The sequence below is a fragment of the Lepisosteus oculatus genome, chromosome 2 (assembly GCF_040954835.1).
Source record: "Lepisosteus oculatus isolate fLepOcu1 chromosome 2, fLepOcu1.hap2, whole genome shotgun sequence".
In the NCBI taxonomy this organism is placed as follows: domain Eukaryota; kingdom Metazoa; phylum Chordata; class Actinopteri; order Semionotiformes; family Lepisosteidae; genus Lepisosteus; species Lepisosteus oculatus.
Genome location: NC_090697.1, coordinates 50,630,148 through 50,756,148, shown reverse-complemented (window position 1 = coordinate 50,756,148; position 126,001 = coordinate 50,630,148). Strand labels below are relative to the sequence as shown.

General features: G+C 36.6%; 1 protein-coding gene across 3 annotated transcripts; it reads right to left on the bottom strand.

Annotated features, from left to right (window-relative positions):
• Positions 1–9,154: 9,154 nt before the first annotated feature.
• On the bottom strand, positions 9,155–121,842 carry LOC102689302 (pleckstrin homology domain-containing family G member 1). Of its 3 annotated transcripts, none has more exons than XM_015348813.2 (18): positions 121,289–121,842; positions 53,535–54,058; positions 37,409–37,509; positions 32,144–32,213; positions 24,705–24,751; positions 22,902–23,052; positions 21,779–21,910; positions 21,358–21,540; positions 21,041–21,136; positions 20,059–20,145; positions 19,228–19,261; positions 18,621–18,716; positions 18,253–18,291; positions 18,130–18,146; positions 17,563–17,769; positions 16,578–16,694; positions 14,647–16,288; positions 9,155–13,470 (listed from the first exon to the last, which is right to left on the bottom strand). In XM_015348813.2, the coding sequence occupies exons 2-18, from the start codon at positions 53,919–53,921 to the stop codon at positions 12,380–12,382; spliced, it is 4,497 nt and encodes a 1,498-aa protein (XP_015204299.2). In that variant the 5' UTR covers positions 53,922–54,058; positions 121,289–121,842; the 3' UTR covers positions 9,155–12,379. The 3 variants fall into 3 exon arrangements, with proteins under 3 accessions (XP_015204299.2, XP_015204309.2, XP_006625945.2); XM_015348823.2 differs by lacking the exon at positions 121,289–121,842 and adding an exon at positions 69,843–70,281; XM_006625882.3 differs by lacking the exon at positions 121,289–121,842 and adding an exon at positions 63,240–63,583.
• Between the last annotated feature and the right edge of the window lie 4,159 nt (positions 121,843–126,001).

Here is a 126,001-nt window from a genome sequence, read left to right as displayed (position 1 = left end):
CAATTTTTCCCAATGGCCCAATGGGAAAACGTACTGATGCACAACGAAAATGCATACTTTACAGCAACAGCTCAGTATATATATATACATATTGTTACTTACTTTTTTATTAATGTATCAATGTGTGGTCATATATAGCACCCAAAGCCACAGTGGTGTAAGGCAGCAATGCTAACCACTGAGCCGCAATGCCACCCAAGAAATATATATCAACTATTCAAAATGACAATTTTAATTAATGCAAGTACAGAAAAAGATGAGTACATGCCACTCATGGAGGCCACAACAATGGCACTGGACCATCACATCTGTCATGACAACTGCAACAGGAAATGCCAGGAAGAAATACCACGCACAGCAGTAGAATGTAGACCGTAACTCCTGCTGTGCATGAAAATGAATTACATGGTCAGAGGCCATTCAGGGGGAACACAGACAGCTGAGAAATGAAATCTCTGTCTCCTTTGTGCTAGGGGTAATCTGACAGATAGAGTGATAGAGTGTTTCATTTACAGGTGATAGATAAATAGAGCAAATTAAATGTTGTTTTGCCCTTGATGGAAGACAAGTGTGTGTTCAGATGGAAAAAACTGTTGTGGTAATCATTGTGCTGTTTAATTGTTCAAGCCAACAGTCAAAAGCAATTGGTGCATATTGAGGGCAGCCTTACAGCTCTGCAATACAGTGTCACTGACAGTCCTTGAGCCAGCAGATTTTCAGTTCAGCAGACCCAGAAGTGTTTACGTTCCAGCAAGGCAATGCAAGACCACACACTTCGAAAATTATATTGGCATGATTTTACGAAAACAATGTAAAGATCTTGTGGTGGCCAGCTTTTTCTCCAATAGAGTCCAATAAACCATCTGCAGAACCAAATAACAGACATCATACAGGAGGTTAATCAAGTTCATGCATAAACATGGCTAAAAATGTGCTAATGCTGAGGGAGATCATAATCAATACTAACTTTTTTCATTTTAATCTACTGAAAACTCACCATGACTCTTTGACCTGTACTGTAGTTTTAATTATACTCTCTGTAGTTTTGTTTGGCATCTTTTTTGCACCAGTTTAATATATTTCTTTGTATTCTTGCCAAGCTGGGAGTAGGAAGACGCGACTGAATCGGTCCTAGAACAAGGTTTTGGATAGATCAGCTTTCAGGTATTCTGGATTCTGAACTTTGGGGTTTTCAGACTTTCAGGCAGAAACAGAAATGGAATGGAACGCTTCCTGAAAAAAAATCTCACGCAATGTCAGAGCACTGAAAAGGGGGTGTCAATAGTATTAAATAGAGAATTTAATAGAATAATTAAGAGGACTGAATGGATGATTGGTGGAATGTGGGCAGAATTGATAAAGGACCTAGGCATGTTTGAATGCAATTACCCGTGGGAATGTTTCTTGATGGGGCATCAGCTTTCCTGTCTTGACTCCCAGCCAATATGAGAGGGTGAAGTCAAATCGGGGAAAAAAACTAGACCTAGCGCACCTGTCGAGGGCTCTAGGGGATGTCAGCATTCTTCCAGGACCATCTTGACTGGTAGAAACTCCCAACTACCTACGTCGTAATTGTGCTCTGCTGGGGACAGCTTTCAGGAAAATAAGGAGCAGGAGTAAATCTTGGGTGGTGTCCCAAACCACTTGGAAAGAATGTGACCAAATCTCATATCTGACACTTCGACATCGACTTCAAAGGATAGGGATGATCAATGATTAGAGCTGAAGTTAAGCGGCGCTTGTTCCTTAAAGATTTTCTGCACTTATTGTCCATTTCCCCTGACCGGGCCTTTTTCGGATGAAGCTGGTGATAGCTGCCATGAAACGGTGGTAGAAAATAGCAGACCCCAATAAGTGCTGAATTTGTTTAAGGGAAATGGGTGTGGACCAGACCTTAACTGCTGCAACTTTTCTGGGGTCCATTGGGAGGCCTGATGAAAAGAGGATGTGTCCCAGGAAGGCCAACCCTGGCCAATGGAGCTCACACTTTCCCAGTTTGGCATAGAGGTGGTGCTCCCTGAGATGGAGTAGGGGTTCACAGACCAATGTGCAATCACATGTCCAATGTGTTCCTGGAGGTCACGGGAGAAGATTAAAATGTTATTTAGGTACACCACCATACATTCTTCTAAGAAGTTTCGGAAGATGTAATTCATGAAATTTTGGAAAATGGCACTACAGAGACCAAAGGGGATCACCAGGTATTCGTAATGCCCCATACTGGTATTGAATGCTGTTTTCCACACCTTATTTGGATCAGGTTGTAGGTCCCCCTCAGGTCTATCTTGGACATCTTACTGGCCTTCTCCAGAAGTTCAAGTTCAAGTTCACGTTTGTTTGTCACTCCAGCCATATACAAGTATACAGTGGAATGAAATATCGTTCCTCCTGGAGGCCCCGTGTAAGCAGAATTTGTGATAGGTGACAGAAATGTAAGGGAAGGAGGCTCCAAAGGTCAAAGGTCAAAGGCCTTCCTGTGCAGCGCACCCTTGTTAGTGTGATGTATGGTCCTCTTCTGGATGTGTCCTGATCCTAGGGGCCTTCCGTCCAGGGCCTGCAATGTCAGGACCAGATTGTAGGGAACCAAAGGGATGGTGTCAGATCTGGGCATGGTAGAGATGAATATGCTAATTCTAGGTTTTCTCTGCTATACTGTAATCCTATTAGATGTAGGTTTACTGGGTTTACCAATTGACACTCTAAATTGGTTTAAATCCTATTTAAATAAAAGTAAACATCAGTTTGCTTCAGAAACCTTCTGTTTAAAAGGTGTTCTTTAGGTATCAGTCCTGGATTCCAGCTATGTATGTGTTCATAAAAGGTGATTGTTTAATGACCACATTTTTTGCACCTTGTGAAATAATCTTTTGTTGGGCAAAAAAGGGCAGCGTCAACACTTTTTAAAAACAAAATGTACTATCATAGCTAATTAGATTATACAGACATTTACAGTGCATGTTCCATCTGGCGTTATAGGTGTAGTGTGCTCTCTGAAGGCACCAGTTCTGTAGGGTTTGGGCATTTACTGGGACATTATTAATTGTAGCAATAAATCACAAAATTGATTCCTTTGATGGCTTTAGAATCCAACCACGCAACATAACTCAAACAACGCACACACACAGGTACTAATACACGAGGATACATTTATTAATACATAGAATATGCATATAAACCTAACAGATCTTATCGAGAGGGTTATCAGAATACAAAAGATATATATTCAATCAGTTACAAAGTGTTACACATATCAAGAGGACATACGTTCAGTATATCATTCATTAAGACCGTTTCATAAATGAACTTGGTTATAACTTCTACATTAGATACTCAAAACAAGTACATAACTCTTAGGAATTAAATTGATATCAACTGGTTGGGATAACAATTGAATTCTCGAGCAGTAATGCAGTGAAGTTGAATACTCATCCAATCTTTGGGGATTCAGATCTCAAGCGGGCACAAAGAAGTGCAGGCTTGTTGCTGTCCAATCCGTGCTCTCTGGCTAGGTGCCAGGCTGTGCTGTGCGGCTTGCGACGGTGCGCTGCAGATGATCACTGACGGGCTAGTTAGTGTTGGCTTTAAATTAGCAAAGTTTGTGCACAGGAGAAAAGATGACTTCTGTGGGTCCCAGCAAGTCAGGAAGAGGACCGGTTCGTTCCTGATGAAGCGCTAGTTCTGAATAGTGATTCAGCTGTCCACAGTTCCGACCTGTTCATGAGGCCTGCTAACCTCGGGTGGATCCTCTGGTTACTCTCTGGCAACCTCTGCTCTAGACTCTTAGAACAAAGGAAAGTTCTCGCACTCTGACACACTGGCCGTTCCGTGGTTGTCCGGGCTGAGTCTCAGGATGGTCAGGAGGCGCGCTGCGAGAATGTCCTGCCCTTGGGAGCCTTCTGCTCCTGGGCCGTCCTGCCCTGGAATTCTCCTTTGAATTCCCTTTAGAATTGTCCACAGAATTCTCCCACAGAATCTCACTGAATCTTTCAGGCTCTCTGTGTTGCCTGTTTTTACCTGGAGGAACTTCAGCTCGTTCATTGGCTGAAAGTTTCGTGGGCATCAGAGTCCCACGTGGGTTACTCGGCCCTACCAGTCCCTGATTGGTTGATCAAGGTGAGATATGAGTCATTTACTCCTGACACTTAGGAATGCAGTCCAGATGTCCATCTGGCACTCCCTAGACAGATAGGCGCCAATGGATGACCATTGATCATGATAGCCAGGCTTAGCTAAGTGCATCCCCCTTTGGGAGCTGTCCTAAATCAGCCTGCATGAATAGTTTCTCTGTGGCTGCACCACAGAGATGAACAGGGAAATGGGGCCTCATTTGGGAAAACTCAGAACACTTAATTCTTTCTTATTAATAAGCCTCGCCACTACATAGGGATTAAGACTTACAAACTTGGACGACTGAGGTATATAACAGGATATTTTAGGAACTCTTCATCTGTCATTTAATTGACTTATTTTGCACATCTTATACCTCAAACATTCACCACTTTGCCATTCCAAGTACAGTTCTCTTTGGGGGGAATAAGCCAGTGCAACATACCACACATTTGTTGCAAACTCCATGTGGTATTCGTGATACTGTGGGTTTGCCACTCTACCATACAGGCCAATTTTTTGGAGTATCCGGGATATTGCTGACCCCTGTGTATTTTTTCCCATCTGAGCTACGGAACTACTGAACTCTTAAGGGTTTCAAAGTCACCGTTGGGCTTACAGTGACCTCCGTAACCAGTTCCCTCCTTTCCTGGCTGCTCAGTTTGGAGGGACAGCCTGATCTAGGCTGTGTCAGGGTGTGTAATGCAGCAACTGCCTCTCTTGAGTGCGGGTATGCGGCCTACAGACAACTGAGAGGAAATAAGTGCATTTGCATTAGGTTGCGAGAGCAAGATCTGTTGTACCTGATTTCAATTAGACTTCTGTTTAACTAGGTGAAGAGCACAGGAGAGCACATACTAGTCATGATGAGAGCAGCCTAAAGGGCGATCAACATTAGTCGCATTGTTTAAAAAGTCTGATGTCTGTCGCCACTCCCATTAATTGATCATTGTAGTCAATGATGTAGTCAGTGCCTTAGCTGTAAAGAAGAGAGCAAGGCCTTAAGTCCTGCTCTGGTTTTTTACACTTTAATTCTACTTTTATGCATTAAGTGGAGCGTCACATAATGTTGATATTTCCTTTTTTTCATTGTACTATCCCAAAATCATATCTCCAGTGCTTCTTACAAACGTGCTGAAGAGCCAGGTAAACAATGACAAGGTGTGAAATCCTGTTTGCTTTCATTGAAAAGCTTCCAAAATTATTTCATAGATGGATGACTTAGAACCTGTTAAAGTGCAGAAGGACAAAGCACTCTACAATTAAATTGCAAAACTGATTTGGGATGAAACGTAATTTCATCTGCAAGCAATACATTGTGAGTACTGTATTCAATAAACTGTGACAGTAATATAATACAATTATATTATATTAGGTCATTAAACAGTATACTATGTTTTATAGTTATTGAATTTAAGTTGGATAGTGTCTAAACTATATTATTGATAAAAAAGGTAAGAAATGGTTTAAAAGTTGAGCCCCTGGTGTCATTTGTGCAATCCGAATACAAATTGCAGTGGATCAGAGTACACAACTCATGTCTGTGCGTGTAACTATGAGTGACTCTCAATATTAACACCTCGTCCCGACATTTAACATTTAAAAAATTACAAAATACTTTTGAAATCTGACATGTTGCGCACACTGCCAATGTAGATTGCAGTATTGACTACAATTGGCACATAAGAGAAGTGACAGATGGCCAAAAGCCAGCCATATAGATTTTTTTACCAGAAATCTACCAAAATATTTACTGACAAATCTGAACCAACGTCAAAACTAGAAATAAAGTAACCCTGAGCAGCAGGCAGGTGAGAGAGGTGTTTTGTCTCAAAGCATGTCTGTGTAAAATAAGGAGCAGGATGTGTCAGATGATTCATCAAGTGAAGAGAATATGAGTTTGGTTAACAAAACTCAGCTTCCGATCATTTAAACTATCATTTAATCATTTAAACAATCAGGATTTCAGCAAGCAAAAAACCCTTGGCTAAAGTGTTGAGAAAAGATTTATGATCCCTCTAGTTTGGTACATATTCTTGTATAGTTCAATCCTAGTTCAGGTGGGTAGCTGCATCAGCATGCATAGGCTGCAAAAGAAAAAGTAAATAGGTTTATTCCATGCTGAAATGAGAAGAAAGAAAACACAATGTTTCGGGGGTGGAGCCTTCTTCAGGTGTGAGGTTTAGTTTGATCCTAGTTAGATGTTTATGAAAGTCTTCATAATATATTAATATAACCTTGCCCAACCAAGATATTAAAAAAAGGAACCAACAGTATTGTAAGACATATTTGGGTTGATACATCAGTATTTTGTATGTGGTAATTTGTTAAGTGTGAGTGAAGTTTTAATTAATCTCTGACCCAGGGAAAAGTGTGGTGTGGATGGTTGAGGAGAGAACGCAGGCACGCGCTGTGTTCTTTATTCTATTTTCTTCTTCTGTTTGGTCTGTTAGTTTTTTTATATCAATAAAGTTTGATAATCGGCCAGTGAAAACTCTGTTTTCCTTCACATGAATGCCTAAAACCCTAAACCGAACCCAGGATTTTACAGTATTATCACATGAATAAGCGTGTGAACCATGAGATTAAGTAAACAGCCGCACCTTCAGCCAGACATTTTCTTTGCTTATTAATCTTTTGCATCTGCTCTTATAAGATTTGGCCTATTTGTCCTTAAAGAACTGCTTCGAGTTGGTGACATTTGAGGGTCCTCTTGTATTAACAACTTACTTCAGGTCCTGTCATAACATTTCAATCGGATTTAGGTCTAGATTTTATGTTGGCTAATGCAAAATGTAAAATTTCTTCTTCAGCCATTCTGTTGTAAATCTGCTTGTAAGGTTTGGATCAATCTCTAGCAGCATGACCCACATTTGGCACAGCTTCAGCTGAGAAATGGATGACCTGACCCATCATTGCTGATACAGTGTTGAACTCAAGGTTCTGTCAATGATGGCAATCATGGTCCTGAGGCAGCAAATCAGACACAAACCATGATACCCCCACAACCATGTCTGATGGTCGGGATGAGCTCCCTCTGTTGGAAGGCAGTGATTGGTTTTGCCACAACATTCAATTTTTACTTATCTGCCCAAAGAACATTCTTTCAGTAATCTTGTGGATTTTCTAGGTGTTCTGTAGTAAAATTGAGATGGCTGGCAATGTTCCTTTTAAAGAAATGCAGTGATTTCTTCCCAGCTATCCTCCCACGGAAACTATTCCTGTTCAGTCTTGATTGCTGATTGATGCATAAACACTGACATTAGCCACAGCAAGAGGGGTCTGCAGATCTGCAGATATTACTCTAGGGTTCTTTGTGACTTCCTTGATGATTTCTTTTGATTGTGGCATGACCTGTTTCCAGTGATCTGTATGGTAAAGACCTACTGTAACTCATCTTTTCTCCCTCTAATGTTGGATGGGGATGCCCGAACTCCCAAACTCAGTCCTTATTTATTGGTACCCCATTATTAAATCACCTGCTTCTAAATACCCACTGCCAAGTAAGCAAAGAGGTTAACTTATTTCACACTGAGTACAGTGATTCTTAATCATTCATTTTTCTATACCATGGCATCTGAGAAAAAACCCACAGGATTGGTAAATATAAACATTTTTGTTTTTTTAAGTAAAGGCTGATTTTTTTTAGTAACCAAGGGTGTCATGGTAAGTTGTAATTCATAGGTTTATATTGGAAAACACAAAGTTTTCTCAGTACTGTAATCAGAGATAATGAAGCTCAGACACATTAGATTGAATGGTAGGCTCCTTGGATCCAGCAACGATGGTGAGGCTTAAAAACAGGTAACATGCACTGTGACCGCCTCAAGATGTAAAAAGCAGTGAAGATCGCCTTTGATACCTTTAGCCACATCTTGTATTTTGGATAAACAGTTCAGTACAGACCATCGTCAATAATCAATCTGAATAAATATCTACCAAAGTCAAAGTCTTGCAGAGGAATCCTACTCCGTTGGGCTCCTGAGCAAGGCCCTTAACCCCAACTGCTCCGGGGGTGCTGTACAATGGCTGACCCTGCGCTCTGACCCCAAGCTTCTCTCTCCCCGTCTGTGTGCCTGTGTGTCTCATGGACAGCAAGCTGGGATATGAGAAAAGACAAATTCCTAATGCAAGAAATTGTATGTGGCTAATAAAGTGATTATCTTATGTTTTCCCCAAACAGTTTAAAAAGAGGCTAAGCAACATAAATCTGCTTATGGTTTTGAACACAAAATTGTCAGGAAAAGGATTGGTATTAGATGGATTTGCATTTTAATGTTGCATTGCTAAAACAATCAACAACACATTTCCTTAGAATAGAGGAAAAAAGAGAAAAGATAGTACAGCCTTCTCCTAATATCTAATGCTAGACAAGGATGCAATTTTGAACAAAAAACAGCCTTGATTATTTGATCATTGAACACCTGTTTCATGTTTTTTTAAATCAAAATGTGATTTTATGAAAAAAGTGAAAAGAGGAATTTTAGCCTTAAAATAACATGGTATATTTTGTCAATATGGTTACCCATAAGATATGTTACGTAACTATAGCTCTTCTGTCACTACCAGGATTCGATTACTGTTGGTCACAGGTTCAGAAAAGATGAGTTCCAAGACAATAGCAAACTCCGCTGCACACAAAATGGTCTAATACAGTAGAATTCTGCACTGCCATGTGTAACCTCTTCACAACATTGAGTCTCAATATGTACTGTATAGTATAGTCTAATAGGAGATAATAAGGTCAAATTCTGATAACTCTACTGTCCAGAAAATTAGTCCAGAGTGGAAACATTTTAAAAATAGAGTAGACCTTAAGTTACCTTGTAGTGGGTATTGACCATGGTGCACTGAAAATGTACAAAGTGCGTTATATTGATGATATGAACGTGTCAGTACATCAGATGTATCCCACAAGGCAGGACATAGAAGCTAAAACGTTTTTCTTTCCATTACAACAATACATTGTTATGAAGTTTTTAGAATTCCAGATTTTCTTTTTGTGGAAAAGAAAATGTATTTGCCTTAAAGTAAAACCAAACTAGTATTCAGAACACATCACCTTTTATTATGCTTTTGTGTTTTTTGCCTCCAATAATTACATTTTCTAAGCACTGAACACTAGACCATTAGAAAACATTCTCTTTAGTTGAGATACAGTATTTGCATCTTAATTTTATATTATAGCAAAAGCAAAACTATAGAGCCTTACATTAGAACTTTCCTAAAATTTACATACATACAAAATTAAGTGTTTACAATACAGATGTAAAAAAAAAGTGCAACAAAGTCCATATCTCAGTGGATATAACTCTTACAATCCCTGCCTGTGAAATAAAGGGGAACAAAGTAAAAGTAAAATTGTGAGAAAAAAAACTAATCAATACTTCATTGTTCTTTTGTTCAACATTTTATGCGCATATCTGGCCTATATTGAGTTATGTAATTGATTTTTTGTTAGGTATTTTGAAGCCAATATAAAATTTGAGACACTAAAATAGCTTGACAGCATGGGCAATTGTACAGTGCTTGAAAGCAGTTTCTAAAATATTTTTGAACATTCACAGTAGATGCAAAAAACAATACACAAATCTTTATCAAGCTTGTAAAAACAGATGACCTTGAAAATAAATATGTTTACATTCAAATCACAGGTTGCCTGCTGAATTTATTTTTCATAGGTGGTTAATGCAAAAGAGAGCTAGTTTTCAATTTTACAAATAAATAGAAAGGTCATGTCCTAAAAAGAAAAAATTGCCAAGCTATTTCAGTAAAAAAAAAATCTACACAAAAGTAAAATATACACAGTACATACTAAATAAATTTACATTCTTGGTGTGTATACAGGAAAAGATGACATTTGTTTTAGTAATGAAAGCATTTAATTTGCCGTTGTTCTTCTTATGAATCTCATACCATATATAAGTTGATAGTAGGCCAGTGCAGGACACAAAACTCTAAGGTACGCATACAAGCTAGTGCAGCTCTGACACCACGTGCTAGTAAATGTATCCACAATCACATCTACCACATACCCTAGTGTGTTTATACACGTGATGGGAGTGATTGTGAATACATAGGTAAATATACTGGACAATACATTCCTAGTGTATGTATGTGATTCTTAGTCAAGGTTCTTCATTACTAATATATATTTTGATAATGCACTGCTGATTAAATTAAACAAAAATAGTGCAATGCGATTTTATTAATCCAATATTTTTAACAAGAAATTTTCGAGTACTGCATCCAATTAATCATAACTCTGGTTGTACTCCTTAATCAGCACTACTTACCTTCCTTTAAAATGCTATTTAATTATCAGTCACATACTGTAATTGAAGGCATCTATATTGCTTTATTTTGTATTATATCCAAAATTACATAACAGTTTTGTAATTAATTGCACAACAATATATCAATATTTGAATTTCAGGAATAAAGGTAATACAAAATCTATGACCTTGATTATTCAAGAGAGTGTACCTCCAAATTGGTCCTTGAAAATTGACTTCAATGTCAGAAATGGATAGTACTTTTTATTTGTGGTCACTAGTATTTGAGGAGTGTTGTCTTGGGAAAATAAATAATTTAAAACTTAAATACGTCAGCCAGTTAAAAAATTACATATTGCTATCTGAAAATCCGTAACAGACGAAAGTACTCATTAAACATCTTATTACATAGATCCTACTCAAGTCTCGAGTGTGTGGTCCCTCCTAAAAATTAATAAAACAGATATTTTAGCTTTCCAAAAAAAATGGCCTGTTACAAATTGCTCAGTTTGTTGATGACAGACTGGTTTCAATATATATAAATGCATTTCACACACAGTTTTGAAATAAATAGATATTGTTGCGAGTCTCTTTGTAATAAAAATGTACACCATCCCTTTAAAACTGCCTATTTTTAAAATGTGATCATCTAGAAATTAAATTAACATTTTCTATGAAGCAAAAACTACTTGAATACATTAGAAATCCAGAGATAGTTATAATTTCTAATAGCAAGAAACTATGTTTGCACTTGAAGGTTTTAGATTTTAAATATATGCGTGCATTATTCTTTTGACATTTTTAATAGGCTAATATTCCTTGCTGTAGGTAATTAGGCTAACTACATAGTATCTTACAGGCTATAGCTATACTACACGTTTTCAAGATACTTAAAATAACTGATCTATGCTTCTTAAAATGGATTTTCTAAAATCAGTAGCTCCGCACTGTTTATATACAGCTGTACTCTGTAATGCAGGCAACAACTGTGTTATTGGAAATTAAAGCAAAAACATTTATATTGATTCCCAGACCAATCCTTCAAAATGGTTTTGGTTTAGTGAAGACCAGTTCTAGCAAGTATAGTTCAAATATACAGTAAGTAATCCAATGAAATCTAATTTATTAGACACTGCATTGGATATTTTTCAGGAGTTTATAGAAATACAGTACTTGGGACATTTTTAAGTAATGTGTGTTTTTGTTTTTAATGTAGATTAATAATTTTGTAAACTTTGACCCTTCATATATAAAATCAGAAGGTTTGCCAATTTTCAGTTACAATCTAATGCTCTAGGAAGTATTTTTGAATTTCTCTGTTCTTTTGGTGGAACTACTGCTTATTTTATCTTCATTTAATACACCAATTTATAGATTTCCTGTTCAAAGCAAGTACATGAATGCTCTTTTCTCTTACTGCACATAATTGAGAAAAGCTTTCTGGAATTTTCCTTACTCTTTTGATGTGAGAAAATAATTTGTTTTTTTACAAAAATAGGGTATTGTCAATATATAACAGAGGTACAGTATGCTGCCTCAAAGGAGAACTGTGCATGTTTACACAGTGAATTAATTCAGTTTCCCTGTTCTATATTTTGCAAAGACACATGAGAACATCTAAACATAGTCATACAGAAAATTACTATTGACTTAAGCAGTTTCTGTAAAGCAGCAGTCAGAATTAAAATCCCTTTTCATTCTTAGCCCATGGTTACAGTCAGGACTGGACTTGTCTGAACAATTCAAATACGGTAACTTTATTGGTTCGTAAGCCACAAACAAGCAGTATCTTTGATCTTTATTAAGCTTTCTTAAATATACATAGACAAGCATTTATTTTTTATACATGTACATACGTTTTTTAAGTTATTGTCAGACCTTAAATTATATGCTGTCTAACAAGGATTACAGTACTACCTGCGGTGTCAGATCACCACACAAATGTGCATTATACCTGTTTGCACAAGCAACTGTAGATACCAGCATTAAAAAGAGGCTCAAGCAAAACTGCTGGAGCTGAGACACTGAAATTTTTCTCTCAGGGACTGTACAATATTCTGCTGGTTTGCAGGAGGCACACTCCAAAGGTAATCATTCAGTTTGTCGTGATCTGCGAGGGCAGCCAACGAGACAACAGGGCTCATGGTGCCATGACAAGACTTCACAGGGGTGCAGGGCAAGCTGAGTGACTGTGTCAGGCCCCTGTTGAAGTGCTCTTGGGCCGATGGTGTTGAGGCGGCTTGTTTTGTGCTTTGTTCCGTAACTGAGGCCTGATCTTCATCATCAGATTTGATTTCAACGTAGTCTTCATCATCTTCATCCCCGGTGTCCTTAAAATTGGCAAAGTAGTTCTGTGTGGCAATGTGAGCATTCAGGGGGGAGTTCCTGTTCACTACCAAAACCTGCTGGGAGTCCTGAAGTATCATGTCCGACCGGCTTTCTGGCTTCTGATCAGAAGAACTGTGCTGATGTCCCGACTGGGCAGAATGCTCGGTTCTGTGAGGTGAAGGTAGTCCACAGTTGTTTTCCCCTAATGAATTTCGGTTGGAGGCAACCCGATTCCTTTCTTTTGGATACCGACTGCCAGCGATTTCTATAGTTTTGTTGTTCATTTTGACTGAGGATGAGGACTGGCATCTGTTGTAAGAAAGTGGCTTGGCAGATTCTGGCCGCCGCCCCAAAGAGTTGTAAATGTGCTCCTGGCTAAAGTTTTCCTTGTTGGGCTGGTTCACAAAGGCACTCCATCTCTGGGCTGGGGGACACGGGGGTGTAGCAGATTTCAGAGCTGGGACAGAGCAGGCAGGAGACAGCTTCCATTGTGGAGCCGACATCTGATTCTCCCCTTTGAAGTCTGTTTCATTTGGCCAAGAAACAAAGTCCGCCAGCTCCCCGTTACTGTAGGTGGAGTTCAGCCAGTCCTCGCTGAGTCGGGAGTTGTCAGAATCCAGCTGAGAGCAGTGTTGCAGGGGGGACTGCTGTTCTACAAAGGACTCACCTACGTGGCTACGTGTGGCCTTCTGCGTGCAGGATGGGGTCTCTCTGAACATGATCTGCTCATACAGCTGAGAGTATTCTGCAATCCTGGCACCTGAGTGTGAAGAAAGTCATTATCCAGATCAGAAGGATTTAAATGGCTGCATAAGTGCTGAACAAAAATGACCAGTATTTTCCATTTCTAAGTTCTAAAATATTAAATATTATACATATTAACATAACATAAAATCATAATAAACTATTATATAGTTTTGTTGAATAAAAAATGCATGCACATTTAAAAAAAAAGTATTTTAAACTTGAAAGCTCAAGTGGAAGCACCAGTGGTGGCAGAACACATCTGAACCATTAAGACTTTTCAAAGGCAACTGTTCTAAGGCTGTATTTCTGTATTACTTAACTAATCACTGGGTTAGTATGTAAAGTGTTTTATACAGAAGTCCATAGCCTGTGAGAATCGATAGGGTATTGGATGAAAGAAGAGCAGGATGCTTGGAAAGCAAGCTGAAGGTTGTTCACCACAGCTTTCAAATTAGCGACACCAAAGGTTAGGATCACAAAACGAATCCACTGTAGCTCATGAGTGAGCCTCTCCCTGCCTCTCTCCCAAAGTAACCACTACCGAGCATCTGCATCTCAGCCTGGGCCTGTCTGTTTTTATATCATCAGGAGTGCGCACTGTTCAGTGTTGGCAGTGTAAGGAATGACGGTCTGGAGGTAGCTTTACAGGCTCACTGACAGTTTTGTTTCCCATTTCATTACAGTGGGGTGTGTTTATCACAGAGGCAGAGAGAGAAAGTGCAGACATCTGCTTGATGCAGAGGTGGGAATCATGCTGTTGTTTCAACTGATTCTATAAGATTCTGATCACAACTGTTGTTCTTTTAGTTGATCACTGTTATTTAAATTAACATAAAGGCAATGCATAAGTACTTTGATTATTATATAAGGGAGGGCTATTTTAATATATGCATACTATATACTGTAGTACATTATAGGGGTGGACTTGGTTATATGTGAATCTGGCTATTCATGACAGTGCTCTGCACCAAATCCTTGCAAATGTCGAGACACATCTGTATATAATTTGTACACCATCAAAGGTTATATGTATTGTTTGTCTGCTAGATAAAAAATAGTTGATATACACTCAAACCTACACACTAAATGCGGCAACCACATAGGTACGCAAGTTTGTGTTCACATTAGTAATTGGATATGAAGATGGCACAACACCTTACAATTGTATCTACACACAGGAGGGACTTACCTATGGCAGCTCCTCCCTGTTTCTTTTCTTCCAGTATTGCTGCAAGGTCTTTCGGTTTTGCTTTCTGTCTTCCAGGTCCATGCTCGTGCTCTGGGCTTCTCATTTTGAGAAGCTGGTTGGCTTTCTTTATCTTCTGGCTGTATTGCCTTGCCATCAGAAACACCCTATTCTTTGTTTTATCTACAATATCACCTGACAAATCTATGCTTTCTGAACTGGAATGAGCGAGGATGCTGTTGCTGGAAAGCAGGGGGTTCTCCAGATTTCCCGTGTCATTTGAGAAGCTCTTGCCGAGACCAAAGACAGACCTTTCTCTGTGGCTGTCCCCTTCCTCAGATCTAAAGCTGCCACTGCTGAGCCTTGCTAACTTGCTTTTAACAGCCTTGACGGTGCCAACAGTCTCTGTGAAGGAAAACGACGTTTGATGCTCAGTGTTTTCCGTGGTCTCCCGTCTGTGAAAAGCAGGCACTTTACCAGAATGCGTCTCCTGAGCATCTTGCCTGTTAACAGGGAAGGCAGCGGGGAGACATTCTGGTTTCTTCTCGTTCTTTTTAATGTAGTTCTCCAGATCATTCCATATCTCGTCAACTTGTTCTGACATCTTGTCTGCAGCCGACCTGTGGGAGAAGGAGTCCGAATTGGAAGAGCTGTCCACCCAACCGGAATAATCAGGCTCTGCAGGCACGCGGTGGTCCGATGCATCCTCTTCACTGAACTGAAGACTTTCTTCAGAAATGAACCTGCCTAGACTGTCACAGCCAGCAAAATCCGTTTCAAACGCCAACAAGCTGTCCCTTTTACCTGCTTTGGCATAATTCTTGTTGTGTTGTTGTGGAACCTGATCAGAGAAACCTATAGTGTCATAAATGTTCTCTTCAACTATTTTTAGCTCACATTTCCCAAAAGAAACAAGATCCTCAGAACAGGATTTGTTGGTGCCCAGCAGAGGAGATTGGTCTTTCCTTTCTGCAACAGCTGGACTTGCCTGTCGTTCTTTAGGGCGCACGTTTGAACTTGTTCTCTCTTCAGCTGTTCCTTGTGAAGTACGGACACAGTCTTGGTCCCTTCGGATAAGACCCATCGATTTCAAGTCTTCATAGCTGATGTTGTCATACACATTTTCTATGTCGTCAATGGTCAGCTGCTCTGCAGAATCCGAACCAGAAATATTGCTGGACGTCTCTTCTATTTGCAAGCTATTGGGTTGGTGGGTTTGTCTGTTACGGTCCCTTGAAACAGGAGCCTTAAAACTCGAAGTTTTCTCTCCGACACTGCTGGCTCTTCTGATGACTTTTCCGCTGGCCTTGGGTGACTGTTGTTGCAGCTGCTCAACATGCCAGCTGCACGGCCTTCCAGAACCTCGACTCCCTTCCTTGATTCGGGACACCCGTGGATAAGGAGCAGCAACGGACGGCATGAACATCTGGTAGATGTCCTCCTCTTCTTCGGCCTGCAGAGTGGGCTGCCGACTTGGAAACAGCGCCTGTCTGATCTGGTGATCTGCCCAGATGTTCCTGATGGTGTGATCGCCACCTAGAATAGTGTCTAGGTGGGAGCTCCGGGCTGTGTTAGGTTGTCTGATTTTTGGGTGAGACAAGTTGCCAACACAGCTTGCGCCATTTGGTAAAGACCCTTCAGCGGCCTGCAGAAAGCAAATCAACAAAATGAATACAGTTTCACAGTTTTGCTGCATGCACTTAAATACATCATCTAAACATTTTTTTAATAACTATCATGTTAAATAAGCTGTTCTTTTAACTGATTAACTGTAATTTGAACTTGCCACAAGATGCATGTATTTTACATCACATAGTTAATGCTCATCAAGAGTTCAATGCAATTCCAACATTTAAACATCAATTACAATTTTCAATGACTAAATTTCAACATCTGTCAGGGTGGAGGAACCCAGTTGCTTGGTACTCAATTACCTGAGAGTCTTGTGCACCTGCAGTAATACTTCTTCGTTTTTCAACATTCTCTGAAGCTTGGCTGTTAAGCCTTTTCCGAGCACCTTTCATTTGGATTTTGAAATTCAGCCCCATACTCTTCAGACAAGAAAAAACATGGAAAGAAATTATTGCTTCACATCTAAGATAACCAAATACATTTCAAAAAAGAAATTTAAAAACTGCTGTCCCGTTTCTGGGAATCAAACTGAGGACAAATTAGAGCTGTGATATAAATTAATTTAAACTGATTATAAAAATTCTCAACTTAAAATTTGACAGATTGTCACATAATAAATGCAAAATACAAGCCTCTTCCCATGTTTATTATACACTACAACAAAATGCACCTTAGATACTGTATGGTTCAAATTACCATCAAAGTTTAATGTTTAAATGAATTTTCATGACAGATCGGTAGCATGTAATCATGATAACTTAACCATTCAAGTCTTTTGACTTGAGTGGTAAGAGAACATCGCTATTCTTAAAGTATTTGAAATAAGGAATCCAAAAGCCCCAACCTTTATTTATTACACAATGCTGTGTTCTCTTTTATCAAACAAGACCCTCCTAAGGCACTAATGAGAATCAAGGCTGTTTGACTAATAGTGAATCTTCTTTCAGCATCTTATGGAAGTTCAATGATAAATATAAACTGAAAGAAAAAAACTAAATACAAATCGTGTAATCTTCTTCAATGTTATTTTCGTAAAGCCAGTGGGAATTCCAGAATCCGATATGCTGAGCTGTTCAACATTAGTCTAGAACACGATGCTTTATCACATTATTTAGAACAAACAGAGGAGACTCACTCTAACTTTTAGATTTCGGTCCTTATTTTTGTTTAATTACCTTCATTTTCCTTTGAGCCATGCAATGGAAACAACATGCTATACAATCTTTTAAAAAAAAGGGAGTAAATGTGTTTTAACATTTCCATATCTCCTTGAGTGACTGCACTCACCAGATCAGTCTCATCTTCGTCCTCTGCATCAGCCAGCTCTCCTGCTTGCATGTGCAAACTCTCCTCAGTGTCACTGGTTGGGTCCAGGGAATCCTGGGATTTACTGGCCAGATCCCTGTGAGCTTTTGTCCTGCTGGAGCTCAGCTGCCCCTCGCTCAAGTCCAGCTTGCCAGCCTGGGACAGGAGAGATCCTTCCATGCTGATTCTCTGAGAAAATAATACAGACATTCTCTGATTAAATAAAATATTTATAGTGAGAGATCATGCTTCATATTTAGTCAAAATAGTGAATACATAAATCTATATGGATATAAAAATTAATACAAAAAAGAAACAACATGCAGTATATAAGTACATATTGCATTGTAAGTACTTCAAACACTGTCAAGAGCCATTTTGAAAAATGCTTAGTGCATCTCAGTAAGTTCTTATTTTATTTTGATTAAACAAAACTAGATTTGTCAGCAATTCTAACCAGAAAATGAGGTGGTCAAACAATGTCGGAAAGATCAAAATTGCCATTTGGCCTTTTATCTTTTCTATTGAGTAATTCCAGGTCTTACTTACCTTTTGCACATCTGGATCTGCATGGGGGAAGAAAGGAGAAACACAAGGTTTAAGATTACAATGTTCTTAAAATTTAAAAAAACATGTCTACGTTTTACAGGTGAGGACTTGTCTGAGACCTACCATTTTGCTTTGAAGTTCTTAGCAGTCTTGCAGAGGGTTCTGATAAAAAAAAAAGATAATGGATTTAGAGAGCAGAAATATAACATTTTGGTAATTAAGGACATGTGATGGTATACAAACTTTGTAGACTCTTATAACAATTTGATCTCTTACATCTTATTTTTTCAGAAAGACAATGTCACAGGTACAGATTCAATTTTTCCAATCACGGTATAAAATGTCACACATAATGAATAAAAGGCGAAAAGCCAAGGTAGCATCACAAGAAAACAGGCTTTTCAGATTGTTCAGCTTCTTGGAAAAAGAAGATGATTGAAAAAGAATCATGTTTCACCTTTACTTCATCAGTATAATTAATCACTGCTCACCTGACTTCCTTCTCACCCTGCGAGGAGTAGTGCCGTCTTTTGAGTGCGAAGCAGCTTTCCTTTCACCCTCAGGGCTATAATGGAATCCAGGGTGATCTGTACAGGACAAAAGACAAAATCCTTTAACCAGTTTTAACAATAAAATAATTTTTAATTCTACAGACACAATATGTTTTAGCAGCATGTTGCTGTAAGGCTTGAGTGTATTGTTAAATAGAAATGGCTGGATATTTGGAAGATTCAACCATGGAAAGTGTGACAGTTTGTATTGCAGTTCATGAATGATACCTTGTGGTGTCTTACAACAGGTTAATGTGCTTAAGGTGCTTGCATATTTAGTTCTATGATAAGTTCTATTATCAAATAAAACTTTGATAAATATTCCCTTTTATCACAAGATTGATTTACAATCTTTTAGGTTGCAGTTGTGGTCTAACAAACCGGGTGAGTATTGAATCATTCTACTACATTAAATAGTGAAGTTAATTCTTAAAAATCTTCTTTATCACAGAGAGTGAAACTTTGCAATGAACATTTCAGAGGTCCAGTTATTTTTCTTTTGTAAACAAGTAATTTTCAGATTAATAGGACAATAAATGATACTTACACACAGCATCCATCTCTAAAATGGCTTGCTTAGCCTGTAGAAATGAAAAACTCAGATGAAAGATAGCTCAGTTTATAAAGTCTGGATACTTAACAGTTCAGGATTTCCTTAATCCTCAACATTCACAATACTTTAACAATGTATATCGTATGATGTAGAAGTTAATATTCTTATGTCTTAAGACTTAAACATTTAACGATACAGATCTATTAAATTAATACTTTTTGTTCTAAGTAAGTCATTCATTTTCACAACAACATTATGCTTTTAAGTGGAACTGGTAGACAATCAGGACTGTGTATGAGTGATGTACAACTGCCACATGTATATGTCTATGGCTGTATATGGCTGTGGTTTTTTTTGGGGGGGAGGTAGTATTCAGATGAGAAGGGTTTAACAGCAAAACACATTTTTGTTGCATTTTCTTTTGAGAATTTACTTCTTAATCTAAATTAAAAGATTATGACAATTCTTCCTTTCTTAGCAGTACTCCACTTAAATGTCCTACAATTCTGGCAAACTTGGCATCTTGAATTTAAAATATTTTCTTCACTAGATGGCGCCTGAGTACCACATTTTGCAATCTGGAAATAGGGCCATGATGAAGCATACGATAAAAAAAATCCAATAGAAGCTTATGTTTTAAAAACACGACTATACAATTTGTAGATGCCCCACATCAAAGAATAAGATGTTTTTAATCCAGTTTTTTACAGGTGTAGATCTATTCATTACACTTTGTAATAGAGAACATTTATATGAGCAATGTGCTGAGCGCAACAAACAATACAATACATAAATGTAACTTAAGTCTGATGAATGTGATCTGACCTTGGCTGGAATTTTAGCTGGGTGGTTTTCAAGTATTAGTCTTTTTAAGTGAAGAATCCACAGTCTTTTGTCCTGCTGGGATTTTGCCTTTAGGGGGAAAAAAGAGGTTTAAACATGTTGTGGATATTATAAATTCATTAGTTCTGACCATTTTAATTAAAACAAAATATTCTGTTTGTAGATATATCTGTCGGAACCTAAACATTTTAACCCTGCAGAAATAAATCAACAAGCAAAGCTCTGTTGTAGCAAAAATTAAAACAAAAAACCCAATATAATTAGCAGTATACATTAATTCCATTAAAAAATTAATTTTAACATTAATAAAACACTGGCTTAAGTTTTTCTTATTTCAGAGTGTTACGTGTTTTTGACAAAGTTAAACAAACATTCATGTCAATATCGGTGTTGGATGTTTATTTTTCATGCTGTAATCTGTCTTAACAATGACGATGTTTTCTCAATTTACCCCTATCTTTTCATTCATTTCTTCAGATGGATAACAAGAGCCACCAGTTAAAATGAGCCCAGATTTGACTGGGTCACAGTTCAGCTGTCCATCAACAGCAACTGCAAGTTCAGCTATGTTTGCTTATTGTATGGGTGGCTGGGCATCCTAAATTACACTTCTTCACCCTCCAGGAGAGCAGCAACCACTCTCAATCAGGAGAGAAGACCACTGCACATAACTCAGACTCAATCAGCTCCAGTTTACAGTATTGAAAAAATTATTGAAAATGGTGCCACAAAATCACATGGTGTTTGCGGATATATAATTCAGTTTTTTACATTTTTTGTCCGTTTAGTGGTGTTCAGGTGAATAAGGGGTTACAATTTGCCATTCTGCTGCATTCGGCTCATAAACTTTAAGAACCTAATGAAGCAAACATTATTTCTACTCACTGCATCCACTCCAATTATCAGTGACTCAATGTAAATGACACTTAAAAAAACCCAAACAAATCATAACTGGTGAGAGTACCTGCACAGTGTGTTGAAGTTTTGGATTCTTGTAATGGAAGACACTAAAGCTCAGAGGTTCCTTTGGTATGACTTCGACCAGCATCAGATTACAACACTGTCAAAAAAAAAAACGGAGACATCTGAGAAACGGCAAAAAAGTTACTCCTGTAAAACTACTTCTTAATCCCTTTGTATAAATAATGTACCCTCAGGTCTATTTCCCTCAGATTGCAGCATTTCCATCCATTTTCATTTATTCCACAAACCATTAAGTCTCAATCCAAAGTATGGAAAGCAATCTGCTAGATTAAACTACATTGTTCACACACTGCTTACCAAGATGTGGGCCTTGTACGTGTAGGATTCTTCCCTTTTCTTTGTAATAAGCAGTAGTTTATCAAAAAGAAACAAAGTGCGCTCATTCTTGGCACGCTGGATGCGGAACGTTCCCTCTAGAACCAGCTCCCCATAGCTGATCAAGTCTGGGCCTTTCCAATTGGTGAGTAAACTTTGAATCTCCTGTAAAAGAAACACGTTGATGAATACCTCCATGCACTGCCACCCTTCCAAAGCACATTCCAGCACAGGCTCGGCAGATAAAAGAATCAGTCCATGCTGTTATTGTTGGTGCAGTGAGGACTGAATTATTGCTAAATGATGATAATTGAACCATTTGAAATCAGTAACTGGCTTTTTCAATACATTTGGCCACCTTGGTTTGGTTATCTATGACAGTATAAAATACAGGGGAACTTGCCTGTAACCTCACAGCATGCTCGTGTTTTCTCTTCATATCATTGATGTGCCATGCAACTCTCTGCATAGTGTCAATGGCATCCAGTACCACATCATAGGCCTCTGTGTCCTTATCCAAGTGGTTTGCGATCTCCTGCAGGGACAAGAGAGCGTTGTAAAATTACTATAATGGGAGAGGCCGGCTCTGGTCCTGGAAAGACCCAATCCAACAGGTTTTATGAGTCACCTTAAACCACCAAATTGTAGACACTGTGATGTCTGATCAAATGTAGCAGCTGACTTTTCTCAGTAAACTAGAAATGACCATCTGTGGCCCTTAAAAGTTTAATTTTAATTTACCTCTGAACTACTTAATTGAACAAAACACCAGCTTAATAGGTTATAATGATATGATTCCAAACATTGTTCGGTTTCAGTTCTCCTGAACCAGATCTGTACCTTATACATTCCTTTTGCTACAGAAATATGGGTAGAGTTTCCCTCCGTCTCTCTGATATGCTGAGGTTTTTTGTTACATCTTTGCTTACTGCTTGGACTACTGCATTGCTGTATGTACTAGACTCCCCACACTTCAGCTGGCACAAATTGCAGGAGCCAGAATTCCAGTGGGTATCAGTTTGCATGAACATGAACATTTTGTCCTACTCTGGGGTGGCATGGTGATTACCATTGCTGCCTCACAGCTCTAGGGTACTGGGTTCAATTTCCAGGCTACGGTAGCTTCTGTTTTAGCATGTTCTCCCCACGGTGTCCACTCCAGGGTCTAGCTCTTCTTTATACATATGCCTGTAGGATAGGCTCCGGGTTGCCTAAACCATTACCAGGAAAAAGCAGTTTTCTGATAATGAACCAATGTTTTATTCTGGATTGATATCAGCAGAACCATATCAGGAATACATTATTCTAATAACCTGAGGCTTTTACAACCACCAGGATCTTGTATGTAACTCACGAGTGCAATACCTGGGACATGTTCCTTTAGTTAGGGACCCCTACTGTACGTTCTCCTAGTTCACTGTACAATTACCGACACTTTACAATTACGAATTGTTTTTTAATTACACAAAAATTCTGTTAGGGTTATTCTTTAAAGAAACTCCCTGTGTAAAGGTCAGAGTACTGACATGAAGGAGGAGATGGTACTTCAGGATCCTCTGGACTGGCTTGAGCAGGTAGGATCCCAGCGGGAGGGAGTGCTTCAGCGATTCCTGTCGCTCCCGGAAGAACTTGGCCAGAGCTTTGTTCCTCATGCATTCTGTCAGCACAGCCACTGATCTGAAAACACCAAAGACAATCTGCACATTTAGCTCTATCTTCAAAAATATTGGAGATGAAATAAGACCTTGATATCCACTACCAGTGATAGGAAAAAGTTAAACCAGCATGAGGTCTGACCTATTTTCTGTCAGAGCAGATTTATACTGCAATATGATATAATACTTTAAAAGATAAGGAAATGGAAATTGACCATGCTGTAAAACAAGCTGAAAAATATGGCCTTTTGAGTTGCTCTAAGGGTTATTCACACCGAAAAGTGAGAAAGGGAAAAAAAAATCTTCACGCACTTTTCTATAACTAAGTAGCACACCATTTTGGAGATGTAGCTCTTGGAATATGAACCCTGGTGTTTTTTGAAGGCTCTGCAGCAAAATCCACCAAATTCCACTGTTTATATGCTTGATCAGCTCTGGACAGGGCAGCCATTGTTAAGAGGCAACATAACCTAGGCAAGTGAAACTCTTTTGTAAGAGCATTATTATGTGCTATTCAGTGGGTTTCATTATATCATCCCACTGGAAAAGACAGGGTGTGTGGATGGGGGAGAGGTGCCTGCAATGATTTGACTGACACTCTCAGAACTGTCAACTGATTCTCCAGCAGGGATCATATAACCCTGCCTGGGGTCATTGCTGTGCAAAGAGCAATTTGTCAAGGGAAAGGAAACAGAAGTTCTTTTTTCTGCAGAAAACCCAGAAATTACTCAAGGTTTCAAAACGTTCATTGAAAACAAAAGGTTTTGTACTGACATTAACAGACCTGGTTTCCTATATAGAAAAAAAGACCCCAACTCAAGATTAATATCATAGAAAGCAAATAATTACTCTTGCAGTCTCATTTCTAAAGATAAAAATAGGGTCAGATTGCTGAACACTCTCTCACGTCTCTCTCATTTCACTTTAAAGGGCCAAAATGTGGGAACAATGTTTTACACTACTCATCTAATCCAAAAGGAAAAATTACCTGTATTATGATTAAACTATAGTGAGTTTTTAATGCCAAGTAGATCATAACTCTATCCATAAAATGATATGAAAATGAACAGTTTTAAGAAAGACAAAGATTCATGGATACAGCACAATTTCTTTAAGACCAGTGCTTACATATTGCAAAGACAAGTTAAACTTTGTAAAATATTTTAGAGCTCCAAGCCAGAAGCACACAAAAATGATCAAGAAGTCCCTTGCATTGAGCCCAAAGCTTTAACTCATTTTCATCATCGACAAAAGTTAGAATCTTCAATGCAAACTTTGGAAAAACAACATTTACACAGATTTTCATATTTAGTGCCTGCATGAAAATGTGATTAGCATAAGTTTCTAAGCACAAATAGGATGCTACAGGCACTCCTTTGGAGTGCACTCATTTTATTCCTTTAGCTCAGGAATGCAAACAAAAAAACTCCATCAGAATATTATCGGCAGTCTAATGTTTAGAGGCCCTTAATTCAGTGTTCTTGTATTGCTGTTACACAACATTAAGTAGATTGATGCACCAAGATATGTTTAAAATATTTAAAGTCTTTGCTCTGTCTCCAACATATTCTGAAGTAAAAACATCATCTTGAATTGCAAGTGGTATCTAGAGGTCAGGCACAGGAGCTTTACAAGACAACATTTTTAAAAAAAACAAGCAATAGTTTATCTTACCTTGGGTAGTTGGTACAGTATTGAGTGTATATGTGGAACTCTTCACTCTATATAAAAAAAACAACAAATAGTAGTTAAAGGATAATGCTGTATTTACAATTTGCTCCTTTGCTAGATATAACCCTCCACTTCTCAACAGATATAGTGTGGCGCCCAGCATGGGGTGAATCCCTGCAACAATGACTTCTGTAGCTCCTATGGCCGGCATGCTCTTTAAATTTCTTAGGTACAGGTATGAAAATACATTGCCGTAATCAACCATGGAGTGTTAACAAGCCCCTTAGTAATACCTAGTAAATGTTGAGACTAACTGGGGCCCCTTAGTAATACCTAGTAAATGTTGAGACTAACTGGCTACAGGGAATAAACACATATTTCAAGAAAGTGGAGAAGTGTTGGCTAGGCTGAACTGTGCATACATTAGTGTAAAAACGTTAATTAATTCAGAGAAGAAATATGGTTGCTTATTATTTGAAAAAGATCTGTATAGTTTGGGAAACATTTGCAAACCATACATTAAGCTTTAACTAGACAAGTGAAACACATTTCTTGAGCAGAAGTGTCCAAAGATGTTTGTAATTGTATACTGTATGTCTTAAATAGCTGATGTGTGGTGAGTGTTCTGGCACGCTATGGCTGCCGTCGCATCATCCAGGTGGATGCTGCACATTGGTGGTGGTGGAGGGGAGACCCCATTACCTGTAAAGCGCTATATTAGTGTAAGCAATTATTATTAAATCACAGAGCAAAGTCAGAAATACAGATTTTAAATGTCACAGCAGTGTTGTCACCATTAAGTAAACAGACATCGGGGGATGATTGGAAATACATGACATGTGAAGTCAAGGTGTCTGTTTCTTAAAACCCGGGCGATAAACTTTGTCTATATAGAGGAGGAAGAAAAACCAAGACCTCCCACAGTAATTGACTCTCCATGCTAAGATAAGATCACTTTATTGGCCATATACAATTTCTTGTATTAGAAATTTGTTTTTTCGCATACCCCAGTTTGCTCTCCATTAAACACACAGACATGGAGAGAAGCTTGGGGTCAGATCACAGGGTCAGCCATTTATACGGCGCCCCTGGAGCAGCTGGGGCTAAGGGCCTTGCTCAGGGGCCCAACAGAGTAGGATTCCTCTGCCAGCCACGGGATACGAACTGGCAACCTTCCAGCCACAGAGCCACCGCTCCTCCCCATGATAGTGAGCCATAGTTATTTGTTCTTAAACATCTGGAAGAGCTTGCAAACTCTAAGGATGAGCTTTCATGCAGCACATGTCTGGTTTCCACTGTAACAGTGAAGGTGATGAAAGAGTGTGTGGACATGGGATAATGGACAATCTTTTGAGCTGTATGTCGTTCCAGATAGAAACTATAGGTCATGTCAAGGGCCAATAAGCAATTAGAAGGTCAAGCCATGCATGCAATCAGCTGAATTCATTGAAGCACAATAACAGCAAATTAGCCACAGTCCCACTCCCTTAAAATACAGACTATTTTATTATTTAATACCCTGCACCATTTGAGTTGAAAGGAAAAAAATCTAGCTTTGAAAAATTCAATAAATCAAAAATAATTCCCACTTGCAACGATTTCATGTAAGTCATTTTTTTATAATCACAGGACAAACAAAGAACATCATTCTACTTGCCAGTTATTGTGCTGACAGATTTTTATTTTTTTAGGTGCACACCCAGTATTATCAGTTAATGTTGGGTACCTGTTATATCAAAGCATACTGTACTCCTTAGAGAGACATGGTGAGCATGACTGTGCCAGCACCCATGACTAAAAACAGCTGAAGATAAGTCAAGGGATAGCTGAAGACATTACAGTGAGTAATTACCTGCTTAAGCAGATAATGTTATGTTCTTATGTATAATTGAGGATGCAGATACAGAACATGGAAAAACAAAATCTAATTTTTAGTGCTTGTGAAGTTTCTGTTTTTTCTTATACCAGGGAGAGTCAGTAAATAATGAAAACTATAAACGCCATCTTGGATTTATATTTTTCTTTTTACACAATGACTTGCTGTACATCTTAAACAAGTCTTAAACCCCAATTGGAAATACAGGCTCTAGTGTGATAGCACTCCTGTATATTATCAGTTAAGGATTACAAGCACCAAAGACTTCTTCAACTATGTTTTAGATTGTTGCCTAAAAAGCCTAAAAAGCCTCTGAAAGTTGCCTGCTGTACAATTTTTAAAACAAATGAAATAAAAGACATTAGGCAGGTCATGCACGCTTGAATACAAAGCAAAACATCAGTAAGATGACAAGGCTTGAATCTGAGATTTCAGCCTCTTCTCTAAGAACGTGAAAGAAAGGCAGTTAGAAGCCCAACTGAGTTCCCACCAGCACCGCCTCAAATATGCCACAAAGTACAAGAAGAGGACAGAAAATGACACATGGAATCCCTGTGGCTTATTAAATTAGTTTCTGAGTCCTCTTCCCTCCTCTCATTAAGAGCTTAGGAGAGGCGCCTAGGGATTCTCGCACATTGCTGCTTACGCTAAAAATACTTTGGAAACACCTGTTAAATAATTTCTGAATTCAGTGAAAGGTGAGCATCTTCTCATCCATGTTTGTCATGAAATATAAACACTTTGGTGTTAATACCTACGTGTTGAGAGAATTGCTTTAATTACATGTGAATTATAGTGGAACAGTATGCTGGAGTGATGCAAAGCTCTGCCTCACCTTGGCCCTAGTGAATGAAGTAGTACTAAAAATGGAGGGAAAACTGCAGAGTGATGAATCTATTAATCAGATGAAGAAATTATATCTAATCAACCGGAGAAAATACAAGAAAAACCTTGAACATCACAAACTTCAGCACGGAACAGATTATCATATTGTAAACACAAAGCCAGGTAAATAAAAACTCTTTGCCCATATTTATACCATAATAGGCATTGTAATATTTTTCATGAAAACCGGGGCAAGTTTATCCTGCCACAAGTTACCTGTTGTGTCTCAGGTCCAATCAAAACTTTGACCCATCTAATAATCCCAAGATAAAACAAATAGCACTTAACTGTGCCGTTTTTGTCGAGGCTTTTTATTTCTCACTAACTGAAACCCCCAATGGAAATAATGGGCCTGTTAATTGTAAGTAGAAAGTGGTTTGATTCATTGTGGATCCTTTCCTGGAGATTTTACTGGAGTGTGAAAAACGTTTTGAGGATATCAAAGGTTAAGCAGTGAAAAACCATCACATTATATCTGCTTTACTGAGCTTCTCACAGAGCAGGGCATTTTTTCTTTTGAGGTCACTAAAACCAAGTTTCATGTTTTTGGGCTTAAGCAGTTTGGAAATCTCTCTTTATATTGGCTGGGTTTTAAAAAAACACTTAACAAGATGGTGACATTAGGACATGCTCCTCATTCTAAAATACTTTACATGGTCTATGGAATACAAGTGGTGAACTGGCTATTTCTAACTGCAAGCAACACCTCACAGAAAAAAAGTAACTATAAAAGGTCTGTTGTTTAGTCAAAAGTTTTCCATAGAATATATATAATTTTGTGGAAACATTTCTTTCTTATACATTAATACAAATTAAACTATTAAAAAGACCTCAAGACAAAAATCAAATTTCTGCTTCAGTGGCTAGGATAAGCTTTACAAGATTTATAGCTTTGAAACATTTGCCAAAAAGTCTAACTTCTACTCACCATCATTCACATCACTTCTACAGATGCTCTAACAGCAGGTACTTCACAACCGAGAACAAATTATGATCTGCATGAGGACCAAACCCCCATAAGACAGCTAGCTGGCAGCCAGTATTATAATTTGTGTCTGATTACAGCTGTGCTACAATGTTCCAGTCTTGTTCCTGAAGATTAATTCAATTGGACATGTTGGGCTGACAAACTGATAAAGTGCATTCCACATTACTCAGACTTTATCGAGCTTCACCTGCCCTGATACAAGACATCGGTGATTCAGAACCAATATAATTCATTAAGCAACAACCAATTCAAAGGTTAAGCTTATTTAAACGATAACATTAAGTGCTTCTTTAATAAGTGCGAGAAGAATCAGAAACAAAATGCATGAGTCAGAAGGAACACATAAGCTGGTAATTATTAATGTGACTGGAATCACAGACACATGGCTAATGAAGTCCAATACTGATGAATATCTGTGGGTATACAGTGTTCTGGAGACAGGCTACAATGGAAGAATGGCGGTTGCTGTGCTACACATCAGAAAGAGTACTCAAGCTCAGGAACGTAGCCTAAAGGAACCAAACAACATAAATATCTTTAGCAGAGCATTAGGGGTATGCTACAATGTTTACTTTCTTGTCCAGTTTGTCAGAGCACCTACAAGAAGGAATAAGTCTATTGATTTACACTTTTCAAACAATCAAGGCAGAATGAGGAAGTAAACAGTGTTGAAAAAACTATTAGGGAACTGATCATCATATGTTATGATCTGAAGTATACTGAAGTATAGGTCCAAGTGAAATGTTTACAATTTCAATTTGCATGCAGACTGTGAAGGAATAAGATCGCTCTTTAAGAGAAGTAAAGTGGGAGAAGATACCATATAGAATCAGCTAAGAATGGATAGCAACAGTTTAAAGACATTTTGTTTGTAGAGAACAGATGTATCCAAAGACTGAGTAAATCAAAGTCAGGAACACAAATGCAGCACAAAAGATTTAATAAAATAAAAGAATATAAGGGGACAGAAGCACTTGGTGAAATGATTTGAAAAGAAAAGTACCACAGAGTACCACAGAGATCTGTATGAGGAGCACTGCTCTTCCAAATATCTAGATAGAGGTATAGTTGACAAACGAATTGAGTGTGTAGATAATGCCAAATTAGGCAACTTACCAAAACTGTAGAAGCAACAAATTAAATTTGGAAAAATTAGATAAACTTTCACACTGGGCAAACACAATGTTTAATGTAGATGAATGCAGGATTTTGAAAAACATAACTATAGATTAAGAAAGGGAAATGAGTTTGAAGAAAGTAATACTGTGTTTATAACATTTATATCTTCTAGACATGTGGGAAAGCCATAAAAAGCAGTTTTACATAGCTAAAAGCATAAAATTTAAACCAAGTGAATGATAAATTATACAATTCTGCAGTCATAACACATTAGGAATACTGTGTAATTTTGGTCACCACATTATAAAAGCATTATTGCTGATCTGGAATCAGTCCAAAAAAAGAGCAATCGTATACATTACAGACCTTAAGGAAATGTCCTACACTGACAGTCTGAAAGAACTGAACCTTTTTTTTTTCTTGAACAGACAAGTATCCAAATTCCTGGGGATTTAAAATGTCAACCCAATGGACATCTACAGAATAAACAGTGAAATGTAAACCAGAGGACACGAGTGGAAACTAAAGGAAAATACACTTAAAAATGAGAAAAAGTAGCACTGTTTTACACAGTTTATCCACCCACATCTAAATGTATGGAAGCCCGTTTCCACCAGGGAGTAAAAAAAATGTGCTATGGTATCTCACAATTGCGACTTTGCACCTCAGAATTGCGACTTCATATCTCAGAACTTTTGCGACTTCGAAATGGCCCACATTTCATTGTCTGTCCTTTTGTTATGGATTCGGGTTCTAGGGCTTGTGTCCTCGCTGCTCATACCCTAGTTCAAGCCTCACTGCATTGGCTCGAACCCAGGTCTTGCTAATTCTATTAGAAATTTAAAGAATCAAAAGGCAAGACATACAATGGAAATATGTAAAAAGTATAAGTTTCAGCTTCTATAACTGTGAATTCCTCTGGGTTTTATGTGTCTATTTCTGTATCTGTATCTGTGTCTATTTCTGTATCTGTATCTGTATCGACAAGAGTAGAGGTGTAACCCCAGCGTCCTGGCCAAATTTCCCATTGGTCCTTACCAATCATGGCTTCCTAATAATCCCCCTCTATGAATTGGCTACATTACTCTGCTCTCCTCCCCACTGATAGCTGAAGTGTGGTGAGTGTTCTGGCGCACTATGGCTGCCGTTGCATCATCCAGGTGGATGCTGCACATTGCTGGTGGTGGAGGGGAGTCCCCATTACCTGTAAAGCGCTTTGAGTGGAGTGTCCAGAGAAGCGCTATATAAGTGTAAGCAATTATTATTATTATATTATCTTTTTTCATATTCTGTCTCCTTTTTTGTATTTCTGGTGTTTAAAAACTTTCTAAAAAAGCCCACCGTCAACTATTCCATCGGGTACTATGAAAGCCTCCCTGGGGGAAATGGGATTCCATAAAAGCTTGTGTAATTAATTTGATTTTTAACACGGCACTGTACAAGACAAGTCTTCAGGCCTATAGATCCTATGATCTTGTACAATTTAGGAATATACAGTAGTGTAACGGAACTGCCAACATACAGGTTTTTACGATCCCTTGCGCATAACAGGGATGTTGGCTGGCAGGGTTAAAGGAGGTCTTCTTTAGATCAGCTGGCAAAACCTGGGTTTGAGCCAATGTAGTGAGGGACGAACTACAGTGGGAGCGGCGAGGGCACAAGCCCTAGAACCCAAATTTGTTACAATAACAAGAGGACAGACAATGAAATGTGATATAAAGTTGTCATTCTGAGATATGAAGTTGCAATTCTGAGATACCATAGCGTGTTTTTTTTTACTCCCTGGTGGAAACGGGCTTCCATTTTAATGGGCTAAAAGGCCTGTTTTCATGTGTAAGTTTTCTTATTTTCAAATGTTAAAAATGGAAGTTTTTAACCCAAGCGACAGGCAATTTGCCCTTAAGGTATTGTAAAGTTTGATTCTGAATGAGGAATTGAGAAGAACAAGACAATCAGTGGGAACCTTCTGACCTTTCAACTATAGTTGTTTGGCATTCACTTATTAAATGATCTTTGCTGGTTTTAAAAAATGTTCTCAAGACACTGGTAACATCAAGGAAAGTTCTGCTGTTCAATGCACCAGTTTGGGCCAAACAACGTACTGGGGTCATGAGATGTCTTTTAAATTACTTCACTTTCTGTTATTTGAAATACTGATTTCCAAACACAATCCTACCAAAAAGTAATCTACATTATTAATCTAGGGATTCTCAGACACACCTGCCATAAACTGTATTTTAAGAATTCCACGAATGCTGACCTGTAACTTTTTAAAAACAGCTGTTTAATGCACAGAAGCCTATGGTCTAAGCATACAATAAAACAATCATTAAATATGATGCAGTGTTCTTCAAGGCCTGTATAATTGCATCCAAAAATACCCTTGCTCAAATAGTAATTAGTTTGTGGACCTTTGCAGCGGGAGCTAAGATATGTATTTATTATTCTGTAAGGATTCTTTGTTTAGAAACCAGCTGTTAAATTCAGGGAAGGCAAGTCAAACAAGCTCTGACAGGCAAGAGACAGGTTAATGAGAAACTTGCAGAGGAGAACCACGTGGTCCATAACCCTTACCTTTGCAACAAAGCACTCTGCTATCGCCACAGGGTCGGCATTGCAGTTCTCCAAGTCCTGAAGCAGGTCACTGCAATTCAGATTGAAGCAGAGTAGGTTCACAACAAGAACACGATTTTGGGGGGTGAACACATTCTTCAATAAAGGCAACATGGTAGTCACAGAAACTCTAACTGCACTACAGTATATTTCTTTTCAATTATCCCATAAAACACATTATCTACATAATGTATTTCCTGGCTGCTATCAGGTGTCTGTTTCAATCCCACCTGAACTGTACGTGTAAAGTGAGCAAGACAAATGTTTTTGGAACAACATATCATGTAATGTACATGTCTCCTGATCCCCAAGTTAATGTGGTAAAGAATGTCAGCAACTAGTCTGCTTTACAGTGGGAATTATTTAAGCAAAGAATTTTGCTTAAAATCTGAGCAATGTGACAATGGTGGTTGTGACACCACTTGTCATTCCCATTTAAATCATTCAGTGACTGTAATTTGAATTTTGAAATTTGAAAAAAAAACCAATAAATCAGGATTAAAAAAACATTTGTTCAGACACAAATATACAGACTGAAAAAATGAGAATTTTACTTTTGTAATAACAGCTGTGGTACACTGTATCTAACATAGACTAAGAAATAAATGGAAGAAATAAAGAAATAAAATAAGAAATTAAAATAAATAAACAATACCAGTATTAATCAGGGTACTATCTGTTTCTTTTTGCTTAGAAAACATGCAGTAAAAAAGGAAAAAGGTTTCCATAAAACTATATCTTCACATTGTAGGAAATTCAGACCTTTCCAAAAAGAATCAAACAATTCATGCAAAATCTCTGTCCTTTAATAATGGTAAAGAATTGTCACTGAAGATCTTTATGGGTCCAAACTTAAATTGTGCAGCAGTATCAGAAAGGCAGCATATTTAGAAACATTCAGACTGGTAGACAGCTAGTCCAAGAAAGAGAAGAGTGTAGCTGTGAAGCTGTAGTTTGATTCCGAACACTACTTTTCTGAAAAGTGGGTGAAATTAAGATGCCGCCTAAAACGAGTTTTTACCCATTTAGATTTTTAACAATGTGTATCAAAGTTTTTTTTTAATTATCCAATCTTACCCTACATCATTATTTTCTTTTTATAAAGAAACAGCTGAAAATATGGTATGTTTAATAAGGATACTTATCTGGATGTTTTTCTTTGTATACGTTTTGTGACAACATTCATTGATATCCATTTCTATTTTTGTGTATTGCACTGTAAACTAAAGTAATCACAAAGCAAAGCAGTAAAATTCTGCCATTTGTATTTTAATTTTAGTGTCCTTGCTTTACCCTTGCTGCTGGTGAATTCTTGTCCAGGATTATTTAAGATCCTGAAAGCACATGGTTTCTCTATTACTCCAGATCAACCTTCTAGGGTGGGCAAAAAAATCACATCCTTTAGGAAAGTTCCCAGCATTTGAATAAAGTCATGTCGACACCCTTACAACACAAAAAGACCTCCAGGATGTAAGAAAGGTTACAACTTCCACAAAAATGTGTATGGCTCCTTTCCAACACATACAGAGATATTGCAGAGAAGATAAGGATCACATTTAGTGGATCTTCAAAAATATGTTCTGTCTTGATTATAATGACAGGAAGTCCAAAGGTCAAGAAGATAACATGATGAACATGTCTTGCCCCATGCTGCAGAACACAAAATATATTAGGGAGGGCACGTCACAATATGGACACAGGAATGTCTTGGATGAGGTCCGACACCACTTTTATTGCTGCTAGGTACAGAGATTAAGTACTACCTGTCCAATACAGAGAACTTATTCTAATGCTGCTGGCCTTAATTTATTTTAATTGATTACAAGCTACAAAACATAAGCAGGAAAATACTGTGCACGAAACAGTAAAGTGTGTACAATAGTGTGTGCCTGATTAGAGAGATTAGCAACCCTGCTTCATAGGGTCACATAGCAAGTGATTAAACAAAAGGTGCACATGACACTTGAATGGATTTGCTCAAGTGGAGAACTTCCCTGTTTCATTAATTTGTGTAATATCTTAATTATCCAGTTTATAAACTGCAAATTAACTTACACAGCCACCCTATAAGGCAAAACACATGACATTTTTCTGTTGTAAATCTCATCCCTTGCAAGAGTTAATTGTATTTATGAAAGTTGCTCCTCCATGGCAACCAAACCTGAATCAGATCTAACAAGAGCTGGTAACATCGTCTTCTGCTCACGAGAAACTTCAAACAACTAGATAAGTAATTAAGTAAATAAGTAAGTGTTCTAAGTAATTAGCATTTAGTAAGTCTTAAACCACACCAAAGTATTTTAATACGTGTGGCAAAGAAATTACTGCAAAAATGAGCTAGCTGAGGCCAGATTATTTGCACCATTGAGATGTCAGTCTATCATATTAAGATCCATTTGTTTTTTCTGTCAATTTCAAATTATGTAGACTGCAAATATAGGTGAACATATTTTATGAAATATTTAAAGAAACTCCAAAAAAAGGCCAACAAATAACTGAATGGGATTAAAGTCAATGTGAGCATCTTACTGAACAGTAATAATAATTGATCTGGTCATCCAAATAATAATAATTACTGATCACATCCTAAAAACCTAAATCTGAAAACTTCTTCTTTACCATATGATTAGTTTGCATACAATAATTATTCATTTAATGTATACTGCATATAGGGAATCTTTCAAATAGATGGTCTAAAGACAGTAAGAAAAACTGGGTCTCAGGTTTTAAACATTTACAAAAACGCACACATCTAATACGAATCTTACAGCAGAACCACCTGTTTTACTACACTGTATTTCTATATTACCAGAAATACTGGGTGAATAATGCACAGCTAGAATGGACAATCCATGGACAGGTTTTGGTAGTCCAGGAGCCACATAACCATTTAGCACTCAAATCCTTTCACATAGAGTTATGTCTAAACTGTCTAAAACACTATGACTAATTTTCAGAAAATGGAAAATACGCCATGCCTTCAGTTTCATTTCCCCAAATACCTCATTAAAGTTTTCAACTGTACTGCTTACAAATTTAAGTTATAATTTTTAAAACTTTGATTTTTTATAGGGAAATTGTGGAAATTCTTCCAGCAGACACAGTTTTCTGAAGGCCTTTTTAGTTATTTTAATAATAAACATGCTAAACATGCTATACTACAGCATGTTTTTAAATCATCAATCCCCTCCTTTAACAATCAGCTTTCAACTGAGAATTGGTAGACACTAGGTACATACAACTAAGTGACTCAATCTAAATAAATTCATCCCTTCAAACTAAAAAGTGAAAAATAAGTGAAGACATTTAGGTACTGCAAGGGATAATTTAATATTTTACTCAAGTACTACATTTAAAACTGAGAACAAACACAAAGGATTGCTGGAACCTGGAACAAGCTTCCCATTCATGTTGTCAAAGCCAACAGTATCAGTTTTTTCAGCAAACAGCTGGATAAGATCCTTTTAACAATTAGCTACTTAGGGTTCAAATGAGCAATATAGACTGCGTTGCCTTCTCTTATTTGTTTTTTGCTGATCTTCTGTGTCAGCTTGTAGACTACAGTGTATTTGAAATTATTTATGTGGCACATGTGGTCTTACAGTTGGCAATTACGAGCACACCTGCATCACATTAGACCAAAGACAAGCTCTGGGTCTGGAGAACTGGTCTTTCACTGGATAACAGCACTTCCATTTTTGTTTGCTGTCCTACCATATAATTCAGTGGAGTCAGGATTGTCAGAGGAATTTTTGAGGATCTGCCTCCAGATGGCAACCTGATAGTTTGACACGCAGTGACACCCAAATTTATGTTTGCATGAAACCTGATGTCAATCAGCACTATCCGCCCTAAAACACAGCTTAGGGGATATTAAAAATTGTTGCGAGCAAACTTTGTACACCTGAACTGACAAGACCAGACTAATTATCTTGACTGGTTCTCCTTACAAACTCTGTAAATGTATCAGCCTTACTGCGGCTATTAATGGCCCAGGAATCCTGTGGTCATATCTGACCTAAGCCTTGAATCTGAAGCTCATGTTCAGAGTGACGTGAAAGTATCATTTTTTAATCTTCATAACATTTTGTACATCTATACACATCTCTTCCAGCTTGATGCAGAAAAGATAATACACGCTTTTGCCTTTGCAGGCTTGATTATTGTAATGCAGTGGTGTATCCAAACATGTTATTAACAAGCAGCAGCATGTTCAGCAGTCGGCTGCTCAGATCATAACCAAAACTAAAACACGTGAGTGTAGAGTACCTATTTTAGTGTCCTTGCATTGGCTCCCTGTGGATTTCAAAATAACATTAAAAAAACCTTCAAGGGTTTAAACATTTTGGTTCCTGATTATGTCAGCAAACTTAATTCCATACACAATAAAACATTATCTATGCTCTTCAGATTCCAGCTTTTCTTTCTTTCAGTTCCCAATACAAAGCACCGAACTCACTGGCGAGACATTTTTCTGCTGCTCCAATGATTCTCCAATACTAGCCCATGTCATGTCTTATAAGTCAGTTAGCACTTTCAAATCAGGGCTTAAAACTCAGAGTTATACTCTAGCTGATGCTGTTTAAATTACTATTTTAATTTGTATATCCCCGTCTCCTCTGTTTTCCTGTACAGTGCCTTAAATATTATGAGGAGTACCTATTCCTATGTGTCTATCATTTTATTGCATATGCTTTAAACACCTGCTTCACTAAAAACCATTGCAGCTTTAAATACCTATATTTGGAAGACATTTCTCAGATTTTGAGCTCCGACACAAATTTCAGGTGTTTTTGACAACACAGACAGGTTGAGAAGGTATTTCAAAACAGTCAAATACAAGTTAATGCAGTGATTTAAAGTCTTTGAAGGAATAGCAACAATATTCCAGTGCCACCTCATGTAGATTAGGGTTTTCTAAACTGTTCCCATAGAAAGAACAGATATTATGCTGAGTGAATTATATTTAAAATACCATTACAGAATACAGAATACCATTTAAAAACTAAATCTTGAAAAAATATGGATGGGGAAATTTGGGAATGGAACAGTAGACTGATATATAAAGTTTTACAGTCAACCGTTACAGTCGTTACAGTCTGATTATAAAATTATAAACAGATTTACAACTGAAAATAGGAGGCATTTACAATATTCTCTTAATAAGTATGGGAATATATAACAAATGGTTAAGCTGTTTTATGGACCCATGAGTTACCTCCTTACCTGTTGAAGTGGAAAATGTCTCGGATATTGCCAAAGAGAGATGCTCTTTCCTCTTTGCCCAGCAACAGTCGGGACTGACTGGAAATGCACTCAAGGTAATCCTGAGGACAAAAAGAATAGTTAGAATTTAATATTGAAACAAGTTACTCAAACATGTTGCTGAACTCCCACCATTGTTTCCTTCAAGAAATGGCTGGCTGAGAGTCTAGGATCCATTAACTCAACCCTGAACATATTCAATACAAATAAAAAACATAAATACCAATATTTAAACATCAGAACCAGAGAACAATAAAACACTACAGGTTCCCGAGCCGAAAACACATATGGAAAAATATACAGATATAGCTTCTAGAATGTGGAAATGAAAAATATTTCATTGCCAGTCTTTAAACCTTAAGTCTTCTTTGACTTTTCGTTAGATACAAGATAAAGCAATGCTTTAGAATGCAACTGGTGTCAACATGTTCAGTTTATAGTTCTCATTTCCCACATAATGCAGCAAACATCCCCAATAAACATTAACACTTCAGTTTCATACCAAATAAACTTAACGAAGTACAGATAGAAAGAACTATTGAAATGGAGGCTAAAATTATCTGCGTAACCAACTTATTAGAGTTCTTTGAGCAAGCAGCAACAGTATTGTATACGCAGAGCATATGATGTGGTGTATTTAGACCATTTTTTAGACCAGAAAACAAAGCTCAGATTAAGAGTGAATGCTCAAACTGTGATGTACAGATCCCTATGATATTACATCTGTTCATGTTTATATGGAATACCAAGACAGTAGGATTAGCAACTGCTATAGAAGAAGCTATAGACAAAATTCAAGACTGGACACCTGGAAGATGACCTTTATTGTAGACAAGTGCAGGCTTCTGCATGCAGGAAGTAAAGCAAACTGTAAACACAAACTGGGGAAAGCATGAGCTAGAAGAGGCTACTTATGAAAAAGACCTGGGTGATTATGTCAAAACATTTACTGTACATCTTCTAGATAATGTGAAGAAGCAATAAATAAGGAGAATACATTTTAATAGGTGGTAATACAAATATTTTTTAAAATTTAAGGTAATTGAATTGAAATGGTTTTTGAAATACCTTTATTTTATTGTATAGTTCACCATGAATGTGCAAGACATTACAGCTTGGCATACTCCTTCCTCACCTCACAGGACCTAAATGTCAGAAACCCAACACTTAACTTTGTCCTATTCAAATGGACAGTGCTTTCACTACTCTTTCTGAATACTTTGCGATATATGAGTTTAGGTTTCTTTTAATATGTAAGTCTATGCTTGGATGGGTTAGATAAAACACTGTAATAATAATATTTTAAAAGAAGTTAGAACAGACAGAACCTTTTTACCCTTGATGTTAGGTGAATGAATTATTACAAGAAGACCACATTTGTGTTTTTCTTACAATCGTGTAACACCATGTGCTACAGTGACTCTGGGTTTCAAAGTCAAAAAATGAAAGATAAGCCAGCAGCGAGGAGAAAAATGTACTGTAAGAATAGCTTTTCCTAAAAGATGGCATCTGGAGCTGAAATGTAAACAAACAAACCATTAAAGCCTGAAAGTTGTGTGTGGGCTTGGCAAATTTCAGAAGGAGGAACATTTCTGGGCCCCAGCAAAAATAACTTTTTTGCTGCAAAAAAAAAATTGTTCAAGTTGAATTCACAGGGCTGCTTTAATAAAATAACAGTAGTAATGCATGGATTGATGTGAAAAATATTTTACCACTGCTTGCCTACATTTCTCCATTCTAAAGACTATACATGTGGGCGGTATGAATATTTTTTTAAATACTTTGGGGAAGGTTAAATATGATTTTTTTTTTCTACACCTGTCCCTTGAATTCTCTTTTTGCTGTTATTCTACCCGGCAATGTCATCTTTTAGCTCTGATTCAGGAAATGTAAGTGGTATGAGAACCTATTCTCATTGGGAATGAAGTAGGCAGTAGAAAATAAAAATAAAAATAAAAAGTCCAATGTCTGGTGATTCTCTTTTTAGAGGTTAGATTGGCTTGGGAAAAAACATAGCTATGACGTAATTTAGTGAGATTATTTTTTTCAAACATTAAATTTGTAAATGAATGTGCATTTTTTTCCCCTTTTTCGAACTCTTTACAGTCTGTCTCAAATTTAGATCCTCCTTTCCCAAGACTGCATCAAAAACTTTATGAAACAGACCCAAAGAAATCCTTTCATACTTTACTCAAAAGGGTAACGATGTGATTTTATAAAAGTAACAGTAGTGAATGTCAATTAAGCAAGCCAGGAGGACGGATCATGGAAACAATTATTTTTCTTATTCTTATAATCTGCCAAATATTACAAGTCAAGTAAAACAAACACTTTAAAATAACACAGAGATCTGTGGCTCAAGATCTTCTCTAACCAAGTCAATCACAATAAAGCAGTTTACAGAACTTTCATAGTCTACATGTGATTCAGAAGACAGACACTACTGATGGTTAGTAAGAAGACCATACATAGGTAACATCCAAAGGCATTTCTATGTTATCTACACCCACAATTAATGCAAACATGAAACTATGCTACAGTACTGCCTTTAAAGCTAAAATACCTGCTTTCAGGGTCATTCATATAAAAATGGTGGAGACAGCTAATCAGTTATGTTCTAATAGATGAATATGTTTGGAAGAATAAAGAGGGGCAATCATTCATAGAGTAACATGTGCTTTAGAAAAATATTTTGCTTTTGGCTGCATGGCAATTATTACCCAACCAAAACACAAACAGTTTCACAAAAGTGCAGGGAGGGCTGCCTCTTAAAACAAGAATGATGTACATTCGAGAGAAGAACCCAGTGGCTAAATGCACATAGTAGATGTAGCTCTTGAATGAGCAGTTGCTGTTTTGAATTCTGAAAACAGTTAAACTTTCCACATGATTAAAAATATCTCAAGATGAATAAAACAATTTTTCAACAGCTCATATTGTAGACGTTTCAACAACTCACAGCTATTCAGCAAATACAATTTTCAAAAATCAACATAATGAACATCTTTGTGTCTAAACAGAGAAACTTTCTTTATTGGCACATGTTGGGAGGAAGTGACCAGTCTGCAAAGTTGTTGACAGGACAAATTAATGGTTTCAGGCAGATAACATCAGTATCTTGGGCGCTCATGGTAGGAAAGTAACTTTTTAAAGTGAAAAGCATACACGATACTTCTTCCAAGCAGCAAGTCTGTCTTACAACAAGGCATATACTTGTGACCAAAGAAAAAAACAAAAACTACAATATTAAAAACCGAGAGACTACTGCCCTTTTTCTTTACTGTGGATTTGTTGAGATGAGCATTATTTTTGCAGTTGACCAATATGAGTGAATAATATTTCAGTGGAGGACTGGAGAGCTCAGTGAAGTAAACCTCTATACACATGGTTTCCATTATAGGAACTTTAAATGTGCAATTTGTAATTTCATCCATCCATCCATTTTCTAACCACTTCATCCAATTCAGGGTCGCGGGGGAGCTGGAGCCTATCCCAGCAAGCAACAGGAGCAAGGCAGGGTACACCATGACTGGAGGCCAGTCTTTTGCAGGGCATACACAGACATGAACACAAACACTCATACCAGGGTGAATTTTTGAAGAAGACAACTAACCTAACAGTATGTCTTTAGACTGTGAGAGGACACCGGAACACCTGGAGAACACTTACACAAAGACAGAACATACAAAATCCACGCAGATAAGCACCCTGGGCCCACAACTGAACCTCAGCACTGCAAGGCAGCAATGCTAACCACTGCACCACCATGCTGCACTGCAATTTGTAATTTCCTAAAGCATAATTTACATTCATGAATTAAAATAGCACATTTCATTTTTTAAAGGGTAAATGAAGGGCTTTAAAAATGACACTAGAAAATCTATAAAAAATCTAAATTAAAATGTAACACTTTGTGGGTTGAGCTTAGGCCCATAAAATTTTAAATTGTGGCTAAGAGCATTTTGAAGAGTGAAGGGTATTTCGGTCCTTACTAATCTAATGGTTAAGATTTTTGTGTGTTTCTTAAAATAAGGGAGAACATAAACACAGACTTCAAATAATACCAAAATCACTTGTTGACTTTCTACTGAAGTTGGAACTTCATCAAAGCATGACAGAAGATTCAATCACTATATGAAGCTGAAATTTTTGCTATTTTAATTAATAAACCAAATCAGGTCAACATTCTAAAGACATGTTTCAGAATGTTACTGAAGTTACAATGTTTGAGCTGTCAAGTCTAAAAAATATCTTTACTCGAAAGAAACGAGCAAAGTCTAAATGACCATTTTGAAATACAAATAATTCAAGTGGAATCCGAACTCTGGAATGCATACAAGCAGATGCACTGAGAGTTTTGTCAGTTACTGCATGATAAAATCAAACAACACCCTTCACTGAGCATTTCTGGGCTCTTCTACTATCACAACCTGCCAATAATGACAAATTGGGTGGTGTATTTATGATCAGAGCTACAGTCCCTTTGGTGACGGAGGTCAGACACAAATCTCATTTAGAACTCAACCATTCAAAGATGAAAGAGTGCACACAACCCACTGAGTCATCCACCTTTCATTTGTTCTCAAGTTCAGAGCATGAGACAGTAAAGACATTCAAAACAATTTAGCGTGATAAAGGAAATTAAGATAATCCATAGCTATAACAATTCACTTTGTGGCTTCAAATAAAACTCTTGACTAAACATATTACGTGCTGTTTCATTATGTGCTATTGATGTCTTTGTTTATTTTATTTTTATACAAAGGGACGTGGTGTCTTACAAAAGCTGTGCCAGTTGGTATTCAATTTCAGAAACAACATCACAGAGCCATTGTTGGTTTGGGTCAAATGAACTCCTTTTGATATATGCATTGCTTTGAGATGCTTAAAAAATAAGGGTAGCTGGCCCATAATCATAAAATCTTCACTAGCATGGTAAGAACATTTTTGAAAAATAATAAAATAAAATATCCATATGAAACTTCATTGAGAGGTGTCACTGTGGATCAGTGGTTAGCATTACTGCTTTGCAGCACTGTGGCCCCGGGTTCAATTCTGGACCTGGGGTGCTGTTGGCATGGAGTTTGAATGTTCTCCCCTTGTTCACATGGGTTTCCTCTGGGTGCTCCTGTTTGCTCTTACAGTTGAAAGTCATACAGCTAGGTTAATTGGCTTCTAAGAAAATTGACCCTGGTGTGAGTGTTTGCATGTCAGTCATTGCGTCTACTGTATATGTAGTCTATGCCCTTTTCTTTGGAAAGGGGTTCTTAGTTTTGTTTTCCTTTTCAAAATACATGTGACAGGCTTGAATGCTTTATGGCTTCTTTCCTTCCTCTGTCTATACACCTATGCTTCACAACTTACCTTTATTTAATATTGTTGTACTGTACCATGGTTGCTTTATTAAAAAGGTCAAATAGTTGTCCCTACACTTATTAAAGCTAAAAATAATAGTGCTAATTGTATATATATATAGTTACAGACCTAGGTATTGTGTTTCCTGTATCTAATAATTATTTCTTAAAGTATTACATTTACATTAACAGTGTTTATTATAAAATAATATCTACAGTATTTGAAATCTCCTCATCATTCATTATTTATAGTAAGATTAGGAAGAGTTAAACCACTCTATGACAGTGTAGGAATACTCATTTCTGCTACAGTGCAGAAGTGTGGATGTTGCATAAATACGTACTCACTTACCTATAACCAGTAATTTACGAACACAAAACAAAACTTCCACAGCTTAAGGCTTGTTGTGGTACAGAATTTGCATGGCAAAACTCCACTGATTCCTGTTCAATCCAAAATGCATTTGTAAATGCTAATAAAAGTTTAACTGAATAATTTAATGATATTCAAATATCTAAACATATTTAAAACACTGCAGTCATCTCTATTTATAAGACAAAATGTCAAATTGTCACTAGTGATAACATGGTTTTCCCCACTTTAATTACCTATAAATGCTACACTTAAATATTCAACAAACATTGGTAAAGCTATCAAAAGGATCACTATTACATCAAATACTAAATGTGCAGAAAAGACTTTAAATTTAAATCATTCACACATATTAATGTTCTGCTTGTGTACAGGCTATTTGATTAAAATATAAGGTGAGTCATGTAAAACTAACAAGAAAACCAGTATGTTTCCTGTCAAACAAAACAGACATGCTTTGGCATTTTAGACACTTTAAAAGTTCTTTCTGCCCACATTCTTGATACTATAAAGTATTAATACAGTATTGGAAGTTATTCGTCCGAAAAGGACATATACCGTTGAGAAAAGAAAAATGAAAATGAAACAGAGAATAGAAATAGATAATTCTACTTACAGGAAAATTTTTGGCTTACAAAGACTTGCATGCATGTACAAGTTTCATACAAATTACTTAATTTTGTGGTTAACTTAGCCAATAGCAATTCAGTTTTTCCAATATAGGATACTTGATTACAAACTCCTTAGGAAAGATTACAATCTCCTGTGAATATCATTGATTAAATCTGCTGCATTAAATAAAAATGTTATCATATTTTATTGACAATGATTAGATCGTTAAATAACTATTTTAATTTCCGATTAGTTGTACATCAGTAGTGATTTCTTCTGAAGTGTTTATTTACTGTATATGAAAATATACTACCCATCTGAGAAAATATCACAAAGATCATTTCAGCATTGTTTCTCTCATGAAGTATAGATGGGCATGTTAGTATTCATATAACAAAATGCTGAGTGCATAGGAATCTAACGTCCTATTTTTTAGTCATTTACTTAACTAGACAGGTCAACACAAAATCAGACAATTACCTGGAGTGTGCTCATTTAAGCTGGGTATTATATTTGAAGCAATCAGAGTGAAACACATTGCTCAGGGGTACAAAAGCAGTGTGCCAAGAGTACTTGAACAGCCCTCCAGTTTAGAGTCTAAATTAAAAGCGGCAGGCATTCAAAGTAATGCATGTAATTGGATTAAGATTTATTTAATGGACAGAAGGTACAGATAAGGGGTAAATACTAAAACTGTGGTGTTTCAAACTGTGGAGTACATAAGGGATGTGTATTAGGACTGCAGCTCCCCCCCCTTTAAATCAGTGCTCTAGATCCTGATGTCATCACCAAAGTACTCAGGGAATTTGCATTTTGCAAAAGAAATTCAAAAAGACCATGACCAAAAATTAAGACTGGGTAAACACCCAGAAGATACTGTATACCTATAATGACAGGAAAAGTACAGGGTGTTACGTGTAAGTAACAAAAACAAACATACTGTAAATTGGAAAACCTGCAGCAATTAGGTGTTTACGTACACATCATTATAATCTTCTAGACACTGTGGGGAAGAAAAAAGAAAAGCAAACAGAATGAAGAGATCAATAGCTAAAAGCATAGAATTTAAATCAAGGTACTGTATGTGTGCTAAAATTGTGCAATACTTCATTTAGAATATATAATAATTCTGGTCAATACAATGAAAAATATTGCTCCTCTGGACGCAAAAAAATGGAACAATATACGCCAGAGGGTTTAAGGGAATGTCCCACACCGAGTGGCAAGATGAATAAAGTGAAGCTTTTTAGTCCTTAACAGAGAAGACTATAAGAAGACCTGATGCAAGTATTCAAAGTCCTCAGAGACATTAACAAAACCAACCCCATGGACCTCTTCAGAACCACAGTGACATCTGAACCAAAGAAAACAACTGGAAAAGAGAAAGATTTAAAAATGAGAGCAGCAGGCCTGTAGGAAGTCCAAAGCTTGTTGGAAAATGGAACAAGTTAGCTAACAAATTGTGTTGAAGCCAATACACTTCCTTCAAGAAACAGCAAGATGCAATAGATGAACTATTAAATATGACCTGCCCTCAAAGGAGGACATGCTCTCCTCTTGTTTGAAAAGGTTCTTATGTTACCAGGTCCAGAGTCACAAGCCATCCTGGTGGCTGTGTAACTTAAATGCATTTTATCACTTTTGTTTTTGTGAGCTGTGTCATTATTTACATGTGTACATTATTATGTACAACTGTACAATTCTTCCAAAACATTAAACTAAATGGAACAGATTTCTGTAGTTAAGTGGTGAACTGTAAGCAAATAATAATAATAATAATAATAATAATAATAATAATGTTATAGTTGTACATCTATTTACAACTGAACGACACAAATTATCATCTTTAGGCCATTAAAATATATCAAAGTACTTGAGAAAAAGAGCACTGCTCCTGTCAAAAAGACAATTGTGTGAAACAATCACTGATAAAGGTTAAAAAAGCTTTCTGAGGAAATGAAAACCCAGCCTACGAAGCCAACAGGCAAAATAAACATGGAAGAATGAAATAAAATTACGGTTCATTTGCTCTTATCAGAAGGAGTAGTGCATTTTTAAAATTCAACTAAACATCTGAGACAGCAAGTATCCACACCCACAAGTATGAAATGCCACTGTGCCTCCTGTCCAAACCAAACTCTTTTACTAGTCAGAGCAAACTACCGGATCACATTTCTTCCAAAGCTGGGGAAGAATTTCTCAAAACTGTCCGATTGTTTGTCTGACAAATCCCTTATATTCAGTTTTAAACAGGGTTTCAGTGAGGTTAAGCTTCATGTCATCCCACATTTACTTAGCCATTAATTTACATTTCAAAAACCTGGAAAGAAACCAGATGTGCACTCTCAACAGTTTCATTGAAGCTTCCCGTCTTAAAATAGACTGGGCCTAGAAATACTAGAAATGTGTAAAAATGTTGCCAGAACACAAAGACCCAGAGATCATGAATGAGAATAACTGTGTCCTGATAGTCAGACTTCAGCATAATTTCCTAATACATTCCTATTCCTCTAAATCATTATCAACCCACATGTCCTTCAGTAACTCTTACATTGTCTTGCATGAAATACTGTACATAAAAGTTCTCAATCTGGTAATATACAGTAATTCAGTATGGCATGTATTTACTGGTAACATCAATAAGAAAAAAGAAATACTACATTGTTTACATTTATTCCAAAAAGTCCTCAAAATCTTTGTATATAGGAATGAACACATTTAGGTGACATGCTGCAGCCATTATTCACCAGCAGCCTCACAACACAGCAGTTGGGCTCGTCCATTATCTGCACACCCTTGTACAGGTTATGGTACTGCCTCATTTCGATCTAGTTTGTTTTTGTGTGCCAATTTCTTGCACGTTCAGTTCTAGCATTAATGTCCTATCTCACCTATAATTCCTGTAATATCTATAATTTACTTATTATAAAACAATGATTTGCTGGATAAATGGTGAATTTAAAATCTGAAATGACTATAAATATTATTTATCATTATTGTACCAAGTAACACTGATATAGCCTAGTAATGCTTTTAAAATGTATGATAAAATTCAACAGATAACTAAAAATGAATTTCTACAAATGTGTAAAATGTGTTGCCTTATCCAAGGCAATATTAACACTGAAGATCTAATGGGAAGAAAAAAAAGAAAGGATACAGAATCACCAAGGTTAAAATTTTAAGTAGCTTTAAGATTTTGTGAAGGAAAATTGGCCAAACTGAACTAGATAGGTTTTAAAGGAACACATGCCTTTAAGTTTGTCATTATACGTCAGGTTGTTCCAGTAATAGAGGTATTTAATAACTCTGTTAAAACCTACCTATTATTGAACTCATACTCATTTATCTGTACCCTAAAGTGCCACGAACGAATAACACTGAATTCTGAGCATTAGGAATGCAGTGTTGGAAAGATTTAGTTATACAATTAACAATACACACATGTATGATTACATTCAGTGAGTGGTGATGTGCTTACAACAACCACTATACAGTTTGATGAGCACTTCTCAACAAATGCAAAGTGCTGGATACTGGCATTCTTAAAATACTATCAAAAAGAAAGTGGGGCAAAAGCACAATAAATTGACTAAGGGAAACCAATAGTAAAACTAAATTTTGCATTAAAATCTTAAGTCAAAATAATGTCACAGATGATTCAGTGAATGTGGAGATTCAGAGTAAAATTCAAAGAGCTTTAATGGCATGACCAATGAATTAGTGTTGTCAAAGCAGTAACAATTAGCAGAACAGTCTCTTATGGATTTGAGTACAGAGATCCACAGACATGGTGATGCATGTGAAGGTTCTGCTACTCAGTGTGTGGAGTCTGGTCTTCAGCAGAATAAAAAAAGCCTGTACCAGCAGATCTCAGATTAAGACATTGACTATAATCAAGCATTATATTCTTATATAATGGGTGGACAGTGGCACTGTGGCTAAGGATCTGTGCCTGTTGCTGGAAGGTTGCCAGTTCAAATCCCGTGGCCGGCAGAGGAATCCTACTTCATTGGGCCCCTGAGCAAGGCCCTTAACCCCAACGGCTCCAGGGGTGTTGTATAAATGGCTGACCCTGCTCTCTGACCCCAAGCTCTCCCCATCTGTGTGCCTGTGTGTCTCATGGAGAGCAAGCAAAGAAATCCCTAATGGAAGAAACTGTATATGGCTAATAAAGTGATCTTAGAAATATACAGGAGCTAGACCACTTATACATGAGAAGGAGAACTCAAAGAGACTGTGTAAGGTGGGCAAGGTAAGCAGTAACAAGAAGGTAAAATGTTTTATTTTAATGTCTACACACAGTAAGCTCTAGTAAGGTCTTATAACAGTCAACTCCTTCAATAATTATTGATTTATTCAGCTGATGCATTTGTCCAAACATATGTATGTTTACCCCTTCATACAGCAGACTATTTTACTGAAATAATCTGAATTAAATACTGCTCTCAATGGGACAACAGCAGTGTCCTACCTGGGATTTAAACCCATTACTACCCAGCTGAATTGAGATCACTAGACACATACAGTATCTTGACTGAAATGGACTGCTTTCAATTGTTTAATGATGCACAGAAAAGATGGAAAAACAAATTAACATTCTTTTCATCTGATATTAATCAGTTGTGCACTACAATATTTAATTAAATTGATGTTTGGCAAAAAGTAATGGTTAAAAAATCTTGCATTCTTTCCAGAAACTTCCAAATTATCTTGGATTGTATCCTGAAGTAGTGGTCAAATTCTGATCCCATATAAAACTGCTTCAGTTTAACTGAGAACCATTTCTCAAGTTTCAGTAAATTATTGATTAGAATGATGTTAACTAAACACATGGAATTGTGGCAGTAAAGATATTCTTGTCGTTCAAAGAATATTCAATACCAAAATGAAGAAACCTGATCATACTGAAAAAACAGTAATCAGTGTACAGAGATTAAAAAGAGATTATTTTAAAAAACAGCACTTCATTGGTTACTTATAGAAAGTCCAAAACTAATTCTTCAAAACAGCTGAAATATATACAGTAATTTTCCCACATTACGTTCATATCCTTGATATGATGACATTTGATTGAAATACTGTGTACTGTACATGTCCACATGCAGGAAGCAAAAACAAACTACAAAGTGGTAAATGCGGAGTGTGAGAAGACTACTTATGAAACAAGATTTAGGTGTTTGTCTTCTAGACAATACAGGGCAGCAAGAAAAAAAGCAAATAAATGTTAGCATATATAGCAAAAAAGCTTGAAATCAAGGGATTTTTTTTAATTATACAATGTTATTTTAAAATTGTACAATGCACTACTAAGACCTTATTGTATTTTTCTTTGGTCACCACATTATAAAAAAATATATGCCTGCTCTGGTATCTGTCCAGAGAAGAGCAACCAGACACTTTCTGTGGTGTAAGGGATTGTCCTCCACTGGCAGACTGAATGAACTCAACCTTTTCAGTCTTGAATACAGAAGATTACAAGTGGACCCGATACAAGAATTTAAATTCTCAAAACCACTGACAAAGTCAACCTATCTGATATCTTTTAAATAAATAGTGAACCACAACTAGTGGAAAATACATTTACGGGTGGAAGTGCATTTAAAAGGGCGAACAGGAGGCACTTCTTTTCTCAAAGGGTTGTGTGAGTCTGGAACAAACTACTGTTTAATCTAATCTGGCATTTTCCCAGGAATTTAATATCCAGGAAAATGTCCCCTCTTATCCATACATTTTCTGAAATATATAAATATTGGATTAAACTATAGAATGCAGTTGCGTCCTTATTTTTTTTTACTTGATTTGTCGAAACTCCTCATGACATGGCTTATATAAGAGATAATCCTGGGAGGCTCCTTTAAGATTCTTCTCATGTTGGTGTCATAGAAGGGAAAGGGATTGTTTTTGTACACCACTGTAGATGAGGGCTGGATTCATTTTTTGCTCTTCAAATTTTAAATATTACAATAAGAGTGAAAACACTGCAGGAGGCATTTGTTTCACTTCCATGGAAAATCTTAGATACCACACCTTTGAAACCGAATCGGTTTGTGCTAGACAACAGATATAATGGCACAGTGCCACTGCTCTACTGCTTGGAAAGATTCCCAAAATTGTTGAAACTCCCAAAACAATCTTGGACTAGTCTGCTTTAAGAAGTTGCTTATTATTTTAATTTTCTACTCAACAATGATACGTAGTATATTTGAAGAAATGCTGGAAATTAATTTAATAATATCTTCATATACTATTTGGCATGTTGAAGTAACACTTGTTCATCTTTGAATAAATGCTGTATAAAACTGGGAATATTTAATTGTTTACATACTGCACAGATTAAAAAAACAAGAACAAAATACTAACCCCTGAAGCGGTCTATATTGACATTATCCATGTCTGATGTTGTGTCTCAAGCTACCTTTCCTGTACAACAGGAAAATACCTACATATATCAGCCATGCTTCATAACAAGGCACAGGTCAAGTCTGCTACTACTTTATACTAGTTCCGTTAATTTGGTAGCACAGCATTTAATGCATATAAAGCTCTTTGAGTTTAAATAGTTTTTGACAGAAGCAATATTGACTACATCATATTTTTCTTCAGTGTAAAGTTGTGTAGTTATTACAAATTGCTTACAGGTATTCAAAAATATTACTTCATTAACACCACTTTTGTAAAGGCCTTCACTGCCACACTGTGGGTCTCTCTAGCTTTTCTGTCTGGATAAAATAATTTACTTCCCAAATTAATTAATAGAAATTACCATAGAATTTAGAATAATAGAATAGAATAATACAAACTATAAAACACAAAGCACTGCTCTGGGAAAAAAAACAAATGTTTCTGATAATTGTTAAAAGAGGAATTTTAGCAGCACCATCTCTATTTATTGGTTGTAAGGTCAATGCACTTTTAAGTGTCTGCTCCTCAATGTCTAAGCGAAGAATCTAATCTAACTAATTTAAATCAAGTGGAATTTACAGACCACCGCCATATTTCTAGCTGTATTTTTTTTTTACCACAAAACCTTGAGCACTCAGACTTAAGACCATGAGCCTCTCCTCAGACTCTCTTTTATTACAGTGCTAAGGTTGTTAAATTTATCTGCCTTGAAATTTAAACTAGTCTAAAACCTATAACAGTGGTTTTAGCAGGCATAGGCTTTGTTTTGGAGTGAAGTAAGCAATTCCAGTGCAGTTCATTCGCAACGTGATTTATATCATTATTTCAGAATCAAATATCTAATCTCCTATATTTTTAATTTATTTGAGCGTGTGGAGGATATTGATGTAATTTTCCCTTTTTACTGAATTGGTCTCATTTTATTCCCTTTGAACAAACCACCATTTTGTTTACTTTCTTTTCTACAGAATAGATGGCTGATTTATCAGCATCTGTGGCACGGCTTGAAAGGAAACCAAACGTTTCCCAGGAACCTCCTCTCAATAGGCCTGGGTTTCCCCCAGAAAAGGCCTAGGCTTCCTGTTCACTGTGGTCTATCTAAAGAAATTATCTGAACTGTGGAAGCAGAACTGTCAAAGGGAAGAAAAATAATAAGGGAAGAGGGGAAAAAGATAGAAAAGTAATGGTAATGGAGTTTAGAGTGTGCCTTTACAAGCCTTCTTAACTGCTTCTGAATGTTTTTCATTGGACAGTTTAACTTTGCTTTGTTGTATAATGTCATATAACTGATGAAAACGCATGTGAATATTGTAATTGCAATTAAAGAATGTTCCAGGTTTGTAAAAAAGACAGCCAGGTAACCTGTTGAAAGGATATTAAGTTATTTTTAAAGAGAGATCTGCTGCATCAAATATTGGCTATTTAGTTTTAAAATGTCTAGTTACTTTTTCAGGGTTACAAATATAATTGAACCCTCCTCTCACAAAGGCATTTGTATACTTGATTGATTTGATGAAATGGCATAAAATAGGATATTTGATCGCATAACACAAATATAATGTATATACAGTATAACATATAGAGGAGAACACTGTTTCACAACAGGTAAAATACTGCTCACAGTATTCCTCAAAACTCTGATGGCATGAGACAAAATTTTAAGACAAGTCTTAAAGACAATTTAATCTACTATTAATTCCATGACTAGTATACACATGTACACCCAAAAATGACTTTGTCAATTATTTGTTTTGGACGTATAATTTGAAAGAAAAATGTAGTTGAGCTCCACTTGGCTTAAGAATTGTTCCCAACCTATCTCCTGTCTGGGGGAGAAACAGCCCTACCCTTCCAGCAGCTTATGAGTCTCAATCCAACAGAGAGTTACACAGTCAATGCATGGCGATGGACACGCCTTTTAATCATGAGCGTGATCTTTCATGAAACCTGACAAAAGTGCCAACAAACACTGAGTACTCATACAATACTGTAGATTCCTAAATTTGTTCCAGAGGGGTAAAAAAAAAATCAATTTTCATTGACACCCCCTTAAAACAGAAGTACTTAATTTATTTGAAGCCATTTAAAAAAAGTAAGCGATTCTGCTTTATTGTCTTATTCCACAACATGCTAAAATATAAAGTATACCATGGAGAAATAATTTTGTCTGAAATAATATAAAATAATAACTTCCAAAGCTGGGAAAGGAAATATTCAATAATTGCTACCTTATATGCTGAAAAGTACTATGGTATTTCATTTCAGGTATTCGATAAACTATAGAGTGTAAGATAAGACTGCAATCAATCGGCAGAGCACACTGTAATATAACATAGAGCAGGAGTGAGCGTGAGTCTTCCAATAAACCACAGCACGAATAGAGTCAGTTTATACAGACATCTGATACTCGGAGTGTTCTTGTTCCACTCTTAATAATAGGATGATCAGGGAAATGCCAGTCGGGATCATCATACATCTCAAGTTGGAAAAAGTATTCAAAAGAAAATAACTTTTATTATGATGCTGATGCTGATGATCGGTGAGGAGAGGGGGGATAAGAATGATTTAGGTATAAGAAAAAACAATCCTTTTTAAATTTTTTTTAATGTACCATGACTCATGGCAACAAAATTCCCATTCACAAAAATGAAGACTTCTTGTCCTTGAAAAAGTTTGTTTTAGTCAAAACGTTCAAGTTTAAACTGTGGCTCCAAAGGAATAGGCGGTCGACTGACTTTTTTCCAGAATCACATAGTATTTTTATTCATAGCCCCTCAAATCAAGATTTGTTCATCAACTTGGCTCACTGCTGCAACACTAATTTAAGGCAAGAAACTTGGATGCCTCTTTCTATAACATGCAGTCAAGCCATCTGCCATTTTTAATGGTCAACCACATGTTGTCCACTGTAAGCTCACTGGTGCCTTGAGAGGCAGATTGGTTGCTGTTGCACATCAACCAGAGAATACCCTGGCCAACTGAAGCCCAAGCAAAACCAGCAGCTCTCAGAACAGCCTCACAAGCCTGGACTACTGATCTCAACCTGGCTTATGAATAGGCAACTTTTCTGTTGAATCTGCCTGGCAGCCCGCTTCAGATTTCAAGACATTTTTTCAAGTCAAATTTACACAAATTAGTTTTCATTGATGGAGAGGTGCATTTAGAAATGCAAGGAAAGCAAAGAAGATTGATCCTAAAGCAGCAGCTGTAATTATTATTGTTTTTAAAAAACAAAACGGCAATCAAAGACAAATACTAGCAGCAATTCTGTATGTTTCTGAATAGAGGCCTTTAGATTTATCATGCTTTAAATCTTAAATAAAAAATTAATTTGACCCCCTACCTGCACAATGCTCTTCAAGTCCTGTACATAGGTCCGCTCAGTGTCTAGGATTTCCTGGACCACCCTGTCCACGTAAAGGAGCTTAGGGCCAGCCTGCTCAGCGGTCGGGATTTGTGTTAAGATGTGTTTGCTGGGTCCCTTGCTCTCAGCCCTCTTCTCCCTATCCGTCTGGTTCTCCTGTTCACTCCTGCAGCCCAGCTGTGGAGCAGGGACCAGTTCCAGCCGTATTGCCCCAGTGTCCCTGTCCTGAGGGGAGGAGGCCAGCCCCAGGTGGCTGTTTGACGCCAGCGTGGCACGGCTGCCCAGCGAACAATGGCTGTCACGGGAGGAGGCGGAAGAAGTGGTGGAGCTGTAGCTCACGGGCCGGTCGCTGTCTGTGGAGTCCATGCTGCGCACGCTGCAGTAACGAAAGGCTGGGCGAGTTTCTGGACGAAATCGCCCCAGTGGGGCAGCACTCAGGCCAGTCCGGCTATCTGGGATCTCCGGAAGTGGTGGCAGGGCATCTGGAGGGAGATGGTAATCGTCTACAAAAACACAAATCGGAACAGGAGACTTGTTAACACTGCAGTTTATCCAATATGAAAAGGAGAAGCTAACAAATTTAGCAAAAAATATTCTATGGCCTATGAAAAGGAAGCATGGAAAAACACCAGGCTACCTCATGCTCAACAGTGAAACAAAAGCCCAACTACACAAGTGAAAAATATGGGGAATTATGGACTGGGAATAGGTGGCACTTCCTTACACAAAGTCCTGGTTGTATAGAATAGACAGTATCCCGCAGGGTTTTGAAGGCCGAACAATTGATCCTTCTCATCAAGAACGTGGATGAGATTCTTTAATCATGGAATAGTCCCCTCTTGTTATGTCCTTCTTAAATCTATCACGTTTTTAGAACTAGTTTAGAGGAAACAGATCTCCATAAAAACAAAAACACTATTGAAGTAAATTGGCTGTTCAAGGAATATAAATGCGCTGACAAAACAAAACGTTCCCTTTAAATTAACATTAAGAAAAAAATAAATAGTCACACCACCTTGGTAAGCCTCTATGAAGAGATGGTATAGCATTTTGTTTTGTTATATTTGTTATATTTCCTCAAGCAGGAAATGCTGATTGAGGAAATATAAACAACACTTTTTTGGAAGCACTTGCTTAAAATCTTTTTTTTTCCCTGAGATATACTAAAGAAAGGTGGCGTGACTAACATTGCTGCCTCATAGTTCTAGGGTCCAGAGGTCAGTTCCAGAACATGAGTGTTCTGCATGGATTTTATATGTTTTCTCCATAGACATACTGGCTAATTGGCTTCTGGGAAAATTGGCCCTGGTGAGAGTGTGTGTGTGTAACTTTATGTCTGAGTACACTATGATGGACTGACATTCTTTTCAGGGGGAATCCTAACTTACACCTACCGTGGGGTTAGGCTCTTACTCCCCCACTGGATGAAACAGTTAGAAAAAGGATGAATGCTAAAAAAAAGGTTATGACTAGTTTTCTAGCACAAAACACCTAATGAAAATGCTCAAAATTAGATATTAATATACTATGCCTTATAAGCCATATCACCAAGATTTCAGTATCCTAAGAGATGATTCAATACTACCAAGCAACCAAATGCTCCCCAAGTCTGAAGTTAAAATAACTGCCAGTCCACAACACTTGATACTCTACATGGGTCCCTAGCATCCTGTCACAAAGTTGTCCATTATTTCCAAATATAATCACTGACTCATTCTGGAAAAATGGAAGATCTCACTGAAAAGGAGTTTTTCATAACCCTCAGACTTGTATAATGCAACAGGCACTGGCTTAACTGATCAAATGACTGAATGCTTTTTTTGTAGCCACTTGTTGGCTAGTGACCAAACTCTATAGAACAGGGTGCAGACTACAGCCAAATCCTGAAAACCGTTTTTTTCTTCTTCAGCAGTTTGGTTCTGTCATAAAGATATGTGTAAGAGACTGTTTGGACACACTGTAGGCAAAGCTGCTGTCTATAATGAAAGCCAATGCTTTTCATATATCACTGTGGTTTCTATGAAACTCTCATTCCAAAAAGCCATTGTAAAGCACAAAGGAATAAAGACGACATTCATAAAAAAAAAAAACATGTGCTTGCTCAGGGATGAATTGCTCTCAAGACTGTTGTACCAGGTGGGGCAGGTGAAGCCAAATCCATTCACTAACTGGCTTTTTGCTTTCCAGCAATAGTGTTCAAATTGAAATGTCTGCTGGTAACACAGCTATGTTTTCTTCTGATGTACTGATCATATGGTGGCTAAGATAAGGGTGCCTGGAGTCTACAGCCACATTATGTGTTAGTATCAAACTTTAAGACCACTTCGGATGGAAAACAACTGAATAGATCTAATGTATCAGCAGGCAATAATGTAAATACAGAACTGGTTGATGAATGAACACAAAGAACCACCACCCAATCTTTTAATAGTACCAAGACTTTTATACCACAAATACATGTACAATTTACTCACAATCCTTCCTTATATGACAACTGCTTTTAATAGAAACAATTAAAGTATATAAAAGAGCAACTGATAATGTATAAGATCACAATGCTAGAAGACCCACAACTGGAAATATACAGTATTAACAAAAAAGCTATTCCTCCATGATAGGACATCCACTAAAGTTAATATTATGAAGGATTCAATAAAAAAGCACAATCTGTCATTCATTTGTTTCAAGAGCAGCTTCTATTCATTTACCCTGTGACTCAGTTAAGAGTACAAAGTTATCCACAAGAGAAACTTGGAAGAGAAAGCAAAATAAATTGAGCCAACCTAAAGGCTGCACTAATCCTTCCCAACTGCAGAGGTTCTTAAGGTTCTGGCAGCAAACCAATGTTTACATTGTACGTCTGACCTACTTTCAACACCCGTAAAAAAAAAAAAATTGATATGAAGCTGAAATGTTTAAATTAATAAGTGCTTCAGAGGTCAGTTATTCAAACATTTCTTAAAAACAGAACTTTTGATGAAAACAGAAAAAAAGTAGACATTATACTTGGAATAATAATACCATTAACTAAACTCTTAGTGCAGTAGTGTATTACATTTGTAGACAGAGTTCAATAATCTGTCTGCTCATTAACGAGAGTACTTCACATTTTGAAACAATTAAAGTAAAACGTTACCAGAACCGAAAGAGGTTCTATCAGTCCATTTTGCCTAGAAGAAAGAAGATTAAACAATGCTTGTAGAAACCAGAAAGGCCTCTAATACAATATAGTTACACACTCCTCTTACTTAAGTTTTTATGGGCTTTAAAATTGCACATTTGTTTTGGTTTGGTTCCCATTTTCGTTTAACTTCTTTTTACTTGCATTTTAACCAAACCCTAAAACCATATCAGTGGTTTACTTTAGTCATTTTATTGTGTCCATCCTTTGGTTACAGATGGGTTGAGCATTTTGTTTATCACACTGACTAACAGAATGACCATGAAAGATATGAGCTTTTTTTGGGTCTTTCAGGAAAGAAGATCAATTTGCCCACCTTGTCTGGCATATTGCTTCTGAGGCAACCGTCTAACCACTGAGCTACACCACCACATTGAGAAAAACAATTCCTTCAGTGTATTTGATTTAGGTGAGCTTTACAACTGGCCCAGTAAAACAAAGTTAGATGGATATGTCCTCCAAATGAGCATTGATATAAGCAGCCACACAAGGAAACAAATGACAAAACAATTAAATGATTTAGAATTAAAAACAATCATGAACCCTTTTAAAAACAGACCATTATAAAAGCTAGATGCCTCAGTATAAACAATCAGAGCTTTCAGTAGTCATATCATCAAATTACACTACCAACCAGCCAACAGCTTGTATAAACCTGCCTGTAGAAACAAGTAATCCATAAGCTACCTTTTTGAAGTCATGCTTTAGCAAAAACTGTCCTATTGAGAAAAGTCTGCAGCACTGGAACTACCATGCTGAGCAGAGGCCTATACCACCTCTGTGATTTTATTCAGTCACATTTACAGATTTCAAAACCAATCCTTGCAGTATTTCCCTGAAAGCATATTTAAACTGTAATGAGACATTAGGAGCATTGTTCTCCAATTTCTTACTAAAATCCTTTTCTTTTAACATAGGTGTACTAAAAATAACAAAAATGGTGTAATAATATTAAGAAACAAGTACAAATGAATTACAGTAAAAGTAGAGATACATGTCATTTGTTTTGTGATGACACATAAGAAGTCCTACTGTTTAAAGTGACATTTTATAAAGACTTTTTATCTAGTCACTTTCATCTAAAAAAATTGGATACTTCATACTCTTTTGCAACGATCTTGGCTCAGTTTGCACAACATAGCATCTACAAGGCCGATTAAAATTGAGCACAATCATTACATATTGTACTTGTGTTCAGAAATGCTTACTTCAGCATGTTCCGATACTAATGGAACTAATCAAATGACACCAATTTAGTGGGGTTTATAAACGGAATATTGCTTTCAACATCAAAAGAAAGCTAAGTCTACAAAACATTAAGGCGAGATTAGATTGCTACACAAAGAGGGTTTTACATTCAATTTGGGTGCTACTGGATCTAATCTGTGGGAATTTCATTTGCCAAGAACATAAGCCAGTGCATTTAACCACAACTTTCTACCCCACAACCCCAGGTTTTTTTTCTATATCATATTACATTCTACACTAGTATAACGATAATATGTTGAATTCAATCAGTTACACATTTGAAACACTCTTTGTACATTTCAACTAAGTGAAGTTAATGTGATTTCCTTACAAAGCTACAGCTAAACTCACTCCCCACAAGGCAGACTACTGTGGGAATTTAGCTAAACTGTACTTCTCAATTGGCTTCACCATCCCTTACTGTTCTTTTGTCCTGAAAATAATTCAATCATACACTCTCTCTTTCTGCTGGATTACTAAAAAATGATGAAAAAAAGGTTAATAAAAAACATAATTGGACTAGATAGAACAATGGGTACAATGAAAGAACCACAAAAAGGAAAATATGAAGTGATCATAAAAAAAGCTTTTTTACAGCTACTTTCAAATGTAAAATAATAAATTCCCATTTCTTTAGATTACATCTTGGTGGGAGGTTATCTTCATATTAATTAGCTACTAAAAACTCAATGAGCTCCAAGGACTGAAAGGCATTCTAAAGTTATTACGACAAAAGTAAAGAAAATCCCTTTTGCACAGAAATGACTGCCAAGAGCAGATATTGACACTGTACTTCAAATCAAGAACTGTGACATTATTGCTACTGGACATTTACTTTGTATGTTGCAGATGCAACCAGCCAAACCTACCTGTTTCACCACAAGGAGAAAACTCCATTCTTTCTGGTTTAAAAGGCACTCCAGGAGGACAGACAGCTCACATTAACGTAAGTAAATCCAAAGCACTCCAGCTGTCGACTCTGCTCTTTTCAGAGAAATACTGCATGAGTCAGCTTTTATCTATCAGGTCCCTTAAAACACAATGGTCCTCCAGAAACCTGATTTGCAAGTTTCTCATCTCTCTGGTCCTCTCATACCCAAAGCATGGAAAGCAAGAGAAAGAGAGGGAGAGACCCCCGTCTTGAATGCTGCTGCTGAGAGACTCTCAAACTAAAACATGACATCATTCAATTCAGCTAAGTACAATAACCTCTGCTGTGGGTAAGTTTAACGTACACACTTCACTGAGCAACACCCTGCAAACCTATTCTTTCCCGCACAAGGCTGCGGGACATCAAACAAAGTGCAAACCACACTTTCACAGCATTTCCCAAACTTCTGCATGCTTCACAGGAGGAATCTAGAAAAAAAAGGTGCAGACTCTTTCTTTCTTAAAGTCACGTACATGTCCAAGGAGACCTTACAAATGGAATTATTTCTACCCTCATGACATTCAACTCCTTAAAGATGCAAATGTATGCAAACCACTCTCTTTTGGAGCAATTGTTTTTGAAGGCTTTTTGATAGGCAGGAATAGCAATTGAAAGATACATTACATAGAATTAGATATATTCACCATAGAATTATGTTTAAAAAGTGATTGATTTACTTTTGGATGACCCTATGCAATGAGAAAGAGCTACTAAGACAGCCTAGACAGACTTGTTCTTATACTGTGTATTTAACCTTCTTCTTGTCTAAGTGGCAGAAACGTTCCACAGAATTACAATGTATTACTTTTCTATCTGCATTGGCATTTTTCAATTACTATTTTTATCAAGAGGAAATGTGCTTTGACATGATGTCGGCTGTTCTACTTGCCTGACAAGTTGAAGTACAGTATAGCAGCAGATATGTAAAAACTATTCTATAACATTTAAATATAATTCAAGCCTAGTGTTTGTGCCACCTATATCTTAATAAATGGAATTTAGCTTGCTATGAGAAAAGGGACTGAAAAATATTACAGAATTACTCCAATCTTAACACTCGCTATGTGCTAAATGCACAAATAAGTGGGGTGAACGATGATTCAATGCCTGGGCTGCACCGCATTAAAAAAAGTAAATCTCTGGGAAAATAAATTTTCTTTCACACACTGCAAACAAAGAATGTAACTAAAGAGCAGGGAATCTTTTGATACAGCCTACTCAAGCTTCTGGTGCACAGAGCCCCAGAGTGCTGAATGTGCCTATATTGGCATTAGCAAACAAAGCTATTGATCAGGTCCTTGTATTATCCAGATTCCACATACCCCTAACTCTTTAAAAAGGGCTACCATTGTAGAGTAGCTACACAAAGAACAACATTTCCAAGAAAAAAATGTAAGACAGTTTTCAAGCTACTCAAGAGGTGCACTGCTAGATGCTTAAGAAATCTTTCTAAAGATCTGCAGACTTGGCTAAAATCAACCACTGGCTAACTGTTAAAAGTTTGCTACTGGGCTTTAGGAAGAAAACAAACTAGTAGCTCAGCTCTGGTATTTTCGATGTTTAACAGGTCTGCAAAAAATTCACAATGAAGACCACATTTAACCCAATGGTGCCTTTCTTCCTTATAAGCATTTCATTGCACTTGTGCATATGACAAAAACTGAACTGAACTTTAATAAGGCAACTAGTGCTAGGTAAATGGCAAGAATATTTGTAAATGAACAATCAAAGGCCAATGTCAGAACTTTCTAGTTTCCACTCCCATTAAAGCAAAATAGATCGATTTATTCAGTTAACTTTTTAAAAACAGGAGAAATTAAAAAAAAAAAGTGTAATCTAAAACCAGGCAATGTAGTGTTAAACAGTGTATGTATAAATATACAAGAGTTTGGTACAACTCATTAAGACAGAAATCAATGTTAGTGAACCTGCTCTAATCAAATCACAGTCTTATTACAAGAAATAAACTAAAAACCAATCCAACAATCCAATGCCTAAAAATATGTAATATTAAGAAAATAATCAATTGAACTTAAGAATACATAAATCCAAGTTTAATAAAAATGTAACTACACAACACTGTTAAAACACAAAGCAAAACATCAAAAGGCTCACATTTATATTGTGGCAGAAGGTGGCAGAGTTGCATTCTCTGCCATGGCTGCTTTAAAACCACAAAACAAAATTCAAAAGCCTTCATTGTACAGCTTCCAAGTAAGTACTTTTTCCCCAATGTAAAACTGGAAAGGGAGCAATGCTACCACCACAAACCCTCCCTCCTTTCTCTCTTTACTTCCTATTGAGCAGTTACATGTAGATTTAACAACTTTCTCCGTCACTTGCCAAAGCAGGTTTATTGATGCTTTAGTATTACTGAAAGTCTGACTCACAAATGCTTTAAAAAGATAAAGTGTGACATGTCCAACACATTGTACTACACTCCAAACAGAATGCACTCTTTCAAAGGCTAGACAGATTTCTGTAAAGCACTCTATGGCCATCTGTTGTGAAAGATGCTATAGCAGAGTCATTGATTTTTGTTGATTTGTAGCAAAATCAATATAATCAAATCTATGAAACCATTTTCTGTTTGAAAGAAAGCACATTTGTCTTAATCCTGCTGACATGTATGTTAAAAAAATGCAAAGCCAAGTGTATCTACTGCAACAAAATAGACCTTTCATATGGTGACCTCATCAATGCTAAGACAATACAACACTGCTCATTTGTATTGACCACAGGCAGATTTTAAGGTTAAATTAAAAACTGTTGGCAAGACAGAATGATTTATAACGAAGCAGGGTATTGTAGGTAGGAAATTAAAAGTGCTACAAAATGAGGGAAAGCTAGATGCTTTTTATAGCAGGTATAGGTCAACTATTCACCATAAACCTTTTTTTGTCTCACTGGAAAGGTAATAAATTCTACCTGGAGAACAGATGCTGGACGAAATTGTACTTGTCTAAGCTTTTCTTACCCCCAGAAGCAGAAATCATTGTATAAAGACTAAGAAGTTACTTTTAAGTTTAAAAAGGCAAAAACTGGTATTTAGAAAACAGAGCAGATGCAACAACTTGGCTTTTTACACTGACCTTGCTGAAATAGGTTTCCATTTCATGCACTTTGATCAGGTTCCAGAAAGCTGACTCAACAAAATACTGTCTTCATTCCCAGAAGCACAGATTTTGCTCGACTCACAATATTCATTTTCTTTTTTATATTCTAAAAGAAATAAAACTACAGCAATAAAAATGGAAATTGCCTGAGCCAGATGTTCTCTCTGAATCTTTCTGTTAGCACAGACCATTTTCTGAAAATTATAGTGCTTGAAAAGACCTCTGGTAAAAAAAAACATTCAACATATACATGCTTGCTCAGCTTGCCAAGTGATTTACACCTACATCAAGCATGTTAAGAACTCAGAAAGGAAAATGTTTGGATGCAGGGTAAATAACTTTGGCAGGGTGAAACATCAGTGCTGGTTAAAATTAAGCAACTTAAACTTTTGGATTTTGAAAAAAGAATATATCTGGTCAAGAAAGGACCTCCTCATTTCAGATGGGGCAGAACATGCACAACCTCCTTCACACAGCCCTGTTTTGCTGCAGTGATTAGATTACACTTCCCAAAGTAGTTAGCAGAAACCAAAGCTGATCCCTAAATAGTTCATCTGGTTTTTATTAGGTTATGCGATATTATAGCCTGCTACAAGGCTTAAACAATATTCATTTTTTATGCAGGCTTTTATTTCAATTGTTTTCCCCCAAAAGAAAGTGTTCTGCCAACACTTAAAAAGGTGCTGTTTTATTTAACGCGGCTCTGGTAGCTGCCAGCTGAGCCCACAGCAGATGTTTTGAAAAAGACAACGTTGCTACCAGCACTAAACTGCAATTACAGCCCCCCCCCCCCACCTCAGGGGTACTAATTTGGTTCGCAGTTACTTGATGGTATTTTAACATGCGCAGAGCTACAAAAATCATTCAGGCAATGCTAACACAAGATGACAGAAAAAAAGCTGATACAGAGCTTTTCTTCACTCTTCCCAGAGGTTAACAAATTATTTTAAGATTATCCGAAATGGTGGTATGAATCCATACAAATATGGACTGCTTAAACAATGATTAACAACATTCCAAAACATACGACTCTTGAATTAAAGCTTTTCAATTATTTAAGGCTTTGTGGAGGTGTGCAATTCAGTGCACTGAAACGAAGGGGACAGAAAAATAATCAAGGTGTTCCTGCTAACGGGACAATAGTTGATTCTAAAACTTCTTCCCTGCTAAATCTCCAATGTTTATAATATGTATTTAATTTTGCTTACCAGTTGGCATTTTTCCTTCAAAATGGAATAATGCAACCCTGTAGGTGCAGACATCCAATGGCAGTTAGATCCCAAGAGCAAATCTTCCACAATCCTCCTGTCTTCACTTCACTGCTCCTTCTAACTTTCTAGCAGATACATTTCCTTTTTCACCAAGTTTCTCAGCACGTCCTCCACCACACAGGCACATATACACACAGGCGTTGCAGTTGAGTCAGGAAACAAACTCCCTGCTTCTTTCTCCCTGCACTACAGTAGGCAGGGAGTGAAGCTCAGACAGCCTCCCCAGGGGATGAGCTATCAGCCAGTTTTCTAAAGGGGTTATTACGGCATATCCAACCTGTTTCACATTCTGGAGCTGAATAGCCAACCCTCCCTCCCCCCAGTCCTCTTAACTTTCCCTATTGCCCCACCCTCTTTCCCAGCCTAATTGCAAGAGAGCCACAAGCTTAAAATAAGTTTCTTTCGGTCTGTCCAGACATACACAGTCCAAGCAAAAACTTCTCAATCCCAGACAAAGCAGCACATTCACTACGGAGCTCTATAGACCAGAGTTACTCTGACAAGCTGGGCATTAGAGTACTGTTACCTCTTACTATTAGTACACTCACTCAATTAAGGAAACTTTCTGGGCTCCACAATCACAATTTCCCCAAGTCCAAGCTCAATATCAATTTGGGGTGGGGGGGGGGAATCGAGAAGCAGCAGTACTTGCAGTGAACTTCATGCAGTTCACCAATTCTTTTTTATTTTTGGTTTCGCCATAATTTTTTAAAACAAATCTGTGATAATTCTTTCCAGATATGCAACTTTTGAATACATCTGGCTAAAACATTCATTTATTTAAAGACGGTGCCTTCCTCAGTGAGACACACTGTATTAATGCTTTATGGGAATAACAATATTGTGAAATTGTAATTCTAAACCTGGCAAATAATACTAAAAGTCAAGAACATCAATCTTATTCCAGATACATTTACAGGGGGTTGAGACTGGGTGGTGTCACAAACCAATTCAGCCTGTTTGTTTCTTAGGAAGTCCTCAGCCTAGCTCTTTTAAGACATGGAAAATGGGTAGAAGGATGTCCTGTCTGCACAGCAAAGTACAGATACAATACTGCCTCTGGAAAACAAAGATCTGTGTAGTCCGCTGGGAAGTTTGCTCCTCGTGTCACTATACTGCCAGTGCTACAGGGTTCTTTCAGAAACCAGAGATAGAAATGGCAACAATAGTGACGTACAGAAGGAGAACTGCTTAGCAAATTAAATCGTGGCTTGTAAGCTTAACACTGGGCAGTGTTGCAGTTGTTTCCTCCTTTAAATTGTTGATCGGGGGACAAGAGGACATTGATTACATCTGTGCAGAGCAAGTTCCCAAATACATTCCACTGGAAATAAAATCCAGGTACAGCTATGAGGATGTGAGACAGGTTTGCAATGGATGCCTCACAAATGTGCGTCACTGTAAAAACCTCATGTTGGACATTGACCATGTAAGCACCCATCCTTAACTCTGTAAACATCTACATTTTAAAGTCCCATAGCTCTGCTGGCACTTATATCACAACGTCATCATCATTCATGTAAATAGCCGGCCACATCATAGCAACACAAAGCTTATATCCCACAATTCCATAGTTCACAGGAACTCGTATATCCTGTAAGGATGGCTTGTTCCCAAATTATTTCTTCCCCTTTCCTTTTGCGCATTTATTGTAGAGCTATATCAGTTTTGTTGCTTTATTAGGAAAAAATAACTGTACTAAGATCTGTCCAATTCAGATCTTATTATCTGAATTGGAAAATGGAATAATTTAGTACATTTTTAAGCAAATTTTAAAGTGAGCTCCAAAAATTAGGCTATTATATTTCTAACAGTTATGAGTTTAAATATTTAATAATGTTAGATCTCATCCAATTCTAAATAACTTTTCCACTAATTCAATTTTGTAGCATATTCAGGCGAGATCAAATACTGAAACAATAAGCTGCTTTGAAAAGTACAAATGCCCTTCAGACCTATCCTGTCTGTACATTTGTAATCATTCATCTGCATATGTCTCAGTATGATGATGAAGCTCTGAGGATCTAGTCAGGTCAGAACACAATGGGTCCTGGGGGGGGGAGGGGGGGTTGCCAAGATGACAAGGGCTGTCGTGCTGCAGTTGCTGTAGCAACACCACTACGCTGCCCCTCTGCCAGGGAAGAAAATGCACTATTGCAACACAAATAACCAAGTAGAATTTCTTCTTCTAACAAAGACTCAGCGCAAAGAGACAAATTGTAGCCAGGCCATACTATATAATTTTGTCTTCCAAGCAGAATTCGGAATGCTTTGTTTTAGCAATGAACTGTTTGTTCCAATAAAAAGCTTTAGGAGTTTTACCAAAAAGATGAAAACAAGACAATGGCGTTTTCAGATCTAACTTGTTAATTAGGAAAGGAAAAAAAATCAAATTATTAAATCAATAGATATATTATATATATATAATTGTATTCTCAGATTGCTTGGCCTCCTATAATGGTGCTTTAGGAGATTTCCGATAAAGAGGAGTACGACTGTGGAAGTGTTTTTTTTTGCAGTAGTAGCCAGACAAACTGTGCTGGTGAGAAGATCAGCACCTTCCCTGCCAACATGATGAGCTCCAGTTTTCCCAGCTGTGCCTCTGAGGTCTGTAGCTGGACCAATTCAATAGGGCCCCTGGGGAGCACAGAATGATGCCTTTTAATATCCACTGAAAAGACTTATTTACTCAGGTACAGTAGTTCCACACAAGATGAATCCCTTTTGTTAATTCACCAGTCACACCTCAGTTAGTGTGATCATTAGCAACAGGGCTCATGTTAATGATTTATTCAGATTTGCTTCCCATGAAGAGAGGAAGAACCCAAGTCACAACATTACAGCAATTAAAGATGAGTAATAAGAAACAGAATAAACATCAGAGTCATCTTCAACTCTTTAGCTGTTGTATCAGCTGTTTAAAATAACTGGTGAAAGTAACTTCAAGTGTTGGATTAAGTAAAACATTTCTCAGGAGGGTTCTTTCTTGATGCATAGTCTACCTCACACTAAACCGTTTTAAAATTAAGAGCAAAATAAGCAGAATAAAAGGCTCAATTAAAAAAAAAAACAACCAACAGCTCTCAAGTTGTCAGCTAAGGTTGTGGAATTTCCTGAGGCACTAGTGCAATTAAGCTTTCACACCTTGTAGCTTTCCCCCACTGCCACAGTAAAACATCACAACTGCTCACACCTGATGAAGAAGGCTCCAAGGCTGAAACGTTGCGTTTTCTTTCTTCTCTTTTCAGCGTGGAATAAACCTATTACTTGTTCCTTTACAGGTTATGCATGCCAACGCAACTACCCACCCGAAACATCACGATTGTTTTCTTTCTTTAGCATTGACCCTCCTTCAAGCTAGAAATGCCAAATGTGCCTTGTAATATTGTAAAATTAATTGTAGACAGGCTTCTCATCACCTCTGGGTTTCATACGCATACCATGAAAGACACGGATACAGTACATATTTATCTTTTGCTAAGCATAGTTGGTTCTATAACTATCTGTACTGCCCAGCCTTGTGTTAAGTATTTTATTGCACAGAAATTACTTTATACAGTCTCAAAAGGTCAAGTTAAGTGGTGTGTTAGGTTTTACCATGACTACTGTGTTTAATACAATAGCCACGGGCAACATAGCTCCTGTCTTGCAAAGAAAAAACCTCATACTTCCTTGACTTTACTGATAAAACAGACAGGTAAAACCTGACAGTGAGACAACTCATCAATTGAATAGAAAAATCTGTTAACAGTGACAGTGTGAGTATGCAGAGGTTGGTTGGGACAGATCTATCTAGTTTTAAAGGGAAAACCAAGGAAAATCTTACAAGAAAAGAATGGAGTCTAGAGTGTACTGTAAGTAGCCCTGAATCTAGAGCTCTATTGCATTTAGGGAGTATATCATGTACTAAAGCTTGTTATAATGTTTCAGTCGAATCATAGCTTGTACCAGTTGTACAGTACACAATTCAGAAGAAGATTGGCCTAGAGGAAGTTTCTGAAAAGCAAATGGTAATCAATATTGGGTGAGTGATGGAGTGAGGGTAATGATCAAAGCAACTTAAGGACATTTTCAGAACTATCTACAGGCAAGTTTACACTTGTGTTCTGGAAATGTCCTGATACGTATCTGGGGGGGATCCATTTATTCCAGAATGGCGTGTTTACACTTGCTTGAAACAGCCACATGCCTTCTCTGCAGAATGAAGGACTGAGATACTGTACTGTGAGGACAGCATCAACAAATGCCATAATCATTTTAAAATCTGAATGATCAACTTCAACAGTGAAAGTTGACAAATTACCATTTCATATTCCTTCCAATCATCTTATCTAATTAACCTAGGTTTTTGCAATGCTCTTTCAATATATAGCAGCACTAATGATCCATCTTAAAACAAATAGTGGTTGAAGATAAAGCTGTGTCCCCATTAAAGATGGCACTGTGATGATTTTGTTGGTTGGCATGCAGTTTCCACCACACATTTTCCAGAATACACTCTCTGCATTTATACTGAAAAAATGATTTCGGACACAATTTCCTGATTAAAAATATTACCTATAGCCTTGCAACGTTAAAATCGTAGTTGTTAAACTAAACCTTTTAGAAACAAAAAGAAAGGAAAAACCTGACATTTATTATGTAAAAAATAAAGATTCAGAAATAAAATGCTTAAACATTCCAGCAATTCCCAATGTGTCCACCTGGTGGCTATCTGAGATTTTAATACCTCACAACAACAGAATATTATTGCTGTTACTTTATAGTAAGAAAAGCTATTTCATTTGCCCAGTTCCTTCCATCTACCTCTCAGAAGTTTCTACCAAATCACTGATTCAAGCTGAAGAATGCCTTACTGAAAACAACCAGCCAAAATTCCAAAAGAGCAATTAAAGCTTGTACAATGAAGGTGTCTATTGACATAAGCCTGAACAAACAGGAACTTACCCAAGTGAAGAAACAGCCTTCCAACTCTAACTAAGAGAAAATAAGCAAAAGACAGCTGATAGAGCCTCTCTCTCTTCTCCAAAACCAAGCCATCGTTAAAACTGGCAGCTTTAAATGAATCACTTGGCTGCTCCCACTTTCTTATTAATTTACCAGATGCAGGTTTACATCGTTGTCAAACACATGACGTGGAAAGAAGTACACCAGGATGCGAATATAGGTGTGAGAGATAAGACAGAGAAGGAAACTGCTTGTGAATCATTAAATGCAGGGTGTTTGACCACTGGTAGGAAAAATTTAAATGATGTTGTCTGAAAATGTCATGCTAAATTAAAAAATGGAATTTGAATGCCACATATTCAATTATCTACATACTTACACAAGCAATGCATATTTCTACCCTAAGTAAAAAAAAAAACCATTAAGCTAGGAATTCATTTTACAATAAAACTACAGTAACTGAATAGGTTGCTATAAACATTTGTGGATCAAGTAACATTCCCCTCATTTTCTTTTGTCTTGCTCTTCTGGAAACATTGCAGAAATTGTATAAACAACCTGACAAACTCTTAGGTCTGTGAAGTTACTGAGTTTATTTATCACTCTTTAAATACAGACAAACCTACATAAATACAAAATTAAATATAATAAGATATATAAAAGTCAGGATGGTTACATGATCCTTTGTTTTTTCCTACATTAAGAGTATGCATTTGCCTTCTCAAGAAGGAAACTGCATACCCCTACTAAGATAAGCCAAGACTAAAGTATTTAATTAAACTAAATCCGAGGGCTGCAGTCAACAACAAAATGATGAGATTGGCTACCGTATCTCTTGTAGCAGTATTGTAAACATTTTAATTTGAATAATTCTTGCTAGAATTAAGTTGCATCTCTAAATAGGTCATATGCAACCAGAAAATAAATTCAAAGTATCAACCACACAACTCAATTGGGGGGAAAAAAAAGATCATGAATTTAGAAGTGTCAGGGTCAAAAATAATAAACAAACAGCCCCAAAACCTTTTGCTTGGTTGGTACTCCCTTATCCACACAGTTTACTAAGCAATTAAGAGCAACTTCAGAGAAGAAAGCACATTTTTGCAGTTTTACCTCACAACAAAGAGGTATTTTTTACCTTTAAATATTTTGGACAAAACTGAACTCACTTGTATTTTAGCTTTTATCACTTAAAAATAAAGGCTTGCAACATGCTGTGTAAATAAAGCTACTCTTATTATTTTTAGCAAATGAAACTTAGTGCTTTCACTTTTGTGAATAAATGAAGATAATCTGAAAGAGGAACATTTTACACACAGATATCTGACGTTAAAAAGACCACCTTACCTTCTAGTTTCTATTAGATGTAAGAGAATGTTACCCTTAACCTCACTTTTAAATTAAAATATTAAGACTATTTGTGATCACTGCAGCTAAAATGTAATCGACATGTTGTTTAAAATCCCTTTTGAAATTATTGATCTGAAAAATCAAACTTGTCTTTGAACAATTCCCACTTCTTTGCAAAAAAAAATATATTTGCTGGGTAGAAAAGTCATCATCGGTGGTTTTATAAATGACAAAAGTACTCACCCTGCAGGCTGTTTCCAGTCCTGTAAAAGAAGCTGGCATTTGTTTTTTCAAATTGATATTCAAGATGTTTTTCTCCTAAAGTTTATTTCCATCTTGGTGTGGTAGTCCAAGCATAGCTTTTCCCCACAAGCACGCTAATTGCTCTCCGATTTTCTCAGGCGGTAAAAGAATGACAGCTAGCAAGACGCTCTGTCTGCCAAAGTCCACATATTAATGTGATCAGATCAGGGATTCGGGAGCAATGAGTGAGTGAGACAGCATCTACTAGGCACATCACAACTAATTACTGGTTCGAAGTTTTCGTCAGAAGATTAACTGAGCCAAGGGCCATCAGCTCAAGTTTGGATTGAGACACAGCCTGCAGTTTTTGCTGATAACAGAACTGGAAAGCTGCCAGCACTGCAGGCAGCAGAACCACAGAGAAGGAAATCTGTGTTCACTCGCAGAGCCTCTTCCACACTCCACAGCATCTCTTCTGCTGAAGTGGCGACACTTGATTTCAATTGCCAGGCAATAGGCTGCTCTATCATAAAGGATGATCAGAGTCGGGACATTCTTAATGCAAACCCAAGGGCACAGCTCCGCTAGTATTCACCTTCCCAGCTAAAGTCAAATAAGCTCCTGGTAAACCAGGTTCACATTGCACATGTTCCGTAATATCCATTCAGAAATAAATCGACAGACTGAAAACTATATTATTGCCTCATTCACTGTGGTTTACAGCAGGAAAACATGAACAAAAACCTGCACTTGGCATACATCTTCTTTATGACATCTGTAAGGTGTTTTCCATGTGCACTGCTGTTCAAAACTTAGACATCAATGACACAAATAGGAGTTATATTACATATGTTTAACAGTTGACTCAAAGCTTCCACTAGTGTTTTTTTTCACAACAAGTTTGTAATACCGTACAGCATGTCTGAGAAGAAGCTAAACCTGAAATTTAGCAATCTTTAATTCAATGTTCAAATGTTTTTGTATATTCTGATCACAACAGCTCAAAGTAAACTGTACATAGACAGCCCACATGAAGTGCTCATTTCAGGAGGGGATAAACACAGAAATGTATTTTGCAAAAGGGAAAAAACACTGAGTTCTACCCATTCCTAGTAAGTGGCAATCAAAACATTTCAGAATTGTCTTTATTTAGAAATTATTTTGTGGTGAAAAAAAGATCATTACCAGAACCGTGATAAATGATAAATGCTAAATACTGTACCGGAGGAGATAAACCAGCTTGGAGAACAACAAGAAAATGTGCATAGGACAGTTACTTGGGTACAAAATGATCTTAAAAAGAAGGATTATGTCTTTCAGATTTTGATTTTGTTATGTTCTAGTTGTTTTATACCATAAGTTGATTCAATACCAGAAGTTGAGAAGTTTGTATGAAACACTTGTCATTGTCAATGTGAATATCCTTCTTTTGCATTGCGTCTTGCAACTGCTTACTTGAGCGCTGTAAAAAGCCAACAGGAAAATCCCTAATTTAAGCTATTATGCAATTCCTGAGTAACTCTTCCTGGAATTGTGCATTTCTTGTGAAAGTCGGTTTTTAAATTATGGTCAGCTTTAGAGGAATGTGAAACCAAACAGATTGGCAATTAAAGCTTCAAAATAACAATGAATTTCCAGTGCACACTGAGTATCAGCCAGGGATGATGAAGAGATGAACACAACACGTACTGTATACCTTTGGATAATTTAACACAGCTAAAACGTCACCCCTCATTACCAAACCAGAGCACAAAATGAGGACAGGCATGAGCGTCGCTGGACTTCTCGGTAACAATGACACCTATAGTGAAGTTTTGGTTATATTTAGCTCAGTGAATGCACAGGCTGGATTCTTGTGGATACACAATTAGGACTCTGAGATCATCCCTTCCTCTTTACATTTCTTTCAAACAGCTGCAAATACGTGCAAAACTCACCACCACCTTTCAAAAATGTTTAGTCACTTAGTATTTATGTCATTATTAATAATGTGTAGGAAATGAATCCTGCTACTGAAACAACACAAGGAATACAATATACAGGTTTTAACTTTGAAAACGGGAAACTTAAATTTAGCAGTTAAGTCACATGCATTTTATACTGCAATATAAAAAATAGCTGAAAATAGGACCTAAGGTTTTGAAACCTTTGTAAAAACCAGGCCATTTTAGATAAGGTAGGCCATACTCAGCTAAACTATTCTGTTCTATTAAACTTTGTAGCAGCACATTTAACCACTCAGACAGTGACCTGATCACACTAATCTTATGATAGATTCTCATATCACACTGTTGGCAAACCGACAGTCTTGAAGTCTGGTCCCAGACCATTCAGCAATAACAGATTTGTATCATGTGTGAAAATGTAATTACAGCTATTAACATTCCAACAGTGGAATAAATTAAAAGCTTCAGAAATTGTACATAGAGTTCAAAGCCTAACATTATTCTACGAAAATTTACAAACACCTGTTTCAGCAAGGCAACGTAGCTATACCGTATTTCAAGTACTTTATAACTACTTTTCTAATCATTTGAAGTTAATTGAAACCAATCCTGTTAAATACAGCATTTACCCTTAATATAAATAATATAATGCATTCTCTCTGTATCCATCAATTTGAAATTCATATTATTTATTGTCCACAAGCCCACAATAAACCAAAAGCTACTTCTGTCCTTGCTGATAAATGTTTATTGTAAAAAATTATCTGGCAAAAAATTAAATGTTGCACATTCATCCTAAATCATAAAAATCATCTGAAAAGATTGTATATTTAGATAAACCCACATCCCAAAGAGCTGTATTCTTGTTATTCTAAAGTTAGTAGAAAAGACTGGAATTTCCTCCTGTTTGTTTTCCCCAATGTCCTCCAATTCCTTCGTTCTCCACTTCTAAACAAGTCTTGCTCCCAGTGGCTCAAATGCCTGGTGGAGAAGACAGCACTTAAAAACAGAATTAGAAGATGAAGCAAGATCACAAATATGCTTTAGACATGTTGGAAAACTCACTTTCTAGGCCAACCAGGCATATGTTTCTCTGCATTGTTTTCAACATCACAATTCCCATAACACAAAATCAAAACTGAGCCTTTCAGTGTCCACTCTGCAGTCTTCTGGGAGCCTACAATAATACATTCATTTTTTAGCTCTGAAATCCTTCCAAAAGTAATAACATTTTCAAAATGCTGAATTAAATCATATCTGTTTTGAGTGACTAATGGCAGTTTTTGGCAAAAGCAAAAGCAGTTTTTGCTCAGGGGAAAAAGGAAAAGGAAAGCTCACCACATTGTAAAACAACAACAACACTAATATAGTATGTCCCATCAGCTGGATACAATTAATATTTTGGATGCATCTTCAATTACATAAGATTAATATTAAACATGGTATTTATCTTATAAGGTGCTACAAATTTTATCATCACATTGTAGTCTGAAAAACTATAAAGACTTAAAACTAAACATTAAACACAATAAAATTCTTGCAAAAAATGAAGGCTGTATTATCATATTATGATTGCTCTGGTTTATTTTTCCCCAACCATTACAACTTTACTTCAACCTTTTGGAGACTTATTGTAGATCAGTGTCCTCCCGTACCTCATAAGAAAAAGTTCATCACAAGCCTTTTACACCAGATCACGGTTCACACAAGTTAGTAAAATGAATAGTCTGCAACAAATCCACTGAAGCCATATGGACAACGTGCTGTCTGTGTGGCCCATGCAGTGAAAAGTCAGAACCTTGTATAAAAACAAAACATTTCAAGACAAATTGAAAGATTTAAAGACAACAGAATGAATAATTGTATAATAAAAGTTATGTAGATGTACTTGAAAGTTTGTTAGAGGGATATAAAAAAATCCAAGAATCTTTGATAATTTTCAGACAAATAACCACAGAGGAAGCTGCCTTATTTTTCACAAAATTATGTATTTTCTTCTTAATACTTCTTTCAGGTTTGAGCACATCACACAAAGATGTGAAGATGTTTTTTGTATACTAACACTTTTAGCCCTATACTGTATCTAATAATCAAATGTCTGGAAAAATCCTTTTCCAGTGACTCTATCTTTAACAACACTTGGAAGGGGAAAACTGTAACATTCTTTCAGGGCAACCTCATAAATTGGCTGGGTACAAAACACCAAGACAAGAGGGCATTTAAAGCTTTAATAAGGGGTTATCTCAATGCTCAGTTAAGCCACTGTTCAAATTTCTACAATGAAGAAATGACCTGTAATACCACAATGCAGCTTTTTAAAACTTGATCCAGAACTTCAAAAACATTACAGTATAACTCAACTAAAAGTATCCAAATTGGAGACGTGCCTTTTCCTTTTCAGTGAACCATAAGTGCATTCTAAAGGTTTGAAATCTCAAAATCACAAATGACCAATTTTAGTTTTATGTTTAATCACTTTTTGCACTTTTATAAATTAAGTAAAACTAAAGCTGCCATGATAGTTTGCTAAAGAACCATCTGATGAAGAAATATGTGGTCTTCATAAGATTTAATCTGTAATTGTGTTTAGTTTTTGTCAGAATAGATTTGACCAATTCCATAATCTCACCTCTCACTTTCTGTTGTAGCTCTTCATTCCAGAAACATTTTAGAACTGGCAAGGACTAGCAAGGATTAGAAAGGTTCCGACCCACAATTTCTGGACATATTATTTTTTTATGATCCATCTTAAAACAAACAGTGGTTGAAGATAAAGCTGTGTCCCCATTAAAGATGGCACTGTGATGATTTTGTTGGTTGGCATGCAGTTTCCACCACACATTTTCCAGAATACACTCTCAGCATTTATTATGTATTTTTACTGATCAAACTTCAGTTTGTGCAATAGAGTCCTTTTGAGTAAAAATCATGAATTATGAATTCCAGAACAGTGAGTATCACTTCTTAACACAAAATCCAGGCACCACCATCTGAAATGTCAGATTACTTAGTTTTGGTCTTGGTAATTTTGCAAAATTAATAAAGCAGGTAAAAAGATAGGCAGTGCGGGGTCCTCAGTCTAAATGTTCTATTCTATGGGTCCTAAGGCTTTGAAACTCGATCGTTATCAAAGAGAAAATGTATATTGAATCTAGTTACAGTTTAGTAAATGTACTTTGTTGTTTGAAATTACACATGTACCTTGCTTAGAAACATCCAAAGATCTAATAATTAGAATGCTCATACATTCATCAGTGAGGAAACCAAGAATGACAACAAAGAGCAATATTAATATAAAAATAATTGGTCCCTTGTTTAATATTGTCCTTCGGATACTATAGTACATTGTGCTCTGTTAACATAGATCTAGTTAAAGATAATCAAATAAAGCAACAAACCACCAGATTTATGGACATAAGAACGGTTATGAGTGAGAGAAGGGTATTTGGCCAATCTAGCTCATGTTAGCAGCTAATTGAATCATAGAGCTCATGTGATTTCTTGAAAGAAGGCAAAGTTTCAGCTTCAACATTACTGGGTAATAATATTCAGCTTCAACATTACTGAGCATTTCTTGGATTCAGTCCTTTTTTTCCTAAGCAGTTTTACTAAAAGTAAATAACATAGAATCCAAAACAAAAGCAAAAACTATGCAAAAAGGAGTCTGCTTCTTTGAGCACAATGGAAAATACATTTAGGCTTCAGCTGTACCACCATATTTCCACACATGTGACAGACATGTGACATTTACTTCAGTAGATAACCCAAAAGAGTACAAAAATGAGCAATCAAATCAAGAAATTAAGTGATAAGAAGTGAGATATCTTAAGATTTTGAATCAAATTTTAACTGCATTTAATATACAGTATCAATGGAAAGATGGAGTTAAAATCTAAACATGATAAAACAACATATTAGCTCTTTGATGCAATGTGATGTCACCTCTGGAGACTTATGTCAAAGTCAACTTGTTAGACATTTTTGAGGCTAGGTAACTGCCACTAAGCTTGCTCCAAACACTACAGATAACCTTTGTTGCTGGGCTGTGAGACCACAGAGAATCTTCTGTCTCCTCTGAATGCTTTACACACCTCTTAGCTCCCACTTGCAAGATAATGACATCTCCATGACTCATGAGAAAGCAAGAAGAATTGCATTTAATTGCATTTCTTATTGTTTTAGAGGACACTGAAGTAAGAGAAATGATGCAGGCTTTTAGGAACGCAATAACTTTTATGGTGAATGAAGTACATTGAAAGTGTCTGTCTGAGCATCAGATGCTTAGTCAGGAACAGGACAAAGATGCACAGGAAGGCCAAAAGTTGGATGCCATGGTTTATTTGAAAACACTACTTTAGAAGCAGCATTCTGACTGGAGAGAGCATTTCAATGTGTAATGTTTTTTGGTTTAAAAGCCAATAATATCTACAAGTCTCACTGTAAGGAGAAGGCCTGTTCTTGGCACACACTGTATGCATGACGGTTTTCAGTACAAAATAAAAGTTTTGTCGGAGTGCAAAAGAGATCCTTAATGATGGAGAGGCATAGTATTCTATTTTTTTTACCAGCTACTGTAGGTTTAAAAGATTTTCTCGGACCAATCACCCATTTAGGTTCACACAATTGCTCTGTTTCGATCTGTTCATTTGGCAAAATTATCAGTACAGCTTCCATACTGTTACACTAATGCCGCAGATAAAGATGATCTTTATTAAGATAAAGTCATTGACTGCTGCTGTCTAACAGCCCTATACAACAAAGTATCACTGCTGTTCTTGTTACTTCAGGCAAGAAGGCAGAAAATGTCCTCTGTCCTTGCACTCCTAAAGTAGGAAACATTAATTCAGTACTTTCGCTCATTTATATTTAATTAATATTACTGTACTCCCCTGTTATTAACTTCTTAAGCAAAATGTTAGATGGAAGGAACTAAACTGTGTCACATATATAGGGCAGATTTAACTTGAAAGTCATCACCTAATGACTTCAGAACACCAAAATCCTCCCAGGCATTAAAACTAAAAAAAAGTGGGACATGGTAATACTAAAATCTATTAAGTGAGAAATCGGGAACCTTATTTATTGAGAACATAATTCTGGGTCATTTGCTATACAGTGGATGCCTTCACTGAAGAAGTGAAGGCATATAATGGATATAGGGTTTTGTTAGTCTCTTTATCAAAAGACCAATACCAACTTAGCCATATATTATTTATTGATAAATACAGGGTTTCATAGAAGTTTTCCAAATTATGTTTTTACATTCATGCATATCAAACTGTTCTAATGCAGTCTGTCCAGAGATGCTATATAAAAAAAGTTAAATAATAATAATTAATAATAATTGCTTACACTTATATAGCGCTTTTCTGGACACTCAACTCAAAGTGCTTTACAGGTAATGGGGACCACCACCACTGTACAGCATCCACCTGGATGATGCGACAGCAGCCACAGTGTGCCAAAACACTCACCACACATCAGCTATCAGTGAGGAGGAGAGCAGAGTAATGTAGCCAATTCATAGAGGGGGACTATTAGGAGGCCATGATTGGTAAGGGCAAATGGGAAATTTGGCCAGGACTATACTGGGGCATTAGGACCCACATGGACCGCAGGGTGAGCACGCGCTGCTGGCCTCACTAACTCCTCTTCCAGCAGCAACCTTAGTTTTTCCCGGGAGGTCTCTTACCCAGGTACTGACCAGGCTCACACCTGCTTAGCTTCGGTGGGTTGCCAGTTGTGAGTTGCAGGGTGATATGCCTGCTGGATGCTATAAATAGTATTACTGCATACTGAGAGGTTGAAGTAGTTGGGGCTAACGGTGAATTAATAAACCCTCACACTCAGCTCCTGGAAAACACAAATAATGTAGTCTGTAAAAAAAAAAAAGAGGCTTGAAACCGTACGCTGCTCGATATATGATTTCCATTAAATGCTTAAGTGGATAATAAGTTCATGTAGTAAACACTACGTAAGCAACAATGTGTACTCCATTCTCCAAGGCTTTCCTTAATAACAGCAACAGACTACAAATATAACAATAAAAACAGAAACTGGGATGAATCCCTAAATACTTTGAAAATAAGCATTAATAACCTAATAAGGGTTGGAAGATAAGGGATATTTGCAGTAGAGGCAACAGTAGTAATTAAGGCTCATTTAACTTGGGAATGTTTACTCAGAGCACTACCAGCCTTTAATCGATTTGGAGTGTTTGCTCTGCAAAGACTATTAGTTGCAACAGCAGAAATGGTGAGAGCCTTAATGTATAGGAGAACTACCTATACCTTATGTATAGGAGAACTACTGTATTTCATCCATCACAGGGTGAAGTACAGTACATGGATGGGGTTTGTAAGCTGTATAGCAGTAGTAGAAGTAGAAGTAAGCAGTCCCACTTCACAGCAGATCCAGTAGTGAAGTGAGAAATTGCTTCACCAATTGAATTAAGGAGGAACTTCATGGAAGTCAAATTGTTCAAGTCCAGATTGTAATTTACACTGGGGTTTAAACTCCAAGCTCTTTAAAATAGGACCATGAGTCCTTTAGTGCCTAAGCAGTAAGCAGTAATGACCTTAGTTCAAAGGACAACACCACCTAGACCACAGTGTTCCCTTTCACTATACTGGGGCACTGGTTAGAAATTTAACCAAGAATTAACACAGAATTAACTACCAGAAAAGGTCTGAATCTTGCACTTTTAACTTTTTTTTTAAAGTCCAATCATTCACTAGAGGCAGAAAATGATAACATTTCAGTAAAGTGCAAGTTTCACACTAAGGAAAAGCTCATATTCCTGTTTGGAGAAGAGAGGATTATTTTCTCATAGGTAGGAACTTCATTAATATAGTACCATCTACACTGTATTGCTTGTGATGAAAACCTCAAATAGATAAAGCCACCTGGTAGCCTGAACACACAAGTATATTTTTAGTAGCAGCTCTCTTGGAGAAATATGAGTTAGGAAGGATTTTAAAATTTTATTAGTTTCCAGCTATACTGTTTACTATTCAGATCTCTATGTTAGTAGTCATAATCCAAAATGAAAAAATAAATCCCTTCATAAGCTACTTATCAAGTGTCCAGCTATATCTACTGTGTTTGAATGAACGGCATCATGCGTATTTGGCATTTTAATACATTTAGCAAATTACTACCACAAAGATTTACAACCAGAAAATGTTTGAGCTGAAAAAATCAAAACATTTAGAATGAGTTCTCAGATCATCCCAAAAAAAATCTACAAAACAAAAATAAAATGCAATCTCTTAGTCTACAAAGAGAGGCTGAAAATGAGTTTTCTCTACACCAAGTAAGAAAAAGATGGAATGAAACCAAAAAACACGTTAGCATATGATTTGGATATGATAAAAGCATAGCACAAACTAATAATGTACTATTAATTTGTTCAAATCCAGACTGGTTAGCCAACTCAGTGGAAACAATCATGTTTCTACAAAAAGCTGCCTGCATGTGTTGCTCCTCTTACAACCCACGCATCTGAAAGGAAACGCTGCATATCGCCACATACAGTGGACTCGGCTAACACTAATATGGTTGGCAAATATAAACAATTCTGACTACAGATGTCACATATTTAAGGGCTTAATTTCTTCCTGAGCTTATTAAACAGTTTTCTAGTTGCTATCATGATTTAATCCGGCTAAACCTGTGGAATTTACGTCTCACTGAGCAAAACATATCTACTTTACAAGTCCTCTGCGAAGAACGGCAACTTGACACACTGATCAGCACTTTTCCCAGCATGATTCCGGGGAAAGGGCACATCCTGGATAGACAGGTGGCCGGAGGAAAGCTGCTTTTGAAAAGGTTTTACAAACTCTGGGAATGGAGCAAGAGAATGTGTGTGACAGAAAATCAATTCCATAAATATGTGAAAAGCATTCTTCTATTTAGTGCTCTTAGCCAGATAATATCCTTATAATGCTCCCAAATCACAATTCAAAAAGAGACCTAATACGGCCGATCAATGTACTGTATAGCCATGGTGCCTCTGCAAGAACAATTCCACAGCAATGGAGAAAAGTATTGCCATTTTTTTTTTCCATTTTTTCCCCACTCAGTGCATGGACTTTAAAAGTACAAAATACAATTATCTTCAAATATTATTTCCAATTCGATGTACTGTATTCAATTTGTTGAAGTAAAACTTTACTAGAGCTGCTTTGAAAACTAACAATGCGTTCTAAAGCAATGTGTGCTTTTTATTTATTCCAAACAATTAATTAATTTTCTCAACCCCCCAAAATCCTGTAAGAACAATGTATAAAAAGAAGATCATTAAAATTCCGACACTTTCAGAAGGACAAATATAACACTTGTATAACCATAGTGGAAGTGCCTTTACCCAGACAGTTGTGGGAGTATATAAGAAAGATATCCTGCTGTGTGGTTGAGGTCTGTACTTTAGCTTCATTAAAGAAATGCCTGGATGAGATCCTTGGATGGATTAACTATCAAAACAGGCTAGAGAGGTTGCAAACCACTGGAAGCCATTTGGCCCTTCTCATGTTCTTTTCGAGTCACTTTCAATAACCGCTTAGTCCAATACACTGCGGTGGTGTGCCAGATCAAGACGCACATAGAGAGAAGTCAGTTAAGACTTACAGCATGTTTTTTGGACTGAGGAAACCAGTGAACTTGGCACAAAATGTACATGGCTATGCACTATGCTGGTCATCTTTCGTCACATAAAAGCATAGAACAAGCTCATTTAACGGTGTAAATATATACTTATATGTTCCTTTTATAATAATATATAAGGGACCTTTATATTTCAGTACAGAGATTGTATTCATTCTTTTATTAAATCCACTCAATCTCTTAATACAGTACAAGTGAATTTAAATGTTCTCTTACCATAAACACTTGATCCTGTTATTTTTACCTTGCATTTCATTGCACAAACTGCCTGCTGAAATTCAGATCGAAATTCAGATAATAGAGTAAATAAGATCAATCATAATGGGTAATCACTTTCACATTGATACTGACATTGTAATCCTAGGTTTGGAACGGTTCAGTAATGGAACAGACTACATGAAAGACAGGAACATGCAATTCTTCTATCTGAAGCACTGTACACCCAGTCAGTCAGTCAACCACAGATTTGCCTAGCTTGCATAGGCTAAAACACTGTAAACAATCAAGATAACTAAAAGAAACATGAATCACCAGACAAATGCCAAATATTTTTTTTCCTTAATTGTGTTTGTGGCATATATACAATAATAGTTATTTCATACTTCTAAAAGACAAAATCAGTTACACAGTATCAATTAGAAATCAAAACACAAAACCAATATCAAAGTAAAATAATCAAATTAAAATTTCCACTTGATTTAATAAACATGGTAGTCATTAACAACCCTAAAACTGCAGGAAACAAAATTGCATATATGCACAGGCATTTAAAATCCCAAACTTCTGTATCTTTTCTACATTTATAAAATTATATAAATCCAAAACCCCCATTAATGGCGACAGTAGGTTTAGATCCTAACAACTTGAAAATCAGAGCCACATAAAGGGTGACCTAAATTGAGAGCTGCAAATATTATTTTAGAAAGAACAACTTGACCCATATTATGAGTTAACCCTCTTTTACTCAAATCCTGCTAAATGTACCTAAACCTTAAATTTAGAAGGAAGAGAACAGAAAATTGAAATTTGTGCAAAATGGAGATTGTGTTTGTATGAACACGAAAAACACTACTGCGAGGAGATGGCTAATTACTGTACACAGCTCAACCATTCCCATATGAACAATGATGAGTAATAAAAGGTTATTTAACATACACCCAGTTTCTGTGGTGGTTAGTCTTGTCTGCTTTCTTAAGGAAATCAGATAGCCTGGGTGGAGAGACTATGTGATGATGGCACAACCCAGTATGGAGTAATCATTTTCACTTGAGTGGAATCACATGGCTAACAAACTGTTCAGACTGTAAAGTGTTATCATGACAAATACAAGCCAGTACCTACATGACTTCCGAGCAGAAGCTCCGTCCACATACAGTTTATCCTAACTATGCTTGTTTTAATAGCATCATACAGTGTCTTCTAAACAAATACAAATTGTACCTGTCATTTCAGAGCAGTTTAAGCCTAATGAAAAAAATAAAGCAGGTTTAAAGAAGCCTTTAAAATCACCAGATTCCATCGACCTGGAAAATCTGTTGTACTGGTCCAAACATGTCTAGTCTACAATTAAGAGCCACGGTGGACTGAAGACACAGCTTTAGAGACCTGGGTCTGATCTATGTTTTAGAGTAAAGATGTGCAGCAACTTAAATAAAATAAGAACACAAGCAAGTAATGTCCTAGGATTTATTGGCACTAGACAATGAACACACAAATCAAGGGGTACTAAAATGTCATTTTTTATATATTTTAAGAAGACAAGAAAGGTCACAAATGAAAGGAGGGCACTTAGCCTATCTCTTCCATTAGACCGCTTTATGATCCAATGATCTTGCCAAGACCTTTGCTAAACCAAAACTCCTCAGTCCACCAACAAGTCTGTGGCTAACGACTTCAGATTGTTCCCCATCACTAAAGACTGAGTAAAAAGATGTTATTTCTCATCTGGGTTACAATTTAACAATTCATTATCTGATGTCAATTTCTAAATAAAATGGTGTTCAAATAATATCATCCACATACTGTATCTCACATTCAACTTACCCAATGTGTTGGTAATCAGACCACTGAATGGGTCATCATCATATTATTGCAAAGGAACAAGTAATAGGTTTATTCCATGCTAAAAAAAAGAAGAGAGAAAACACGTTTCGGCTGTGGAGCCACGGCCGGAACATTGTGTTTTCTCTCTTCTTTTTTTCAGCATGGAATAAACCTATTACTTGTTCCTTTGCAGCCTACGCATGCTGGCGCAGCTACCCACCTGAACCATCATATTACTGAATACTACAAAGAAAATCAAGAATTAAAATGCTGATTGTGCACACATCTTAGCTATAATGACTCAAAAGTGATTCAGATGCATAAGATCACTTTGACAAGATTACTTTGACAAATGGACTCTGCAATAATAGCAGCTCATATGATTTTAGAATTAACATCACTAACTCTTCAGTCAGCTATCTGGAGCAAAGATTCAATAGAACTTTCAAAACAACTCTGTAATAAAGTTGCACAAAGGCACAGGAGAAGCTTTTAAAGAAACTTCAGACACTGAATATCCATTTGAACATGGTAACGTCATTCATTAAGAAGTGGAAGGTGTATTTTACTACTCAGATAATGCCTAGATCAGGCTGACTGGTTAGTGGTGCCATTGAAAGGCCAACAATGACTTTAAAAGAGTTACAGCGTTCAATGTCTGAAATGGGAGAAAATGTCTCTAAGTTGGCCTGCTTAACAGAATGGCAGAAGGGAATCATTACTAAAAAAAAACAAATCCCACTAAGAGACTTTTTGCAACAAAGCCTTTTAAGTAATACTGCAAATAAATAGCAAAAGATTGTTTTCAAATGAGACATATTTGGGACTTTTAGGAGTAATCCTGATGAAATGTACCTTAGGTATTCAAGTCATAAAGTGTTCAGTTTTACATGAGATTCCATTAAAATATTCACTTATAAATGACGTATACACACTTTTAAATTAATCAAAATAGGATATTTGGATGTGGGTGAATGCTTCTGCAAGGCACTATATAGAACTTTAGTACTTTAGAACTGTTAGTTGATCATAAGGAGGAACATAAAACAATGATTTTAAATCTGTGAACATACCACACCTTCTTAAAATGGGTGGTAATAATAATAATAATAATAATAATAATAATAATAATAATAACTGCTTACACTTATATAGCGCTATTCTGGACACTCCACTCAAAGCACTTTACAGGTAATGGGGACTCCCCACCACCATCACCAATGTGCAGCATCCACCTGCTTACGTTATTTCTGTATTGCCATACTATTGCAATCAATGTCCTGGAATCTCATTTTCACAATTGGAAATTTTCATAAATTGGAGTTTGTCCAATAACTATGATAAATGTGAACAGTTACCACAATGCAGCTTTTGAAGATTTAGAAAGAGGACTACATATAAAAAGGGCTGCGATTCCTATATGGTTCACCCAATATAGACATACCTGTAAATACCCTTGAATTAAAGCTGACATTCTGCGCTTTAACCTCAGTCATTGTTTTGTTTTAAATCCAATGTGCTGGAGTACAGAGCCAAAACAACAAATACTGTGACACTGTCCAAATACTTACGGACTACATTGTATCCATTTTCATATGGCCGGAATGCAGACTGTCATATGGACAGTTATATGCAACTGAGATACTGTATATCAATATGTGCAATACCGATCTTTCAAAAGATTTCTGCCAATGGTATTTTCTGTGAATTTAGGAAAGCCGACTGAGAACAAAATGTGATCTGGTATTCTGAGATTTTTTTAATGTAATGATAGCCCAAGGTTCTCCCTTGACTTCGTAAACTAAGTAGCAGAAATAAACTCCTAGCTAAATACTGAATGGGTGCAACTACAATTTTATTTACCTCGGTCAACTTAATCTTATCTAAATGTATTCTGAGACTCTGTTTAGATTCAACAAGAATAGTACAGCAAGATAAAGACTGGAAGGTATTGAATCTAATTTAAAATATGTGAAATTAATGTCCACTACATCCCCGAACGAACATCATAACCATTTGACAGCACTGTGGGATCTAGGCTGTGCTATTAATAAAGCAATGGTAGATCACCCACATGTTCTGTACCATTTCTCATAAAATGACCAGACTGACATTTGACTTTTCTCTTTTTATCTGAGCTAGGGAACATGGTAACACCGACAGAATATCTTGCAATTAAATGTTTTGTTTTCCAATAACAAGGCTAAAGATTAAAGAGATCTCTGTCAATAATAATTATAAATACTAGGAACCAAAACATTATTCAGTTTTGTATTTGTACTGGTTCTCCATAATACAGAAATGTATTATGACTTGATATGAACACTGCTGTATACATTAGTAGATCTTCACTAAACCCTTGACAACAAAGGATTAGAACAATGTATTGTTCACCAGAACAATTTCAATTTATGCCCTTTTCTTCATGCAGGAAAGCATATATACGATATATATACTGACTAAGAAACAGTAGTCTTGCAGAACAGGGGCCCTGGGTTCAGTTCCTGCAGTGCTTTCTGGATAGAGTTTCCACACTCTCTCCATGTTCGTGTGGGTTTCCTCCCACATTATAGTGATATGCTGGTAAGTTAATTGGCTTCTGTAAAACTGGCAATGGCATGAGTGCATGTGCCTGTTTGTCTCTCTACCCTGCAATAGAGTGACATCCCATTGAGACAGTATCCTGCCTTGCACCTTGTGCTTCCTTGGATATGCTATGGACCATGTTGACCCTGAATTTGCTAAGCAGTTATTAAAAGTGATGGTGACGGTGTTACATTACACAAAAACATTTTCCCCACAGATTGTACAATAAATACGAAAATGCCACACCTTTCTGAGAATTTGTCACCCCTTACTAAATGTTGATTAATCACTGCTCTATGCTCCTTAGCAACAATGTCAGTCAAATTTGCCTGTGACGTGCATTCTAAGTTGAACAGCATTTCTAATGAATCAAGCCTGACTATTAACTTTAATGTATTATCCATATCTGAATTCCACAGCAAGCTGCACATGGAACTATTTATAAGTCACTTCCTTTTATTTATAGAGCTTATTGTTCAAGTCACATCTGTTATAATCTGGGAACACAATGGCCACACTGCGGATAAGAAGTGGGTCAGTGTTTACACATATTCCATTGTTTAACCTTACCCGTCAGACCCAAGACGGCTGTGCTTTTTTATTCCCCTCGTCACCTGTTTAATACATGATGAATAACCAAAATAATCAGTTAACGACCTAATATTCAAGACAATATTACAAAAGGCCTCTGAAGAACCACATGACTCATACAGGTTACACACTTTACCCGATACTCTAATAAATGAAGTCAGTCAACAACAAATAGTTTTCTAATCTTTCACTAACGTAAAAAAAATTAGAAACATAACACTTGAAGTTAACGCTTTAGCCTTGATCTGAATACAAGTCTTGTGGTTCATTATAAAAAAATATTAGTAAACAATGGCAAAGTAAGAAGTTGATGATTTTTTTGGTTTGGTGCTACGGTATAAAAAGTAAAAGTCATACTGTGATCTTAAATTGACATCTCATCTGGGTTGCCAGTCTTTTTTTGCTATACTGAAGCAAATTCTCAAGTCCGATCAAATTAAATGGCTCTGCTAATCTTTCTCTCTTAAAACTTAATTTGTTGATGGCCTGAAAATCCAGATGTGTGCTCTATCACTGGATTAAGTGGTGGAAAAACAAAGAGAAATAAATTTAGTTTCTCACACAAACACACAAATTACAACCTTACCACAGATGCAGAGCACCTCACATGCCAGAATAAATAGAATAGTACATCGCTTTCTCTGTGTTTCACCTTCTCTGGGGACTCCTACTCATTTCCTCAGCAAGAACTACAGCTTAAATCTGTGCTGGGTTTTAGAACAGTAAACAAGATTATTATCAGTTTCATTGTGGATCAAAAGACGAAAAATCACTGAGGGAGCTAGTGCTCCTTTTGATCATCCATGTTCATGATCTGAGGCCAAGTTTTTAGGCCTTTTAAAATAGGTTACTTCTAAGGAATGAGTATGAATCTCAACAGACAAAACAGTCTGGAACTTTGCAAAGTGAGCAGCCAAGTAAAAGATTACAGAGAGCAACGCAAATGGTTCCAGCAAACAATCAGTAAGGCCTACAAAGGGCATTCTGGATGTTTTGCCCAGTGCTTGAGATGGTTTAGTTTCCTGGAATTAAGTTTGACAATTGTGTCCTTGCAAAACAGGCCACACTGAGTCCAACTGAAGACCTGCAAGCAAACTAAATTTAAGCTCATAAGAATAGCATGGAATGTGGCAGACACATTCCTGGGTACTATCTGGATAAACAATGCTGGTTAGAGGTTTGTTAAAATAGCAGTTGACATTCATTGTAGCTACCTTCATTTCCTTGAAAGATATTTTTGTATCTGAATTAAGTCTGAAATGAAGCAAGTCTGAAGTGACCATTCATGTCTGGGGAAATGCACTTTGTTGTAAGTTCAGAGTTATATTGACAATGGTGTTGCTGTAACAAGGGAAGTATTAATCATACAATTCCAATCAAAAAAGCTTGCTCTCAAAGTCAGCAATAATGGTCCACATACAAGTGTTACTGTTATTGAACAGAACTGTTTAATTATAAAGATTATACATATGATCTACTATTGCAAGCTCAGCAACAAAACCAGGCTTGATCATCTTTTGTCAAAAAAATGGTCAGATGTACTGTATAGCTAAGTGACTTTGAGTCACAAAACTATTGTTATTGGCTGGTCAGTTGAGTGTCATCTGTTGAGTGTGAGCTAATTATTTTCAGCAGCTGCAGTTGATGCTATGAGAAGCGATTTCTCAGGTGGTTCTTCCTGAGTTATAAATGAGATTCACTGGGTTTTGGCCAACAATGGACATCTCCTATCAGCTGGCAGAGCACTGATGACAAACGGATGGACTCTGCATTTTTCCTCTTCTCCTTTACAGGTGTGATCCCAAAACACAGTAATCCTTATTTCTAACAGATTTGTGGTCACACAAGTGCTCATTCTCACACACAAGAGGTAAGACTTTAAGATATGAACTAACATTTTTGTAGGTGAACCTACAAAATTGTGTATGAATAGACTTGTCATCTATCAGATTAACTGTTCATATTTAAGAAGAAAAGCATAACATGTCTAAAATATTGATGTATGGCAGTATGACAGCAATACTAAAAAAATCTTGCACTTAAGTTGTGTTTATGCTCTATTCTATCCATAACATTGTAAATCCAGGAGATGCATAAAATGAAAGTTAATCAATAAATTAATGCATGCATTTTTGTGGCAACCAGAAGAATGTTTTTATTTATAGTGTCAATAGCAACATCTTTCAGTTTAGTGCTTCAACCGCAAGTTAATTTAATCAGCTAAAGGCTACATATTGTTGGATCTCTACTATGCGGAATCTTGCGTTTGTCAGATATTGTTCTATGACAGTACAATTCTAATTGCAAAGCTTTGAAAAATGTAAAGGGTTTTAATACAACAGTGGAAAGATCTCACTATAAACACATTTACTTACAGCCTTTGAAAAAAAAAAGAACGGGTGTAGAAACTTGTTCAGTTACTCAGGTACAGTATAATGGCTTTCACTGCACTTTGTAAATAGTTACAATCAAACCTACCCAGTTTCAGTCTGATTGAACCAGTAGGGGCTGTGACAACAGTTAATTTTCTTTATTCTAAACTAGTGCAAGCTGCAAAATTAACACCACTGTGGAATTCTAATCCTAGTTAAGGACTATAAGTTTGATTTGAAAAACATTTTAAATGCTTTGTATTTGGCATAAAATAAGCGAATTTGCAAAATTAAGTGTACATAGGGACCTAACATGGAACCTATGTGAATTAAAATGCACTCACTTCCTGGTATACATTAGTTTCAACATACCAGTCAGGGAAGCAGAAAGTTTACACAAATAATAAGGAAGTTGAATGATAAGCTAAAAGAAAAGGAAAACAGTGTATGGAATAAGTTATTAGAAACTCATGAAAAGTGTAAACAAATACTGAACCGCTTGTGTTCAACAGTGCAATGTTCTAAGTTTTGTGTAATCTAATCTTTAATTCAAAAGCAAACAACATATACATCTGAATTTTGTTAGAGGATATTTTTATATTTACAGTATACATACAACTAATATATTCAATATATTTTCAAACAGCTTAGGTTTAAATTGTATGCCCAAATGCCTCTGAAACATCTTAAATGATCTCTTATTTGGCATAAAACAAATCTGAGTAATCTTTATCAAGTTGTACTATTTGTTGATGCATAAGAAAATAAAGTGCATGAACACAAAGAATCCATACAGTCCAAAATTACTGTGGCTTTTTAAGATAGCTACAGGTTAAGATTTGTGTGAAATGTTTTATAAACCTGATGTACATGCAAGATTAAGAACTGTATAGCAACATAAAAATGCATCTGTAAGAAAAGCAATTTAGCCCTCAAGACAGATGTACAAAAAAGGGAAAAGCCTAAAATAATGAGCATAATATCCTTATTCATTTGAATGAACAAGTTCAGGCTTAACTAATGGGGGTGGGGGGTAGCCAAAACACACTGTCAGATTCAATTTGGCAGAAAACATATCCATCACCACTGCAAAGACATTTCACAGTGACTATTGATTACAGCCACAATTAAAACGGTTTGCAGTTGGATCTACAGTGCAGCAGCCGACACGCAAACTCATTCCACTCTTTGATTTTCATGTGTTTCAGCACGATTAAACAAAGGCATCATGCATCTGTGGCCGGTGGGTCCCAAAAAAAGTAACAGCTGTGGTTCTAGCAACCCATCAATGGATTGGAGCCGGCAGTTACATAAATTACTTTTATGTTTGTGCTGCGTCTCGTCTAACCCTGGCTGTGACCCACTTCCCCCCAACTCATGGTGCATCCATGTCCTTAACATTTACGCCAATGGGATGACCGTCTCTTTGAGGAACAATGAAACAGCCAGGACTGGGTGCTCGCTGCAGAGCTTGCATCCCGTAATTCACTCACCAGCCCTCTTTCCCATCTATCATGAAGGTAAAGAGCAGACTGTGAGAAAACAATGAGCTTCCACATCTATATAATTGTATAATCTCTGGAAAGGCTCTTCCCTCTCAGGAAGTGTATCTGTGACAGTTATTTAATTATTTAAATCAAACCAGAAATTACTGACAGTTTTTGCGTAGTACTTAAAACACATTTATTTTACAATGGATTTCCTTTTTGGTTTAAAGCATGATTTTGGAAGTTTGCCCAATCTTTAAAAAAAAACATCTATAAGATAGTCAATTTCAACAACAAAGGATAGGTAGGTCTCTGCCTTGACCCTTTAGACAGATGATCTCCAATCTTCTTTCCTAAATGCACTTCCTCTTAAATTTTCACTTATATCCAGTCCTCATTTCCTTAATTAGTGTATGTTCTATTATCTCTGACAGTACTTCTCAGAATGTTCCTTACTTTTATGAAGATCGCTTGTTATCCCCACTGTTCAAGACAAAAATAAAATCTCTTTTTATGATACACCTTTAAGACCTTCTTGGAGGGTATTTCCAATAATATATCTTATAGTGACCACAGCTGTACTAAATTTTATATAATTTAATTTTTAGTAAACATTGCTGCACTGTTTTAACATACTGCTAAGGTACAGACAGTGATAATTCAACACACATCCTCATATGTAACAAATGCTCCTTCCTTTTGTTACTTGCCTACATTTATAGGCTTCTATTCAGCCTTGAATATTTTTTTTAACACTTATTTCCCTTTTCTCACCAGCTCTTTGCATATTTACTTTGCCACATCTTCAGATGCCCAACAAGATGAACAACTATAGCAATAGGTCACCTGTGAGTTCCCATTCTACTCTGTCTCAGCCCACATTGAGGTTTTAGTTTTTAATCATTATCTTGCTACTTGCATGTTAAGAAATTCAGAACACATGGATATTCCTTCAGGTTTAAATTTCAAAACTAGTCTTCGACAGTGCTTAATCAAACGTTTTCCGAAAACCTAAGAAATGTTTATATATGATACAGCTAATTTGTTCCAAAAACTCTAGCAAGTCCATTAAACAAAATAAATGGAATTTTTAAATAAATGAAGACTATCCCAGCCTAGTATCTTTAAAACTTCCTCCATTTCTATGATATAGAGTGTATAATTTTAAAATAACATGAAAAAAGAAAATTGGTAATGTAATTAATCAATCAATATACAGTATTAAAGTATTAATTTATAATCTGAATACTAAAATTTAAAAGAGCTTACTCAAAGGAAGAGCACTCTCTCAGCTCAGCTACATACAGTGCGTACTCAGTCAAGACAGAGGTGGTAATGGTGGGGGTTGGTGAGAAGAGATTTATCCCCACTTGTAAGATAATACTAACCTTCATTCCTGACCACAGACTGTTCCCTCTAGCCCTTTATCAGGCATCTCAGTAGAAACCAGCTTACTGAAACCCGGGGGATACAAAGAAAGGAAAGGATTCTTTAGCACAACCACCACATTCCAGCAGAAGGACACCTTTACACAGATGAGAGATACTGTTTCAACCTGGATTAGCCCCAGCAAAGAACAAGAATACTTCCTCTTTCACCACTCCAACCAAACAGAACTTCTCACATTTAAAGGTTTGTAAAGTCTGGGCAAAATCAACATGCCCTCAATCTTTAAGACTCTGTATTACTCAGGCTGCCACAAAGATTTATTGTTTATTCAGAGCATTCGCCCTAAAAAAAAGCAATTAAAAACATCATAGTGAGGATAGTAATACATTACTACTGCAGAAACACAGAAGGCTGCATACAGGGGAAAAAGGCGGCCTTTGCAATTTGGCTTCTCTCCTTGCCTAATGAAATGTTTCCTTCTTACATTTCACTGAATCTAGTTCACCTGTTTGACTCCAACCTAGTGGGAAAAACACAGAAGACAATGCTGTATCCATCTGAAAGGCAAGATATTTAGAAGGGCCAACTGCGAGACATTTATATTGGCATGTCGGACATTACAGGAAAGACACCACCTAATTTTGAAACTTGTAACTGGAAGCAAGGTTTAAACCAAACTCTGGAATACCTTTGACAATGTTAACACACAGTATAGCTGCACACCCTTAAATTCCAGTTCCCCTCGTTACTGGGAAAGAAGAAGAATCTAGGAAAAGGAACTATAAAAAACAGCTAAAACTGGAATTATACAGTAGGCAATAGGCAATCCACCTGTATTCCTACCAAGGATACCAGCAATTTGGTTAGTTCTGGAATACATTTAAACAACACAGCTGGACAGATTGCTGTAGACACCTGCTACCCTTTCTATAAAGAGGTACTTTTTATCACAGTTTTGGATCAAAGTTTGATCTCTTTGAGGCAGTAACTGCATGAAGCCCGTGATCATTTCAGCCCACCAAACATGTTCTATAAAGACACTGCTACAGCCTCTGTGTGTTGGTGCCTATCCTTGTCCTTGGGATGATCCAACTTCAGATGTTTTTCTTCAGCATGTAAAATGCACACTCACTTGGATTTAGCAGGAGAAATCAGACTAGCCAAGTCAAACTCCTTGCTTGAACTGGGTCATTGTTATGCTGCATGGTGTACTACCACTCAACAAGTTTGGAAGTATTTTTTTCTGCAGAAGAAGACAAAATGTTACTGTAATCCTCAGAATTCATTCTGATCTTCAGTAACATCATCAGCAAAGGTGAATGAGCCAGTCAGTCACAGAGGCAGTCATGTTTTCTCAGACCATAGCATCACCTTCAACAGGCTTCACAGATGGGGAGCTGTCTTTGAAGCATTACTTTGGTAACGGTTTAGCTGGTAAAAGTCTCATCTGTCAATATATTTTGTTCCCAAACTCTCCTGGCTCATAATTGTACTTTAAGCAAAGTCGGAAGCATGATGGAGGTAATATTCTATATACCCCATTCTGGGAAGATGTGTTTAGAGTTATATAAGAAAAATTAGTGCAAACTAACGTTATCACTGAAAAGCTGAGTACTCCAGACATTTCTCAGCAAATAAGTGCTAGAATTTTTTTTTCTTAGTTCAGTAAGAGGACACACTGGGAATATACTTTACATATTGAATAAAAATGGCTTATCTGAGGGAAGAACCTAAAATGAGCGACAGCATATAAATGATGCTACAGTTTGTGCATATTTATTAAAGACTTAAGAATCAGTGAAGCATGTTTAATTTAACTACAAATATGTTTTGTGCCACCCAGAGTCTCAGTCTCTTGTAATAGTCAAACTGTTCTCTGTAAAAGCCTTATTTCTCCTCAAAGCAGCATGGTTTGTATTACAAAAATAAACATTACTCATTCCTTTACATATGCAAAACACAACAATAAAACAAAATATGGTTCATCACTTAAATACACTGCTACCCTAGATTATTCAACATTAAGGTTCCTGCCCTATACTACTATTAAATAATTTACTTATAATCCTGTTTTTTGTAAGCACCAGTGTTTACATTCAGGCTGACTGACTTTTGCCTCCTTCTGGGAAATTAGGCTGAAATGATGACCTTCCGAGATTAAAATATTTTTCTGCCATCTGTTACACTGCACTGCATCTATCTCCGGGCTTATTCCCACTGTTCACTGGAAATGTGCTCCGCTCACAAGGCACACAACGGCATCATCTTGACGTTCAGGAAGCTACAGTGCTTGTACTGTATTAAGTTATAAAAACATTTTAAAAGCAATAACCTAGATATTTTTAAAAGAAAAACTGGAAAAAAAACAGCCAACTTGTCTTTGTCAAAATTCAAAAGGTTGAATCAAGACCGGATAAAAGAACATGGCTTTTTTTCTGTAACATACTGTAACTACAACAGTGATAGCACCAACACTACAGACTGGGTTTTTACCCAGAAGGTCACACAGGCATTGTACTGTTTTATCCTTGTTGTTTAGAGCATGTTAAAATTTGAGATCAAGCTCAATTGTGTAAAGAAATACTTACAGGCTACAGTAGCTAGCCATTTTGTTGAAGATTTAACTTCTTAAGCTCAGTGAGATCCTCAGATCAACTAGTAACATACAACCAAATGAGTTAAAAGGGTCTAAGTTCAGCCTTGCTTATTTTCTTAGTTTGGCCTCGCAGAGATGATGTCTTCTGTTTTATCCCCTCAGGTGACAATGTAATAGTAAAGGATATAATGGCTTGTCCTATAACCATCAGGGGTATATTACAGGCGGCTCCCTTTCTAACATAATAAAATGACCAAAAAAAGTCATATCGTCACAGTTAAAACCTTAGCAAGGTCCAGCTTACCTCCAGGACTGCAAAGGCAGAATTGGCTGCCATTAGATAAGAAACTAAAATAAGTCAAAACTAAGCTCCATCTGAAACAAGGTAGAAAAAGCAAGATAAATGGAAAAATGTGAGACAACAGCCTGAAAACAGTTAAGATTAAGTCTATTAATAGTTTATTAAAATATTCATAATATTTTAACCTGCAGTTACCAAAAATTTGGTACCAGCTAGCTTTATTTACACACAATGGACATAAGAACACAGAACGTGATGCTCAAGTGATAACCCATGATTGTACTCAATGTAAGTACAAAAATCAACATGTTTTATTATAGTATATTGTTGGTGTATTAAGGATAAAATTCCTAAAAGGCAATACATAAATCAGTAAAGACATTTTAGCAATGCAATCATAGATATTTAACATAACACTAACATACAAGACTGTAAACTGGATTTAAAAAATATAACATTCAGATAAAGAGACCAAACAGACCCTACCCTGTTTAAGAAAGAAAGACTAACTTTGCTATACCCTGAGGATAGATCCAAGTCATAACAAAGCAGATACAGTTGAAAACATGAATAAGATAGCCATCGCAGTGAGTCACACCTGATATACATGATACATTACAGCACAACAAACCAGACTAAAAACACCTTCTTTTGACCTCCATATAAAACTCATGAAGGCTCTCCTCAAAAGAAGTCCAAACCTTGATGAACTTGATAAAGACTTGCACAGGCATCAACACACTAGGAAAAAAGATATGGATAAAAGCTCTCAACACGCAAACAGCTTTAAAAAACTGTGAATAAATAATAATAATAATAATAATAATAATAATTTCTCACACTTATATAGCACTTTTCTGGACACTCCACTCAAAGCGCTTATAGTGAAGATACTATAGAATCAAAGTCAGAATCTGTAAGACTGTTAGCCTGTCCACACCCTAACTCACTCAATTACTGTCTAAAAACCAATACAGTTCACACTGGGTTTCATTTTGTTTTCTACTCATGTATGAACAATGAATGTTATCATCATTTAAAAAAATGAAGATGATACAACAGAAACCAGGACTGAGGGGTGACAGTGATGTGTATGAAATTCTTGGAAAATGAAATGGGGAAAAAAATGAAATTATATATCAACTCTAAAACACAACCTTTAAGAAATTACGTTATTACTTGGGTTCAGCCTTTCAGGTCTGGGAAAGCTCTTACAATACAAGCATTTTACATGAATGATCTGATATTTTAAATATAAGCAAAAACCAGATGTGTCACAGTCTGGAAAGCTTTTCACCGAAGACCAGGAAAAGTTGACCTGCCAAATACTTTAATGTCATGGAAATATTTAACAGTTAATCGCGAAATAAATGGTGAGATCTCTAGCATTAGTAAGTATAATAATTAGATCAATTAGAATAATTAGTATTGCATTTATCAATCATTTATCAATTGCATTTATCAGGAGATGATTTTTTTAAAACTGAAACATATATAATGGAACATTATATATTTACTGGTAATAAGACTGCTCCTAAGAGGCATCCACCTACAGAATGTAAAAGTAGTAAGACCATCCAAATAACTTCAGCAACATCCCACAGTTCAATTTCATCATCTTAGGGGTAACATGTTCTACATCTTTCTTTCCATAACATTACACGGGTAGTTACAGTTTACATTTACTGTACAAGCTGGTGTCATGCAACCTTTTATGATCATGCTGGCCATACAAGGCGTCTGTATCTCAAAGAGGTAATCACAAAGGTGATCACTATGCTGACTAATTCCCTGATCAAGCAGAAATGAATCTGAGGTGGGTTCCCAAACCGGCAAGGATGTCAGTCCCACAGAGAAACAGTATTGTGGAGACAGGAATTTTTGTATTGCAGTCCAAGACCTGGGACACTGACGTACATGGAGAGAATGATGAGTAGGGTTGAGAAAGTTGATCTACTCTGTATTAGGTTGACCTCAATGGCTAGGTCTGCTATCTGACTATAAGCTAGGCTTCACCAGACCATTACAAAACCAACCTCTTCTAAACACCACCATGTGTATAGCATGAATATGTTCCTCCTTTGACACTATTGTATAACTATAACGTTATTGGCATCTGTGACATCTGAAGCTCTTTGGGATATTCCGGGCTTGAAGCCTGCTCAGCTTGATTAAGACTGGATAATCACAGCCTCTCTGCATGTGGAAAAACGTTATGAATTTTTGGATGCTGAAATGGTCTTCTTAATTACTACACAGCTACTGCATGTGCTCCCATGAATATTTGTAATATCCCCTGCATATACGGTAATTTTATACGCCATTGCTATTTGGAATTAGAAACATGCCCTGCTTGAAATGTTGCAGTATCAGCTTTTTTGGGTATGTGTAAGTTATATATGTCAGTAAGTAGTTTCATCTTCAGCTTTGGTCTGGGTTAATGTAATTGTATTTGGGATATGCAAGTGTGTTTTTCATTAAACAATTTTCATCCACATATGGACCCAATTGTGAGCATATTGGCAAGAGTAGTACCTAAGCTTTTCTCCATCAAGTGACTGGATAAACATTTAGAGCAAAGAAAAAACTCCAGACACAAAATATCAGCCCTTAACAGCTATAAACATCTGATTGCTGAATTTTATATTAGCAATCACTACTTCAGAAAAGGACCAGTTCAAAACAGGTACTGAAACTTCACATAATTATCAACACTCTCATAGCACACATTCCATACAGTAGAAATCAAGAACCTCAGCAGTATATTATCAAAAAAAACATCTGAACATATTGTAAGCGAATGTATTGTAACAAAACATTCATATTATAGAATAAATAATATACACAGAACATGGGAATTTCTATCTCATTAATCTGCACAAACCAGAATATACAACAAGTGGACAATGGAAGAGTTAACTTCTGACATGCATTAGCTTTTAAGTATACAGTAGTTTCATTTCACCCCATTTTTATATGGGGATTACAAAATAAGAGGATATCCAACATTATACATTTTATTAATCCCCAAAGAGGAAATTAAGTTGCCAGCAGAGCTCAAAGACATAAATGATTATGAAAACACTACACAGACAGACATGACAGTTACTCTAAAAACAGACATGTAATGCAGTACATTGACACAACTAATCAAATTAAAAAAAAATCTTAAAATGCTTTAGAGCTATGCAGTGCGCACATGGCCGCCGACATAAAGGGTCTCATAAACCTCTGTAGGGCATTGGGGAGCTATAAGGCGAAGAGCTTTTGTTCCAAAATCACTGTGGCAAGGATGCCACACATTTCCCAGTATAAGTCTGTCTTTCCTTAGGATCTGCTTTTGTACTATGTCCTCCACAGACTACAGCTGTGTCCCAAAAATAGCAACCACCATCTTAATAAACCTATAACGTTAAACAGAGTCTGTTACCCCCCTCTCCCAACATAAAAGACCACACTTGTAGGACTCCACATCAGTACCCTGGATGTTAATGAGAACAGTAGGTCTTTTCCTTCTACAGTCCACATGTCCCTAGGTTTTGCAGATATTAAGCTGTAAACAATTGTCCTTATTCCAAACCACAAATTTGTGAATCAGCTCTCTAAACTGAGTATCACTGTCTTTGGTAAAGATGCCAACTATTGAAGAATTATTAGAAAAAACATTAGATGACAGGAAAGGTTGTTGTACTTGAAAACATTGGTATATAAGATTGAAGAGGCAGGGACAGTACCCTGGAGTGCCCCCGTCCTACAGTGAAGTAGAAGTGAGACTGAATCCTTTAGTCTCAGTGATTGTGGACTTGCCTGTAGATAATCCAATATCCATTTCATAAGAGCAGGGTTGGTCTGCAGTTCTGTAAGTTTCCTTCCAATTAGATGGGGCTTAACAGTATTGAAGGAGCTTGAGAAGTCAAAAAACATCATTCTCACTGAGCTCCTGGCCTTCTCCAAGTGGGAGTATAGTCTGCACAGCATAAAGAGGATTGCATTCTCCACACCAATACCTGCTAACATCGTATTCGGCTATACTTTGTCAAGAAAAACATTAATTTTAACAATGTCAGCAGTTAGTACCATTCTCTTGAACCATTTCCCCTAAACCTCCAATTTAGTAAAAGTGTACCCTTCTTTGAGAAATCTGTCCATGACTTCTTTCAGAAGGGGGTATTGGGGCCATGGCTCTTACAGAAGTCATTTCATAATTTATATGAAACTACATTTTCTGCCTCATACATGAGAATATACCATTCTTGATATTTACTACCGTGCATTTCATTACCAAGACATCAAACTTATCAGCTGATCCCTTGTATCCAGCTGTCAAGGAAATAAGAACTTAAATAAAAGTTATTATCATAACTGCTGATTTAGCATATAAAAGTTTACCTTTTTTGCAGAAAACATGAAGCATAAAATATTTAAATGACTCAGCAGTTTAGGGAAAAAAACATTCCATACATACAGGGAGAAATTGATGTAAAGACGCAACATAGTACAGGAACAAAGGAACCACAGTTTGCAACTTGCCAGACTATAATTAAATCATAAACGTTAAAATGATGTGAGGCTGACATTTTATTAAAGTATTTATAAAATGCCATAAATACTTTGGGATATCTTTTTATATTTGTAGTCCACACCCTGTAAATACTGGGGATTTTATTCACTACCAGAATGACATTAATTACATTGGCCTCAAGCAGTCAGCTTTTATTTTAAAGAATAAAGAAATAATATATATGTGAAGTGAATGGTGTTGATGTACAGTAGGTTTCTGCCCTACACACTGTAAGGATTGATTCATCCGAGATTTTAAAGAAAGATTTGAAGTATTTGAGATTTAGAGATGATAAAGTCACTCAAAAATAAGGTGTTCCTGAAATCAAATTAATTTTATCAGTGCCAATGAATCAAATAAAGTGTGGTTCCTTTAAATTCCTGTATTAATTTCAATAAGCCTCACAAAGAAGGATCCGACACTTGCATCCATTAGAACTATGTATTATGTAACACCTGATTAAGCAGTGTGCAAGAAAAATGTGCAAAATGGACAGAGATGTGATGGTCAGATTGTTTATATGCAGTTTGTTAGTCAGATCTGACCTCTTAATTGAAAAGCCCTAATTTTAAATTAGACATCTACATATTGACACTTAATAGGTATGTCTGTTTTAACCACCACTAACATAAGAGCTCTGAAATAATATTGATGACGGGTGAAAAAAAAAACAGTCAATACACGGCAAGAAAAATTAGCTACCTTTTCACTAGAATTTGTACCGCATGATTTCAGAGAAGGAAAACATTCTCCTTCTCTGTGCTGTTTAAAGTGTTCATCAGAAATAACTGTTTGAAGAGATGAGGAGGCCAGGATCAACAAATAAAAGAGATCCTGCTTGTTGTCATTGGGTGTTTCCAATTTCACAGTTGGACATCAGTAATGCAAGCAGAAAGGATATTTCCATCAGAGCTCAAAACTAAACAGAAAACAATGTCCCTGGCAGCTAGGAGCTTAAACCATCTGCCTATATATGAATGAAAGACTAAAATTAAAATAGAAACTGCACCACAGCAGATGTTTTAGTGAAAAACTAATGGGGGCTTTTTCCTTTCCTATTAGAATTCTCACCTGTTTCAACACTGCAAAATGACTTAGAAGTAAACAGTGAGAGACACTCGCAGTAAACAGCCCACATTATTCCACTTATTTTCTTGTTTCAATCTTGTACCATGTTTCACACAGCAACCAAGAGAGCACCAGAAAAAAGGTCTTGGTGTTTAAGAGCCAGCCTCATCCTTGTAAGTTGACAGTGTGACAGTTTGGCACTAGTTGCCTCACCATCTGTGCTTGAAAGCAAATCAGTTTATTGGCATAGTTAATGGCATTTGTGTGAATAGAATTCATTCATATTAGTGAAACACACATACAGACAGCATTATCTGGCTCTATAGCCAGTGTTGCAACCCCTAATAAACTGCACAGCTTTTCAATTTGAACTTTTTGGGCCCCATAATACAAAGCCAGGAAAACTGCCACCATGCAGGCCTATCCTGCAGTTTCTTTAATGGACGGGCTAGTGTTGTGGCATCAAGCCAGAAACCATCTCTTTCAGTTACTTCACACGGGTATTACCAACTGACTGACAGCCCTGAGGGTGAGCTTTCCCATTGCCATCTTAAGACAAGAGGCTACTTAATCATCTGGAAGAATGAAAGGGAGAGAGAAAATGCCATTAAAAAGAAAATTATCCTTCATTTTTCCCCAGTAAAAGGTTGTGGCCTACAGAAAACATTTTTAAAAGTCCATTGTCTTCTCTGCAAAATAAATTCTCAATGAATGTATGTAAATGTAGTTCCCCCACTACCTATTTATGCATTGCATATTTTTTTTGCATTTTCATGTACTTCATGCGATATTATGGGACATTTATGTTTTTGTACTTTTTTCCAGAGATGCCAAAACAAATATCCACAGTAGCAAACAATGAAGTATCTACAGTTTTTAATTAAAAGTAGAGATGAATATCTATTTTTGAGAATAATATAAATACAATACCCAAGCATATTCTAGGGGAACAAATGAAAGACTAAATCAAATATTTAGACCAAACACTATTTAATCCAAGTCACGCAATAGAGCCAAACAAACAGCACAGATTACAGCTATCTAAAATTTATGGTCCAACACTTGTTCTTATGCATTTTTAGTGCTAAGCAACTGAAAGACAAAAGCAGTTTATAAAACTGATGCCTGTTAATGCACTTTGAAATGCTTTTCAATGTTATAGCACTGCATATCTTGAGCAATTTCTATTTTCCATCTTAGAAATATAGACATACAGAAAAGGACATTTTAAACGTGTTTCTTCAAAAAGCAAAATATGGCTTGGAATGAACTTTTACAGGTAGAAATCAAATTTAAGCAAAATGAACAGCTTATTCTCTTATTCTGAAATAGATAGCTTGTTGGAACATACAGGATTCAGACTACACACTTATCTGCATTTGCTTTTTGTTTACAAAAAATATCAAAGACCTACTGTATAGCACGTTTTAGTTTTATCGTCTGGAGCAGTTCTGAAAGTTTATTTGAAATATCTGCAGCCAAAACACATGAATAATGAACTGCACCATAGCATGTTAATCTTCCAAATCGTTTTCAACATTTTAGAATTGTCTCTCTCCCACAGATCTGAAACCCCGATGGATGAGCTTTAACAAAATTGTTAACTGGGTTGTTCACATACTGTAAGTAAGGTGATTTTTAAAACACTCTTACTAATAGTGAGGGTATATTCAAGTTACAGTATATACATTTTTGTTACTAAAACTATCCATTTTTAAGAGGCAGGTAACATCTTTGTGACCTATGAAAACATAGCATTAAGATCACGGTCCTGTTTGATATGAAACCTACAGTACTGTTCCCTAGTTAGTACCTTTTAAGGATCTGGGATTGTTATTCATATTCATGTCAATGACCATTTCTAAGTGATTTATGATTTAAAAATATAGCTCATAAAGAGGAACAGTTGACATCTTTTATTACATGTGTTGTTAAAAATGAAACGTGCTCCTTGTACATTTCCATAAGTATCGCTAGTGCACACTGTGATTGTAAAAACACTCAAGAGATTTTGCAGAACACCATCTGTCTATGGGGACTCCAAGGACCAGTTTAAAGATTGCTGACAGAAGCAGTTGTACAGGAGATGGTTTGGATTCTGAGGCAGTAACTGCAGGTTTCAGCTCTAGCAGCTCAATGAGAATTTTTATAATGCCAGGTCCAGTGCGCTGGTGCCATTGTGGGACACAAGACTAGGTGGAAAATGGCAAATATATTGCCATAGGTGTTTGTTACCTTATTTATTGGTACAACCTTGTATGTAGTGGTATAGTAAGTATTAAGTTTTATTTAGTACGGTTTTCTCGCAAAGTTTATTAAAATGATCCCAGACACAAGCTAATGTACTCTTTATAACTAATATCTCTGTTCTGAACAACATTATAAACAGTTAAGCTTTTCCTGACTGTTGCCCAGAAGATTATAGAAAGTGGCCTTTTAATTGCCATTTAACAGCAAAGGGGCAGTGTAAGTTGTTGTTTTCTCTAAGGCAATCATGAGCATAATACCTCACATGAGCTTATTTTGTAGTACTTGTCAAAAGACCCCTCTGACAATATTCTATTAAACTAATTTAATTGAAATTATCCACAGGTTCTTATTTGCATTTTAGAAAAGTGCAGTGAACCTCATTTTATCATGATTGTAAAAATTAATAAAAAGCGTTAATTTTAACATAATGAAGAGTACAAGTTTGAAATTCTAAAAATCTTTTATGAGGAATATTAACACATGGATTAATTGAAACTTTTGTTGAAGAAACATTTTGGGGGGCATTTGTTTTCTTTAGTTCTTTTATACTTTTTAAACAAAAAAAAAACCCAGAAATTATTACCCCCAGTTTAGGAGTTGCCAAATGTGTTTTTCACATCCTGAAGTGAGGCTACAAACATTATGACCACAGTGTAGGGGAGACTGAGGAACTGTAGACAAACTCCTCCTTTAACAGGTCACTTTACAAGAAGTTCTGAGGCAACTGGAGATGAGATGTATCCCTCACTGACATCACCACAAGCCCGCAAGCCCCTGAGAGGCAAGACAGCCCTGGCCGCAAATTCACACTCTATCCCCAGCAGCCCTCAGCCGATTGCGTACCACAACCAGGGGAATCCTTGCCCCTGTTGACAAGTGACATGGTTTGGAAACTTGGTCATGATGCCTGGACCACCGATCCCCATCTGGGCTCAGATGAGCATCTTTACAGGTTGAGCCACTCAACAAAGTCCCCTGTCATTCCTTTTTCAAATCTGGGGCAATGCTCTCTATTTAGATCCTTGACGCGGTCATGTTATTTATCAAGAAGCAAAAGAAATGGACTTTTGGCTTCTCTGAGTGTAGAATTAAATGTTACATTAGCCGCTAGGAGATGCTTACATATGGATAAAAATGTGTCCATTAATTAAGTTTAACCTCCTTGGTCTCGGCTCAAAAGGGTGATATCTTTCAATAATAGAATAAAAGTTCAGGACTTCCATATGAAGCCCCAAACAAATCTGTTCTATGAGGATTCAAACAATTTTATTTGTTCAATAATTGTTTACTTGATCAGAAATGTACATAAAGTTATCATGTGTAAATATCACCAAAACCAGACCATCAAGATGTATTTAGCAGGCATGTCTTTTCATAAAATTATCTGAATTTAATTATTAAATTGCTGGATCAAAAAAAAACACAAAGGCCACAATGACCTAAGTTCGTGAGTTAGTCAGAAACGAACATCTTTTGCATCAGTTTGTTAGCTATTTTGTGTTTTATACTAAACATTTTAAGTCTATGCTCCTATAAACCATGTGCATGAACACTACAACCACAGTCATACAAATATGCAGGAAAGGAAGGTGAACATCTAACATGAATCCATTATATGTACTGTATTAGCCTGTTAGAATCTTTGAAATAAATTATAATCTGACAAAAACAAGAAGCCTTCAATATGTGCTCAGTTAGCAAAAAAGGGTTATCTGGCCGCCTTTAATTTACTTCATCTAAGATCTATGAAAAATTTGCTGGCATGCACAGCTATCTTGTGGCAACACAGCAGCACAATGTTCTCATTCTGGATAAATTAATTGATATGTAGAAAACCATGACAGCCTGTTATTATAGTTTAATCTCATAATTTATTCTGCTCTCCGAGTTATGAATATTGTGTGCCTAAAACTACCCAATAAAAGGACAACAATTAAAACCACCTGTTTGCTTCATAATTTCATTGGTGGTAAACCTCTACTCCACATTCATTTTTTCCTCCCTAAAAGAGATTTACTTTGTGCAAATTAATGCAGCCACTCAATAACTTTGCCCACTACATAAACAATGAAGTTTAGAACCACCTGGTACACAATTTTTCACAAGACTTTCAGGTGTTACACTATGTGCTATATAAGAAAACACTATGTTAAAAAATATTAATTAGAGTTTTAGAATATTCAGCAAGCATGCATATTACGGTCTGGAAACAGCTTGATTGTCATATGTTTATATTTCTTTTTGTACATATATAAGAACATTTGTATAACATGCTGCAGGTTGTATAGTTGGAAATTCCTGGCAATATGCACATTCTAAATTACTTACCTAACAGAACCAATTTAGACATTGCCAAGATCGTAAATAACTAGTTATTTAAAACAAACCACAGCCATTTAAACCCATGGCCTTTGAGGCCCAGAACTGTACATCACTCACAGAGAAATAATATATTGGGAAATATGTAAGCAGTTCTGCCAACAGCAAACAATTCAAAAATAACAAAATTCCACAAAAATACTAAAATCAACATCTCATGAGGGGATCCTTTCATCGCTCTGTAAAGGATGAAGTGTAGGACAATATTTCAGTATATTTCACATTTGCTTCAGGTGTTCTGTTTGCCTAACAAAGAAATTTAAACAAATAGAAAGTAGAATATCATAATTTCACATGCTTTTCTCTTCAGTTATAGTGCAATGCACATATTTTATTTTATGTTGCAATACAGAATTAAGACAGCCAACTTACTTGTCTTTATAATACAGTGACATTTTGGTACAATACTTAATTTACTGTATGTTCGGTTAAAATAATTAAATTAAAAATAAAAACAAAACTAAATGAGTGTACTGTTATTTATCTGTGCAATACTGACAATATAAGATAGCTGTATTTTGAACCCTTGTCAACCACAGAAATATCACACAATAATGTGTTACTGGATACTTATCATTTACAACTGCAATAAATTATCAAAGATATAATCTTTGTACCATCAGGTCCACTGACATTTTATCAAGCAAACAAAAATGTATTCAGTATAGTGACTAAACATATATACTAATCGACAGGGTTGCAACAGGACAGGATCCAGTGATTAGACACTTCTGTCCAGACAATCACTCCAATAGTCATGGCAATGTGTTGCTACATGTACATGTGGTTTGCCTGACCACAAATGGTCATTGACATACCGTGTTTAGCTGTATAACTTTCTGCAAACACCACAGACAGCAAGGGACAGAGACCCTATTTAGTCTACCTTCCAATTCTCTTTAAAATTGCTTTGAAAACATGAAAATCTACAATTAATTAACATGTACAGAGTGATTGGATTGGCCATGTCTGGTGGATGTCAGACTTCAGTCTCCTTAAAAAAGTTTTTTTTTTCTCCGAGCTAAGCTAATGGCCAAAAGAAGCATTTCAGAGATATTTGGGGAAATGCAACTTTGATACCAGCTCCTGGGGGATTATGACTCTTGACAGAACCAGATAGAGGAAGGGAGCCCAGACCTTTGAGAACTAAAGAGGTCTAAATAAGGAAGCAAAGTGAGAGTCAAAAAGAGCTTACCATGACCAAAAGTCTGAAATACCGTACATGATCAAATCTCCCCCCAATTAACATGCAAAAGTATGCATGGATCCGTTATTGGATGTCTACTGTTTATCAGTCACTTTGGGCTCACTGAAGATAAAACATCCTTGACTACAAGGAATAGCCAATTAAATGGTCTGGACTATTTCAATGCAAGGCATGCCCAATGATTTGGCTCTGCATCATGCCCACAGTCTTATAAAGAGGTAGTTGTGCATAAAATTGCAATGTGCAATAAAACTTTTTCAGAAACTCCAGGGTGCCTGGATGTTGCAGTGAACCACGCGGCAGTTGTATTCCAAAACTGAGTCAGTCAGATCACACGAGTACCCAAGCATGTGTGCAGGTACAGTAGATAACCAATTTGTGTATGGGTAGTAAGTTTGCATTTACACAATTCAAACTTCCCCCCTGAACTACACTGTACACATGCTCAGATCCATGTTTAGCTATTCATGATGCAGAGTCTGATTTACAGAAAACCTACTGAGGGCACTGACTGAATTTGAGTTTCTTCCCCTTCCATATTAAAAAAATAAAATTATCTAAACCTTGTCAGTTCTAGCTTATGTTTCCGTTTGATTCGAGTTAACTCTAAATTAATAGTGAAACATGAAATGGACAAAATAAGTGGAAAAAAAAATTAAGTGCATCTAAAACTGAGAACAGGTTATCCTGAAGAGACAGGAATCTAGACCAAGCTACCCAGTCATGGTGTCCAAGCCTTTCAAGAAGCAGCTTGACGAGACCTTCAGATCAATTAACTGCTTTCTTCAAAAGGAGTTAGAAGGAATGAAATATCCTTGACTCATTTAAAGCTTTTTGTTTATTTTCAGCATCTTTAAATTGGGGAAAATCTAATGAAAGGAAGCTAGTTCAGACATAGGAAAGTTTCTGTTGAAAGAGAGAGAATGATTTATTAAGTTTAGAAAACCAGCAGATTTTCAAATCACTAATCACTAATAACTACAATCACTAACAGTTGTGCATTTTGGAACTAGCACTATGCTGTACATTTTAATTCACAGCAGGTGGAGTGCAGACCTTCCTCCTAGTGTTAAACATAGAGCATCAGGGTTATAATGAATTATAGTATACTATGAATTTAAATCCTACAAAATGCAAGAGCACAGACCACCTCCATATATCATCTTTTTCTAGACTTGCACATTAAAAAAAAAATTACCTTGTAACATCAGCCGGAAAATTGATTTTTTTTTTAAGGAGTCAGTTATGAGAGAGAAAACTTAAACTGTAGTTCTCAGTAGTTAGTTCTCTGTCCTATTTAGTTGTTAATTGTAGAAGATATTGTGCTTAGATTTTTCAAAGGGCATTTTATATTTCTCTTTAAAAATATCTTATTCTTCAGGGAGCAAACCATTTTGGGCCAATCTTTCAGATGTCACAAAACAGCAAAACACTTAATTAAGTCCCATGCACAATCATCTACAGTATAAACAGCCTGACTTGAAAGTGGGTCTTGTCATATTAGTTTACTGGACAAACGTTCCAAATACATCTACAACTTAAACATATGACATTCATACTGTGTATGTATACAGTTGTTTTGGGTTTTAAAGAAAATGTAATATGAAAAAATATTGTGCAACTCAACGATATTAAAAGTTCACCAGACTTAGGACTGGGACACTGATGTACTGTAGCATTAGTTCAGGTTAGGAATTTTTTTTTATATTATTTGTTGCTAGTCAGTATCAACTAATATATGATCTTTTAATTCACAGGTAATGTGATTAGTAGATGAACATATTTACAACATATATACAGATATACAGAATGAGATGCAGTTTCTAGTTTTGAAGAGAAAAGGAAATAGTGAGCAAGTTTTCTTAACAAATATTATAAAAAAACAATACTAATGAAAACACACCTTCACTTGACAGTGCCAAATAAAAATAAAAACTTTAAAACTGTGGGCGATGGGCCAGATTAAGAGAGAATTCACAGGAAAACAAATTCTATCCCCACTCTGAGCTTCAGGATTATTGTCCAAATACTGGTGATGAGGATGGACTCCGTAATTTAGGCAAACAGAATAAAATTGCCACAAAACAACATTCCATCCAAATTACTGGCCTAGAAAAGCTTTAACCTTTTAATTTATGTAATTGAGCATGAGCATACGGCATAATTAGCCCTCCTACACACTAATTAACACTTTAATAAAGAAAAACAAGAAATACACAACCTAGATATCCAATCTCGATGTCCCACTTCCATTTGTACCTAGAGTCAGATTCCCCTGCTGTCTACATTCCAAGGACTAATTTTAACTTACAAATTTGTTCTAGAATAGTGGTCTTTAATCTTAGCAAGGGAGAACCCCAGTTTTGGACACTGATTAAACAGAATCAAAGATCAGATGCCAGTACCTGTTTAATAGCTAATACACTACACATTTCGGAAACATTGCACCAAGATATTAATACTCTAATATTTTTTACCGATTTACTAAACTAAAAAAAAACGCACCCATGGTGGTCAATTTTCAACAAGACAATTTCTGTTTTAATTGTTCCAGCTTTCTCTCCTGTAAACAAAAGTATCCAAAAGATGAATGGAAATTATGGGATACAGTGTGACAATCTGACAGAGTCTTCCTTAAACTTTATAAGAAAAAACATAGTGATGTTTTGTAAAGGAAAAATCCACCAGATTTTTAACATAACATTGTTTGAAGTCTGAAAAAGCTATGAGAGGCTATTAAAAGCCTCAGAGCCTGCGCCAATCAACAGGCGGGTGTATTCAGACATTTTCAACATGTCTCTGGCCCAAGCCGTAGTCCCCACCTGCTTCAAGACAGCCACCATTATCCCAATACCAAAGAAAACCACAGTGACATGTCTTAATGACTACCGACCAGTGGCACTAACACCTGTCATCATGAAGTGCTTCGAGAGGCTGGTAATGAAGCACATTAAGGACACCATCCCAGTTGGACCCGTACCAGTTTGCCTACTGATCCAACAGATCCACAGATGACGCAATCTCCATTGCCACACACACGGCCCTATCCCATCTGGACAAAAAGAACACATACACAAGACTACTATTCATCGACTTCAGCTCAGCTTTTAACACTATCATCCCAGAGAAACTAGTCAAGAAACTCAGTGCACTGGGTAACAACACCACCCTCTGAAACTGGATTTGGGACTTTCTGACAGGCAGACCTCAGGCTGTCAGGCTTGGAAACCACACCTCCGGCACACTAACTCTGAACACTGGGGTCCCCCAGGGGTGTGTGCTTAGTCCATTGCTCTACTCCCTCTATACCCACGACTGTAAGGCCAAACACAACACCAACTCCATCATCAAGTTTGCCGATGACACCACAGTTGTAGGTCCGATCACAGACAATGATGAGAGGGCCTACAGGGAGGAGGTGAATCTCCTTACAACATGGTGTGATGACAACAACCTCACCCTCAACGTCAGCAAAACCAAGGTGCTCCTTGGTGTCCATATCACCAAGGACCTCACATGGTCTCTCAACACCACCTGTCTGATCAAGAAAGCGCAACAGAGCCTGTACTTCCTAAGACGGTTGAAGAAGGCTAAGATATGTCCCCAGATCCTCACTAACTTTTACAGATGCACTTCAGAAAGCACACTGACAGGCTGCATCACAGTGTGGTATGGCAACTGCAGTGCTGCTGACCGCAAAGCCCTACAGCGGGTGGTGAAAACTGCCCAGTCCATCACTGGGGTTACCCTCCCATCTATCCAGGATATTTATGACAGACGGTGCTTGAGGAAAGCTCTAAGCATAATCAAAGACCCCACACACCCCAGCTATAGACTTTATGATCTGCTACCATCTGGAAAATGGTACCAGAGCATTCGGGCCCGGACTACCAGACTCAGAGACAGTTTTTACCCCCGCACTATCAAACTGTTAAATTCCCAGCCACTGTTAAATTCTCACCTCACCTCTCACATATGTTCTGAACCTCACAGTGCCTTCTTCCTTTCTTTCTTTCTTACCAAAAACCCAAACACACTTTGAAAATCTACCTCTACCATACATGTCAAAAGCTCACTCCCCATAATTTCTATCCCTTTATTTTATTCTGTTGATGCATATTTTTGCACATAACCTGTTACCTTTTTGTTGTTTTGCACATTAACGGTTGTTGTTTTTTTGCACACTGCCTGTTGTCTCCGTCTTTCTTTTGCTACACAATTGTATTGCTGTTGTTTTTTCCTCTTTGTACTACTTATGTCCGAGAGCTAGCTAAATAGCATTTCGTTATACCATATACCATGTATATGAGTGTAATGACAATAAACCTGAAACTTGAAATCAGCTCCTAATCATAAATCATAATCTCACTGCCAGAATATAGACTGTTTTGTGTTTATTAAATAATTAAATACTTATGTTCGCTTTTGGCTCTGAACCTGACATACATTTAATTATGTTAATTACAGCTTGTTATGATGCACTGTCTTTCAGTAAACTGACATGGTTTTGTAGCCTATATAAAGGTGTGCTTTGACAACATAATACTGCATTCAACTAACATGATATTGAATCAACTCTAAATCAAGTCAAATCAGGTACTTTCTGACATAAAAAACATGAAAGCTAAAAACGAGTTGGCCATTTGGTCCATCTAGTCCATTTGGTAGAGTAATTGTTAGCAAATTGATCTGAAGATCTCATCCAAGACATTTCCCCGAGACAAGTAATGGAAAAATAATTATTTATTATAAACTTACACCATGCAGTACAGTATACAATATCTTGGAATTGGACAATTGGAATTACACATATTGTATATTGTAAGAAATGAATATATTAATGAGGGTTTTAACGATGTTTTGATGCAGGGCTAACATGCCCAATAGGCAATTTTAAAATTAAAGAAATCCTTCTGAAATGTTGTTTTTGACTAGTTTTGAAGAGTTGGATATTGTTAAAACAGCTTTGTTCCTTTTTAAAAAATCATTACTTGTATACACACAAAATCAACTGTGTAAAACCTACAGAGAAAAGAAAGTAATTTTTTCTTCACCAATTCAGTCTGAAATCTCAACTACTGACAAGAACTAACATAACTAACTAAAGGCAGCCACATGTTTATAGAGAGGTGGTTTATAGAAAAACTGGAAAGACTCTATTCGGTGACTCTATGTAGGATTTAATTTTCACAATTTAACCATTTCTCCCTTCTAAAGAATAATCAAAGCAAGGATAAAACTCAAGAACAAACCTACTGTTTGTAACTAGCTTTTAGGTACAGTGTAATGCACTATTAAACATCTTAAAGGCCTTGCATCAGAATGCAGGACATAGGGTGAACATTGGAATGGTGGTCACTGGATCAACATCCTACTCAAACATGCTATACAAAAATTGACCAAGATCATTCCTTTTGTTAGGGAAGAAAGATTTGGTGGCCAAATGCATAAAAACATGGGTTTTCCCCAATCAAGATCACTGCCTTGCTTTAGCTCGGACCAGGTACTGTACAGTATGTCATATATTCAGTCATGAAATTAATGTTCAATACTTTTGTTATAGAACGTAACCTACTGTACATTTTTGTCCCATATATTCTTTAATGTAGATAGAAATGTTAACAAAAAGTTACTAATACACCATTTCCTGTTCCTGCAAAACTGACAAGAAAGAACTTAGCCAGTGGAATATTTCAAAGTTGACTGTTTCACAATAGCAATAGCATGAATCAAACATAGAACATGACATATTGCTTTTGACGAGTTTTATGCTATTGTGCTGCTAAAATGTAAAGTAGATTAAATATTACTAGGACTTTTTTCCCCCATAAGGAGAACAAATAAAGTCTCTGATGTAATAAAGTCATCTCATCCGCACAAGATAAAATACCAAAGGCAAAGTTGTTGAAAAGAGTGATTGTGTATCAGGGCCTATACCACTGCTTCCTTCTAAGAAACTGTAGGCTGGTAAGGAACTTCCAGGCAATGTGTAAACTCCACAGACCACAGCCCTCAACCCTCTATCTACCATTTTGGAATCATTATCAGCAGCACATTCCTGTGGCCTCCTGGATCATTATCTATAATTCCCCCTGATGGATACAAGATGTTCATTTGTAGAAGTTCTACTACGTAATCACAATAAATAGCAATGTACACAATTAACTCAATCCTTAGGGAACATAGAAGCATCTATGTCTAGCAAGAGAACCTACCAGTCCCTCTGGTATAGATATGTTTCTTGAGGTCACCAGACAAATTTAGCTCAGTACTTCTATATAAAAAAGGTTTTCAAACAAAAAACCCTTTAATTCAGAAAAGGAAAAATCACAGCCTTTGTAGGAACTAGTTTGCTCTTTCAAAGGGGAAAATTCTGCCATTTATTCAAATGTTAACTCAAGGTTTTTGAAATGAAATAAATACCATAAGTTACATGAAAAGACCTCAAAAACAAAACTTCGGCACAAGTTAAAGTTGCATGCTATGAAAATTAATTTAGTACAGATGTCTGATAATGTTCAATTAAAACAGCTCCTGAAAGCACACAGGACTGAATGCACTGGCAATCACAGAAAGACATAATACGTCTTTTAAACCTGCATTACTAAAATTTACCCAATTTTTCAGTTTAGGTCTACAGTTGAGCTTTCAGAAAATACAGATTACATTCTCCAAAAAAAGAATCTTAAATCAGAATTACCTTCCACGTAAAGTGAAGTTTTCATTTATTTGCATGGCCTGTCATAGGCATGGAGAGATGAGGGCTGTGCAAATACTCTAATCACACACATTTCTATGTCTAGAAAATCAACTAAAAGAAGTTTAAAACCATGAATTGAATTCTAACTCAAGTGATATGGGTTTTAATTTCCCTGGATTTAAAAGAACAATTTTGCATGGCAACAGTGGGGTCTACAGCTCTTCTAGACCCTGCTACATGACAGTTCTAGAAATCCAAGCACTGCAGTAATCTGGCTAGCCTTTTTAAGACGTACATAAGAAGTGCTGCCCATGGGAATCGCATCATCTTGTAATAACAGGACACACCAAACACACCCAGTTCCACATGGCAGTAGGGAAGATAAGGATGATCAAGTGAAAATGGAAACATACAGTTATAACGATAAAGCACAATTATTTGAAACTTTCGAAAGAAATTCCATCTTACAGACCCACCTGTTTTCACCCATCATAAAGGTTAACAATTCACGCTTTCTCCACACTCATATACAGACACATAATAAACAGTTTTGTTCTGAATCACCCCAGCATATGCTAGGCAGCTCAATGTCTAATTGTTTCGCCACATTGCAGGCATCTTCATGAAAATGCTTAGTGAAGCTACAAGTCCTGCCACGACAAGGCACTAATAAAATTCAGTCAGCTTGCATTTGGGGTCTCAGAAAGGATTCACACAGAGCTCCATCTTTGGCAGTTCACAGAGATGGCCTCTAGCTTGACTTTTTTCTGTGTTATAGTAAAAACAGATCACAACTGAGAAAAGGGTTGTGAAACAAGATGTGTTTATACTTGGCCTGGAAACCATGCCCATTCAGCTGCAATTGATTTCCTGTATGGCAAGATGCAGGGGCCACTCAGCTGTCCAGGAAGGCTGCAAAGGCCCCATGCCATTGCTGAGATCAGGAAGCTTTGTTTAGGTATTTTTCCTTTGCCAGGATAAACAGAAGCCCTGGAGAGCTTTTATACTCTGAGATGACCTGGCTCAGGAAGCCAAACTGCTATCAGCACAGGCCTACCTCTCCAGTCTTCTGTCTTATTAGACCCATTGACTTCTGAACTAGTGACTTTTCCTACAAACAATGAGGTATTTGGTTCCTTTGGAAAATAGAGGACTATGAGCTATAAAGCAGGAGCACAGTGTAAATTTTACAAAATCTAACTGGTACCTATAATTTGAATAGTAAACTATGATCCAATAAACATTTATGCAATGCAATTTAACTCTTTAACAAACTCCCACACAAAGTACAGTACTCAAAATTGATTAAGCTATGTCCATAATTAAAAAAGCCACAGAATCACAGAATGATTGCTCTAAGATCAAAACCCCACTAGCAAAGTAGCAAATTAATTAAAAAATGTTATGAGGGCAATAACTAATAATAAACTGGTACTACAGTAAATGCCACAGAATTATCCTGTGTAATTTGCTCTAGATGAGGACATCTACGAAGCAAATAATTGGTCTCCTTTAGTGCCAACAACTGCAAATTCAACAAATTCTGTCCATTTGCATGAATGCGACAGCTACCGTATATGCTTGAATTCTGCACATACTATGAGTTTCAGGTTCCTAAGAGCTAATTTAATGATAAATTGAGTATTGCATTATAAGTTAATTACAAGTTATTTTTAAAACTTTTTACTTCTCATACTTCTTGGATTCAGAATCCAAAGATTCATCCATGCAGAAGGCCTCTTATTCCTTGAGTCTATTCTGGAAGTACAGTGTACAAGGCAGAACTACGCCCCGGATGAGATGTAAATCCCTCACACTATGCATACAGATGCTTTATACAGGATCAATTCAGTGATGCCAATTCACATAACCAGAATTCCTTTGGAAGTTGGTAGGAACCCCAGTTGCCAGGAGAACTCCACACCCCAAGCTACAGTACCCTCCACTGGAATCGAACCCAGAATGCACAAGAGTTGTGAAGCTGCAGTGCTGCGGTGATTGATGGCAGCTTGACTGACCACACAAGCTAATTTGCTGCCCTTCTTGCAAGCTTATGCTGACACGACAACTCAGCAACAGAATCAAGTCCTCATGCTGTTTGTGTAACAAAGACTTTCTTGCAAGATGAGAATATAAAGGTAACAAATGGGAGGATGATGATGACCCCTTTGGTGATGAGAATGTGACAGTTACGTAGGCAACTGTTGTCTGAACTATAGCACAGCATGCAGCACAGAAGTACAGTTTCCATTTCTTCAAAACAATGGCCACACACACTTCTGGCCTGTGATGTTCAGAGTAAAAAACTCCTGCTGATATATGCATTAATGACAAATATTAATGAATTTGTCATCAACAGGTTGATCAATAAGCGGTCTGAAACATTTACAGTACCTGTATCAATAAAGTATCAGCAAAACGGCCACAAAAATTTACCAAAAGCTGTATTTTTTCTGATAACTGTGAATTTGTTGCAGTTATGAGTGTTATGTTTCTTCTGATGCTCAATGGATAAAACAAGTGCTTTGTGTACATGTTGAACTTTTTTGGAATCCAGGTCTCCATTTTGTCAAATTTGTAAACATTTTATGAATATACTCCTGTTTGCAACCACTAGAACATTGCTGAAAAGACCTGTTTAGAGAAACTAGGACAATAAAAAAAACTACAAGATTTCAAAGAAGGATGACAGTAAGCCATGGCAAAATTAGCTGTACTTGAAGTTCCCCATCTGCAGTCATACACATACACTGCAGACTTGAAATATTTGTGCAGCTCAACAATAAATGTATCTATGCATTTAATGCACGAACATGTTAACATATTTTTAGCAAAAAAACACTTTAACGTTTTAGTAACTTTTGGTTTTGAACAACACTAGGGCTGTAAATTAAGATTAATATTACATTGTAACCACCTCCTGGGATCCTCCTGATCTTGTCATGGTGGAGCAGCTTCAGTATCCCAGGGAGCCTTAGAGCTACGTTGTCGGGGGCTTCGTAGTGATGGTAGGGTTACCCTTGGCAAACTGGTCTAAGGTGACAAAACCAGATTAAGAATGATCCAAACTAAAAAGGCTGAGAACTTTGCCTAGATCTGGGACACCAGGACCCACCCCTGGAGCCAGTTCTGGAGACACTTGCTGAGGAAAGGGAAGTCTGGGCCACCCTGCTCAGCCTGTTAACACCGCAACCCTCACTAGGAGGAAGCGGTTAGAAAATGAGAGGAGTGTGGGCATGTTTGTGTGTGTCCTGCGACGGATTGGTGTACCATCCAAATCATATCCTGCTTTCTACACATTGCTTGCAAGGATAGGTCCCAGCTCCCCTGCGACCCTGTTCTGGATTACAATGCAAGTGGGATGCCCTTATTTGTCCCTGAAGATGACTGATACATGCAGTTTCAAGGAATGATATTTGACCTCTTTAGGCCTCAGTGAAGACAACAGCAGACCAATGGAGGAAGCTTTATGGTTGTTGTACAAAAAGAAGTGCAATTCATGCCAGATGGTGCTCTGTAACAAATGGCAGATTCACCTCTAGAGAAAAGACCACAGAACAGCCTCATATTTCCACAGACAACTGTGAACCTTCATTTAAAATAATACAACAGCAATTTGCATCTTTAATTTGCCACAGGAGTTGGACCAGTCCACTATTAGTGGTATTGTAAATGTTTGGTTAAGTTTAAGTGATCTCTTGTGGATAATTCCAACAGCATTCTAATGTCAGTGCAATATAAGCTATTGTTCTTTAGCCATTGCTATGGCTTTCTCTAGTATGAGAGTCACAGAACATTGAATTACGCCATGACTAACAAGATGTCAAGATACTGTACAAGGAAAGGAAGGAAATTAACAAAGAATGCATCATAACAAAATTCTCTGGCAGACCATAAAAGGCAATCTCCTTCCGGCAGTAACTACTGTGTTGTGGAAGTGAGGTATGTAATGCCTCACCCCAGATAATTACTGTGCGTGCCAGCATATCAAAACCAAGTTGTTACAAAGATAAAAAGCAGGAATGAACAAAGATCTTAATTTTCTACAAATCATTGCTTTAGATGTGATTGCCTCAATTATCCTTCAGCACATGAAATAATGCTGAATAATCCCAATTAAAATAAACACAGCGCACAACAAATTGCAAAGATTTATTTTATATTTATTCTTGAGCTTTGTATTCCTAAATAAGATGGCCAGCTATTTACTAAATGAGTACAGCTGCTTCATGACTGTGTGAAAACCGTGTGGCTGCTTATGTTTAATAATAATTGTGAGTATGCAGAGGAATATCCATTCACTCTAGCATGGATATTTAGAGAGCTACAGTATGACATATGATCACACAGGTGCTATAAAAAGAATAAAAATCTTGTTTTAGTTATCTCAAAAAGACACTTAATTTTCTTTTACCATTCATATAAAATATTTTGGCAGCCAAAGGATTTGCGATTGAAAACTAAAAAACTTGAGAAAGTAAGAATAATTTTGATCTGCTCTATTTCACCTGTATTAGTAGTCCTTTTTAAATGGGTTTACAGTTTTATTTAGCTTCTTTTGTAGGATTTCAAACCAACATCCATACATGCAGGCAGCATGGTAGTGCAGTGGTTAGGCTTTGCTTCCTCACAGCTCTGAAGTCCAAGATTCAGTTACTTGAGTGCTATCTGAAAGGAGTTTGCGTGCCCGCATTCACATGCAATTTCTCAGTTTCCTCCCACAGTCCAAAGACACATTGATGTTTAATTGGCTCGTGAGTGAGCGTGTGCATACCGCTGTTGGTGTCTGTCTGTGCCCTGCAATGAACTGGCATCCCATCCAGTGGGTGTCCTGCCTTACATCCATTGCTTTGGTCTTCTTGACATATCTGAATATAAAACCATTTTATAATTTAAATAATTTTCAAATTTCTAAACAGTTGCTCAGATGCTTTGTAGGACATTCCTGAATACAAAAAAAAAATGTGTATTCCTTCATTTATATAATTGTACAAATACTAAGTAAACAAATTTATTCAGCAAGATGATCTATACAATGTATGGAAACAATGGGGAAAAATTATTCTTGCATACACAGGTGTAGAAAAAACGCAGACTGTGAATAATCAATACTGCTAAATCACAATATACCATACGTACAGTATGTGACCTCATACAAAATAGTTTAGAGCTATAGTCATCACATTTCACAAAAGGATATTACTTTCCTGGAATTATTTAAAAGAAAAGCTTTTAAAATAATTCTTGGTCTCAGAGGAACATCATACACAGGTTAAATTAACACAATTTTTGGTCTTGAAGTTATTAAGTTAAAAAGTCATTAAAAGTATGGTGCTGTTAAAAGTTCATTTTTGACTTCAACAGAATATGGGATCACAAACAGAAATGGGAGAGACATGGGTTTAGAAATACAGTATGTCATGCCAAAAGTCATGAATAACTGCAACCAACCAACTTGGCCAAATTGCTGAAGCCAACAATTAGGGATCAATAAAGAAGATGGACAAGATTTGGGGACTGATGAGCTAATCGTTAAAAAATGGGACGGTAATATAATATGAACTCACTGTTATGCTGCTGTCACTATCTGTACAGAACATTCAATTTAGGTTCTGAAATTTATTCTCTCCATCCCCTCTTCAATGGCAGACAGTTGAAATGGGTAAATCCAGCAAGTGTGGACAGATGAAAATGTGGCTAGAGCTCAGAAAAAAAGTAATTGTGCTAACTGCTTTAAAAAACTGATCTTGGCTTAAAGGCAAAAAGCAGTAAAGCAGGTACACAACAAAGAAAATAAAATGAGAGAAAGTTATCACATGTAACTTATATTAACTAATTTCTATCAAAATTAATATTTAAAAATAAAATAAGAAATAAATAAAATATTTAAATAAAAAAATAATGAAAAACCTGTCCAGTTCAAAAACAGATTTGTAAACAAGACTGTGATTTCACTATGGGACAAAAGGAGGTTTCCTACAATTCACTTTCAAGAACTGTTCTATATATTTAATCCATTGCATTTTTGAGATAAGGATAATAGGATTTTCCCCAAAGAACAGATTGCAACAGTAATGACTCTAGAGATTTACACTGCACAACTTAGTCCCTATCATAATATTTACCCTAACTTGAGAAATATTCAATATATGCTTTTCAGGCCTTCTGTGAACCAATACACAGTTAGGTGCTTTCCTTTGATACAGTTTTCTTTAATTATTTAAACAGAACCTTGAATTAGTTACACAAGGGCAGATAGAGATATACGCCTCATATATTACTTTGTCTGATCCCAGATACTCTGTAACTTCACAGAAGTACTCTCACCTGGCCAAGGGTATTTTGGTCTAGTTTTATGAAGTGAAAAAAATAAAGAAAAGCATTGAGTGCACTAAAATTCTGTTTGCTTCTAGTTTGTTATGTATCTATAACATCCTGCAATTAAAGTGCAATATTCTGAAAATGGAGGCAATAAGGGCAAGCAAACAATATAGAGTACCTTTCACACAGGCGTGTCACTCATTACTCCCAATACGTGCTCATAAGCTCTCTTGCCAATATATTGAAGCGATGGATGCAGCACCTAATGCCTTCTGAATAAGTTTCCACATATAGTTTTAAAAATCAATATAAAACTATCCAATTAGAAAGGATTACTTTTCTCAGAATGAGACAATTCATAAATTTTGGTGAAAGCAGAGTTTGTACATACTTCAGATTCTACACCGTAGGCCCCACATGAGCTTCAGGCTTGAAATAAGACTTAGGTTGTAAACAGAACTTGTCATAAATTATGAACAAAACCTTGAAGTGATAAATGCCACTGTCAAAACTGTTTCTCTAAGCTCCAGGGTCTTACATTACACAGTAACACAAAACTTCAAGCATAATTTAAGTGCCAAACAAAACACCTGCCACGCTGTATCCTTGCAATTAAAGAGTCTTCTCCAAAGACAAAGCAACTGTCTGACAATTTAACATTCAACACTCCTTAATTCAGAAACAAGCCTCTCTGGCTCCAGTGTATTTATGGAATGCACACATTAAAAAAAATGGATATTACCATTAACATGATATATTGTATATACTGTAGCAGGAGGCTGAGTCTACACACATCCAATTTTTTTCCTTATTGCCTTTCTAGCATCATTATTTGTCGGTGTTGAAATGTCCTCCTTCTCTTTTTAAAATAATGTAACATCACTGTATTTCAGTGCTAGAAAAAAAATGCACAAGAATGACCATGTAATCATTATGAAAAAGAAGTTATTTTCCTGAAGAAAAGTAAAGCACTGCACTGACATGTGGACAAAGCTGAATACAAACTCTGCTTTTACTTTAGTTTGCCTTAATCATAGCATCTTGCATATTTTATTGTGAAAGGTGTCATTTGTTCTGGAATTTTGCACTTCCGCAACAGTTTTTTTTTTAAATGAAGCCTTAGTTAATGCTGTAAATTGTTTACAGTACCAGTAAAAATTGGTCTAGGTTGATTAAACCTCTCGTAGCAGAATATATACTGTATACAGTATATTACATGGGGAAGCAATCAAACTTGTGAAGAAGAAAACCCCAAAATCCCCTGAACAATTCTTAAAGATCTTTACCACAGCTTCTTCTTAAGACACCCCCTACCCCCAGCCCGCCTTCTATTTCACATCATTAGCATGGCTGCATGTTCTGGTTTCCTCCTGCTTCCCAGAGAAATGCAGGCTAGTGTCACTGGAGTCTATCCGTGTGCGTCTGGTATCTCGCCCAGGGTGTGGTTCAAAATTGAGCCCTGTGCTTCTGGGATGGGTTATGGCTTTAGCCCTCACCAGGAATAAGCAACTTCCTAATCATAGATGCATAGATAGACCAAGGCACTAGACACAAAGGCCTTGAATTCTATCTGTATCTTGTAAATTATTGAATTTGCTTAAATTATACATTTACACAGACAACATGAAAAGGAACATACTCATTGGGCTATTTCATAAATACTGTTGATACATAAAGCCAGGAATGCAAGGTTAAAATGTAGCTGTGAGACGTTCTACTTTCAATGCATCTTTAGAGAAAGGTAGTGCATTAAAAGTACGCCCTCTTACAGTAACTGGAGATTTCCTGATCTTGAGCTACAGGATTATGATGAAAATGTCCCACCAAAGAAAACCCCAAGGTAAATAAAATGGCCAGTAGAGATTAAAAGCACTAAACCTAACAAATAAACCTAAAAAATAACAATTGTGTCTAGTTATTCAGCCAAAAGAATAAACAGCTCTGATGTAATTATATATTTTTTATTTGGTTGATAAGACTTTGTGCTTATTTATTCAGCTTGGTATTTTACCGTATCAAACGGAGTGGTTCAATGGACACTCCTTGTGGAAGACTTTCAGACAGTCTGAAAGGATTCAATCAATAACAATCCGAAAAGATAAAAAAAAGTCAGACTTGCAAGTACTGCACCCATATTTAAAAGGTACAGGTAATATTATACAACTAATTTTGTCTGGAAGGTTTGCCTTCCTCTATGTTTTATAAACACATTTTAAAATAAGTAAAAAAAGAATCTTCAAAACGTTTAATAAATGATAATTCATTGCTCTCCCTGAGAGACGAACAATATTCAGAATACGGTAGACAGAGGCAACTTAGAATTGCCTAGGTTTGCTTTCAAACGATATGTGATTTTTGTATGCAATACTAAATAATTCTACCCACTTCATGGTACATCGCACATCGGACGGTATAGCCCCCACCCCCGCTAAATTTTATTGGACATTTAATTCTCCAGAATCCAATATATAAAGTGAAACATCCAAATACCGAAGTTCTTTAAAGATTACATCCTCTTATGTATACCTTACCTGAAACCAATAGTTATATGTATGCTGTCATTAAATCGACGCCAACAAGATGACATCTAAGCTTCATGTCTGAACAAGAAAAAGCTGACGTATCCAAGGTTTCAGACTTGTTAGCAATTTAAAGTTGCATTAGCAATCGAGTTAAACCAGCCACGACAGAGGAACGTGTTAACAAGACCTCAACTTCACAGCTTTTTTGGGGGGCTGAAACCTGAATGCCAATCAGATTTCTAAATAAAGTACACTGGCATAACTAAAACGAAATATATTTTTATTTTTTTTAAGTAGGTTTGGTAGGCGAGTCATTATTTTGGCATATATTATTCTTAGCAGGTGGTAGCCGCTGTCCATCAGTTGCTTGCATAATTCCGCGGTATGATTGGCTTATATTTTAAAACCACAAAGAAACAGACAGAAAAGTAATAAAAATAATAATTATTGACATGCTTACCGGAGTTTTCAACGATGCACGATATCCGGTAGTGATTTCTGCATTAATTTCTGAACAACGCAAGTCCAGATGGGTCAATTACGTCCAGTGTGGAGCCGTCCTAAATCAAACTGCACAATTCCTGTCTTCCGACGCTACTCCTCAAAACAAACCGTCTTTGACTGCCACAGAAAAAAAAAAGCTATTGAGGAAAGGTCTAGTTTTAGCTACTCTGGAAAACAGCCAAGAGAGCAGTCTGCGTTCAACAACTGGAGAACTAAACACTGCTGCTCTACCCTAAGCCTCAACTTCAAAAAGTCTTTATGTTAGGCACGGGTATTTCTAGCCAAACAGCTGAGGATTTTCCCTTTCATGGGTCTCTGTGGTATCATTGAGTTTCATGAAAAATATTAAAAGTTACAATTGCCAAGTGTGTTCGTAGACTGCTGCCTACTACCCACACAGAACTTAACGGTACATCTGGTAGAATGAGGCTTTCTTTGTTGAAAATCGTAATAGCTCTTTTGAGAAAGCGATGTTACCACCCATTACGTTTGTTTACCTTATCATCAGGTGATAATGACAGAAACATAGTAAGTCAGTAAGGGCAAGGTCTAGTTCAGTGTGAAAATCACTTCCTTTATTCTTACTTAATAGTGTTATTGTTTTCACGTGTTGACCGCTTGAAATATATTTCCAATCAAATCTTTCAATTTAAAACATAATATTCATGCAGAAACAATTATTGTTGCTTTTTCAAAGATTAAAGATACATCAACGTTTGTATATTTATTGTGTGACCGTTAACGCAACTAAAACTGCGTTTTAAAGTTGTTGAATGACAATGGAATAATGACTGCGTTCCAGTTATGAAAACTTAGTGAACATAGTGCCTTTAAACATGCATCAGATAAAAACATTCTGCCTATTAGTCACATCAAACTAAAAAAAGTAATATTGTATTACAATAAATATAACGTTTGAACAAAATACTATTTCGGCGGTCACATATTCACTACACTTTTTATAGAGTGATGTTATTCCTCTTCAATGGTAAGAATGTAAACTTGATGCAGCTCATTTCCATCTGCTTATGTTTCCTGAAAAACAGAACAATAAACAAGTTTGTGGTATTCTGTTAGTCATGAAGTCTCATGCATCAAAACAAGATTCCATGGTGTATCCTTACTAATTCACCCCCTCAGCAGAAACAAAAAAACTTTTAAACTTATTTACATGTGTTCGTAATCTCCCTGTTATATTCATGTTGGTTGATGAAGCATGAAGTTACAAAGCTGACTCCCAGCCCTGGTCCTGGTTTTCTCCCTGTTTTTGCTCCATCTGAGTTCTACATCTTGGGCATATGGACTTCAATTACTGTACCTTGAGTTGATTTTTGTTTGAAAATTTGCCTTCAGCTTTTAAAAACTAATTTTTAAATTGGTACCAACTCAGTACCAGTTTCTGGAGTTTATAACAGCGAGCTAAAATGTGATCAACTGCACATCTGGAGACAGAGGAAACGCAGTGTGGGGATGTCTGATCCATTGCCATTCCCTCATATGTCTGATTATCATCAGCTGATCACATACAGTACCTGTATGAAGAAGTGTTTAAACAGAAATAAAGCAGCTGAAAAAAGGCCACTAAATGTTGTGTATCGTAAAGTTACTGTAGACAATGCACTTCAGATGGGTTATTTTTGAAACTCAAAAACCCGTCTTTAACCTTACCTGTACTGTGGGTAGAAGATTTGCTCTATTAAGCCAATATTGTGCTGTTTAAGTCATCAAGACATAGAATGAAAACCTTCAGGTACACTGGCCCTCCAGGACCAGAATTGGACACCCCCTCCCTTTAAACACTGCCCATTGATGATAGTGTCAACCACAACAGCAGTGCACCAAATTCAGGCTGGAAGAATGTTTTTAAAAAATCACTTCATGAGAACAGTAAACAAGAAAATCAAGAATATCACCTAGTTAAAGAAAATAAAGTTCATCATTCAAACCAGGAAATCAATAGATGACACATAAAAAAGAACTGTGAACTCCATTATGAACTAGAGTCTCAAAAAATACTTCACCTACTCATTTTGAGTAATATATACCTATTCAATATCAGCATAAATGAGAAAGCACTTTCATACAATGGTCAGATATAGAACTTGGATAGTCCTAAACGCCATAACTAAAAACACTGGGACCTCCAGTTCTGTGATCACATATGCATATAAAAAGGAAGGCACATTTTAAAAGATGTCTGACCCTGATGAGATACATCAGAGTCAGCCCTGTATCGGGTTAAGTGAACTTTCATATTTAATTTTTTACATTGAAAAATGGGTACAAAAATAATTTTATTTGGGGAACTGTTCCAATTAGAGTTTACACTAAATCCTACAGCAATGTGAAAGAATGCAGCTCTCTCTTTTCCTGTCCTTGTGCAATTAAATTCTGAAGGACTAAATTTAAGCTTTGTTAGGTATTTTGTTCTGACATGATAACTGACACTATAGTCACAAATACTCTCAGTGTGTCTTCACATTGCATTAAAATATTTTATTTACAAATTTTGGCAGCTATATCCATCCATCTTCTAGCTACAGTACATCATCCAACTCACAGTCACTCAGGAGTGTGGAACATATTTCAGCAAGCAACAAGCGCAAAGCAGGATACACTCTGGATAGGACACCTGTCCATTCCAAAGCAGACACAGAAATGGACTAGCACCCAATCTCACCAGGGCCAAATTTCCCAGAAACCAATTAACCTGCCAGTCTGTGTATGGACTATGGGAACTCGGAGCACCTGGTGGAAACTCATGCAAACAAGAGGAAAACATACAAACTCAACACAAATAGCACCCCAGGTCAATAATTGAACCCAGAGCCCAAACGCGGGTGGTTTATTACTAATAAAGGAACAGCCATACCTTTTTGTCTGGTACATGGCTTCTTCCACAGATATAACACGGAAATACAAGCAAAACCAGGCTAGTTTCAGGCAACAAACTACTGTATATGAGTATGAATTGCTTTAAAAATATTAGGTAAAGGTGGAAATTTCTGAGCTGTGTCATTTTTACTTTCCTTTCTTAATTAATTTTTAAAACTGAAAGACGAACAATGTTTGTCTGGACTGGCACTTTTACTAAGTACTCACTTTAAGAGTGGAGTAGCTTAGTAAATGTAGCTTTGATGATCGGTTATAAGAATGTGACCAACAATAGCTGACACTAAGCACCTTGAGGTCCGTTCCATTTACCCATTTTACATTTTATCTCCACACTAACATCTACTTTTGTTTGAAATATCTTTGCAAGTACACAGGGTAAGATTCATCAGACCAGACAAGTCTGAAAGTGGATTCTTAAAAACTGAACATTGGTTTACAAAAGTTGATCCATAGGATCATCAGTACAAATTTTAACACATTGAACATTCTGGTTATTCATGTTTTGCAACTCCTGTTCTTCTTAATACCATAGCAGATTAACTGGTTCTATGGCAACCTCTAATTCAGTATCTAAAAGTATACAACTGTAACACATGCAGTATATCTATACAGCATGTAAAGTTTTACATTTAACAAGTGTAACATGGCATAAGAAAATGTATGAGGATGTATTCAATCAGATCTTAACTGCCTTGTAACTTTTTCCTGAATTAAACAAATGTAGACATTACTGAAAAAAGTAAACAACATAATTGTCTTGATGTTGTATGAGAGTATATGTGTTATGAATGATAGACAGGATTGCCATTGAATTTCATAGGGCCCCTGGACTAAGTAGCAGTCAATGCTTGTACAAGGAGTACCCCCACTCTTGTGTTTGTAAAGAGCTGAGAGGTTTCCCATGAGATAAGAGGCTAGGGCGGCAGTATCACAGAAAGAGGACAAGCAACTTCCTGTTTACAATCAGTTAATCTTCAAGTGTTGGTAATGATGTCATTAATCTTTCAAGGTTTACTTTTCAAACCAATTAATTGGAAAATAAGACTAGTAAGCAGAATTAAGCAATACACAGCTGTAAACAAAAGAAACTCATACAAAGGAAATAGTTTAAGGATGTAACTTATGCAGCATTTGTTCTCTTCTCTGATACATTATATACAGTACTTAGTGTTTCAGAACTATTCTTTAAGTAGGGAAAATGAGATGCTACATTACCACCTGTTTTTTTTAATATATATTGAATATACGTATTTGAATATTTGGAATATATCTGCTTCTAAACGTCTATCATTAAAACTTTCGAACACTAAACTGTGCCATTCCTAAGGTTAAGAACAACCAAATACAAAATAAAACCATGATCAATGTTAAAGATAAACATAGGGTATTTACACCTAAACAACTCCGAAACAAAGAAAAGCTGCATTTAAACTAGTGCATCTAAAAATTATAATGGTTCATGTCTATAATGTGAAAATGCAAAAAAACAGAAAATACATCTGAATTTAGTATTTTAATAACAAAATGAATGTTTATTTGGATTGCTCAGTCTAACAGTCTAATCTTAGTCATGCAATAAAAAACTTCAGAAAGATTTTAGAATTTACATGAGGCTGCCTAAAAAACAAGCTTGGGAGATTAATTTTAGGCTATAAAAATCAATCATTTGTATTTTCTAATGTAATGCAATGTGGGAGATAAAAATAAAATATCGGAGAAAGGATATGTCTTTCACTGGACCTTTGTCAGCAGAAGGAAATTAAAACTGTGTTGT

What these genes read in the sequence shown, in the direction of transcription:
- LOC102689302 (XM_006625882.3), bottom strand. An exon ending in GACATTTTCCACTTCAACAG is followed by an intron (nt 32,214 to 37,408) that starts GTAAGGAGGTAA and finishes TCTGAATTGCAG; the next exon opens with TGACCTGCTTCAGGACTTGG. An exon ending in AACTTCAACACACTGTGCAG is followed by an intron (nt 20,146 to 21,040) that starts GTACTCTCACCA and finishes TTCCCCCTAAAG; the next exon opens with GCAAAATCCCAGCAGGACAA.